The 144,179-nt window shown below is 35.2% G+C and overlaps 1 protein-coding gene across 2 annotated transcripts; it reads right to left on the reverse strand.

The window, feature by feature from the left end:
* Positions 1–16,492: 16,492 nt before the first annotated feature.
* LOC145675578 (putative oxidoreductase YteT) lies at positions 16,493–87,149 on the reverse strand. 2 transcript variants are annotated; one of them, XM_081746110.1, is made up of 7 exons: positions 69,986–70,578; positions 68,700–68,777; positions 54,339–54,468; positions 51,417–51,763; positions 32,615–32,750; positions 22,773–23,317; positions 16,493–16,753 (listed from the first exon to the last, which is right to left on the reverse strand). In XM_081746110.1, exons 2-7 carry the CDS (start codon positions 68,734–68,736, stop codon positions 16,653–16,655), a joined length of 1,296 nt encoding a protein of 431 aa, XP_081602236.1. In that variant the 5' UTR covers positions 68,737–68,777; positions 69,986–70,578; the 3' UTR covers positions 16,493–16,652. The 2 variants fall into 2 exon arrangements, with proteins under 2 accessions (XP_081602236.1, XP_081602227.1); XM_081746101.1 differs by lacking the exon at positions 69,986–70,578 and adding an exon at positions 87,032–87,149 and having other exon boundaries at positions 16,494–16,753.
* Positions 87,150–144,179: the final 57,030 nt, after the last annotated feature.

Here is a 144,179-nt window from a genome sequence, read left to right on the forward strand (position 1 = left end):
GTATATATATATATATATATATATATATATATATATATTGATATTTATGATGCTAGTATATTTATGTGAAGGCTACCGATCGCTTCCGCAATCTGCTTCATCATTTATTTCAAACTACAAGAACTTTTGAAAACATTTATTTTTAAATTCAGTCAAGATAACCACCTTAACTTGAAACTTTAATCTCTGCTGTACACAGGGAGCTAAAGCATTTGTAAGAACATTCATTAATTTCATCAGTATTGTAGAATTACACGAAATAAAATTATGGAGTAAGTCCTTGCACTGCCGCAATTGATTCCTTTCAAAGTGCACTTTCGAATCTTCTCCGCACAGACCTCTGAAGGTAAATGAACACCGACGTCACTAGATAGATAAAAAAAAAAAAAAAAAAAAACAAAATTGACAAGAACAGTCGTGGCTGATTGTGGTAATAATGATCGAGAGGTGCAGAAGTTCACGCTATACCCTTGGGAGGCAAGAGGTTGTCTTTAAGAAGAACCATCGCTTTTTTGAATGAAATTCAACGCCACAGACAGAACTACTATCTTCGATGTGGACCTAAATGATACCGAGTTTCTACAACTGATCATGGCCAGAGCACTATTATCGTCACCTCTGGTTGTAGACAGGATGCACAGTTTGACTACTGAATCTTACATTTGTTTTCGCATAGCTTATGCTTGAGAGCTGTATGTCAAGCCATAGCACATCGTCATCTTCCACGATACCGAGGATCGTCACACTGTACTCGATTCTTCTTTCCTAAAATTAACTCCCTTCTCGCTGTTTCATCCTTAATCTAATATAGTCTGTTTCTCATTTTGTAGTTGTTGAGTTTCATTTATGCATTCCTGAACATAATCTGATATAAGTTAAGTTGCATCGGATATCTGTCAGCTTCCATCCCTTTAGAGTCTCTCCTGAGCTACATTACAACTCTGCACATTTAGGAAGAATAGCTTTAGAGGTTTTGTTTGATATATTCTTACAACTTCATATATACACCAATATTCTTAACACATTTTTGTTAAAAAAAAAAAAAAAAAAAAAAAACTTGTCCATCTACATTGGTTTAAAAGCTTGTATTCTGGCAACCGTACGGACAATTCTAATACTTTTGTTCTAAACAAAGATATCAGTTGGTTAAAGAAAATCCACATTTTTAAAAATTTTATTTTGTCTGTAGGTAAGAGAACAGGACTTTTTAAGGAGAGGTGAGACGTCTGCGTTTTTTGAACAAGAACGTAAATTCTCCACTGTCGCTTGCAAAATGTTTTCTGGAATGCTGTTGATCACGTCGGCTGTTATTGCTTTTCCAGTTCCTCCAAATCGCATGGTTTTCTCTTGCAAACATCCTTAAGTCATACCAGAGGAAAAAATCTGGCCTGTGAGCCGGCTATTCATATGTATCATGAGTTTCAAATTAACGGTCTGGGAACTCATTAGCGGACCTCGTTATTGAAATGTGAGGAGCATCATCTTGCATAAATAGAAGCTGCGGTTTGTTCACTGTGAAATTACAGATCACACCCGAGTTCTGACATATCCATATATCTTTCCCTGTTCACTGTGTTTCGCATAAAGAAAGAGCCAACAACTGCATAGAACGTCACACCACACCATAACGTTACCTTTAGATGTTTTTGTGCTTTCTCAACACAGATGTTTGGATTATCACGCGTCTAGAAATTATTTTCGCCTGTTCCCAAATACAATGAGCTTAGTTCATTCGGTCCTCCATTACCTTTGCACTCGAACAACAGATCCCCAGATGTCATATCGAGCTGCTATCCTGGCACGCTTTTCCAGACTTAACACAGGCGACATTAGAATTTAAGCTGTAAAGAATCAACAGAAAAAAAAAATCAAATAAAATCTCAAAGACTGTTTTCTCTGAATGTATTAGTTTCATAAAAACCTGTTTATAAATTCAGAAGTTACAATGATTTAAAAATAGGGAGTGACTTTAGACACCCTGTATATATAATTTTATTTGTTCGAAAACCAAGATTTTTCTCGAAAGGGTTCTAATTTACCGACTAGGTAGATATTCATCTGCGGAGTTGAAGCGTCTTTCACCGCTCTTCATACTTACACCCTGTAGTAACACCCTTGGATGTGACATTTGCTGTGAAATTTTGAGAGCCTTCATGTAATTTGAATCTTGGGTAAAATTAGTTCGCACGTATAAAGGTTAATTTTAGCTAAATGGTCACATGTGAAAAAATTCAGATAAATTTGTCAGCAATGCATATACACAGAGTGGCTATAAAAATTAAGGAAAAGATTTACCTGACTTTTCTCGGTTTTTCAAAACATTTTAAAAAAATTTTTCCTGATAAAAAACAAGTAAAAGTATTTTACTATGAAATTACACAATACTTACCTAATAAAAATTTCTGCACAAAGCAAGAATTTAAACATCTTCCCTGAAACTTAGGTTGTGAAAAGAAAAAAAGTCACACTGAGACACTCGTCGAAAAAAGGTGATTATTTGTACACAAAACTGATTCAGGGCAAAAATCAATAACATTAATATTATGTAATTTATTTCACTTCTTTAAACTCTATTTCCTCATTAATATTGATACAATTTCTATTATCATAGTGTTTTTAGCTTCAAGTTCGTTGAGAATGGCCTTGATTTTCCTCTCTGTGGCTCCTTTTCCATTTCTTCTTCATCTTGTCGTTGATTTGTTGCTTCTGCAAAAGCATTTCATGCATAATGAATCATGCATTTGCTTCTGATTAGTTCCTCAAGACCAACAGAAGAAGCTTCTGAATCATACGGAAGTCTACGTCATATTAAAGTTAGGGCTTTAGTGTAGGGATGGTACCGAGACCGAGACGGACTTTTATATACCGAGACGAGACCGAGACCGAGACGGACTTCTAAATACCGAGACGAGACCGAGACCGAGACAGACCTCTATAAATCGAGACGAGACCGAGACGAGACTTAGGTCAGTCTCGAAAGTCTCGGTCTCGTCTCGAATATTGATATTGATATATACTAAAATGCCTTCACTCAAAATTTGTTTCGTTGCTGTGTTAGGTAATATGAGAACGGTTGACTGATGTACAGTGGCGTATTTAGGGGGTGGTTATCAGGCTCAAACCCCTCCCGAAATAAATTTGTGATATTTTTTTTTGCATTGCACGTACAACGCAAATGTTTCTTACTCGTTCCTCAAGCCTCTCCCGAAACAAAATCCATTGCTGATGCAAATAGAATTCTCTCTCTCTCTCTCTTTCTATATATATATATATATATATGGTCGCGGTGCCATCCAGGGCCGCCCTGCATGGGTTCCCGGGGCCCAACTTTAATTTTCAATGGAAGCAAGGGGTGAGTGGTACCTCGTTCGATACATCTTTAAAAACTAAAAAGCGTTCTGGCAAAAGATCTCTCATATCGGGCACTGTATTTAAAATGGCCGCCAAGACATGTTGCCTCTACCAGATACAGTAAAACATGCAGTACCACTAATACGAAAACGATTGAACATAAATGAACCGAACAACAACTCAAATAGAAAATGTCATGTGGCACATCGATTGATATTGTCGCGGAGCTCCCAGGGCCACCCTTCATGGGGGCCAAGTGCGCAACTTCAAAATTGTAAATGGAAACATGAGGTGAGTGATACCTCGTCCGACATATCTTTAAAAACTAAAGAGTGCTGTTACAAAAGATTGTTCATATGGGTCACCGTTTTCAAAATGACCAAGACATGGTACCTGCATCAGATAAAACGTCCAGTATCACTAATATGAAAACACCAGAACAAATATTCGAATAGGAAATCACAGAGGGTATTTATCATTCTATATCTCGGGAATGTTGCAACAATCTAAAAAATGATTAGAGTGAAAGTACCATAATGGAAAGGAAGAAATCTAACTCTTAGAAAATTATTGCTCCAACCTCACTCTGTAAGTGAGTGAAGCGGGAAGGATCCGTAGAATTGCAGAAGAGAGACTTAGTTTTTGCAAATTGTATCTACGAAACAAAGTTATTTGAAATATGCTTTTATAAGAAATAAATATGTCTGTAATGTGATAAAGTATGTAAAATTCTTGTTAAATGGTACCTTCCATTTTGATTGCAGGCAAAGGTTTGATGTAAAAATGAATCAACTGAAATGCGAAAAAAAATTTGTCGAACAATACAATTTTAGAACAATATTTACAAACGTTGGTTTTGTTCAACAGTCGTCTGCATGATATTGGTTCCCTTCTTTTCCTTCTATGTCTTCTTGCATGTGATAGAATATGAGTTTCATGAGGTGTTGTCCACAGTTACATTCCGAATAACTTGGTAATTTCAGTTGTGATCCTTAGTAACGACAAAAATCTTGCACGCATTGCGTTAAATTATCAGGGGCGGGAAAACTGTTGTTAAACTTGGATTTCACCTTATTTTTATTCACCTTATTTCACTTTATTTTGATTCATTATAGTACCAGTCATTTGTACACACAAGTGTTTCAGACAAACCATATCTATTGCAAATAAAAGTGAGGTTCTCATTTGAGATTTTACCATTCATTCCCGCTTCACCTACTTACGGACAGAGATCGGAAAGATAATTTTCTATCATTTCCTCTTTTGCATCATGTCAATTATACTTTAATGATCTTTTTCTCCGGCATTTAACTTGAGCTGTGGAATGATAAATACATTTTGTGCTTTCCTATACGAGTTTTATTCTGCTCATTTATCTCCAACTATTTTCATATTAGGGGCCTAGTGGTACTGGACAGAGATGGAGTGGGTCAGTGGGTCAAGTTTTTGAGTGGGTCGTGGGTCAACAGCATGTGACCCACTGTGACTCACCACCCACCGTGACCCACTGCGATCCACCACCCACCATGACCAACTGCGACCCACCGACTCATTATGATCTACAAACCCTCTCTGCTCACTGCATTGTAGACAGCATCTTCTGAAGACTGGTAAATTTGTCTTCGTTTTACTTTCAAGACCTTCATTTCCCTTCCTTTTCCATTTGTTTCTGTCTACTTACCTGAGGTGAGTATATCTAACCAAGTGAAGAAAAGAACTTCAGGCACTTTTGGATATTGATATTTGTAATTATAATAATAGCATAGGACTTATACTACTACTTGGCTTTCGAGACCTGTGAGTTTTTAGAGGAGCTAACTACTGGAAAAAATACATTTTTGAATCACTATAATATATAAATTATTATATAAAAATTGAATGTAACTATGTGAATGTATCAGCACGGTCAAATTGCAAAGTCAAATGAAATTACTTTTGGTATATAGTTAGGCCTTATTTTCTAATCCAAACTGGGATGTTATATTGCTTTCATTATAATGCATAATATCAATATCCTAAGGATGTAGTGAGGATCCGAATTTTTGCGAAAAAAAATTAGTATCTCGCACGCCGTTAAACTTACGGAGCTGAAATTCAGTGTATTAACTCTTCATTGAAAATAAACAGAATGTGTCCTAGCATTTTTAAAATTCTCCTTTAAGGGGGGCTGGGGGGCACTTTCTATATATGGAAAATTGGTAGTAAGTTGGTTTGTAAAAATGATCGAAAGCGATCGATGTTATTTAAGAAAAAAATCAGAAACAAAAAATACAGTGCTTGGCTTCATATATCAATTGCTTTCTACTATAATAATTGCTGAAGCTTATGTTTATTATATGGAGCGCTTACAGCACAGAACAATCAACCCATAAAGTTGTGGGAAAAATAGGCATAAAATTTGTACTGTAAGTTTAATTACACGGAAATTTTAAGTTTGGATTGTACGCATAATTATATGGAAAATTTTACACTTTTTTCCCTTTATGTTGGACTACTTACCTTGATTTGGAACTTTCAGATTTCGTCCTTTTTTCCACCGAAAAGTATCGATAATGGAACAAGGAAATAATTATACTATGATATTTAATTGAAATTCATCGTAATTTGGCACATGGCAAACATCAGTGTGGTAATTGAAGGGGAAGAAGGAGGGAAATTCCCATTCACCTATGAACACTTTCCAGGAACCTCGTTCTCTTTCGCTTTCTAGACGGAGGAGGGAACTTGGTAATGGCATCAAACCTTCATGTGTAATTATAAAAATTAAATTTATAAACAAATAAGAAATCATCAGTTTATCAGGCTTTAATTGATAATTTATTCACAAGATTCCCTATCGAAGGCGTGGTAGATGAAGTTTCTGTTCTCCATGAGTTGACATTGCCAACTGATATGGTCAATATGGAAAAGATGTTGTGTAGTGATAGAGAGATGATACTTCTTGCTGAGTATTTCAAAACTGACCAAGAAAACTCGTTGTCAGACTTAAGTCTAACAAGCAGATTGTCGATGAGGAGTTGCAGAAATCGGGTAGAAGTATTATCAATTTCCACGACAGAGTGCGAACGGGGATTTCCCCTTATGAATTTACAGATGACTGCAATTAGAAATACACTAAGTGCTCAAACATTGTCTAACTTGTTGTTCATCAATGTTAATGGCTTACCGCTAGACAAGCTCAAAGTAGACGAGCTAGTTATTTCTTGGCTGAAGGATGGACATCATTTTGCTACAGATGATTTACCACGAAAAAGTTACCAACAGGAAATAAACCCGATTTCAGATTTGTTTTAAGGAGGATAATTACGAGTTATGGAATATGTATACTTGTATTACTAATGGCTTATTTGTGTTATTCAACTTTGTACCTACTTTTTAGTAAGTCTCTTCTTTGCTTTAGGTAAACTACTTTGAATAAATATCCATAATAATTGCAATTATGCATATTTGTTAAATTTAACGTGGTGTTTTAATGATTACACAAATTACAATTATAAGTATATTTTATGGAGATGCTCTCACAAAGGGTACCCGAACACCTTTATACAATATGAAAAGTGATTTTTCAAGTCTTTTGTGAGAAAAATACTGTGAACTGAGAAACCATAACCTTTTCCATATTGTACACTGGTATTTTCCTGCGAATAGAAGTTTCTTTTGGAACGCGTTCAGAAATTAACAATTGCAAGAATACTCTCTTAGTACAAATATATTTTAGGCACACACTAATTTCCCTTCATCTCGAAGTGCTTCAATTTCATCACTGACAAACAATTTACCATTTGATATTGTAAAGATCATGAGATCCACCGTTATTGTAACAGAGTGGTGCTTGAGCGATTGACTAGAAATTCAAACTCTGATTAGTGATAATTTCACATTCTTGTTTTATTACAAGTGTAAACTCTTTAGTCAGTACAGAAGAAGCCGTGGATCGTGTTCAGAGTTGATGACGATGGATTTTGGTGAGTTAGAGTAGGTCACAGTGGATGATAGTGGTTCATAGTGGGTGGTGTGTCACGGTGAGTCAGAGTGGGTCACGGTGGGTGGTGGGTGACGGTGAGTCAGAGTGGGTCACGGTGGGTGGTGGGTCAGAGTGGGTCACGGTTGGTGGTGGGTCACAGTGGATCATGGTGGATGGTGGGTCAGAGTGGGTGGTGGGTCATGGTGGGTCGTGGGTCAGAGTGGGCCATGGTGGGTCGTGGGTCAGAGTGGGCCACGGTGGGTGGTGGGTCAAGTTTTCACTGACCCACGCCAACTCTGGTGGACTTTTATCTGATACAGGCACCATGTCTTGGCGGCCATTTTGAAAACGATGACCCATATGAAAAATCTTTTGCAACAGCACTGTTTAGTGTTTCAAGATTTATTAAAGACGTATGACTTAACCCATATTTCGGTTTCAAATTTCTAAGTCTGGTCCCCTTGAAAGTCATCCCTGGGAGCACTGCGAGAACATTACTAGACGCGCCCCATGCCTTTCCTGTTTCACTTTTTGATTGTTCGTTTATCTTCAACTGCTTTCATATTAGTGGTACTGGACGTTTTATCAGATACGGGCACCACATCTCGGCGGCCATCTTGAATACGGTGACCGATATGAAAAATCTTTTGCCACAACGCTTTTTACTTTTTAAAGATCTATGGAACGAGGTATTACTCGCCCCATGTTTCCATTTAAAATTTTAAAGTTTGGTCCTGGGACCCCATGAAGGGCGGCCCCGAGAGGCACCGCGACAACACCGTTCGGTGTGCCCCATGGCATTTTCTATTTGAGTTTTTGTTCGGTTCATTAATGTTCAATCGTTTTCGAGATATCTTCGTGGAAAGATTAAAATGGGTCATCCTCTCTATATATATATATACAGCCACGGATCCAGTATATGATCAAGGGAGGAGCTAAACCATGGTTTACCACTTTATTCAGTGTAAAGAAAGTAGGATTGAAGCCCATTTTATCCAGTGTATACCTAAGCGTTAAGGGGAACTATAGTCCCTATAGCCCTCCCCTAGGATCTGCGATATATATACAGTGACGGATCCAAGGGGGGCAATAGGGGCTATAGCCCCCCTTTGACGCTCAGATATACACGGGATAAAATGGGCTTCAATCCTGCTTTACACTGGTTAAAACCGCAAAATATGGTTCAGCCCCTCCCTTGATCATATCCTGGATCCGCCCCTATATATATATATATATATATATATATATAACTTTTACTAGGTAAAGTAGGGTAAAAATGGATCCAAAATTTAATGGAAGTCGTATAGGCAGTATTGAGGCTATCTGAGACAAAGTCTATTGCTGAAAGTGAAATATGGGTTACTATTAGGGTTTTAGGGTGATATACCCACTGATCATTGAACCTGGAATACACGCATGGAAAACATTAGCACTAGCAAATTAGCTACGAAGAGGTACACCATACCATAATTCTAAGTCAAAAATGAAAGGAAAAAATAAACGGAAACGACAGACTGTACGAGAATAATACTTTCACTATTTTAATTTCACACCATTTATTTCGAGACTTTCGAGACGAGACCGAGACTTGGTACTCGAGACCGAGATCGAGACAAGCATCTGTTGACCGAGACGAGACCGAGACCGAGACGGTGATTTTTTACTCGAGACGAGACCGAGATCGAGACCGCTATTTATCAACCGAGACGAGACCGAGACTGTACAGAGTCTCGTCTCGTCTCGTCTCGATACCATCCCTACTTTAGTGATATGCTACACATTCCGCATTGATTGAAAATCCTCTTTCTACATTTGAATGCCATGAAAGAAAATAAAGAACATTTTAACAAAATAATTTAGAGCGTCATACCCTAAACCTGAAGTATCCAAATACTTTAGCCAAAAGTAATCCAAATGTTAACCAGATCTAGAATATTTACTCATAATTCTTTTGCAATTTGTATTCGAACAAAAATCTTTGAACTACCTCAGAACTCTCTCCGCCATGTTGTCATCTAACCAATTCTTTTCAACTAGTTCAAAGAACCTTCACACAATTCACTCCATATCAGATCCTGCGGAAATATTGGGATCCAAACAAGAAAGAATTCTAGTCAATTTATACTTTACAGGTAACTTCTCCAGAAGTTTACAGCAAATTTCTGTACACGCTTTCGTCAATTTTGGCGAAAATTCAAAATGTCCAATTCAGTTATTGGATAATATTCCTTAATGGCAGTGCATGTAGCAAAATCAAGCCAACGTTTTTCCACGGGAAGAATAATTTCTTTATTTTCCATATCAATTCATATACAGGAACTCGAAGAACTTAAGTTTTGCGAACTTTTACATTGCTATTATATTAATATTATTAATTATTAACAGCGAATAAAGTGTAGTACGAAATGGACTGAAAAGAGCGTTAGTCTGAAACTCAGAAGATTAGTTCTACTTCTGAAGCAAGTGATTAAAAAAAATACGTAAGTTTAAGAAAGGATATTTTATTTTCTTTCGACCTGACACGATCTGATAACTCGGAAGAGCTGGGAGTTTTCTACCCTTTCTCACTTCTTAAATATACAACAGAAAATGCGGAATAATATCAATGGCTCGGTATGCAGCCCTACTATTTTCAAGCCAAGGCACAGAACTAAACTTCACTGGAAAATTTTCTGAGTCACTGTAGTGAATGTATTCGCCACGGCGGATGTGCTAAACATTCTAAAATAAGTTATACTTAGCTCCTAGAAATTTAAAAACTATAGGTTATCCAGAGTTGAAAGTGAACTCTTGGTCTTTTAGGAACAGCGATGCCAAATTGAGCATTAAAAACAAATGCATAACAAATGGCGCTTCTATTATATTGCCAGCTGATGTTGCCAACTCACATAGTAAAAAACACGACGATTAATAAATAATAGTAAAAATAATAAAAACAACTTATCACTTTGAATCAATCGCACTCTAAAGGATCAATTCCTTTCATATCATTATTGTCATAATCATCATCGAAGATTTCAGACAATTCTTCTTCAGAGGAATCTTCACCCAAATGAATAATCAACGGCTCATCATAATCTTGTTGCTCATCTGCTTTGCTCATGTTACTTTCGATGTTTATCACATGCCTCACGTAGTTCTGCCAATTTTCTGCTGTTATACGCTTAAACGCTTCATGAATTGATTTTTCAACGTCTTTCACTTTAAATGTTGTATTATTTGCTCCAACATAGTGTTTTACTTGAGACCACACGAGTTCAACAGGCTTGAGATCATAGTGATAAGGGAGTAATCGGAGAACAGTGTGTCCTAGTTCTTTAGCCCATTCAGTCTTATACTTTTTATTATTAGGACGATGAATGCTTATTAAATCCATCAAATCTTTCTTTAACATATCCTCATCATACTCAATATTGTGCAGGTTAACCACTGCCACATGTCTTTCTTCCAAGCTGTTTCAGTTGCGACCCAACTTATCCTTTTACCACGGTCTTTCTGCTTTAAATAATTAAACCGTTAATGACAATGGCCCTTTCTTTGCTCTTCCAACACTTGACTACTCTTAAAAAAGGTGCTGGCTGTAACTTCTTCCATTTTGCTATATTAACACACACGCACGCACCTACTCTAGAGGTCCGCACGGACCCAGGCTGAGCCCGCTTGCTTAGGCCCGACCCGGCCCATGGGCCTACAAAGCATATATCACTTCGGGCTCGGCCCGTAAATTTTAAAATATACAACCATATTTTTCGGCCATTTTCGGTCTAATTTTGTAAACATACTGTACAAAAATATTTATTGGACCGTTCTTTCTCGAGAACTTTTAAAGCACAACTGCAAAATTAAACCTCTAATTGCTGTAAATAAAAATACAATTTTGCGCTAATTATTAAGTTTCTGTAATTAGGGCTTATTTTGGGCTCATTTGATTATCACACGAACTCGGGCCTAAAGGCTGAAACATATTTCGGACTCACATTATAAATGAACGGGCCGGGCAGAGCCCGGGCTAAAAGTTCCGGCCCGTGCAGACCTCTAACCTACGCACACACAGACACACCCAGAACAGCATAGTACGTAAATAAACACAATCAACAAAGTGCCGAATGCTCAGAGATCACCTGGAGTCTGACATAAGTCATCTAGCGCGACAATAGACGATACAGTAGGTAAGCAATTGGTCCCACTCAATGCACCAAGCTGTCTCCCTATTTCCTGGTATAGTTTCTGAAACCAATGCTAGTATGAAATCCAACAGAAATCAGTCTGTTATGACCCCCCCCCCCAAAATAAAATCAATACACGAAAGATAAAAGAAGAAATATGAAATGTGTCCTACAGCAGCTTTCGCTGAAATTTCCTTCCCGACGAGGAATGTATCTAATTAATAATCTAACTCAGATGTACCGACAAAAATTTCATGAATAAGTGTTAGCTCTGAAAGTTTTACATTTAGCGCTTATTTTTAATATAAAGCAAGTTATTACTTTTGCAAAGATATGGATTATGGCTGTAGCTTGGTTAAATAATAATAATAATAATAATAATAATAATAATAATAATAATAATAATAGAGTTAATAAAACTGAACTACCTCAGAAGGTAATTTTGTGCTTGAAAAATCACCCCGCAGACAATCCCCTGAAATTATTACTGCCTTTTTATTCACAGTGTCACCCCGCGGATGAGTGGTTACGCTCGTCGCCTTGTAATCAAAGGGTCCCGGTGGGGACACACGTGGTTTGGATCCCACGTTAAGCTGTAATCATTTTCTGCTCGCTTTCCGTTTTTGTTTAAAATATTTTTCTTTGGTTGAGACAGAAAAAAAGAAAGAAAAGGAGATGGAAAGAAGTTTTACTTTTTCTAAAAATCAGAAAGATTTCATTCAATTCTTTCTGCCCGTGCTTTTATTCCTTTTTAGCTACCTTTTTTCGTACTTGAAATCAATGGAAGTGACAATACTAATGAGCGCACGAATGTAGGTTGACACTACGGTGAAAGTTTTCGGCAGTTGGCAACGCAACCTTTGAGCAGACAGTTTTAGTCACGTGAAAATGCACCGGCAACGTTTTAGCAGCCGTTACGCTTATCGTGTCTTCCCCCTTCGAGTTTAAAAAACAAAAACTAGCCTGTAAAAGCTAATTAAATACTTTATAAGGAAAAGAGAAGTTACGAAAATTATTTTTGTATCGTCGGTAAATATTTAACATTCTTTAAGATAAACTACAGCAGTGAAATCTGTTCTGTTTAAGGGGATAAGTACGCAGAAGTAAAAGCACATAAGCAGCCACAGTACAGACCAAATTCTGGACGAGCTATATCTACAACATCTCTTCACTTCCGACCCTGCACTACCTCTCCAACTTGAAATACTACGCTAAACAGCAGTTGTTTAAAATAATAAATAATAATAATAATAAAAAAAATTAGCAACATTTATCAAAAAGCTGTTACTATGCATCCTCTCTCCCCTGCTTCCCGATCACCTTTCTATACAACAATACACTATTCTGAATTTGAGCCTGTTGTTGACGATTGTATAATGATTTTTCTTTTACCTCAATTGCAACCTTTAATGCTTCACACATAGTATATAACCCATAGCTTCCTATATCAAGTATGATGGCAATATCTTGATGCCTAACTTAAAAATACAGAAAAAATTAAAGTTTACATTGGAGCGATCTATTGAAATTTCGATCATTTAGATGTTTAAGAGTTAAACTGCCTTTCTAGAAATGAGTAAAAGATCAGAGGCTGTAGAATGCCTTACAAACGTCAAATAACGCGTCCACACTTGTCTTTTCACGGTATTCCAGAACCATACATTTATCTCCATCTGCTTGTTTTGAGACACTATATTAAGAGATTCATCAAAACCCTCAACATAATAGTCTCACTCCTTCAACAACTGAAATAGTTCACATCTAATGTATGCTGATAGCCCAAACTGAATTGCACGCTATTTTATCACATTCAAGTTGCATTTTTCTAACAATCTCACTTCTTCTGCAATTGTTCATTGCTGTATGCATAATTACACTTTGGACACACGATAGTAATTTTGCTTTCGTAATGCTATCTTTTACCGAATCGCTGTAAACTAATTTGTTTCATTGCCAAACTCGTACTCATTTGCACATTTGAGCACGCAGCACCACAAGAAACCTCAAGTTCTGACCAGATGAAGTACAAATAGGATGACCAAGTCAGAAGGTACTGGCTTGTTTTCTTGATTCACAAACGCACAACTGTTTCTGATATTGAGGTGGGAGCGGCTACGTGCATGCTTTTTCCCTTTCAAGTAACTTGCTATTGCTTGCCGTCCCATGTTACTCACTGTAAAGAAGCTTCAGCGAATATTGAGGGGGCAGAAAATTAGTAGCCTGGTACGTCCCAGATCCATTATACATAATTATTTAACAAGGGACAAATGAACGTGGTTTTTGAATGCTTGTATACTGGCATCTGCACAGGAACACTGGATAGAATGAACCCCGAACACCACAACTACAACATCTCTTTACTTTCGACCCTGCACTACCTCTTTAACTTGAAATACTACGCTAAACAGCAATGATGTTTAAAATAATAATAATAATAAAATAGCAACATTTATCAAAAAGCTGTTACTATGCATCCTCTCTCCCCTGCTTCCCGATCGCCTTTCTATACAACAATACACTGTTCTGAATTTGAGCCTGTTGTTGACGATTGTATAAAGATTTTTCTTTTGTCACATCAGTTCTATCGATCTGTCCCAATCAAATTCACTTGCGTTTGTTACTTCTTTTCCTTCGTGGCACACAGATAGTTTTTGTGTTTAGTTTAGGCGTTTAAGCATTGTTAAGTTTCTAAGATAAGAAATGAAAATGCTCATATAAAACACGCAAACAATAAAACATGATCGCAAGCTTAATACACGATAATAAAGCATACATACTCATTCTCAGGCTGTTATTTATTCATTTGGAATTTCTTCCAATAATTCTTCTTTCTTCTTTGTCTTTATTTCTTTGTATTAACATTGCACATTTAGTTGATCACAAAATTCTATTTTCCAGCAACAAATACTATCGCGAAAATAAACTAAATTACCACTCCAGAAAGCGAGCTTATCCCCGAGACAAAATAAATCGTGTCGTGGAACATTATTTACACGAGAGAAAGCAGTCAATCACTGCAAGTGCATAGCTTCACAATTCTCGAAGGCACTTTACAGTTACTGACAGAGAAACCTCATTGCTTAACATTTAATCATTATTTTAACGTCGCACAAACGAGACTGTAATTAATGAGTTAACGATGTAAGAGCGAAAAAAATACGAACAGGGGAGGAAACAGGAGAACCCTGAGAAAACACGCCCACTCGGTATTAATTTACTTACGAAACTCATATCGGTCACACATGGTTTGAACGCAGGAACTTTGGCGCCAGAAGTTACCACACTACCCACTGGACCACTGGACTTCCGACTTTGTGTTTAAGTTAGCATCAACATGCGAAAATATTTATGACCCGCATAACATCTGGAAATAATAATTCCTTGGACCAGTTTCACTCAGTAACACGTAACAATGAACCTCCAGCAAGAAAGACCTGTTTGCTTTCCTAGCATTACAACCTAATCATTTTGGTGAAAAACAATTTATAGGATAGCAACATATGAACATGGAGATCCTCTTTTTTTTTTTTTTTTTTTTTCTTTCTTCACAGTAAGGTATGAAGATGTCAACAATAAAACAGGAATTGTATATTATGAAACTTCTTAACTTCCACAGTGTCTGGAAACAAATAAATATTATTTTACGATAATCTGAATCGTGAATTCTAACAGTTTTTTCATTATTATTATTATTATTATTATTTATTTATTTATTTCACTGTTTATTGCCAAATAAAGAAATCCAGACTTCCTACGTACTTTTGGGCAGAGGTATCCTATTGGTGGCACGTGCTCCAATCTCCAGAACAGTTTTTGTGCTCTCTTCTCAAAAGCTGCATTCCGGTTACACATTGTATGTCTTGTCTGAAAGAATCTTATTTTACGTAACTTTGATATTTTATATAGCATTTCGTATTGATATTGAAAGACTCATCATTTTAAATTCAGAATAGTTTTAAAATGAAAATAACCAATATATATATATATATATATATATATTTTAACTTATGAGACGTATCACTAAAAAGACATGACAAATATATAACTATTGATGGAGAATGATTAAGTATATCTACAATTGTACAGCAATTAATAAATATTGCATTGTAAGCACAAGGTAGAAAGCATACTCGGTATCTATGGATGTATATTCCATATTTAAGGATCTGGGTGCGATGAAATTAGTCCAGCTATCCACTTGAGTACCGACTCAATGCATACGCTGAAGTGCAACCTTATAGTAATTTTCGTAAACTCGAAAGCACTTCCGAAATAAACCTCTTTGCAAATTAAAATACATTACAATAAAAACAAAGGAGCTCAAATATGAACAACCGTTTCCAAAATCCTTGCATTTGTATGATAAGCTACCTTCATTTAATGGAGGACACAAAACTCTGATAAAATCGAAACTACTGGTAACGTAAAAGGAAAAAAGTTGGAACTACATGTGCGTCGAAAATGAATTTACCATTGCATCGTTTATCCAAATGCCTTTTGTGGGTAATTCACCAAAACGATATCCCCTGCACAAGCGAACTGCGAAAGATAATGTACACAGCAGCAGAACATAAAACTCTTAGTGGGAAACACTGGTAAGTATTTAAGTTTGAAAAAGCGAAATAAAAAGGAATCAGTCAACTAATCTAAAATATCTATTTTATTTATTTATTTTAATTTCATTCTTAGTAAATCGAAATTCCCTGACTCATAGCAGAATTCTCTGACTTTTCTTTGATTTCTCAAATTCCCTGACATAGCTTGGGTTTCTAGGTTTGTCGTCACCTTGTATACGTATTCTTGGGTAGTGTCTGACAATAAGAATGAAGAAAAAAAAATGTCTTAACGACCATATCTTTCACTGTGCTGTAACTTACCTACATTAGCAATTGATCAAATTTTATCAGAAAGTCTACATTTGTATTGAATTCTTCGGGAAAATTAAACGACCAATATTTAAAGATGTTTAAAATTTTTATTAAAATATAATTACTTATATACTGTACATAAACTGTACACCACGGATATCACATTCAAGTAAGTCCAACTTACTTTTAAAAATCATACCGAGCACTAAAATCAATATGAATATCAAAAATTATCTTTGGAGGGAAACTGGGAAGTAATACAGACACTGGGAAGTAATATACTGGGACAGCAGCACACATTGCTTAGATGTTACAAAATTGAGCAAAATCCACAGTTTGATCCTTTAACCTTGATTCTTCAGCCGCAAAGGCAAGGAAGTGACTTTGCAATGTTCCTTTCGGATCTAAAAAGAAAATATAAATAAAATGCTTTGATTTCACAGTAAACACAGATATATCCTTACGTTAACTACTTAGTTACCTTCGATATACATTCTAAATATTTATTATTCAAGAAGAACTGAGAAACATGTTTAAACAGACCTAGACATCAATTTTTTTACCTAGCTATTGTAAAATGAGGCTCTTCCCTGAGTTTCCTTAATTATAACCTGCAAGTTCTCTCGCTGTTGAAGAAAAATTTTACATTCAAAAATCTTATGCAATAACTACCATTGATCTTGAAGTTTTTCAACTAACGGTCATAGTTTAGATATGAAAAATAATAATAGTAAAAATGAAATGAAATCTTTAAGTTTTACGTCCCACGGTTATGCCGGTTAGGCTAAAGGAGACGGTGATGATGAATAATGAATGAAATGGTGGAATGAAGAAAGTGGAAGGAAACGGGAGAACCCAAGAAAACCCACGCACACGGTGTCTGTCCACCACAAAGTTCACTTGGCGGGGGCTGGGATCGAACCCGGGACCCCTAGCACCAGAGGTGAACGCTCTACCACTGAGCCACCGCGGCCCAATAATAATAGTAATAATTACAAATATGACAAACTTTCATACTTAAAACTAAAAGACTAGTTTCCGAATTTTGCTTCGTCAGAACAAAGTATCCTAAATTAAATCTGGATAAATGTAAGAATATGACAAAAAATCTTTTACACAAAGCTTCATAGATAATTGAAAGACTATTTTTCAAATTCTACTTTATCAGAACAAAGAATTCTAAAATAAATTGGGATAAATGTAGCTTAAGTAAGTAATGCGATTACATAATAAATTGTAAAATTACAATACACAGAGAAATCCCACACGCAACACTACTCTACCAAAATTTCCGTTGTGGTTAGGTGAGAAATATCCCAGAATAACTAGTCAATATGAGGTTTTTAGTTAAGGAAACAATGATAGTTAGAAAACTAAAGATAACAGCCACCGTATCTTGAAATTTAGTTTTTTTTAAATTTTTTTTAATAAGTTTAGTTTCTCACCTTCAGCTTCTCTATAGGCTTACTAATTATTCACTCTTAGCGGGTAAAGAGAAGTTTCTTTCTCCGGCTCTTTTCCGAAGAAAAGTAAAATACATAGCAGTTCAAATAATTCCGACGAAAGAATTTGCGTGATCAAGTTAACAAAATCTAGTTAACGAAGTATAAGCAGAGGATTTCAACATCCCAGCGCATTAAGTTATAAAATCTGTTTTGTTACTTATTACAAAATAGTGTGTTAATCTTCAACATTTCACTAATATGATATTCACGTATAGAAGTAATATTTTTTCATACATTATTCTTTATTTTTAAGTATTTTATGTTCGATTATTTAACTGTGTATACGTAACTAAACGTTAATACTCCTGACACAATAGATAAAATCTAATAAAGCTTTACTGACATTGTCTGTATAGCGGGAGAAATGATTCTTACTTTTCATGTGTTTAAACTAGTCATATGACGCTTCAACTTTCTACATTTGAGCACATTTTCACCAGAGTACGATCTATGCTTCTGTTACATCACTATCCCAGATAGCACAGAAAAAAATTTAAAAATGTTTAAAAATTTGCAAAGGCAAACTAAAAAGTTTGCAAAAAACTTGCCTTTACAAATGAGAAAATTTGCCGAAAGTTCAATGCAAATAACGAGGTTGACGCTGGCTGAGTTTGCAGCAAAGTTGCCTCAGAAAATGAAAACATCTGCCAATACAAACGAAATGTTTGCGATTGCACAGCAAGAAAGTTTGCCAGGACTTTGCTGCAAATATTTTGCGCAAATTTTCTTTGACAAAATTTCCGAAAATGAGCTGATACATTTGGTGAAAATATTAAAAAGTTTGCAGCAACATTGCAGAAAGTGTTTTCACGATCGCAAGATCATGTTTGCTGCAAATGTATCAGGTAATGTTTGCTGCAAATTTATAAAATGAAACCTAACTTTATGAAACAAAAAATTGTATAATGTGGATCAGTCTTTTCTTAGTGGCAAGCATTAAACATCTTTAGCTACTTGCCAAAGATAAGAAACTTATGAACGATAAACGCACAGACAAAGGATATCGCAATTTATCTACTTACTCAACGATCATATCTCTCACACACATTCACAAAATAACGTCAGGCTGCCTGGGTCAATCCATAAAAACATCTGATAAGAGACCAGTGAGTTTATTTTGGAGTCCTCTGGTGCATTGTTTTTTCTCGATTCTCACTTCCCGCTTGTTTTGTCACAGTTGATGTAGGCAGTGAATTCTGGGTACGATGCGCGTGCACTCGATAATATCATCACATATTCGCTTTCAGCAAGTTTTTCGAAACAAGCTTTTTACAGAGTTGCAGAGCTGTTTGCGACGGCAAACTTTCAACGCTATATTTTCAAAAAAGATGCAAGTTAATTGCAGTGGTGAATTTATTTTTACAAATCAGCGAAAATTTGCAGATCATATTGAAAGCTTTTAATAAATATTAAGAAATTTAGCCTTCGCAAACTTTCAGATTGTTTGCTCCACTAAACGAAGCAAAAATTTGCCGTAAGTATTCGTGCTATCTGGGATAGGGGCTCCGTTAAGTGGTTGGTTGGTACGCTTCGTTGCTAGTTGTCATGGAAATACCAGTGCCAAAGAAATTGCTCCTGAAGCAGAAATCAAACGTTCATTCTTGAGGGTTTCCATATTGTTTAACAAACTGTTCTTTCCGTCTTTTCTAATTTCTTAAATAGGTTTCAATGCAACCTCCGTCATCGTTACTTAAACGCCAAACACTCATTTTTTAACACAGCTTTCATAATTTGAGTAAACAATTTCGAGTTCTATTTCAATTACTAATGATTCAAAACTTACATTACAGTAAACTCACAATTTAGCCCACTAATAGGAGCGAAAGAGTGTCCTTAAAATCGGAAGTCCCCTAAATCGCAAGGTGTGTTTTTAAAAAATTGCCTTCCAGCTGCGTGCAAAATAACCTCAAGCTTCGGTTGGTTTCCCGTTGAATACTGTTTATTAATAATCCCATTGTAACTTACTTAACAATCACGAACCATTGCTATATTACTATAGCGTCCGTCCTTGAGTCTAAAAATTAGGTAGAAGGTTTTCTTTCAACAATTACAGACATATGCTTTAAAGCACATTTTTCAAAAAACAAAATCTTTCCCTCCTCTACGAACGTTATTATTATTTAGAATTGCATTTTTAACAATATTTCAGTCATCTCTGTGATCATGGTCATGTGCATAAGCAATGTGCGCAGAAACTATCATTTTAAATCATTTAATTCCTTGCCCTGTACAAGAAAGCAGCTTCGATTTTACCAGAAAACGCACTATTCGTCAATAAATTCAACGCTTTTATACGCATTTTAATACAATCTCTTCCTCGAACTAAACTCCTTTCAGCCATATAGTATTAAAAAAAATGGTTCAATATTATTTTAACCAAAATTTACTATTTAAAAAAAAAGTCTTGTGGTGGTTACTCTTTTCTGTATAATAACTCTTCTACAAATCTATGTACACTTTTGCTAATTCCACTGCGATAAAATAATAATAATAATAATAATAATAATAATAATAATAATAATAATAATAATAATAATAATAATAATAATACTGTTAGAATAATTATTAACACTGTCACTTTTGTAGGAGTTTCAATTAATGCCACTAAATATTATTTAACACTAATTTCATTGTTTATTTCAGACACATCATTCCAAACTAAAGATTTCTAACCATCTATGAGGATCAATGTTGCCAAATCACATTCCAATGTGCTGATTACCTTGTTAAGAGATAATCGTCGGTTCCAAACTTCTTCTTACATTGCATATGCACACGATCATGGTCACAAAGATGGCTGGAATGTTGTAAAAATAAAACCCAGAAACAACGTTGATTTGATATGCTTCAACAGTTTCTTTGTCCCAATTACATTTGCTACCTTAGTCAAATTCTTTCCGTTAAAGCCAACGTGTACCTTGCAATTCAAAAGAAACGGCCAAAAGTAATCAACAAAAAGGGTGCCGTATACCAAATTGAGAACGCCAGATCACATATTTTTAACGACGTCAGAAATTGAAAGAACTTCTAATCCATCCACCATATAGCCCGGACCTGGTAACGTTAGACTATAATTTTTCGGCCTCTGCAGAACTCCCTGAATGATGCTAAATTAGTTTCAATGCAGGCCTGTGAAAACCACGTGTCACAATCTTTGACCAGAAACCACAGAAGTTCTATAGCAACGGGATTATGATGATGTCGAATAAATGGCAGAAGATTATCGAAGAAAAAGTGTTATTTGGTTTCATAATATTGTTTTCAAATCTCAATAAATATATTTACAATTTTGATCTCCAAAGATTCAATACCTTTTTTTCTTTCTTTCTTTTTAGATGACCTGCTACATGGTTGTTGTTTTATTCGACCGCACTCCCAAGCGTGCAGATTTGGTTTCATAATATTGTTTTCAAATCACAATAAGTATATTCATAATTTTGATTTTCAAAGATTCACTACCTTTTTTTTTAGATAACCTGCTACATGGTTGTTGCCTTATTCAACCGCACTCTCAAGTGTGCAGATTGTCTTGGCTATTAACAGGGACTTTTTCTAGAATACTTTGCTTTAGATGCCCAACTGTTTTCAATATTATGAGACTCCCTTCTCCGTGTTTGAAATTGGCATGGTTATACGTATATTTACTGATAGATGCTATGAGGTACATCTTTAAATTAATAAAATTAAAAAAAAAAAAAAAAAAAAACTTACCTGGGTGCCAAAGTAAGTTTTATTATTTACTTAGCATTCAAATAGTATTCTACAAAACACATGTGCTTCAATTATTTACGTATCATATAGGTCGGTGACATAAGAAACGATGTTTCGCACTAGTAGTATCAGATGCCATAAACGAAAAATAAGACTGAAACGAAAATTCTTGTCCTGCAATAGCATTCTGGTGAGTTTTACATGTAATACTAAATGTTCTAATATTGCTGCAAGTATGCAAATATTTCTCAGAAACCTCCTTTCTCCTCCTAATTTTGTTTTCCATTATTTTTTCTGAAACCAAACAGGGCAACTCGAAGCCCTTCTGAAACGTTCCTGCCATAGATATAATTTGGATACGCAAATGATAACACTGCTTCCTCCAATTACGTTCGACTTTATGCCATGATACAACAAATTGGGTACTGTATTTACATTTTGTTCAAGGGCCCAAAACAAATGAGCTCTGCTTCGCCACTTAATTACATCTATGCTGCGACCTATACCACAAAGAATATAAAGCATACATTGCACGTATTATTCCGTGTATCATTATTGAACCTGTCGGAGAGATCACTACTAGTCATCGCCCAATAATATTATACACCAAGCGCTCTATAGAGACCATCCATGAAGAATGACTAGTTTTCTTTGGTAAGTTTGAACAAAAAATATATTACAAAAAGTGAGAGAATACTCCATTGTTGCATCATAACTACCGTTCAGTTTGATTAAGTAATTTGGTATCAATATAACAATAGCGCTTAAACTAATTTTCAAAGGAGATGAGTATAAACTCCTTCTTTATTAACTGTGTCTATAAGAGTTTTCCTCAACAGTTTCGATCACTTAATTGCGGGTTAAGTCACTCATAAATCTTCATGTGAGTGCTTTAAGCTGGTGAAAAATCACAGAATAAACTGTCGAAACTATTAAGGAAAACTCCTATGGATACAATCATAAAATTGTGATGTACAATCACCAACAAAAGTTTGATCTTATTATCTCAAACGGGTTTAGTTTTTAAATTCACGGAATAATTTCGGTATTATCTTTCACTTTTGGATAATACGATGCTTAAGAATACATCAAACAAGAACTAAATTCTGTACTGAATCTCAAAATTTATTTAGAATAATTTTAGAAATTAGACAAACATTTGTTGCGGACTGTGAAAATTAAAAATAAAAATAAATAAATAAAATACCTGAACGAATATAAGAAGGATCATTGCTTGCTATTGCCTTGACGAAACAATCCATTAGAAAGAAGTCCGCTCCTCCATGACCCTGTAGTCTTGCGTTGGAAGGAGCTGATTGAAGTTCAACGTATTTTCTTTTGCGAGACAGGAAATCATAATGAATCAGAGGACCTTGAGACTCTCCGTTCCACGTAAGCTCGCCTCGTGTGCCAAATATTTTCACTTCTCTTTCACAAAGCTTTTCAGTGAACGCAATCATTACCAAAGTTGCTGTACTTCCATTATCAAAACTCATGTTTACTACTTGATTATCGCATACATCATTGTCACATTCATAAACACATCTTCCGTACGGTCCATTCATCAATTTCTCTTGTAAAGCTTCCTCGTACGAGATGTTAACAGCATCTTCTATATCACAAACTACAGATCGTGGCCATCCTGAGACAATCGGAGGACTCAAATATATTTTTCTTGCCGAATATGGACAACTGTCCTCTACAGGACATTTCAAACAATGCGATCCTGCGCCTGGTGGTTTATTCTCTTTCCTTGAATAGATAAGAAAATAAAAAGAAATATAATAAAACTGTCACGGGATACCAATAATACAAACCAGCACGAATGACTAAATGTTTCACTATTGCAATATCGTACTACGTACATAGACACAAATGTGTTAAATTATTATTTAATCAATTAATGTGAAATAGGTAAAGTTTACAATACTTGTATTAATTTAATTTTGAAACACTTTTGCAACCAAATACTAATAATGCTCTTACTGATATATATAATGAAGGAACATATTGTAAATATATCAGTGTTTATTGCTTATTGATTAGTATAGATTTCCCACCGATCACCCTATCGAATGATTGAGAACTAAGAAAGATTATTTATCATGAGGAACTACCATTTTTTTTTTTTAATTACACAAAGTTGTTTTGTTTGCATTGAGAAGAACAAACACACAAGAACAATTCTCGCTAATGAATTCATCTCTGCCTAAGAATTCAGTTTTTTTTTTTCTGTATTTTTGTGATTTTCTTGCAAAATGGAAGAGGTGTTTCTTTACGCTTATGCAACGAATTATGTCAATGTATACTTTTATGTAACAGGGTTAAATGAATTCCTTTCCCAATTAACCAACCATCTCAGATATCAAGTCCCTATCAACGCCTGGCCCAACTAAGCAACATCACGAAGAAATTTTGAACTTTAAAAATCCTTGGAAGCAGGGAGCTAGTCGGATAGCTGAAGTTGGACTAGACCAGGAGAAACATTGCCGTCAGTTATAGTTGGTCGGTGGAGACTAAACTAGCAGTAATAGTCTATCAGAAGACTTTAGCCCAGTGGTTAAAGTGACGGCCAAGAGTTAGACAGTCGGACAGACAATCAATCTCTTTAACAATCTGTCAACGCTGCGAAACGCATGTCTGAAGTACTGCCATTTTTAGGCTAATTGTTCAGACATTTTGGAGTTCTGCGTGCCTAACGCGGAACAAGAATACAACGTACACTAATCTTCAGAACAACGAAGAGCCAAGCAGTGACCATGGAAAATCGATAAGTATTGTGACTTTCCTAACCCTTTACTCAAAAATCCCTCATCAATTTTCTGAAAACTATAGCTTTATTTATTTTGTTTTAAAACGGGCGTCGTCCAAGTCTGGTACCTTATCTACCACTAAGTCACATCCCAATGCTCTGTTCGACGACGCAGCTTAGTTGAATTCTTGTTTCAATTTAAGTACCATAAAAATATTTACACAGAACATAGGAATACTCATACATATTTGGTATGAAGGTCTAACAAGGATAGTAGCTCTGAACTCATTGCTTCAAATTTGGTATTCAGAAGTCGTTTACCGGGCTAAAAGTACCTTCTTAGTGAGCTTCAATCGTCGTTTTGTCAAGTAGCTCGATCTAAACAGTCACAAAATATTCAAAAGTATTTAGTAGTGATGAAGATGTCAATGAATGCAAGAAAAGAGTGATGGATACGTGTTAGGAGGGGAAAAAAGTAAATGGTTATTAAATAAAATTCTCTGGAAAACATTGATTTTATGTAGCTCAGGAAGTCAATGAGAAAGTATACGTGCATATTACGATGAAATGATATAAATAATTTAAGTGGTAATATTGAAAGGAGATTCTATGTTGTCGAACAAATATGTATCCACATAGTTCATATTCATGTAAGAGGAATCTGCATATTATTAATGTATTTAGAAATTTATAGTTCCTCGGCTACACTCCGTCAGGTTTAGACTATTTCCTACTATCTCTTCTATATATACGATAAGCTTAAAAATCAACGTACTATTTAGTGTGATTACCTTGTCTTAGTTTACATTACTAAGACATTAGTAATGTCTTAGTTTCCATTAATGAATGTGTTGATAGGATCCGACATGAAATAGTTAGATAGATTAAAAGCCTTTTCGTTAATTAATACCTTTATTATATGTTATTTTGACGCACACCTAAGAAATGGAATGTGTTAGTTTGATTATGGTTAACTCATTTGTTGAATCTAGCTCTAGTTCAACCCACACATTACTGAGAAGAACTTACAGAAAACAGCACTATTTATATCTGAGACTCGGGTTTCTATGACATGTCATATTTTATCCTGGTATCTATCTACATGTCTAATTTAATATAAACATGTGTTTTACTCATGTGAATACAAAAACAGTTTTATTGGTCATATAAATGTACATCTGAGCCATATTTTAGCTTTAGGCCCTATTTCGGCTCAAAAGATATTAAAGCATATTTTGGTCCTATTTTAGGCGAGGTTCATTTAATGCCCAGATTGCCAGTATTGGCAACGAGGTTACTTCGAACTTTTTTCTTAGAAATATTTCGCCTTGTGTAATAGAATTTGACGAAATATTGCACAGTGTGAAGGGTCAAAGTGACTGGCTTATATAACATCAATCACACTAAAAAGAATTATTGTTACCTCGGGCTCTTTCTGTCTGCTTGTCTCTGTCTCTCTCTCTCTCTCTCTCTCTCTCTCTTCCCCTGCCTAGTCTGTGTCTAGTTTCTTTGTTGTATATTGGAGTATTTCCACCTACATCCGGGAAGGCTTCAAACACATAAAATATGAAAATAGTGCTGGTAAAACACTGGCATTCTACATTAAGCACGACCGGAGACATAATCCCGGGAAAACGTATCTCTGAGCCACCTCGTGCAATCGTCACTGCTAATTATGACAGGATCTGTATTTTTACTTTCGAACAGCGAAAGAAGGGAAGGAGGTTTGATAATCGTAACAAAAATTGAATTCAAGATTTCAACGGTTTTACACGTTTCATAGCTCATACATACCGAAAAAGTTATTTGTCATCTGTCCGTCTGTTCGTCCTGATATACATTCGTCTAGAGACAATATCATTCACCGTATCGGGATCAAATTTTAAACTTAAGGTTTTCATGAATCTCCAGAGGAGTTATTCGAATTTTTTCGTATCCCTAAAAATAATAATAATTTACAGAAAGGAAAATCAAAATTTGCTATTTTCTCAAAAACGGCTCTATTTTGTTTATATTTCATAAATAAATTTTTCAATAACAGCCCTATAGAGTGGTATGAGTTATTTCTCTTGGGAAAAATCGAGGAGAAATTTACTCTTGCAAGTGAGACACTTTTTTAAAATTTCCTGAAAAAGGACTCAGGTGATTTTGTTTATTTCATAAATAAATATTAATAAATAAATTAATAACCTGACAATATGGCATAATTCATTTACCTTCAAAAATTCTACGAGGAGTAGTTTATTCTTGGAGTGAATTTTTTTTCGGGCGATTTTCTCAAAAACTACTCAGGTGATTTTGTTAATATGTCATAAATAAATATTTCATTAATATTCCTATAATGCTGCATAAGTAACTTTCATGAGAATATTTACAAGGTATAGTTTACTTTTGGGGTGAGTTTTTTTTTTTTTTTTTGACAGTTTTACGAAATATGCTTTTATTATTTCATATAGAAATATTTCGTTAATAACCCTAATAACGGCATAAGTCATTTTCACCGCCCGCTGGAGTCACTCCGCTCGCTCTCTATACTGCCTGTCGAATCATCGAAAATAACATGGAGATCACCGTAAGAATATTTTTCCTAATTCCGCCGCATGGGTGCAGCACTAAGCGAGGATTGTATGTATAAATTTCATAGAGGAAAATACATTTTACGGTTCAGTGTTTTTGCAAATTAAAATGTATTACTGTTGTATGTCCTTTTCTAAGGCACAAAGAGTCATTTTAGAATACGTTGAGATATCGTTTCACGAAATACCATTGTGTATTCAATTACAGAAAAATGGTAAAGTAAAATATCAAGACATGGTGATACGAATGGTAGTAACTAAATTCCTCTAGACAGATCTGTTGTTTGTTGTCAACATTCCACTGTCACAGTCAAGAAAAGCACAAATTGTTATTATCAGCAATAATAGTAAAAACACTATTCATGTGTGCAGAAAGCATAAACAAGGCGTTTTGATTTACTTGAAAATTCAAACTCATTTCCAGAAAGACAGTTCAGACTCTAAAAATGAGGATTGGACAATTTCCACTATCTTATTATTATTATTATTATTATTGATAATAACATTGAAATTTGGAGTGAGTGGAGCGCGTCGTTCGCCAGAAAATACTGTGGAGTTGAGTTTAACGTCCCGTTCAGCAGCGAGGCTATATGAGACGTGGAACTACTGATTAACGTGGAATCCGAATCACATGAGCTCCCGCCGGGAATCGAACCCGAGTCTCCTACGGCAAAGGCGGCCAGAAAATACATTCAAGGTCGGTGTCAGATTTAATGTTTTGCCACCCATAGGCAAAAAAATATTTGCGCCTCTCATGCCGACGAACAAAATTTTAGCACTATATATATATATATAATATTATAATATTATATATAATTTCAATATAACATCCCACGATTGTGTCCGTTAAGCTAAGGGAGACGGATGATTAAGGCAAGTGAGATGTTGATGGAAGAATTGGTGGAAGGAAACGAAAGTACCCCGAGAAAACCAACGGACACGAAGTTGTGCATCACAAACTAACTTGACCGGGAATAAAACCTGGAACCCCACGCATCAGAGGTAAGCGCTCTACCACTGAGCCCCTATATATATTTTTGTACAAATTTTAACGAATTTTAGTTTCGAATCTGCTGTAAAGAAAGATTCAAACTGTTACAAATTTACGTTTTTTTTTACAGAGAATGATCAGTCTGTGCAAGAGTAAAATAAATTGATTTGAAGTTTCGTGCGTAAAATGTTAATATTGAAATACTAAAAAGTCACAGAATAATTGTATTTGATTGTTGAAATTTATGTTTCTACTGCAATGCGAAGTGATTATTTTGGTTAGAATAACTAAATCCTTCAATAAAACTTTTGAATATTATACCTTTTGTTCACACTAAAATCTTAATTTCAGTATCATCTTAATGAACACTAAATCATAAAGATGAATGAAGTGGAAGAAAAGGATATTATGAAACAGTATAATATGGAAATTGTTGCCATTGTCCAACTTTTTTTAGATTTGTATGAACTTTTGTCCTTAAAATAAATTTAAACTGCCTTCCTTCTTGCTTTGTACCGAGCGAAGGTGTCCATCTCCCCAACATGATTAACGTAATCATGCTGAACGTCATGGAGGGTGTTTACTGTCTTTAACCATGTTTATTATTCATCTTTCGCATTTTTTCGTTTTGCATATTAAATTTTGGTCCAACGGACGATCGTAAGATCGTTCTGCCCTTAGGCCAGTGTCTAGTTGTTGTAGTGTTAAATCCAGCCTTGCACAGGATATATACATATCAGGTACAAAATTTTTTGGGTTGACATAGAAAAATGTACGATGTATGAGAATATATCTTGGGGAGATGGATGGTAAATCCTGTTTTCATTTTATTCTGTGTAGATTCAATTATGAGATTCAACAGCAGTCTTGTGTTTCTGAGATGATGAGTCATCGCTCTTTTTGTCTATAATTTTAATATAATAATAGTAATAACAATAATAATAATATAATGGTGGTGGTGGTCAGTCAATACCAGCAATGTGAGCTGCTTGTGTTAGTCTTATCAACTGAGTTGATCATAATTTAATTGCTTGGAATGGGTTTGGTCTATTTTGGATTTACTTCTTCGAGAAACTAACGATGATACTTTATGTATTTTCCATTACATATTATTTATTTTTTATATGTGAGAGAAATACTTAGCAAATCACAAAATGACATGGCGTTACTGACTGATACAGCTAACGATGATTACATGTCTATTGCGCTCTGTTTTGTGTTAACCTTTCTCTTACTTTGTGATAATAGATATGTAGAATTTGTTCTTTTATTAATTAAAAGTAAAATTCTTATTTAAAAAATATATACAACCTTGCCGTATGTAAGTAAATTATTGAAAAATTGTACTAGTTCTTTCAAAAATTGGGGAAAAAATATGCCGAATTTCTGTAGAGTTACATTGAAATTAAAAGTATTCACTTTTGGCAATTTTCCTGTGGGTGAGTCCCGAAAAGCTATAATCATGTCAAATTTAATCATTGTATCCCTACAGGAAATGCCCAATAATTTTGGAGTGTAAAAAGTGTCCCATAACATGGGAAAGATTTTTCAGTTCCCTATAAAACCACTCTAAAGTTTGAAATTTTTATTTTTACTGACTTACTTAGGTAATGCTAACAAAAACGTGTAAGTATACAGAATTTCAAGTTTTTATTCTAATTCCACGTACCTAAAACATGAGATTGTAGTCCAAAAAAGACCCATTTAAATAACAAGGGGAAATTCTTCATCCCACTTTCAGACCCCCTAAAGATTAAAAATATTCAATTTTGGCAATTTTTTTTTATCGGTTAGTCGCGGAAAGCTACAATCATGCCAAATTTCAACTTTCCACGTCAATCGGAAGTACCCCTTTAATTTATGCCAGTTCATGTGGTTTTATACAGTATATAGTTAGGATATACATACATACATACATACATACATATATATATATATATATTACAAAACTTTTGTCATAATATTTTGGAAATAGATTTCTTACATCAAAACACGAAAAAAGTTCATATGAACCTGTGATCGGAAGTGCATAGTTTCGTAGTTATAGGGTGTCCAAAACATAAAAAATGAACTTTAGAAGTCCATAGTTCCACTACTATAAAAACCGATCGAAGTCGGGTCAACACATCACTGAAGAACTAGTATGTGAACTATCCAAATATCCATCTTTCAGTACCACCTGTACTTGCACAATCATTTTTAGAGAGGCTGTTTGTGAGTACTTGATCACTCTCCACCTACCTCTTTAAAAATTGGTGTGCAAGTACTGGAGCATTCTAGATATTTGGATAGTTCACATACCAGTTCCTCAGTGATGTCTTGACCCAACTACGACAGATCCCATAGTAGTGGAGCTATAAACTTTTAAAGTTCACTTGTTTTATTTTTTCGGCGCCCTGTAACCTCGAAACTACCCATTTTTGAGCATAGAGAGACAACTTCACCTTACAGTCATACATACATATCATCAACAAATTGAAAATATCAAAGAAGGGGGGTGGGGTGGGTTAACCAATTCAGGTCTACCTGTGTTGAAGTCCCGTTTCCCTTCATTTTATCACTGAATCAATCATTTCAAGTTCATACATTTATTTATAATCTTCATTAGCCTACAGAGAAATATAGTGGAATATGAAAACCAAATATGGAGTATTCATTCAAAGTGTGCTTTTCTCAATTCTGAGCTATGGTAATTAGCTGTGCTAACCACACTTTAAAACATATAAAGAAATGGGAAAATATATGTATCAAAGCAGAGAAAGTCGTCATATCAAATTTAGTTATATCACACCAATATAGAAAGAAATACGAAGTGTCACAGCAATTTTAGAATAATAAATTCGTATGCATTTAACTACTAGAGTGTCTCTAGAAAAACACTTTTTTTTTTTTTTTTCAATTTAACTGCAAAAGAAAATGAAAACTTAACTAAAATTTGAATTGATTGATTATTATTATTTTATTTTATTTATTTATTTACGTTCTTTCGAACACCGAGGTTAAAAATATAACCCGCTATTTATGTGGACTCCAAACCGGCATTGAAGTCCAGTGCAATTAGGAGTGCACAGATTAATATGCACGGTCATCTTCCACGCTTCTCAACCACATTCTCTCGCCTTAATGAGAGCTAAACTACACGATTACGACACAGGTCGAACCAAGTAAGATTTGAATAACATTCTATTATACCGCAAATGGGCAGTGTATTCCATTAAATTATTAAAAATATACCATATTTTAATGTACAATGGCTGTCCAGCTTAATATCGGTAATAAAACTTAGGCATAAGTTGACAAGATATTCAACGAAGCCAGGGAAAATCCATAATCCTGTGTCTACTGTAGTATATCCATGTGCTGCTTAGTTTCTGGAAGGGAAGAAGTAAATCCAGAGAAGGGAGAAAGAAGTATTTTATTTATAGCTTCAGCGCCATTTATATAACAGTGCAATGAAAACCTTACTCATTCTTGCTCCTTGTTCTCTATTGAAACAAAAGAAAAATAAAGAAAAGGATAAAATACTTTTAGTCTTCATCTTCCTGATCTAATGATTTACTGTTTCGAACAGTACGAGTAATTGACTCTGTGTGGACGAAGTCTTTTCTCCATTGAACTAACTTAAATGCATTCCGCATCTAGAGTTGGATTGAAGTCCTTCACTCTCACACTACATAAAAAGAGCTGCCTTGTGATTATATGGTTATTCTACGCATCTTAAAGCTGTGAGATCCACATCCGATTTTCGATGGGAACTAGTGTGGTTCGGATTTTATGTTGAGTTATACATCCATGTCTTATACAGCATCGATGCTGAACGGAATATTCAACTCCAAGTCAAAACTCAATGAATTGAAGACTGATACTATATTAGAAGAATATATGTGTTACATATACAAAAAATACGTACAAAAGACGTTACTAAAGCGAAAAGTGTGCTTGTTGAATTTTCATACTATACTGCTAGTTCCATCAAAAGTATTAAAGGTAATAAATATATTGGTTAAAATAAAAAGAGAGGTCTCTTCTTGCCTTACTGTCAGCGTTTCTGTCTTTGGTGCCAGAAATCCTGGAGAATAATAGGGTTAAGATCCCACATTGGTTCATTCAGCGTCTTTTCAGCACCGAGGCTACATGACACGTAAACATACAGTTTAAGGTCGAATGCAAACCATTGTAATGCTTTCAAATTTCAAGGCTCTCCCACTGAGAATAGAACCCGGGACTTTGCGCACCAAGAAACGCATGCTAGCTACTATACATGCGGGAAGGGTTATATTTGTTCGTGTTTCATATAGTTTCAGCACATCAAGTTTCAAACAAACTATAAGTAAATAAATGAATTTCATAAATGACGTTAATATAACAATTAAAAAGATAGATATCAACTTGAAAATAACAAAAAAAGGAACGACTATGAATTTGGTATGGCGAAAGGAAAATTTTGTCAGATACTGACAGTCTTGTGTACTCTATGAGATTTAAAATCAGTACCTTGATTATGTAATGTTTTTAATTAAATCGTACAAAGTTCTATTTAGGTGCGTTTTGTGTATGTACAATATAGTTTTTTCAAAAACTATTTTTCCTAATACTCTTAATAAATTAAAAAAAAAAAAAAAAACTATCTTCCCTAATACCCCACTGTGTAAGATAAAAAAAAAACTTATCTCCAATCGAACAACAAGTTCATGTATATCATTATTCCATTGACATATTCGCAAACTAACCTGAAGTGAAAAAGAGAACCAAAGGAAGATACTTTGACACATTTTCTGTCTCCCATCCAATAAGAAATTAGATCTAAATCATGGCAACATTTTGCAAGAAGAGAAAATGTGCTTTCTCGACTATTGCGCCAATTTCCTACGAAAAATAAATAAATAAATAAGTAAACACAGAAGAAAAGTATATACTATTTATTATACTTCTTGGTTGCTACAGTAGTTGCTGATAAAATAATATTCTAAAATCAACTTAAAGATCACCCAACGGAAAATAACACAAAACTCACTTTAAGAAACAGCATTAACCTAATCACGTAAAACGAAACAACACAGATATATAACAAACATAAAGCGCAAACTTCAAGCTATATGAATTGGAAGCCTAAAAAAGATGGGTTTATTGATTCAATTAGTCACTGGAATTGTTTTGAGAAAGGGTTAAGAGAATGTTGAGAAAGATGAGTTATACAGTCACAGTGTTGCCAGCCTCATTACCTTTTGAACACACCACGTACACATAACACTAAAGAAACCGACAACGTTGCTACTTCCCTTCACGCGGTAATTGCGTGAACCCCTGCCGCTGACTCAGTACAAGTTTGAATTTGTTTCAGTAGCTATACAATTGTTGAGAGCGTCTGAAGTGAAGTCGTATCGTAAAACAATTTGTGTAAATCTTCGATAATCCGCTACTGTGACTTATGAAAAGTTACAAATGACTCATTAAGAGCATTGCCTATTAAGGGAACAAGTCTTTTTTTAGGAGGCTGAGAACAAGTGAAAGACGAACCTCGTGCAGCGAAAGACCTTCAACCTCAAAATTAGATCGTCCACAACCAATTTCTGCCACCAAGACAAACTGACAACCAAACTTTTTGTCAGGAAGCTCTTGAAAAATTCAGGAAAAGGATGTCACGTGTACGACCACGCATTACATGCACTAGGATGTTACCAACATACCATGTTACATGCCAGTTTCCATCAATAAATTTTGGGTAGAGAAACGCATTTCTGTGGTTGCTCAGTTTCTCTACTCCCTGGATATCAGCCTCTAGGACTTCTTTTTACTCCCCTTGCTCAAAAGTCACTTAAAAGGATACCCTTTTGGTACTTCGAATAATATTCAGAACAGCGTAACAGCTGAGCTGAAAGGTATTCCAGAGGAAGCGTTTCAGCACTGCTAAGAAGAATCGAAACATCGCCTTGATTTGTAAAGAATAATGAAATTCATCGTTAAAAGAAAATCAGTCTCATTACTTTTCTACCACATCACGTATCTATCTATCTATCTATCAATATATATATATCTATCTATCCCACGAAGGACTTTGTGTTACAACTGACCTTCAGTCGGGTGACGTGAGTTGAACATATGAATTCATCGCTGACTTTCTAGACCGCAGTTCGACACATTTTAATTTAAATTGTTTTCCAATTAACTCTAGAAAAAAATCAATAATGCAAATATGACCATTTAAATTGAGTCTAGTATCGATTACTTAAGGCAGATGTGTTAGCTATTCATTAAATGGCAGCAGTCTACTTAAGCAGACACTTCTTCGCTTATGTTACATTAACATCAGTGTGTATGAGCTTATCAGCTTGTTAGTTCTGTACAGCATTTTATTTATACATATTTCTGGACATTACTTGCATCTGTGGCCTTAAGCCCGTCCCATGTATAAAGGATGACGTCCCTCAGTGAGCACACTTTGCGGCGAAGTGGGGAAGGAAGGAAGCGGCCTGCGTTCCGTAAGTTACGTATCATTTGCCTGGTGTGAATAAGGAAAACCCAGGAAAAAATCTCACTCAGGATTGTTGGCCTGTAAAAACTCTTACACCTTTTCGACCGAGTGCCCACCGGAAATCGAACCCAGGACTGTTCGCACCAAAGGCGAGAGCGTTAGCGACTACACTACACGCGACCACACTTCTGTACAGCGCAATGGGAAAATGATTTACATAGACACCTATATCACTTCTTTCAGGGCGGAACAAAATGAAATATTTAGATTAACATGTGGCTATTCACCTCAACGGAGACAGATCATAAATGCAAGTTAATGACATTAACAAAGTTGGTAGCAATACTCGTACAGTAAAAAGAAACCAAAGAACTCGGAAAAGAATCAACGGACAAGATTATATTGTAAGGATTCCCACATCACGACAAAGCACATGTCAACACAACACGTGCTATTGATTGTAAACAGCCTAGCAGACAAGAAGCCGGCACGAAAGACACCGAGCAACGCCGAAAGAAGACGGACCTCAAGGAAGAATCCGAAGAGGACAGATAAAAGGCGGACCACCGAGGGACCCAGCATCAGTCGACCAATTGATTAAATAACCTACACCAGCCCTGAGGTCGCACTCGACTAGGGGTACACCTATCCTTACCCGAGGTCGCACTGGACTAGGGATCCTTACTACAACCAAGCCTTGCGAAGCTGCCTTGAGCTGAGGGGGCTATCCTTCAAGACTCACCAGAACCAGCAGGTGCCTTGGAGACTGCCTTGAGAGAAGGGGCACAGTGCAAAACACCTATTTCCTCTCATCTGGTCAATAACATGATAGACACTATTTTAGTCTGTAATCAAAGACATCTGTATTTAACAAATTTTATAATAAATTGGTGAAGGGGATAAATCTCGATTACAATATCCACTACAAACTGATGTGCACTTAGGATCGAAACAGATACTCTTCATTCCCGAAATGAGCACTCTACCGCAGTCACCAAGAAACCAAGGTAAAAAAATATCATGCGAAAGTTCGTGAAGTTTTTATTAACATAATGTCAAGTAACCAATGACCATTAAAAAATTCTATGGCTTAAGGAACCTTAAGGTATATTGTCGCAAAAACATAATTTCTCCATTGACTATATACCTTGTGACAACCCAATATACTCTAGATTAGAGGTTAATCTTTTTCACCGGCGTCACGAAACAATATTATTAAAACAGCCCTAAGTCGTATGCACCACTAACAGCGGCTCGCGTACTACCAGTGTACCACAGATAGAGAAAACCCTGTTCTAGATTGTCACATTACCCATTTCCTTCATACAATATCCTCCTACCTCTTCTTGCTCTACCCAACGATCTCTTTCCACTATGCGTCCCGCGTTTATTACCTATACAAGCGATGTCTCCCACATTTTAAATATGTAAATTTTATTGTCCGTGTAATATTCAGTGATCCGTAACTACTGTAGTGTTCAGTTATGTAACTTCGTAATTTCCGCGGCTATTAACTCTTTTTGTGACAAATACTTCCACCCCCACCAAAAACAGAGCTTTGATTTCAACAACTCTTAGTCCTTGCTCTGTGCGCGTCGGCGACAAAATTTTCCCGTTCATGACATATATTCTTTTACAAATTTTTACTTCTAATTTTTCGATATGGGACACGACAATTAAAGGTTTTGTAAAAAAGTACTAACACGCGTTTCCCACCATTAACTACATTGTGTTTTGTCCTTTACTTCGTTCTAATTTATGAGTCCTATAACTATTAAAATTTATACACCTCCTGCACATTATTACAACTGATTACGGTGTTTGTGGATACTGTCTTGGCCTGTTACTAACTACTTCGAGACCTATTATTTTTACCAAAGCAATGTTCACCTTCTGTTGTACTGCCTATATCATCTCTTATCAAATCTACGTATACAAGAAGTGTGTAGGAGCTGACTCTGTTCTTCAAAAGCAGTACCTCGTTGCTATCTTTAATTTTTCTAAACGCGTATGCTAAGACGAAGTTCCACACAGACAGGGCAAAATTTTTTGCTTAACTTCAGACGTTGCGAATACTAAAAAATTTAAATAGCTTCCTTCCTATTTGATCCTTACTTCTTGTTTGTGTATGTAAGATCAAACTTTACAATCTTATACATAGTTTTAGCTTTTTCTAATCAAATCATAGGATTTCTTAGAAGTGTTCGAATAGTACTACACATAAGAGGAGTGAAATAAATAAATTAAAAAAAGATGAACGATTGAACTGAGAATAGAACGGATCTCTAGCTTATGTTCCAATGGGTTAACTACTACGCTACCGAATCCACTAACTGATAACTACACATTTTGTCATCTTGAAGTCTGTGCTCAGCCTCTTGGATCATGGTTATTTCCTAGACACCGGCTTGTCTAAGTACAACAGGAACTGTGGTAAATCCACGTGATCACCACTGAGTTTGCATCTATAAAGGATATTGGTGTGTATCATATACAATGTACCGTTATATTTCCATTTTTTTCTCTAGTCTATGTAGAATGTTTGGTCCAGTGTTCACCTATTACGTCTGAAGCTACCTAAAGATCAAAATTACGTGGAGTTAACTGTGATACAAGGATGTTGGACAAGCTCTTGTAGCAAGCTGATAATAATGACCTGTCAACTTTACATAATCGAAACTAGGTAAAGGTGATATCTATCGGGTACTTTTCAAAATGTATAATTTGGATGAACACCAAAAAACAAAGACATGTCAGATTTACTCTGAATGCAAAATCTTACAAAGCACAGAAATTTCGATTAATTCAAAAGAACGATTAAACACTAATGTGTACAAATAACACGGAGAGGAAACAGTTCCACTAAACACACCACAACCACTCAGTACTAATTTAAGCAATAAGCATTCTAATCGAGTTCGAAGATAATACGCCCACAGAACGATCTACATAAAACAAAAGTGCTTCCATAACATGATAATACACATTCTTTTACATTTGTTTTTTGGAGATATTTTAACCCTTTCATGTTTGGAGTGCATTAAACATAATATTGATAAAAGAGGACATTAAACATTTAATTCAGGTTATATATATATATATATCCTGAACAATAAAACGTACGAAAGAAATTATGAAGGTATCATCTTGTACCTAATTTTAAAGATAAGATACCACTGCCTGGTAGAAATGAAAAACACGACAAATCTTCATCCAATATTTGTTGAATAGTGAATGCTATTAACTGCAGCACATAACCTTAGAAAGAAAGTTTGAAAAAGAAAGAGGGTTTCCATATTACTTGCATTGCTCATTAGTTATAACACTGAAGAAATTTAGCTCAAATTTAGAGCAAGAAGAAAGAATGAATTTGAATCAGTATGGAGTGAGTTAAAATATGAGCTGAATTCCTTTTTACAATTATACTATACCTTACACAGAATAACAACTATATGATACACTCTTCTTTACTAATACTACACACCAATGAAATGTAATACTGATGAAGCATATATTTAATCCACTTTAATGATATCTTCCTTAAAACACTGTAAAATAATCAACAATGCTAGTATTAACAACATACAGAAAATCTCCTCCTTTTTTCAATTTTCTTTATTAAGACACGTGCTTCAATTAACAGCATTCACTATTAAAGAATATTCGAACCAAAGACCTCTCAGTTACGGAGCGAAAATTTTAACCTTTATACTTGCGAGAAAAAGTTTAAGATTAATCTAACATGCAAGAGTTAAAATAATATTAAAGTTATATCTTACATACAGACTTATCGATTTAATGGTCACATTTGGAGTTGGAAATACGACGGATGTCTGAATTGGCAACGGCCATACGATGATCCCAGTTTTGGACTGTTGGTGGTGATGATGTTATGGTACATTACGTTCTACATGAGAAGCAGTAGAACAGCAATGTGCAATGAACTTAGTAGACGGTGATAGTTTAAAATTCGCGATATCTATGATTTCCAAAGAGGGCAAATCGTTGGCACTGGGATAGTGGTACAAGCGTGATGAAAGTGACAAGTGTGTTCGGTGTGTCGCGGGGGATATTGTCTAAAGTGACGATGGCCTACAAAACCCCATCGTTGAAGAGGAACAAAATGCAGGTGGTTTACAGGTGCCTGTGAAACATGCATAAACAGGCATATTTTTACAGGCACCTGTACATGCGCCTGAAAATGGAACACTTTTAAACGGATGAGACAGGTATCGATTTTTTTCAAGATCATTGCATGTTCATTTCACGGAAACAGGTAGTTTTCATGTTGATAGGGTTGCAACCTTGCAACGTGAAAAATACGTGTAAACAACATGTAGAGAGTGGAAAGACATGTACTACCATGAGCAAAATAAATGACGCGTCTCTTTATTTTGAAGTTTTTTGAAAATATCTCCGTTTTCTTTATATGTTCGAAATTTCGGAAGGTTTCCCCAGCAGGACAGGTTAATAACAAACCCGTTTTTAATATTTGTGTTAGATATTAGCTTAAAATAAAGAAATTAGAAGCAAAAAACATTAAATCGACAGAAATCTCGAGAATTACCAACTCTGCTAAAGTGGGAAATTTTCAAGAACACGAGGGAATTCTGCATTTCAACACGAAGCAGCGACATCTATGTCATTGAGAGAAATGTGGATTAAATCTACAAACTAAACTTTTAACGAATATTTCTAGTATGTCTTATTATATGCATTATCTGCAAACTCCAAATATATGAATATATGCTAAGTATTAACATAAAGATAGAGCAAATAGTGGAAATTATCTATGGAAAAGGACGAATTGGTAGGACGATCGTAATGAAATATCGTCTTTACTGTAGAACAGGTTCAGCTTACGTAAGAAAACAAATAGCTCAGTTAGTTAAAGCAATGAGTCTGTATGCTGAAGGTAGCGGGTTCGATCCCATGGAAGTTCCGTTGTCATTTTTATCTCTACACTACGGTTATTTTATTTATTTTTTTATGTGGGAAAGAATTAAATTGTAACGTATGTGTAAAACTCATGACGATACCAAAAAAAGAAAAAATGCCGTTGTCGCACTTGCATTAGCGTCCCTAATTTTGTTTGCAAACAGTTTCGTAATTATTTCCCCTGTGCTCACTGCTCACCATATGCTCGCTGGCGCATAACGAATGTTTCCCAGTAAATGTTAATTCTAATTTGGAGAATTTTATAAAGTTTCACAATATTTCTCACTACATAGTCTTCTATCTACGTGTTTGGATATTTTGATAACAGATGTCCCTATTAAATGTTTAATTTTCCCTAGATGTTTAATTACGGAAAAGTTTTACAATGTATTTGTATTGAATTGAAATTGTTTTGAATTTACTACATAAGGTAAGTAGACCGAAGGAGGAGAACTCAAGTAATTGATATTCTACGTAAAAGCAACCTATTGTAGAATGATGATGCTTCTTACCTTCAGCACATAATCTTTACGTTAGAGAGTCAGACAGAGAAAAATCCTGGTTTTTCCTCCTCTATGACCACCCATCTTAAACCTCTACATATCATTGTTCGTCTCACAAAATTTCGGTGCTCCAAAAACATTCAAATAATAATAATAATAATAATAATAATAATAATAATAATAATAATAATAATAATAATAATAATAATAATAATAATAATAATAATAATAATAATAATAATCCTGAATATGCCATCCTTACATAATGTAAGGATATCTTAGTTTCCTAGTTTAAATCTTAAATATCTTAGTTTAAAATGCTTTCTTTAGTACTTATTTGAGCAACCATGTAGGAGGGGGTACGACTTTTTATTTTGCCCCTCTCATTTCAGTACCCTTCCAACAGAAAGTAATTTTTGATAAGCAGGACAGACAAAATGAATAAGAAATATATTTACAGCATCCTCTCCCCTTTCATGATTGGAATATCACGTAATATTTTTTATTCTACGAAAGATGGCCCTGTGCGGTTAGGGGTAGGTAACTAAAAAATACCTAATATATAGCGCCCCTTGATTGTAATATTACCGCTTCTTTATTTGTACGAGGGAGCCCCTACACAATCAAGGGTGACAAAAAGAATAGGAAGAGTGTCTATTGATTCCAGTGGTGGATCCAGCACGAACTCCTGGGGGAGGGGAGTTGAAGTGAAACATTCTTTTGATGATGTGAAGCTGTCACAAATTACCACTTAACTAAACTAAACAATAGTGGGGGGAACCGGAACCCAGTCAGTTTAAATTGATGTAAAAGTTTAATTTTTGGCTTCATATTAAAAGTTGTGGTTTCAAATGAGAATTTCAGTCCAAGTGGTCAATCATCAAATCTCGTGGGGCTCTTCAGTGTAGGCTAATACGGCCCCCTTATGAGAAAAGGCAAAATTATTAACACGTTTATAACTTTCGAATTTTTCGTCTATTTTAAAGAAATATTTTGCTTCGTATTAAAGTGTTGGTTCCAAATGACAAATTCAGTCCGAGTGGACAATGATCAAATCTCCGGGGGAAGGGGCTCTTCAGTATAGGGGGCTACGGCTCCCTTATAAGAAAAGGCAAAAATATGAAAATGCTTATAACTTCCGAATTTTCCGTCTATTTTAAAGAAATTATTGGCTTCATATTAAAGCCTTGGCTTCAAATGACAATTTCAGTCCGTGTGGACAATGATCAAATCTCGGAGGGCTCTTCGGTGTAGGGGTTTCGGCTTCTTTATGGGACAAGATTCACGTAGTTGATATTGCAAAATTGTTTTGTATATATAAGTGGAAACTTGCACCATTTGGTTAATTTTACCTCGTATGTTTTGCAGATTCATATTCCAAGCAATAGTTACTTCGCAGAGCTAAAAGAAGGCACTTACTAGTTTCATTAAAATGAAATATCTTTTATGAGAAGTTCTCATGGAGCCGACGAACGAATAGGCACCCAAACGTTGGTTAAGTCGAACGGTTGAAACCCGTTGAGCTCGCTACAATTATTATTATTATTATTATTATTATTATTATTATTATTAATAATAGAGCATTCACCTTTGGTGCATGGGGTCCGTGGCTCGATTCCACTTCGCGCCAAGTGAAATTTGAGGTGGACAAATACCGTGTGCATGGGTATGTGTTTTCTTGAGATTTTCCATTTTCCTCCCACTTTCTTCATTTCACCATTTCATTCATCATCATTCTCCCTTAGCGTAGGTGCATAATCGACCAACGTTAAACTAGATATTGCAATTTCAATAATAATAATAATAAAAATTAATTCAACTGAAAGGACTGTAATTTATGTGGACAGCAATTATCATAAATATGCAACCATTATAAAAACAATGCTTTGAGTAGAAAGATAATCCTTTCCAAGTGTTAACGAATGCGCACGAGATAAGACATGTCTCGAGAAAGAGACAAGACGCGCTTTGTGACATCCAAGATAATACGAGGCAAATGTTTTGGACACGAGATAGCTTGTAAAATGTCTCGTCTTGTCTGGAATGTCTCGAAAACAAAAGTCTAAGTTTTAATATTATCTTTCAAGATCTATTCTCTCAGAAGTAGTTCTCTGCCTTAAAATTAATAACGAAATTTGTGATTTAAAAAAAGATAAACAATGCCTAAAGTTAATAGTTAACTTTTCGAAAAGAAGCTTCATTAAGGGTGAACCTGAAAGATGTCCACAAACTTCGGGAGGTGATTCGTGACATCAAAAGGAGACAAATGGTCCTCTTGCAGTTTTCGAATTCAGCTTCGTTGTCGAGATACAGGGTTGCCAACTGGTCGTGTTTGAGAAACTCACTGAGAATAAATTCAAGTCCAAGAATAAACTACTACTCATATATTTTTTAGGTCAATTGACTTATACCATGTTGTAAGGTCAAATATTTATTTATGAAATGTATACAAAATTCGCCAGGGTCTTTTCTGAGAAAATCGTCGAGAAAAAGTCACCTCCAAGAATAAACTACCCCTTGTAAATTTTTCTAAGAGAAATATCTGATACTGCAATATGGGGTTGTTAATTAAATATTGATTAATGAAAAATAAACAAAATTGTTAAAACCATTTTTGAGAAAATAGCGTTTTTCGATTTTCGGCTGGTAGGAAAAAATGGTGGTAGGAAAAAATGGAAAAGCTCTTGTAAGAATACTAAGTAAACCCTAAGTTTAAAATTTGGTGTAGATAAGTTGAACGGTATGGCCTCTAGGCGAGTGCATATAAAAGTGTGCCGAACGGACGGACCGGAAGGACGGGTGTCGAAAAGTCACATTTTCGGTATGTAGACGCCATGAAACATGTAAATCCGTTGAAATCTGAATTTGATATTATTTTCACAATCAATATATTTTCTTCTCTCTTTTGTCGCTCGAAAAAGAAAAGCCTAAGTTTACCACAAAAAGCTAGGGAGTTTCTCAAAAAATATTCAATTACAGGGCCACCGCACTAAACTTTTTCAATTCAATTTCTTAACTGTGTTAGGCCGCAGTTGTTACTGAAGTGTGTATTTGGATAATACGAATAAAATTATCGTATTATTCAAATACATCGAATGTCAGATTATCGAATAAAAAACTTCGATTGAAGAAAATCCACACTACAAAACTAACTCACACTTTGAGCACATTTTCATTAGACATATAATAGACCAATTAATGCAATCATTGTTTATGAAATATGAAAAAAATCAAATGAGTCACTTTGGGAAAGTCGTTCAAAAAGAACACGTCAAGAGTAACCTACCTCTTGTGAATTGTTTCGAACAATGAGTTAAGATATACTTTTGGTTATTAATGAAATATTTATTTGCGAAATTTGAACAAAATCGCCTGTCGTTCGAGAAAATTGTCGGGGAAATAACCTTGACCCCAAAAATAAACTATCCGTTGTAATTGTTTTTCATAGAAATGACTTATACTAAAATATAGGGTTATTAATGAAATACTTATTTATGAATCATCAATAAAATTGTCCGAGTAATTTTTGAGAAAATCGTGAGGGAAAAATAACTCCCCGAATAAACTATCTCTTGAGGATTCTTTCAGGGTAAGCGAGTTATTCCATATTACTAGGTTTTTAATGAAATATTTATTTCTGAGTACGAACAAAATTGCTTGACTCATTTTTGAGAAAACCGTGGAGGAAAAACACCTCCAAGAGTAAACTACCCCTCGCATATTTTTTCAGGACAAACGAGTTTTGCCATATTGTTCGGTTATTAACGAAATATTTATTTTTGAAATATGAATAAACTCTTTTGAGTCGTTTTTGAGAAAATCGCCCAGACAACACTCCACCAAGAATAAACTACCCCTCGCATTTTTTTTAGGACAAACGAGTTATGCCATATTGATAAGTTATTAATGAAATCTTTATTTATGAAATATGAACGAAAACATTTGAGTCCATTTTGAGAAAATCACGAGAAAAAACTCACCCCCTTAGTATAAACTACCCCTTGTAGATTTTTCTCAGATAAATACCTTATACCACAAAATAGGGTTGCTAATTAAATATTGATTTATAAAAAAAGAAAGGAAACAAGATCGTTAGAGCCAGTTACGAGAAAATATCTTTTTTCTATTTTCATCGTACAGGAAACTACCCTTGTTTTGGGAGTAGGAGGGAAATAAAAAAACTATAGGAAATACTATGAAAATCTTAAACTAAAATTTGGTGCAGATAAGTTGAACGGTATGGCCTATAGGCGAGTGCACAGAAAAGTGTAGCGAACGGACGGACGAACAGATAGACATGTATCGAAAAATAACTTTTTCGGTGTTAGGGGCTATAATACGTATAAATTCGTTGAAATCTCAAATTTGATTTTTTTTTTCGAACACCATACTTTCTTCTCTCATTTGTCACTTCAAAGTAAAAGGAACTCAGAACTACAGATAAAAGACACCTACTTTTACACATAGACATTATTTATTGATTTAAAACTGTTTTAGTTTGTGTCATTTCACTTCCAATTGAAAGGTTTTACAATGATTAACGGCATACCAATGACGAGACGGAAGTTTTCAGGAAGTAAATGCATTCAGAAGTCTAGATTGCATTACAGCTATCAGCCTGTTTTTATTTCTGCAATTGTTAACAGCTGTAATTTCGTCCAAACGCTACATGAAATAATTTTTGGTTGACGTCATTGTGTTACTATTTTAGTATTGTTCTCTTCAGACTTGGTTGAAGTTTTGTCTTAACGGTTATACATTTTTTCTTATTTCATCGTTACACATAAGAATAAAATGTTGTGGTGACTGGATAGATTCGAACCTACGAACATTGAGTTTTTATTCTTCAAACAATTTACCAATGGACCAAGCTTTGTCCTCACGTTAACGTACGGTTACAGGGTTTATTACGATTTAAATAAAATGGCTGGCTGTTAGAGTTTCCTGCCCAAATATTTCGATAAAAAATTTTCATTCCTTCGTACATTGTTTAGATACACATTTTAGGAGAGTGAATTTTGGTGTATATAATAATTTCATGCCAGATCAAAGCTGGATAAGTTTTAATAACATGTTTCATATGTAGTTCTCAATAATAGACTTGTTGTTCGGGATGACGTTCCAAGGTTTAGCATTGACTAGCAGTTTTTGCTATTAATATCCCTTCTAGCAATATTGGCAGTAGACAAAAGTTAGCCCGTGTTAAAGCTTTTTGCTCCTAATTTAGTTATTTTACTTTATTATTTAACGAATATATTGAAAATTGTCAGAGACACGTATGCAGTAATTTACTTCGGGAGGGGTCCGACTTCAATATTAGGATAAATTATAATAAAATTTTAAAAGATAATCCCCAAAATTAGGCTAAATTTACAGAAAAGTTGGGGTTTCAGAGGGGGTCCGGACCCCCTAGACCCACCCATAAATGCGTTCTTGTTTGTCAGTAACATTTCCTCATTTTGAAACCCTCAAAAACTTCGGATAGACTATATAAAGGAAAACGAGTTATTTTCGATGAAATATCACTTCAAGGAGACGCGTCAGTTTTATTGCACAGTGTGGTATCCCACATTCACAATGGCAAGAGTTTCTTTCCTCTGATTCTCTGTCATTGTGCTCTATCAAAAGGTTAGGTTTGTAACATATTACTCCTACGAAAAAGCATGACTGGCAGATAGGAATACTGAACACAACTCCAGAGAAATGCATGCTGGAACTTACGTTTATAGCTACGCTTTGGTGATTTGCCCTCAAGGTCAATCGAGTGGTAATTCAGTTCCGTCTCTGTTCTTAAGCCATGTTCGTATTACTTCGAACAGTTTTGATAATGAAAAGCATGCCTCTTAATATAACAGACTTCTTTCGCGTAAGAAATCGAAACTCAGTTGGTCAGAGCAACTAGTCTGTAAGAATTAGGTTGTTAGTTAGTTAGGAGCCCAGTACGAGTAAGGGTTTTTATTACTATTGTTTTTATCTTTTTTATGTGAGGAAAAATCAAATTGTGACATCGCGATATCAAATGTATTTGATTAGGTAGCTTTGTCTTACCTAAACTTTAAACATCAGTAACCGTCGAAATTATTTCACTAACCGATCACTTACTGAACATTTCAAACACGTCAAACCAGTGGCATAACATGAAGGTTAACCTCTCCTCCGCAGTCCTTAGTTATGCGTCCGTACTTTCAAGGGCGGACTAAGGGCCGGGCGACTGCCCGGGGTGCCAGAGAAAGAGGGGCACCAAAACGAGCCTCAAAAAGTAAATTTTACAATGTGCTTTCTACTGACGTTTTTGGTTTATATTCTTGTAAAGTAGTGGCAATTATATGATGTTTTTACATTTCACTATGGAAGAAGAGAGTTTCATAGTACTAAGGGGGCTGTATCGAAAAATTGAGAGATGGCATGTAGAATAAAGAGTGCCGGGAATTAAGTATTGTTTGTTTGTTTGCTTGAGTTTAGCGTTCCACGGTTATGCCTTAATGGGCAAGGGAGATGTGGATACTAATTATAGTGGAATCCGAACCACTTTTATCGTTCAACAGTAATCCACCGGGAATTGGACCCGGTACCACAGAGGGCAGGCGTGCTAGCCACTAGACCAGAGGGGGTGGAGTTGGTATTGTTTATAGCGGGCCATATTCTTTGTGAAGTTTTCCTAGGTAATGGATTTCTTTTTGAAAATGGGTTTAAAACAGGGGCGTCATTTAGGGAGGGCAGGGAGGGGCATTTGCCCCCCCTGAGTTTGAGATGTATATAGATTTTATCATTAGAATAGTAGTAAATCAGTGAAAAACGCGAAATTTTACTTATATCAAGATGTCCTGCCCCCCCCCCCCAAAGCAAAATCTGAAATGACGCTCCTGGTTTAAACTATTAAAAACACTATGATAAAATGTAAAATATAGGCTACTACTAGGGGAAGGGCGCCAAAAAGTCACTTTGCCCGTGTGAAAATTTGGCCTGCTCCGCCCCGCGTACTTTCTGTATATTTTTTGGCCTTGCAGCTTGTGCGGTCCCCACGCCACATTGTTGCGGGGGCGCTATTTACGCCTACCTTTCGAACGTAATTCAATAACTGTTTAAGAAATTCTACCATCAGCGAGGAAACGGGAATATATTTTTCTAATAGTCCCATAGAACTTTCATTCAGAACGCCAGATGCAATTTTTCAGAGTGGGCTCTGGCTCATATTCAGGAATAATAATAATTATAATAATAAATATGAATGTCTTTGGAGAGCCGAAATTATGTGACACGAATCATTATAGATAGAGCTTTAAGATGAGTGGTCATAGGGGAGGAAAAACAGGATTTTTCTCTCTCTAACGTTAAGATTATGTGCTGAAGGTAAGAAGCATCATCATTCTACAATAGGTTGCTTTTACGTAGAATATCTATTACTTGAGCTCTCCTCCTTCGGGCAACTTTGCTTATGTAGTAAATTCAAAACAATTTCAATTTAAGACAAATATTTATAGAGAAAATTAAACATTTAATAGGGAAATCTGTTATCAAAATATCCAAACTTTTTTTTTTTTTTTTTTTTTTGGTATCGTCATGAGTTTTACACATATGTTACATTTTGATTCTTTCCCAAATAAAAAATAAATAAAATAACCTTAGTGATAAAAATGACAACAGTACTTCCACGGGATTCGAACCGTCTACCTTCCGTATACAAACTTGTTGCTTTATCTAACTGAGCTATTTGCTTTCTTACGTAAGCTGAACCTGTTCTACAGTAAAGACGATTTTTCATTACGATTGGGCTAACAATTCGTCTTTTTCCATAGGTAATTTCCACTATTTGCACTATCTATACGTTAATACTTAGCATAGATTCATATATTTGGAGTTCGCTGATAATGCATATAATAAGACATACTAGAAATATTTCGTTAAAATTTTCGTTTGTAGATCTAATCCACGCTTCTCTCAATGACATAGATGTCGCTGCTTCGTGTTGAACTGCAGAATTCCCTCGCGTTCTTGAAAATTTCCCACTTTAGCAGAGTTGGTAATTCTCGAGATTTCTGTCGATTTAATGTTTTTTGCTTCTAATTTCTTTATTTTAAGCTAATATCTAACACAAATATTAAAAACGGGTTTGTTATTAACCTGTCCTGCTGGGGAAACCTTCCGAAATTTCGAACATATAAAGAAAACGGAGATATTTTCAAAAAACTTCAAAATAAAGAGACGCGTCATTTATTTTGCTCATAGTAGTACGTAACCGGCATAGTCCATGTAGCTGACATATACGTTACCTCATGAGGATCTGACGGCAGCTACTTCTCATTTAATAAAAATGTAATTGACATGTTAAATACATGTGAAATACAGCTATTAGCCTACTAGAGTGTAGACTGCATACTTTAAGGAGTAATACTATTATTTGATCCATTTAATCCAAGGGTCTGCGCACGCCTCTATATATGTGTCAGCACTTTGTATATGTGCATGTAAAGTGGAGACTTGATGTCTGGATATTGCATGTTCCCTACGCCTGTAACGTGGATGTTTCACTCTAATCAACCTTGTCCATCAGCATTTACGTATTTAAGCTATTTACTCACTATACGTATCTGTTTAATACATTTATTGGCAGTCATGATCATTGCATGTTCCCATTCATCTGTGCATTGCCCGTACACTGCATGTAGGTGAGTACACACTTTGCATGTTACAGGAAATGTGTCCAATTCTATTCCAATACATGTGTCAGGGCCTTGCATATGTGCATGAAAAACTGGAGACTTACTGCCTGAATATTACATGTTTCCTACACCTGTAACATTAATGATTCACTCCAATCAACCTTGCTCATCGCATGCACTTGTTTAACCCATTTATTGGCAATCATGATCATTGCATGTTCCCGTTTACCTGCACATTCCCTGTACATTGCATATAGGTGGGTTCACACTCCGCATGTACACGAAGATAATACAGGCAATGTATTCAGTTGTAATTCTATGTATTATACATGTGTCAGGACCTTGCATAGCGAATGTCGAATTGGAGACTTGTGTCTGAATATTGCATGTCTCCTATGCCTATAACGTGAATGTTTAGCTCCAATCCATCCTGTTCACCACACGTATCTGTTTAATCCATTTATTGGCAATCATGATCATTGTATGTTCCCGTTCACCTGTACATTGCCTGTACGCTGCATGTAGGGGAGTTACACACTTCGCATGTACACGAAAATGATAAATGTAAAATAACATATTCTACATCATGCGTTTTCCATGATATACGCTAATACATGGTATTTACATGTAATGCAAATGTCACACATGTATATTACGTGTTGATAAACAGCCACCTTCCTTGTACTTTTCATTCTTACTGTATTGCGAATGTTATCAACAATCCATTCAAGGTACTTTACATGCACATATTCCCTCCATTTACTTGCTGTGAGTGACTGCGTGTACATTGCATGTTCTCATTTTAATGTATAGGCTCTGTACAATGCGTGTTCCCGTGCAAAATTTCCAACAGAAGTTTAATACTTTTTCGACATGTATAATACCTGAAGACAATGTGCCAGTAACATTTTCTTTACATGTGTTTTCGCCAAAACAGGCGCCTGTATAATGCCTGTCAAAATCTGACAGGCTTTTACAGGCAGTTCCATGTACAAAACATTGCCTGTTTCCTCAAAAATTTTCATAATACATGGTTAAAACAAGCAAACAAACATACAAAAAACTTCAGTAACAGGCCCCGCCGAGCATTAAAGAATGTAGCTAAGAACCTTAGTGCAAGTGATCATTCACCTTATTCAAACCACGGACGACATTGTTTATACGTGGTGGATGCCCAAAGATCGTATGATTCGGTGTATCGCTGCCCAACCGTGAAACATGGTGGCGGCTCTATGGTACTGTAGGCCACAACATTCTGTCTTCTAGGGTACTGAGCTGATGCGTACTGGTTGTATCACTACCCATGATTATGTTCACATTTTAGGGGACTATGAGCATACATTTCCTGGTCTGCATGTTGTTTCTGAGTAATGCGTCTATTATTCATACAGCTGGAGTGGAAATCTTTAATTTAACGCCCCACGGTTATGCTCTCTGGGCTAAAAGAGTTGAGTTGCTTTTGAGTTTAACGTCCCGTTCAGCAGCGAGGCTATATGAGACGTGGACCTACTGATTAACGTGGAATCCGAACCACATGAGCTGCCGCCGGGAATAGTACCCGAGACACCCACGCCAAAGGCGCGTACGCTAACCGCTTAGCCACGGAGGAGCTTACCTAGGCTAAAAGAGACGAATGATTAATGAAAGTGAATTATTATGAAAGAACTAATGAAATAAAAATGTGCGAGGAAACGGGAGAATCTAGAGAAAAATGCAATGTTGTCCGCTACAAACCTACATTGTGTGGGACTGAATCAGGAACCCCTAGCGTCACAGGTGAACGCTTTATTTTTATTTTTAATGATTTTTTTTATTATTTATTTATTTATTGTAGAAAATGTGAAACCTAATTTTAGGCAATTTGCTGAATTACAGAGTTACAGAAAATTAGATTTTATATTTTCTGCAAAAGGATCCGGAAGTGAGAACCCTCTTTATCCTGCCTTGCCTCTAGTGCACAATTACAATTCAATATAATTAAAATCCTTACCATTTTTTCTTTTATCTTTGGAAATTCCAATAATATCAGAAGCAGGTATAGATTTCTTAAAATAAGTGATGTTTTTATACTGCAGACAATGTGCAAACACCCTTACGGATTTTACGATAACAATCATCAAACTTACTTCAAATTCCGAATATTCTGAAAATTCCTTGCAGTTGCAAGTTTTCGGGTGTTTTCTGACGCCTTGTTCACGGAGAATAAAAGTAGGAATAGGATAATAGGAGTATTAATGAAATACCACCGGGAAAAGGCAGTGAAGGTACACCTTGTCCTATTGATTTTTGCTGTGGCTCGCTCCGAAACAGCGAGGTGAACGTGTGTATTGCACTATAAATTTCACACATCAAAACAAGAACAATCCTCTTTTGCAAATACTAATATAGCTGTCTGTTTTACACTTTCAATATTGTCTTAGACTAGGAGTTATGTAAGCAAAAAAGTGGTGTGAGTAATGAATCCACAAATCAGCAGATCTTAACTGCGAAGTAACTAACCTTTGTACAAACAACTGAGATAGACTACAAAGTCGAGTACACGAATGAACAACTGTTTAATTTCTAAACGAAGTTTACAAGCGTAATTATTCCAAGAAGACGTGGAGTAAAGAACGTTTGCAACACATACTCTAGCTGTCAGAACTAAGAAACAAAATAACCCGTTACGGTGCAAAATAGCTTTGTGACACTATGAGAAAGGCACGTAATGTAATGTGATCAGTATAAAAGTGAATAATTATTTAATGTTCAAGTTCTGATGATGGATGGTTCATTTGAACAGGGCTCAAATCACTTTCAATGCATAGTTTCCCCGGATTGCAGGCAGTGATCAGGTTATGTCCAACGTTAAGTAAGGTTTAATTCACATCAAACAAAATAGTGAGCAACAGTTATACGACAAGCATCTGAATCGTCTCTAGGTACTCAGAAGAAAACTAAATATTTAATAATACATTACCTCGAACAAAAGAATGAGCGAAGTGCCAAAAGCCAATATTTTCTCTATGTGATATGTGAACAACATCTCCTATTATTCCACTTTCAATTATTTCTTTCATTTTGATCACCGGTGGAAAATAGCGTAAAACATGACAGACTGCAAGCACCACTTTGTTCTTTACACATTCCTCGTAAATTGTCAAACAATCTTCTTTCGTTATAGCCATCGGCTTTTCTAATAGGATTTGATAGCCCTTTCTAGCAAACGCTACTACAGGATCCTTGTGCATTTGGTCTTGAGTAGTTATGAAAGCGCAATCTGCTATCTTCTCCATCGATGCTACATCCTCCCAACTGACGAATACTCTGAAACAAATAGCAAATATGCATATCATATATATATTAATTTACTTTGTTCACTTAAAATTACCTACCATGTCTACCTATTACTGGCTAGAAACTACATGCGACAACACTGACTTAACGTAATTAATAACAGGGAGTAGTTTTTGAATTGTGATAAACGCTCAAAAGCTCGCTCAATCTTTATATTCGAAAACTTACTGTAGATTTAAGATACTAGTTATTTCTTAACTGATTAGGTTTTGAGTTACGTCCATACGAGGAATGAGACATCCTACTTACACGGGTTCCAAAGAATAGGACTTCCATCTGATGTAGTTGATGTAGTTTGCATGCACGAATCACATACAAAATCATCATAAACAGAATATACACTTCACCTTATTATCTCGTTTCCAAGAAGGCTGTTGGAATTGTGTGAGAAAACATATCAACACTTTTTCTTTAATTAGCTTTTAAAATGTGGAAGATTTATTGGACCATCTTGTATGATCATGATATGAAATAGTTTGCATAAGTAGAAACAAAGTTAACAAGGTATTGAAACTTTTTTTTTTTTCACGACTTTTGTTTTAGAAAAATACTTTGTTTAGGATTAGTAATAAAACTGATTTTATTGTGCCTGTATATTTATCGTGCGAAGATTTTCAGTAACCAATGACAAGTTATTTCAACAGACGTAAAGATCACAATTTCATTTGCATAAATTTGATACCTCAATTCACCCATCCCCACCAATGTGTTAGGATGTAGTCTGGGCAGAAAGTTACATGAAACTATACGCATGCCGTTGTTAAGAAAATAGTATATGCAATATTTGGATAAAAGAGAAGCAATATATTACAAGAGGTAATGCTTGTATGTACATGTTGAAGATATTTAAAATATATTAGTTACTGGTAGTTGAAAGTGTATATCAAGTAAATAATACTTGATAGTCCACGTTGAATGCGTATACAAGACAATGTATAGAATAAATGTATCATCTGTGGAAGATTGAGTAAATTATTTTGACAAGATGACTGCATAACCGTAGACACACTTTGTGTTATTAGATTTCAATACCACGTTTTTCATTTCTCCCGAATAAATTGAGGTATCATATTGCTGTAAACCGCATTATTTTCCTTACGTCTTTTGGAATGCATCTACGTGATTGGGTGTGATGCTTACCTAAGCCTTGTAGCGAAATAAAGGCTTTTTTAAAAGCTCAATTTTCAATTCCTCGCAACTTTGTTCCTCTTTACTCGAAATATGTCACATCATGATCACAATATTTTACAGTTAGTCCTTAGTTAATAACACTCAATAATAAATGTGGAATTCCTTAGTTTGTAATACTGAATAATAAATGTGGAATTCCTTAGTTTGTAACACTGAATAATTAATGTGGAATTCCTTAGTTAATAACACTGAATAATAAATGTGGAATTCCTTAATTTGTAACACTGAATAATAAACGTCGAATTCCTTGGTTTGTAACACTGAATAATAAATATGAAATTCCTGAATAATAAATGTAGAATTCCTTAGTTTATAACACTGAATAATAAATGTGGAATTCCTTACTTTACAACATGGAATAATAAATGTGGAATTTCTTAGTTTGTAACACTGAATAACAATGCGGAATGCCTTAGTTTGTAACACTGAATAATAAATGTGGAATGCCTTAGTTTATAACAATGAATAATAAAGGTGGAATTGAACTTTTTGTTTTAACATGTAAATTTGAAATACGAAAAATTTTGACGTAGTGTCATTTGAAAAAACATAACTTTATAAATTTACATTGCGTTATTAGCAACATCTTTAATCTGATGGTATCGCAGAGTACGTAAAATTTCCCTTATTGGTATTCGTATTGTACCACATTTTAGCCTCTTTTCTTTTTGATTATTTGATTGTTATAAATTTACACCTTCTATATTAGACGACACATACAATATGAAGTAGGATCTGAATAACTAGTGTTTGAAGCTTTCCCCTCTCCCTCTCCCTCTGAGAATTGAACCCGGAATCGCATATTGAAATGAAACGAAATCTTTAAGTTTTACGTCCCACGGTTATGCCGGTTAGGCTAAAGGAGACAGTGATGATGAGAAATAAATGAAATGGTCGAATGAAGAAAGTGGGAGGGAACGGAAGAACCCCGAGAAAGCCAACTAGCACGGTGTTTGTCCACCACAAAGTCCAGAACCCGGAATCGCATATTAGAGCCTAATTATACGTTCATCTTCTTGCAACAAAACCATTGCTAACTCTATGCACGCATTTTGCATTATACTTTTCTTTCCCCTTTCCAGTATTTCATTGATTAATACGTATTTACATCCTTTGTCAGAAGCGAGCTACAGAGGTGGAAACATACAATTCTAATCTGAAACAAAGTGGGATCTAAACAATTATTATTTGTAGGTCCCCACTGAGAATCGAACCAGGGACCTCTTGTACCAAATTCACGCACACTAGTCACTAGATCAACATGTAAATCAAGGCTAAGCAGAAAATTAACAAAATTGCAATAAAATTTGTACTAATGAAATTGATTTTTAATTTGATACATAAATCCAAATACCTTTCATTCGGAAGATTGAACCATTTCCTAATTCTTTCTCTGGCAGTCTGCTTAGGATCTGCAACCGCTACTATCTTCAATCTTTGAGGAAAATCTAAGGCAAATGCTGCATAGTTGCTCCCACGATTTCCTTGAAATGAAATAAACCTTACAATACTGACTTGAACAATTCAAATCTGAAGCTAATTTTAATATAAATACAAGGAGAATGATGATTATTATTTTCTACTAAGTATATTAAACATATATTTGAGTTATATATATATATATATATATATATATATGTTTCAAAACAGCACCGACAACGTTTGGGAGGTGATTCCTGTCATCAAGATAAGACAAAGAGTATAGACCATCTTGGGTGCACAAATACTTCCTTTCGGAGTTATAGGCTGCTAAAAACATAGGGAAAAAAAAGGAACTTTGAAGATCCATAGCTCCAAATCTATACGTCCATAGCGCCAAATCTATACGACCTATGTGCGCCATCCAAAAATACATGTTTCAGAATCCCAAGGTACTCACGCAACAATTTTTATAGAAGGAGTTCGGCTAGGACATATATTTTGAAGTACTCAAAAACTACTTCTACAAAAACTGTTGCGGAAGTAACGCAAGATTCTGAAACTTGGATATTTGGATAGATCATATACTAGTTTCTAACTGAACTCTTGACATGACTATGGTAGGTCCCATAGTTTTGGAGTTATGGACCTTCAAAGTACAGAACTGCATATTTTCGGCAGCCTATAGCTCCGAAAGGAAGCATTTATACACCCAGGTTGGTCTATACTTTTTGTCTTATCTTGGTGTCAGGAATCACCTCTCAAACGTTGTCCGTGTTGTTTTGAAACATCCTGTATATATATATATATCCGTACATTTCGTTTACAATCCACTCGTTTCCAGCAATTGATCTGTATTTCGGTAATGGTAACAAATATTATTAGAAATATTACTATATTTTCAAATTAAGAACATAGTTTAAACATGTACCACATTATAATCTTAAATATTGATAAAATATTGCATAAGTTTCAGGATTATAGAAATCTTGCCGCGGCTTTAACTTTTAAACAATTACAATCAATCCATCACACCGTATTTCATTTCAGTTATTGCGTTCTTATTACCTTATCGTGTACATAAGGAATGGAACATGCAATTTACATATTCTTAATTAAGAAATTACTAACACCAAGAATACAAGAAAATAATCAATATGTGAAGTTACATATGCAACCAAGGAAGGAAAAGGTAAGAAAAGTACACCTTTCAGTTCACTTTAAGAAGTGCAATACACACAAAATTTGATTTACTCAAGTTTTCTTACATCTGTTGTCATGTATTTCTCTACAGTAGTAATGAGCAAATGATAGGTCGCGAATATTTCATCTGGGCCGTAAATAAAAATTAAAACTGTAAAATTTCTCTTTCAAACTCTTGTAAAAATGTTGACAAATATTATTGTTCCCATTAAAAGTAACATTTGTTCTTCTACTGCACATTAAACATTTTTGTTTTGGTATCTGAGTAGAAATTAGAAGAGAGCCAGGTAAGAGAGGAATATCAAATTGAAGTTTCGAATAGACTTTCGGTTTAAGATGATTCGGAGTGAACTAGTATTGAGGATACTTGGATTGAAATTAGAGATAGCATTAAAATTTCACCAGAAGAAAAATTAGGACACGCGGAAATACGTAGAAACAAATCAGGGTTCGACCAGGAATGCATTCAACTAGCAGAGAGGAGAAAACAGGCAAAAACCACGTTGGTTACAAAATCCGAATGAAATAACTGCACAAAGTTTCGCAGACATCAGGCGGGAAACTTCCAAAACTTTTAGAACAAAGAAACGAGATTTTTTGAAAGCTAAAATTAAGGAACTTGAAGATAATAGTAAAAATAAAAACATTGGGAAAATGTATAAGGGTATCAACGAATTTAAGAAAAGCTATCAACCGCGTGCTTGTATATTAAAGAAAGCTAACGGAACAGTTCTCACTGATACAGATAACATCTTAAATAGACGCAAGATTTCTTTGACAAATTACATAACACGAAGCCAAAAGCTAATGTGAGTGAAGAAAGGGAAATACACACCGCAGAACCTATATTCCAGAACCTAACTGAATAGAGGCAGAAATCGCTATAATGAAATTAAAGAAACACAAGTCTCCGAGTGTAGACGAAATTCAGGCTAAGTTAATTTTAGCTGAAGGCGAAAAATTGTGGAACAAGATACACAAACTCATTCCCCTTATCTGGAACAATGAAGAACTGCCACAAGAGTGGAAAGAATCAAATACTATTCTAATTCACAAGAAAGGCGACAAAACTGACTGTAATAATTATCGAGGCATTTTTGTTCTATCAATGTCCTATAAAATCCTCTCAAACATTCTATTAACAAGATTGACCCCATAACCAGATGAAATTATTGGAGATTATCACTGTGGATTTACACGAAATCGATCAACTATCGACCAAATATTTACTATTCAACAAATACTCGAAAAGAAGGGGGAATACAATACTCCAGTACATCAACTATTTATTGATTTTAGAAACGCTCCCGGTTAGGAGAGAAACATTGCACAACGTTCTTACAGAATTTGGAATACCGAAAAAGCTAATTAGATTAAGTAAGATATGTTTAAATGAATCGCAAAGTAAAGTCTGGGTAGGAAAATTTTTGTCCACGAGCTTTCACGTCGAGAATGACCTGAAACAAGGAGATGCGTTGTCACCATTATTATTCAACTTTGTTCTGGAATACGCTATAAAGAATATCAAAGATAGAATCCAGGGCCTCGAGTTGATTGGTGTTCACCAGGTTATAACGCATGCTAATGATGTAAATGTAGTAGAGGATGATAGGAGAACAATAGAAAGAAATGCAGAAGTCTTATTAAACGCTTGCAGGCACATGGATTTAAAAGTAAATGCAGAGAAAATAAATACATGGAAGTTCGTCGTGATCGTAATACTGGAAATTACGGATGCGTTAAAATATCAAATAATACTTTTGATAAAGTGGATACTTTCAAATATCTGGGATCAATATTAACAAACAAAAACCGTATTCACAAAGAAACTAAATGTCGTCTAAAAGCAGTGTTATTTTTCAATTCAAAATCTTTTGTCGTCGCGAATAATGTCGAGGAATTTGAAGCTTAAAATATATAAAACGATAATCATGCCTGTAGTTCTGTATGATTGCGAAACATGGTCGCTTACTCTGAGGGAAGAACATAAACTGAAAGTATTTGAGAACAAGACCCTGAGACGAATATTCGGACCCAAGAGGGGAATTGCTGAAACTTCATAATGAGGAACTATATAATTTATACGGTTTACCAAATATTGTTAGGGTCATCAAATCTAGGAGGCTTAGGTAGGCAGGTCATGTAGCTAGGATGGGAGAAAGTAGAAACGCTTTAAAAGTCTTGTCTGGAAGACCAATCGGGAAACGACCATTAGGAAGACTTAGGTGTAGATGGGAGGACAATATTAAGATGGATCTCGAAGAAATATGAATACAAAGTCGAAACTGGATCCAGTTGGCTAAGGATAGAAGTCAGTGATGAGCTTTTATGAAAGCGGCACTGAACCTCCAGGTTCCATAGGCCATAGAGTAAGTTAGTAGTTATTTGAGTAGAAATACCAGTAATATATTCTTAAGCTGCCATCGTTGTATGTTTACTTTTATTTATCGATTTATTTTAAATTTGTCCGGTTTCCAAACACAGTTTTCATTTTGTTCTGGTTCTAATTGGCTCTCAGTTCACCACAAATTCGTTACCACTGCTCTATAGTACAAAAGATTGTACTTAACAAAATATTTTGAATTATTTTCCTGAATCTCTTATCAATGAACCATTTTTACTTCTGATAGAAAAGGTTCAGATAGGAATATGAGATATATCATATTTCTTTTATTATAATATAATTTGAAAAATTAGAAGATTTTGAACTCTATCCTTTTTGTCATAATCATGTCCATTTCTTTCTTCTAAGTCACATGTCAGTTAAGTTTTCCCTAACTGTAGATCATACTTGATTACGCCATACACAGTATTAGAATAAAATGACGAATACTATAGTGATATATATATATATATCGGGTGTTGCAAAATAAGTGTTACAACGCTTGGGAGGTAACTATTGCCACTGAGACAAGAAAAAAAGTTCTCTTGAACTTTCCGCTATCGGACATAGTTTCGGATCTACAACGTGCCGAAAGCGTGGGAAAATGACTTTCGGACGCCAATAGTTCGGAAACTATCCAATGTAAAGAGGGCGGGTAAAAAATTCACTGAAGAAGTCATACCTGCTGTATTGAATTTTGCATGTTTCACAATCCTATCATGCACGCGCAAGGGATTCCCCAAAGTAACGTAGGGATTCCCGGATAATTCGCCAAATGAAAATTGGTCTAAATTGATATGAATTGATAGGGTTTCTACCAGGTAACAATAATTCGTTTGTATTAAGTCCATATCTGCAACAAATACAAAATGGCGGATACCTTCTTGCCCGTTGTGTGTGGTTGCATAATCGCCAGGTACGGATGCTGGCCAACAGTGACGTTCTGAGTATTAAGTGTATCGAATTTGTACTCAAATGCTCTAGAAAGACATCTGGAATGTTGGTAGAGCACAACAGATGAAGCAGGGTGATCACATGTGTGGAAATACTTAACGAAAAATGCCCAGAAAAAATGCACTCATACTAAGTAAACGTGAGTTCAAAGCGTCGGAAATGTAAGGATTAGCGTAAATAACATGAAAGCCATTGCCAATTCACCAATAATATTCCCTTAAACCGATGCAATATGATCTGCACGGTTGCATACCAATAAGGATGCAACAACTGAGGCCAAGTTGAAATTGTGCAAGGGGACTCACAAAGAAACTGGGTAAACTAAAGGAATGTCACTAGTGGGATCGCATGGTCGATATTGAAATGTGGCCAATGTGTGTGTTGATATCGACATGTAGTTAATGAACAAATGCCAACATGTCCCACTACTGCGGGAACACCGTCCCACGTGCGAAAAATAGGAAAATAACTACTCGGGTCTTGAATCTGAGCCCATGGGCTCCCAGTAGGATTCGAAACTGCGACCACGCGATCGAAAGCGAGCACTCTAGCCCTGAGGCTCGAGGAAGCCTCACTTTCTCTGTATTCATTTCTTTGAGGAGTACCCACTTTGTTTGGCAAGCGCTCTTGTACAGCCTCCCGACATGCTTGTGTGTTTCATGTTATTACTCCTACTGCACAGTTGTAAACAATCAGAGTTTTAAGACGTTTCTTTCTATTTCTCATGTCGTTTTATTTTCCATATGTATGGTGTTCCAGCTGTAGTGTTATGTGTGCTAAATTGGTTCATTTTCATCTTTGTATTGGCATGTGTACTGTGTATAAGACACGAATTTCTGGAGGTATTTTCCTATATTTTGAGTACATCATACGTCCCAGAAGACGTGGGACATTATACAAGTTTGTTATTTTCATGCTCTATCAGAATTTAAACCATGGATTAAGAGATTTCTTTTCATATGTGTCGACTGTGGGACAATGTCCCAAACAAAGAGACTCATTAATACAATCGTGTTCTAGTTACGTTCTACCAAAAAGTGCACCAGATGTAATAGCAGAATGTACAACGTTATTTTCCTAGTTTTTCCACGTGAGACGGTGTCCCAGCAGTAGTGGGACATGTTGACATTTGTCCATTAACTACATGTCGATATCAACACACACATTGGCCACATTTCAATATCGACCATGCGATCTCACTAGTGACATTCCTTTAGGTTACCTAGTTTCTTTGTGAGTCCCCTTGCACAATTTCAACTTGGCCTCAGTTGTTGCATCCTTATTGGTATGCAACCGTGCAGATCATATTGCATCGGTTTAAGGGAATATTATTGGTGAATTGGCAATGGCTTTCATGTTATTTACGCTAATCCTTACATTTCCGACGCTTTGAACTCACGTTTACTTAGTATGAGTGCATTTTTTCTGGGCATTTTTCGTTAAGTATTTCCACACATGTGATCACCCTGCTTCATCTGTTGTGCTCTACCAACATTCCAGATGTCTTTCTAGAGCATTTGAGTACAAATTCGATACACTTAATACTCAGAACGTCACTGTTGGCCAGCATCCGTACCTGGCGATTATGCAACCACACACAACGGGCAAGAAGGTATCCGCCATTTTGTATTTGTTGCAGATATGGACTTAATACAAACGAATTATTGTTACCTGGTAGAAACCCTATCAATTCATATCAATTTAGACCAATTTTCATTTGGCGAATTATCCGGGAATCCCTACGTTACTTTGGGGAATCCCTTGCGCGTGCATGATAGGATTCTGAAACATGCAAAATTCAATACAGCAGGTATGACTTCCTCAGTGAATTTTTTACCCGCTCTCTTTACGTTGGATAGTTTCCGAACTATTGGTGTCCGAAAGTCATTTTCTCACGCTTTCGGCACGTTGTAGATCCGAAACTACGTCCGATAGCGGAAAGTTCAAGAGAACTTTTTTTCTTGTCTCAGTGGCAGGAGTCACCTCCCAAGCGTTGTAACACTTATTTTGCAACACCCGATATATATATATATATATATATATATATATATATATATATATATATATATATATATATATATAAATTGCAAACTAAATACAACTTTCTTACAAGGCTGTCTATATTCTTTATTATAAATTAACGAGAAATGTTACAGTTTCGGAAGTATATCACTTCCTTCTTCAGACTACTATTCCAACTCTGAAGTATAGTCTGAAGAAGGAAGTGATATACTTCCGAAACAGTAACATTTCTCGTTAATTTATAATAAAGATTATAGACAGCCTTGTAAGAAAGTTGTATTTAGTTTGTGTTTAAGATGGGACATAAGGCCTTTTTATCATAATATAAATTGCTTATCTAATATTGCCACGAAGGATCTAATTGTAAACGTTGCTGAAGCCAGCTTATTACAAAGAACATTTATGTCTTCCACATTATTTTTTTATTAATAATTGTAGCTAAGAATTTTGACGATCGTACATATTCACAATTTTTACAGTGTCTATTACTGCCATATATTCTGTTCCTATTTCCACAGGCTTCTGCTGTAGTTCTAGGTAGAGATGAGGAGTTGGTACACATAACCCAAGGACATATGACTCAAGCACATCAGTTAAGTGGCGCCAGCTATATACCTAAATGCAATAGAGTGTCAAAGATAATCGCATTTCTGTGACTGTACTATACAAGTGCAACGAAAAATCAGAGGCGATTTGGGAGCCCTTAAAACCGCTACAAATCACACAGTGTATCATGCCACTAACCAATACAAATGTGACGTACTATGTCAATAATGTTAGAACAAGAACAGATCGACTACATAAATGGGGACACAAGCAGTAATTAAACTTTGTTGCTTAAAGAATTCTCACAGGATTCCACACATTTGGCAAGCTTGAATTTTCTAACTTCTCTGTTTTCCAGATCATGATATCCTGTGCAAATTTTCCGGTCTATATATAATATAAAACAGCAACTATAGTTTCCCCCACCAGGGAGTTCCTTATCTACTAAGCACGTAAATATACACAGTTTGTGCGTTGGTAGAGAAGTTCTGCGAAAGGAATTTATTTTATGAAATATCCTCTACCAAATAGCTGGGTAAGGCAAAAATAAATAAATAAAAAAAAAAAAAAAAAAAAAATGGGCTGTGACAAGTAAAAATCCGTAATTAAAATTCTCTGACTTTTCTAAGTTATTTCAGCTTCTTGTGAAATTCCCTCACCTCTCTAAGACCTTTTACGAGTCAAGTTGAATTTCCTGACTTCTGCACGATTTCCAAGTCAGTGGAAACCCCATTACAGGAATTCCCTTAGGAAGCAGAAAATCATAGCAAAAGAAATGAAAATCCTATCTCGTATTACATCACCCATGAGTAAAGATCTTAGGCTTGGAGTCTACCGATGAAGCACCGGTCATAGACTTACAGCACGTCTCTGTCACATACGGCCAACAAGAGCAAAGAGGCTGATAAAGAGATAAACAAAATGTCGGCACCGCCAATCTTTTCATACATATGAAAAGATTTTTAAAGGAAGAAAATTTTAACTGACAAAATTATAGAGTGTATGTGCATAGCTCTCAGGAGGCCGCTGACATAATTCGTAAGGTAGAACTGAAGAAACTTCAGTTATGGTTTGGTTGGGGGTGTCGTATGCAGGTGTCACACAACTGCATTTCTGCGAGGCAAGGGTGTAATGCTCCACTATAACTGCCATTACAGTATTCGTAATTGTTTGTTGGTTTGTTGTTCATTGTTCTCTAAATTAAATTAATATTTCTTTTACATCTTCATGTATGTTTAATAATGTTATGTATGTATCATAATTAACCTGCACAAGTACACAGTATATGGAAGTAAGTTTGGAAGTTTCGTCTGGACTGTAATGATTTTAAATTTTTTTCTGAAACAGAAAAATAATGAAAAAACAAAAATATTCCCTGAATCGATGAACAACGAGTTTGCTGTTTAGTGATATTATCTGTGTAAATATGTTTAATTTGGATTCCAATTTGGTAAATTAGTAAAACAAATCTCAAAATCAATTTTAATAAATAATATTTTATCTGAAAACTACATTACGTACGTTAACAGGCTAAGAAATTACAACAAGGTAAAGTTATATTTACTTTTCTTAAGCCTAATGGTACTTTTGTGTTTTAAGAGGTTGCTGAATAATGATACAATGAAATTCTGAATAAACCAATTCAGGGGTTGATCTCCTATGACAATTCAGCGAACATATGATGCATCGTAATTTAAACTAACCTAAATTATCGTCAAAATTCTAGTTTCTTACAGCTTGAAATTATGTTGGAAAGCGTTTGTGTCCATATTATTCACAGCTATAACATTCATATTAATGCATATTAATACTAATGAACGTGTCAGATAACATTAATCCTTAGCAGATCATGCATAATTGTCTCAGCAATCAAGTCTTACGAAAAAAAAAAAGTTCAAGGTATAACCATTCCATGCATGTACTTTAACCCTGGTCAATGTTCTATATAAGCGGTATATAGTAACTCCTTTTTACGTGAATACAATCAGTTAGCTAAAGCAAATCTTCGAAATGAATTCATCGTCAATTATGGATGCAAATGAAATGTTATGAATAAATGAAGGAAAAGGTATATATAGAATTATGAAGAAATATAGAAAATATGAGTTACGAAGTAAATAATTATAATTAAATAAATAAGTAGTGGATAAATAAGTAGAAAACTGACTGACAAATAATAAATATAATATTTAATTACAAAGCTTAAGCTAATAATAAAATATACAGATGGTGATCAGAAAAATGGAAACACCTGTAGTTGGCAACACGTCAGATGTATGGGTTGGCAGTGGTGTCGTGGCGCCCGCAGCGCCGAGGGTGACGGCAGTGGCTACTGTGTTAGGTGTGTCGCGTGGGACAGTGTCGAATGTGATGACGGCCTACACAACACACGGGAAAACCACATCGGGGAAGCGGAACAGTGGGCGGAAGAAAATCATGAGTGACAGGTCACGCCGGGTATTAAAGCGCATTGTCACGCAGAACCGTCGTGCCACTGCAGAGCAAGTGACGGAGGAACTCAATCAGCACCTCCCCCACCCTGTTTCGACAATCACAGTCCGCCGCGAATTACACGACATGAACTTACGGGGTCGTGTTGCACGGGCCAAACCGCTCATCAGGGACCATAACGCTTTCGCACGCCGCAAATGGTGCCGCGACCATGCAGCTTGGACCGTTGAGGACTGGAAACGGGTGATATGGCCGGATGAGTCATCCTTCACCCTATTCCCAACCACGGGCCGTGTTTATGTGTGGAAAACGCCCAAAGAAGCTTATGATCTGCAGTGTCTCCGCCCAACTGTGAAACATGGCGGCGGCTCGGTAATGCTGTGGGCCGCCATATCTTGGTTTTCATTGGGTCCTGTGGTCACACTTAGCGGACGAATCATTGCCAACGATAATGTCGCAATTTTAGGAGACCACTTGCATTCTATGGTCCGGATGTTGTTCCCGGACAATGACGCCATCTTCCAGGATGATAATGCACCCATTCACACAGCTGGCGTTGTTGCAGAGTGGTTTGAGGAACATCGGGATTAAGTTCAACACATCCCCTGGCCCGCCCAATCCCCAGATCTCAACATAATTGAACATCTGTGGTCCGTCTTGGAAACACGACTCCGGCGACGATTTCCACCTCCATCCTCTCTCACAGAACTGGCCGATGCCCTGCACGAGGAATGGTGTAAAATTCCACTTGCTACCATTCACGACCTCTATGCCTCCATCCCACGTCGCATCAAGGCTGTTCTGAAGGCGAAAGTTGGCCCAACAACATATTAATCTGGTAAGTTGCAATTTCTTTCAGGTGTTTCCATTTTTCTGATCGCCATCTGTATATTCATGTACAATTTATGCTGCTTATACTTAGAACGCCTCTTACAGCGAATAATAGATTGACTTGTGACATTGACTAGTTACGAAACGCTGTGTGTTATACCTACGAACCTAATCTACTTTATTTACAACTGTTCTAATGCATGCTGAGCTTACTTCTATTACATATACTTGAAGCTACTGATTTATATTTCTAGTTTCACGTTCATTATGCTGGATTAGCATGTGCATGTATACCTAGATGCCTGCATAAATTTATAAGCTTCGTTTAATGTTGGATAATATGGATCTACAGTAACGATGTATATATACATTGCGAGTTTAATAGATTGTGTTAACTTGTGTTCGCTTATGTACCTGTTGTGTTTTATAATATAAATGATTAACCTAAATTCTCTTACTGTTATTTATTGGCAAACATTGTAATTATTACATATGTTTAAGGTATTTTGGATTTACTGTGTCTATAGTCTTAATAAGAAATCAACTAGATCGCGTCTTCTTACGCTTGCATTTACTCGTTCTCACGAACCAAATGCGTTTTTTGCTCTAGAAGATTTTCTCTAGAATATCTCCGGTGGCGATCCCTTATTTAAGAAATACATCGTTGCGAAATTCTATGCTGTCGTCCTCCAGGCCAGTTCGGAGTCACACGTCTCGAAGATGAACTCATCGAGGACTGACGGGATGTGACCGGCTCACGAGGTGACGGGGCGTGACAAGGGGTTACAATAGATGCCGTCAACTATCGAAAGGATGAGTTGGAGACAGTTGTAAAGCCCTTTACCACCACATTGTTTGCTGGTTAGCAATAGACATTCCGACAAGATTCTACGTATAGGGCAAAAATGACACCACACAAGCTGGCGTCCAATACGTCTGATTTCATCATGAGTGACGATTAGCCTTCAGTTAATTTCGATATTAATATTTTGAGTTACCGATTGTAGAACAATCTAGAGAAGAAGGCCTGTTCTAAATCTCATCCAATCTTGAAACTCTTGAAAGCATATTTGATGGAAACAGCAGCATTTATACCACTGGAAGTGATTTTTGTGGCAATAGATGATAGACCGGACCGTTTGAGGGCCAAGGGTGGATATATTGAATAACTATCCATTGGTGCAGATATATCTATTTAGGTAAATACTCCATACCAGTACAGATGTGGTAGCGTATGCAGATTATCATCTTCAGTGCCAACAACATAAGAGAATTTGATGAAAAGGAAGTATCATCATTGGACAGCTCAATAGATGGTGTGAGAACAAGAAACTGAAAATTTCAGCCGACAAAACAAAATGGATGCTATTTCACGAAAGCTTGAATAGAAATCCAACAATAAAAATGGAAAGATACACTATAAAAAGAACTACAGAACAAAAATATCTAGGAATCATATTGGACGAAGAAAAGGAATTTCAACAAACACATTACAACAGCATATGAAAAATTAAATTAATGCACGACATAATAAGCATTGGTAAAAGGAAATTTTATGTTCCATTACAAAAAATATGCAAATATCACCAAACAATATTAAAGTCAATAACAGGATACGGAAGCAGCATTTGGGGACATACATTTATATAAAATACAAAAATGAGTCAAGCCGCAGAGCCCAAAGAGGAATATCGATCAGGTTCACAGGACCACAACTCTTTCGAGCTCGACTGACTATTCTGGAAATTCCAGCCCCTAACAATAAACAAAAACAAACGAACAAGAAATTACTGATTAAAACGAAATAATCAATACAAAATAATTCTGAACATCGAATCAAACGTACATTCAAAAAATGAAACAGAACAAATAACAAGGAAATGGCAAAGAAGATGGGGTAACATCGGATCAAACGCACATTCAAAAAATGAAATAGAAGAACAAATAAGAAGGAAATGGCAAGAAAGATGGAGCAGAGGCATAACAGAAAGAAGAGTATTTGAAATATTCCCAGGCATCAAATAATGGCGTGAGTCAAATCACATTGTACCTTCCTAAGCACTGATACACTTTCTAAGTGGGCACGGTCCATACAAAGCAAATTTTTACAGACTTGGTTTCACAACCATTCCAACTGTGAATATGGAAAAACAATACAATACTGGAAAATGTAGTTATCAGGTGTAGAATAACACTACACATAGAAGAAAAACGAGAAACACTGAAAAGCAAGGCAACAAAACAAACTACGTACTATTTGAAACGAAATGAAATGAAATTTTTGAGTTTTACGTCCCACTCTTATGCCGGTTAGGCTGAAGGAGACGGTGATTATGAGAAATGGTAGAATGAAGAAAGTGGGAGAATCCCGAGGAAAACCAAGCACACGATGTTTGTCCACCACAAAGTTCACTTGGCAGAAGCAGGGTTTGAACTCAGGACCGCATACACCAGAGGTGAACATTCTACCACAGCTACCGCGGCCCCTACGTACTATTTGACAAGTTAAACGAACTAGCACAAAATGCATGGTGGGGGAAGACTGATTAATCTTCAAAATATACCAGCTGATTATATACAAATATTTATCTTCAGTGAACATCCAAGTGAGTGTTAAAAATATGATACACATATTTTGTGTATTTTGTCATTTTGGAAGATAATTTATGGTTGTACCAAATTTTGTGGCTGTACGATGTTCAAGATTACGACATGCCCACAATTTTCAGTCTCGAAAATTGGTTATCCTGTTAATTGATTTTGGCATTCGTGAGAAATTAAAATTCTGTCAATGTGCTTTGAGATGGTTTGTGATCAACATCATCATTTTACGGTGTTTGGAAATATAATACGCCCAAGACTTCGAATCTGGAGAATTGACAACACTGTTAGCTGATTTAAGAATGTTTGAAAGAATCTGAAATTTACAAAAAAGGTATCCAAATAAAACCTACCCGGGAAACATTGCACACTCTACTGAGCATCGAGAAAAGTGTGTGGGGGGCGGGTGATACAACAGTTAATGAAATGATAATAAAAAATGAAATGAAATCTTTGAGTTTAACGTCCCACGATTATGCCTTTTTAGCTAAGGGAAATGATAACTAAAGCAAGTGACTGAATCATGGAATAATTAGTGGAGTAAGAAAGTGGGAGGAAATGGGAGTACCCCAAGAAAATCCTCTAGGATACGATGTTATCCATCACAAACTTACTGGGTGGAGGATCGAACCAGAGGTCCCACGCACCAGAGGTAATCGCTCTACCACTGAGCCACCGTGCCCCCCAGTTAGTAACAAATCATGCACGCCAGACAGCTGTTAATGCGTGGCGTCTGACTGTGGAGACACAGAAAATATATGGCGGCAATTGTAATCCTGTTGCCGTTGATTAACGAACTTCCTGTGATTGTCAGTAGCGAGATGTCATATGGCTGGCTTGGATGTGAAGAGATTGTCACGTATTCCTGATCTTCCCGGAAGATTCGCGTCCAATTCTTTACAGTTGTTTTAGACATGCACCTTCCCGCATAAATTACACTCATTCTCCTGAGAATTCCCCTAGGCTGACATTCCTCTACCAACAACTATTGAATTACAGATCAACGTGACACGAGTTTGCGATCGCCGCCATACATTTTCCATGCTACAATAGTCACATACTACGCATTAACAGCTGGTTTGGCATGCATGGTTTATTACTAATTGTTGCATCACTAGCCCCACACATACTTTGGTCAATGTTCAGTAGAGCGTGCAGTGTTGCCCGGGTTGGTTTCAATTGAACATGCTTTCTAGTTAGTCTTGGAAGGTAATCTATGCCAAATTTTACCACTCTTAATATGTTTCAAAATATGAGTGTTTAAGAACTCATACCCCACTAATAATTTTGGATTGTTTTCCTTACCAGCACCAATTACGACAGCTGTTATTTGACGGTCCATCTCCTCTTCAGCTATTAAGACAATATTGTACCAGCATCAACCTGTAATAAAGATTTTTTCTTTAATATTCGGCTATGTAAACAAACACACTTTAATATTTATACACATGCTACTTATTGTCATTTTTACAACAAATGTTTTCAGTACTTATGAAGGCAAATTATTTTTGTAAATGTTTTCAAAGTACAAGCCACTGATTGTTCATTTGTTTTATTACAAAATATGCGAAATGAACTGTTGCTCTCGGAAAATATACTCGCTACCAACGTCACGGATCTACGTATCTTTTTAACCAGGAGAATCACAGAGGAAAAAAGAGAGAATCCCAGTAAGACCTATGGACACTATGTTGTTCATATTTCACACACACTGTGATCGAACTAGACACTCTCAACAACAGAAGTAAGTGCCTTACCACTGACCTACAGTCAGACTTTCCCTGGAAATCAGTTTCAGATGTTTATAATGCAGTAAAGTTTACATTTTTTACGTATCATTCTATAATAGAGAATACGACTTCTCGCCTATACCGCGTAAATTTATCTTTGGCTGCATTACGGTCTAACCTGTTCTACAGCTATCTGCACGTCATTTTCTCAAAGGTTCAACCATCAACATGTAACGAAATAAGTTGTTCAATCTACGTTTACAAATTAAGTCTCCAAAGGATTGTAGAATACTTTCAACAGAAATGTTGAAAAGGATAAATTAACCAGAAAAGAGGTATTATTATTATTATTATCTTTACTCAAATGTTCAGTTATATTTATTTGCCATAAATTGTACACACTCGTTCACGTGGCAGAATTACAGTAGACCCCTTCACCCCCCCCCCCAAAAAAAATCTAATAATGAATATTTCTTGTATTTCTCAATAATAAACTCACAGGGGTCAGTTTACGTATGGAGCAATTAAAATAAAATTATGCTGCATTAACTCATTGGAAGTTATCCAATTTAATGTACATTGAGAATCTTTTAGTCGAAGTTTCATAATTTGTTATACTAATGAGAAGTTATACATATGGAAGTAATTGGTACCAGCGTAACGAACTATGTTTTCACTACTTTCGTACATATTTATTTCATGCGTACATAGAGTACTATGGACGTGTTTCATAAAAATAAATTAGTAACAATGATGATTTCAGATTTCTCAGATGTTGAGTTTTACTAAAACAATTACAGATTAAATAGCCAAGGGATACCATCAATCAGTAAAATAAATAAATAAACCTACACAACTTACCTTTGGTTAGATCCATTCATTCGTCACTGTCATCAGAATAATCACTCGCTAGATGTCGAATTGACTTTGTACATTAAATTGGCATTCTGTATAAAAAGCATTTCTCCTCTCGCACATAAAATAATTATACGCCGCGAGGAATTTCCGGTTCCCACAAATTTCTGTTCTTCATTACTTTGCCAACATTTGCTGAAGGTTAGGTTGCTGTCTATCCACGAGTCATCCAAAAATATGATCGGTCTTTGTTCGTTTTTATAATGCAGCACTATTCTCAAATATTGAATTCTAGCTAAAACTATATCGCTTCGCTCCATTATAAACTTTCGCTTGTTCTGAAGCTAAAACCGATTTCGTGTAAAATTTTCCTTAAAATTTCGTGTTGCCAATGAAAATGAATACGTGTTTGCAGCACAGGAAGCTATTTGCGAATAGTTGGAACTTTTTTCTCGTCCGCATAAAATTCATGTATAACTCTCCTTATAACGTCTTTATTAAAATCGTCCAAAGCTATGTTCTCGATAATAGTCTTTTTCTGACGGTTGAAATTTCGGCATATTTCCAGCTTTCACTTCTCTAATTCTTTTCAGTTGACTCCGATACTTTCGCAATAACACTTGTACGTTCGATAGCCTGTGAAAAGGGAATTACAAGACGGTCTTATAGCGCTTCTTTTGTCACAAAATGTCACCACATTATGGATTAGTCTTTTCTCGTTACTACGTAAGTGATTTTTAACACGAACACTGGTTGACGGTATTGGCTCCAGCATAATAAAATATATACAAAACGACGTACGTACACATACATACACATACGCGCGCACGCAAGCATAAACAAGAAACAGGTAAGAGAAAGAACTAGAAAAATACAGTAAACTGCATATGCACAAACGTATGCCTACTGTAGAGAAAGACAATAACTCAAGTCCTCCAGCGAGTCGCTCGCGCAATCAACCGAGTCCCCTAGCCAGAATCCCCTCCATCGAAGCCCTTAGAAACACAACGCTAGGCTCCATTTAAAATACGAGCGCTTTGCTCACTGCATGACATCATCGCTGACCAGAAAGAACTGCTGATCTGGAACCAATTTACACAGGTTAGCAACTATGTTTAAACTTCCAACCTTCTTTCTCTCGCTCTCAGGAAAGAAAACGAACACTTGTCCGTACATACACACTTTTCCAACTTATTTTTTGGAATGGACTCTTCTACTTCTGTCATGCGCAAAAGTGTCGAGAGATCTAATGTCTAAAAGTAAACAGTAAAATATCTGGGGATCTTCCTCAGACATAATGCAAAGTGTATGCTCCTAACCACGTAATACTGTAAAATGTAATGCTATGTAAAGCCAGTGTACTACACCATAATGCGTACGGATAGAAGTATCCCAAAGGTATCCTACGATATTTGTGCAGTATCTTTGTTTACGCGTATACTTGTCGTCATTAACGCACTACTCCCTGCGGAAAAGAAAGAAAGAACTGGATTTTTTTTTTTTTTTTTTTAATTTCGCTGGTAAACAATTGTTGTTTAGTGAGTAAAAGTTAACCTTGTTGGCGTTTCAACACAACACTCGTGGAACCGAGATTCATGCCAGCCGTCTTTCAGGCTTGAAAGCAAAACACGCGTCCACAGTTGAATTAGCGCATAATTACTGCGCATGCTTACTGCTTATTTCTATTGTTCCATTAACCACACTTGATTGTAGTATTATTAGATAATCCGTATTATATATTTGTCATTTATAATAATATAGCAGTTTTATATGGAGCTTCATAGTAAAAGTAATAATCAAATCATATGAACAATTTTGCGGAGGAGTAAAAGCGTCGGTAGGACAACAGCAAATCAGCGAGATTTAGTTTCATGTGGCTTTGTTTATCGCAGTTTAGAGCATAGGCCGAACAGAGTTTAGAGTGTTATTGTCATGGTGCATGTTTTAATAATCGTACATATCAATAATATGCCTGCAAACTGCTACACCTTAAAAAGATTATTGATGCGAAAACATTCACCAACTGTATAATAATTGTATGTATATTCACTCTGGACAATACTTGCGGGGTTGATCATGTAGGGAACTGGCGCTAAGCGATGGTGGGTATAAGTATAAACGAAGATGCTTTGGGAACTACAGTAGCTACTCATAACTTAAAAGCACTAACCTCTGTACTAAAGCCGTAAGTATTATAAATCTATTACCACTTCCGGTTTCGATATTACTTGAGAAAATATATAATGCCATATAAACAAACTCTTTGATGGGATGTACACGTAACACTGTTACTTGTTTTTAAGCATAGTCTATTACATTCTAGTCTATTGTAGTTTGTCTTAGGTAAGCGTAATTCTAGCTTCGTTTCACAGTATGAATCACAAAAGTTTTGGCGTTAATCCAGCATCCTCAACAATTGAGATATACTGAAGTTAAACCTATAAGACTTAGCTACAATTGGAAATTTTGATACAACAGCAAAAAGAATCGTATCCTGACTATGTAAATGCAGCTAAATGCTGTCAAGTAGGATATTGGTTATAATGTATACTTTATAGGTACGGTCTGCAGGCTTCTTTTTTGTGCACGGCATTAGTGAGAAAGGAGATTTACGTCTTGCTTTAATGTTTGTTAGTATAATATCACCTTTTATTACATCCAGTATAGACCCTGTTTCTTTTACAGAATCAATGCCTTATTAACTGATGTGTGCAAATGAATGTGTTTGACGCTATATGCCTAACCATTCAACTCTTTTATAGAGACTACATTTATTTTCAACTCTCATTTTATCCTCCTATCCCCACTCCCAAAGTTCCATTTGTCATATAATCTGTGAGTGAGACCCCTTGGTTCAATCGCAGCTCGCGGCAAGTGAATTTGGTTGTGAACAAACACCCTGTACACGGGCTCCCATTTCCTTCCGCTTTCTTAATTCACATTTTGTTCACTACCATCGTCGTTGCCGCCTCTCTTAGCCTCGGGGGATACTCTGGGAATACTAAACTGAAAAAATCATAAGAGCAGATACATAATGTATTATTCTTGCGTATGTTGGATGGACAACAAGCAATCTCATGCTCACGGTTTGTTATAGATGGAAAAGTTCCTCAAGAAAAATATAATTTTGTAAAAGAAAGTTTAAAAGAAAACATAATTTTGAAATCAGTTTACATGAATGAAAAATTATGTTAGTGAAAGGAAGAAACAAGAGCGCCGACTCTGGAGGTGTACCGGTACTCTAGTACTACTAATAATTTTGTGGGATTCTTAGCACCCCACAAGACAGACAAAAATATTAAAAAAAAAAAAAAAAAAAAAAAAAACTAAATTCTAATCTAAATGGAGCACTCATTGCACAATGGATTCAAATCCACTTTTTTTGATATTTTGAAGATATTTTATACTTAAGATTTTTACATGAAGCTCTTTTCAGTGCTTGAAAGGTTAACGTCTATTATTGTAAATAGCTCTTATATTGTAGAAACCAGTGTTAATTCTTCTATGTATACAAACTTAGTCATTTTTTTTCAAAGCTTTGATAATTGAGCTTGAATTCCTTGTATTCTGACCACCCCAAATGATAGTAGAGCCCGACATTTTCATAGGGTAGATAAAAGGGATAAAATTTGGGCTGAGATTTAAGCAGGGAAGGAAAAATCCGGAATTGTGATCCTGATGATGAAAAGAGAGCAAATATCACATTCACTGTATTTTTCTTCTCGACGAAGTGGAGATTCCTTTAAATGACAAATTGAACTATAATTTTTCAGGTATCTTGTATCACAAACCGCAGGTGTTGATAATAGCTTAGGGAAAACTAAGGTCGGGGGTTAGAATCTTAGAAAATCCTTAATTATACCGCCATAGTCTCATTCAAGAATACATATTTTTCACAGTGAAAAAAAAGGAGAAAAACATGGGAAACTATATTCATTCAAAAATCCTAAAATTGTATTTTTAGGAGGGCCAATTTTCAGAATTATCTGGAAAGGAACCTTTTGTAAGTCTAAGTGGTATCCATACCCAGTCTTGGACAATTACATACAAGAGGATACCTACTGATTAAAAAAATTAAAAACAAAAACAGCACCGATTCTGCATCGAAATATTCCGGCGGATTCGCATTTTTTGCATTGTCTCACAGAAGGTACAGTATTATTCTCATAATAGTAATGTAGAAATAATAATAAAAAAAAGTCTTATTCAACTTCACTTTTTCAATTTTTGCAATTATACTTAACATGACAATTATTTTACTACTGCAAGTATCTACAAATGCATTTTATTGTTATCAAGTTAATCAAATTAGTAGCACAAAACTTGCTTTTGTATCAATCCTCTGTGTAGGTTGTGTAACACACATAAATTACTCTAGTTGTGACTTTCCTTAGACCACAATATAAAGCTACCAATGCTAAGAGAGAGCGTTAGTATCAACGTCTATCAGACTAAAGAAAAGTACGAGCAATGACAAACTATTCTGCAATTGAAAAAGGATTAGCCAATGAAAAACGCTGAAACAAGTGACAAGCCAATCAGCATATTCCGTATTATCCCAAGTTATCCTCAATATTACTCTTCGAAATGTATCATATAATTTCCATTTACTCTGCGCCTGTCAGCTATAACTCCATCTGGCGATAATCGTTGTAACTACGTGATTGCTAATATTTCAAAGTTAATCTACAATGTTGCCACATTGTAAATTTTCAGTTCTCCGTAGCGACTGAAGGAGGCTCCGGAGGGTATTTCGTCATATAGCATTTTCGCCTTATTTTGACCAGTAGAATAGTGCTCCGTGATCCGTGGGCGCCACTTTTGGAACACCCTATATATATATATATATATAACATTTATACAGCCGATATAATTAAATACAAACTATTACACCTGTAATTTAAGTTTACAAGTGTAGGGCTACTACATAAAATTATCACAAGAGCTTTACGATGGATAAAGTAAGTGTGTGCATATGAAAGATGTCTCTATTGGATACTATTTTCCACCAGCTGCATATTACTGCAAAGTGGAAAGAACATATATTTTACGTTTACAAGCGAAACGTTGCTAGTATTGTAGCATGACAAGCGCTATTGAAACTCGTAGTACTAAAACCTACTTCTTTCCTCTAACCTTGCGGATACCCACTATCCCTGACGCCCTGCTCCCTTCGGATGCATCCCTGGGCAATCGCGCGGGCCCACCAGCTTCACCCTACCTTAACTCGGTTAGATAGCATTCGTGGTGTTTAGTGGCCGTCAAGCACAGGTTAGTTGTGTTTTTGGTGTTATGTTTAGCAGAAGGGGTCCAGAAGCATATAAAATTTACAATGAAATGGATAATGCAAGTACTTGGATCTAACATTACGTAACCAAATCTAACCTAAATTAATCTGAACTAACCTAAAGTAGCCTAATATTAGTAGAAATAAGCGAAATTCCTTTTTTTTTTTTTTTTTAAATTATGATGGATCCGTACACTAACATAATGTATACTCTGTTCACTATCCTCTTATACAGTTTCAGAAACTCGAAGGCATGGTCCCTTTCCCGCAAAATACACAAATCAGCACTCAAATAACGCCAGCGGACAACCCTCTCGCTGGGGAAACCCATCCGTCAATGCTTGTACGACGTTGGTCAAGAAAGGGATTCTCATGGTCATTGACAATTTTCATTTTTTTTTGCCAATTTTTAAAAATGTTTTTCACAACACACTTTTGTTTTACTTTCTCGTAATTCAGATAAGATAAACATTTTGCTGCGAAAACAACAAGCATAAACGTCTCCTTTGAACACTGATTAAATAATATAGCAATAGAATAATAAGCGCTATATAAACAGTAACTATTGACAGTAGTAAAACCAAAGAAATGTACTGTAATTGAGGCACTCTCCAATTTTGACAAACACTGAAGTCTATTGTGTAACACAGATCGAATACTATTACCAATATAATAATAAATGCGTCTGATATAACTCTGTTCACGCGATGAGACGAGAAATAAGGTTCCCTTTTCTCACCTCGTAAATTTTGTAAGTCATAACTTGTCTCGCTTTGGAAGATTTTTTTTTCTCTAAGTTTGATTATCGAAAAAGATGTCCTCGTCTTGTTTCATTTTGTAAATTTACATACAAACTTTATGACACGATTTTTTAGGTTTTCAAACCGTTATACGTAAGTGCCAAAAGTCTTACAGAATGTGTTTGTTTGTCTGTCGTCAGGTATCAAAGCTAAAACAATAGGAGATATCAAGATGCGGATTTTTCAATCGATTCAGCATACCAGAAACAGGTTCTGTGTTCTCCATTAACCCTCTATTCAAAAAAGAAGTAATTAAAATTAATCATTTCGGTTCCAATATTTATCGCCTCATGGTCTCAAGAGTCCCGGGGATCGAAACCTTGAACACACTATCGAAATCGGAAGTGATTCAATTTACAATAGACCTACTTCTGGTTTCAATGCTGACTTTCATAGAGCAAGAACCGTAAAAGATATTGAGAAGCACCTATTTAGCAATCGATTGAGCGTCCCAAGAATAGGTTCTACACTCTCCGTTAACCTCTATTCAAACTGAAAAAGGTTCAAATTAACGATCTGTAAGGACTGGATAATGGAATTAATGGTTTGGATAATGGAAGGATTGGCGGAATGAGAAAATCGCAGGGAACGGGAGTCCTGAGAAAAGTTACGGCACGATGTCATCCACCACAAGCTTATTTGCCCGGGGATCGAAACATGGACCCACGCTCCACAAGTAAGCTTTCAACCACCAAACCACCGTGCTCCCCGTTTAAGAAAAAGGATTCACGAAGCAAAACAGTATTCATCACAGAATTGAAATTTAATTTAAATGTTCTGGTAGTTATCGTTGCACCCTCTCAGAAAATCCTGAATCCTGCTCTCTCTCTCTCTCTCTCTCTCTCTCTCTCTCTCTCTATATATATATATATATATATATATATATATATATATATACACAGGATGTTTCAGATAAAACGTCTAGTGCTTATAAATCCGAAACGGCTGAGGATAAAAAGATGAAACAAAAACTGAGATAGGAAAATGTCATAGGGCGTATCACATGGTGTTGTTATGGTGACCCCCAGGGCCCTCCTTCAAGGGGGCCCAGGGGCCAACTCCAAATTTTCAAATGGGAACATGTATTGAATCATACCTCATTCAATAGTCCTTGAAATACGAAACAACTTTTGTATGAAAGAATTTTCGATTTGGGGCACCGTTTTCAAAATGGCCGCAAAAAGTCCTGTATCAGTTTGAAGTTGGCCCCTGGGCCCCCTTGAAGGAGGGCCCTGGGGGTCACTACAACAACACCATGTGATGCGCCCTATGACATTTTTCTATCTCAGTTTTTGTTTCATCTTTTTATTCTCAGCCGTTTCGGATATATAAGCACTGGACGTTTTATCTGAAACACCCTGTATATATATATATATATATATATATATATATATATATATATATATATATATATATATATATATATATATATATATATATATATATATATATATATGGACTGAGGAACAGGTTTTTTCTTTGATATTATTCCTCCAGTAGTTGTAGATGTAGTCGTCGACTACTTCGAAGTTTTAACTATTGTATTCGGATGGTATTGAAGTATTACATAGTTTCAACTGTGAAACAACATTCACTTGTCTTAATTTCATCCAGAACTTATCAGAGTCCTGCAGCGTAACAAGATGTTCATAAGGGGAATGATATAACGTCCAAACCCTCTTTATCATTGGAGTATATTGTGTAATGACCTGCGATCTTTAAAAGATTAAACTAGAGTTGCCCGCCAGACTCGTGAAATTTGTCCTCTCGTCTCGATTCTAGTCTTGAAAATGAGATAAGAATTGTCATTTTTCTAATCCCGTCTCGAATTTACAAGATACTTATTATCTCGCGGGTAACACTATTCTAATGCTATAATCTTAACAATAAATTACGCTTAATTAGCCGTGTAGGAAAGACGTAGAATTAAATCAACACTAAGAAAACCTCCCTATCTCTAGAGACTTATAAAATAAAAAAGTTCCAGTATCATTTGGCTCAAATATAAATTTGAAATGAACATATGCGTGAATTTATGTTATTGTGTTTTTATTATAATTATGAAGGTTTATATCCTAATCCGCACAATTACAATTGCTTGTTTGTTCTTGACGTCATTACGGATTCACTAGTTAATAAAAAACATCATGTGCTCATTGAAAACCTGCTTAGGCAATCTGTAGGACAAAGGTAATATTTAAATAAGGCATTTATTCCGAAGTTGGGCGTCCGCTTTCGCTAAGTTTTTTCCCTGTTATCTCCTTTCCACACTTTCTGCAATTTGTTATTAGATTCATTAATCCGTGCTCTTCACAAACTTTTAAGATTTTGCTCGTTATCAACGTATTGCTTCACAAATGTTAAAACTGTTAGTTCATTGCCCTTGTACATTCGCCATGTTGATAACTTAAATACCCGTTTCTTTCTCTTCGGTTACCTTGCACCAAGTAGTTCCCTCCGCTCGCCGTATAGTCCCATGTTTGTAACCGCTTATATATAACAAATAAAAAAAATTTTCGAGACTCTCATATATTATCAAGCACACAAACGATCAAATTATTCACATCTTTCCTGTAAATTTTAAAAATTTTGCTGGAAACGGACGCCCAACTTTGGAACTTAACCCTTAAATAATAATAATAATTATTATTATTATCCCATGCTATCCACTTTTATATATATTAGCAGCTTCGCAAGCGTTTCCTCGTATACAAAATTCTTAGGTATTACGTTTTTTTATTATAGTTTTTTCTAAAAGAGCTCTAGCAATAACACAAAAAGATAAATATGGCAACTACAGATCTGTCACCCTCACCAACTTTCTTTCCACCAGCCATAAATAAGCCCCCATACTGAATTTGGTGCCATTCTCCACCACCCGCGGTGTGTCGGCATCGGACAGCAACTGTATACGAGGAAAGTGAACAGCCTATAACATAAACTAACCTAACGCATCTAAACTAAAATAATGTGGACAGAATTTAAGGAAATTTAAACTTTATTTGAGCACAATTGCTCCCTGCTAAACATTAGCCGTTTTTTGAAATTGTAATTTTTAAGTTACACATCCGGAAGCCGTACTTATAAGGGTGATTCCACGAGAAACGGAAATTTTCACTTGGAAAATTTTTGTTCCGTTGATGGTCGCCTATTTCGATAAAAATATCACATGCACTTACTACTACTAAGTACATGTTAATTAGGTGTTCAGCAGAGCTTAATCGTTATTGGTGTAGTAAAGAAAAAATAATAAACTTTTCAGCACCCACGGAGTTGAGACCATAGGTCACGGAGTTGAGATTAGTTAACACGGAGTTGAAAATTGCTGTGGAGTTGAGAAACGTGATACATCTGGGTGATAAATTTTGGTTTATAAGTGATTAAGCTTATAATTTACATAAAAATTGAAATAATTTTCCAATAGTTTTTGTAAGTCAAAATATTCTCCTTATGTTGAACAAAATTCTAACAAACTAGATGACACGTAATTTGTTATACAAAAATACTCCAGAAAATACTGCAAACATATAAAAATATATCTAATGAAGGTTCCAAATTGAGTATATATATATATATATATATATATATATATATATATATATATATATATATATATTTGGTCTAGGAATTAATTCGTGCGGGTGGACAAGAGATGGCGCAACGAACGGAGCGTCCCACAGTTCCGTGTATCCACACATGTGTTGCAAACCCCTGTCATCGCGTATCGTTCGTAGTATAGGGCAGTGGATTAAAGCGTCAACAACACCAGTTTGTAGTTAAGTGAACATGGCGCAATTTGTGACTGATAAAGTGTTTTTGCGGAGTGTCCTGCTGCATTACTTTAACATGCAGAAAAGTGCGACTGAAAGTCATCGTATTTTGGTGGAAGTGTATGGTGACCATGCACTAGCTGAGCGAACGTGTCAGAAGTGGTTTGCACGGTTTAGAAGTGGTGATTTCGGCTTGGCAGACCAAGAGCGAGCTGGACAGCCAAAAAAATTTCAAGACGAAGAATTGACAGCATTGCTCGAGCAGGATTCGTGTCAAACGCAGGAACAACTTGCAGCAGCATTAGGCGTTGATCAAACAACAGTCTCCAAACGCTTGAAAGCCATGGGAATGATTCAAAAGATGTCACATTGGGTTCCACATGAATTGAAAGACAGAGACGTTGAAAGACGAAAAACCATTTGCGAATTGCTGCTTCAACGACAGAGCAGAAAGGGGTTTCTGCATCGAATTATTACGGGTGATGAGAAGTGGATCCATTACGAGAACCCTAAACGAAAAAAGGCCTGGGTGAAACCAGGTGAACCAGGTCCATCACAACCAAAACGAGATATTCACTGTGCAAAGGTTATGCTGTGCATATGGTGGGATATGAAAGGTGTGGTGTACTATGAGCTGCTGCAACCGGGTGAAACTATGAATGGAGAACGTTATCGACGACAATTAATGCGTTTGAAGCAAGCTCTGGCCAGAACACGACCAGAATGGGAGAACAGACATGATAAACTTATTGTTCAACATGATAACGCTCGCCCACATGTCGCAAAACCGGTCAAAACCTATTTAGAAAATGTCGGATGGGAAGTTTTACCCCACCCGCCGTATTCACCAGACGTTGCTCCTTCGGACTACTACTTGTTCGATTGCATGAACAACGATTTGATTGGACAGCGGTTTACTTCTTCAGAAGATATCGAAACATGGGTCTCTGACTGGATCGCTTCCAAGGATGAGGACTTCTTTCGCCACGGAATCCGTACATTGCCTGACAGATGGGCGAAAGTGGTGGCTAGCGATGGACAATATTTTTCTTAGGTATTTATGTATTTTGTGTTTGTACTACAGCTTCAATGTGTGCGTACCAACCGCACGAATTAATTCCTAGACCAAATATATATATATATATGAATATGTGACGTAAATAAGAAAAAAAGAAATACACATACACTTATCGAATATTGAAAAATTATTGCGCTTTCAATATGTTGACTATCATATGGAGAGGACAAACTTTTCACATAAGCTTACGAAACAGATGAAGTAGTCACTAAACCTGTCTATTGTCTACTTCATTTGTTTTCTGAGCTTATGTAAACCGTCTGTCTTCTCTGTGTGATCAAGTCAACACGTCGAAAGTGCAATACCGTTGGTGTTAGGAATCACCGTGCAGTTGGTGTTAGGAATCACTCCCAAACGTTGTCGGTATTGTTTTGAAATGCCCTGTATAATGCACACTAAATGACAGTGTAAGGCACTCATCATTTCTGTTTTCTTTGGATAATTCGATGTTCTTTGTTAAGTAGCCCTCATTTTTCTAGGGGTGTAGACAAGGGGGGGCCCATCGGGGCCAGGCCCTTCCAAATGGATTCCTGCCCCCCCCCCCCAAATGACCAGCTTTCAAAACATCATAGTAAAATTATCTCGCTTCATTTATTTAAAAGTAACAAAGTTTACTGACAATTAATAATTTATGGTAAAATAGTATGGAGAAATATTGTTTTTCCATACCGATCGAAAAACAGTATAGTATCTCTTCCTTATAACGATCGAAAAATAGGATACTTTTTTGTGACAGCAGATTACACAATTTACTGCGATTTATATTTGACAGTTTGAAGACAAACGTTTTAACAAGGTACTACAAATACAGCCATAAAACAAAGATACTAAACTGATTTGTAAGTACAGTATATTTTATATGCTTTAACAAGTGTTTTAAAAGACAGAGGATGGAAAATTTGGTGAGAAACAATGCTTTTATTCAATTTGGATTTCATTCGCTCTGTTTTACTCCTACTCAGTGTAATAAAATAATTATGTTTTTTTTTTTAGTCATGAATAATAAATAAATTATTTTTGTCAGGAAACCATAAAGAAATTTCAAAGAAAATGAATCTTGTGTAGATAGGTTCTGTACAGTATACAAGGTCTTAAATTTAAATATAAAAGTAACCAAGAAAAGATTTCACCCACCACCTTCGAACATCGATATGTCACCTAACCTGGAAGATCAAAAATAGTCCCCATCAGCATCGACGACCTTCTGAAAACGTTCTGGAAGGCCATGCAATCCATCGCGGTAGAACTTGGTGGGCCGTGAAACGAAGAAAATATCAGGTGCATTTTGGACTTTTACTGGGGATTTGAATTGGCGTCTTCTAAGGTGATTGTCCAAAGAATGGAACAGGTGATAATCGGACGGCACAATACCCGGGGAATTTAGTGGTTGCAATATTGTTTCCCATCCAAGGCGGAAAATGGTGTCCTGAGTCATCCTATCCACGTGGGACTTAGCGTTGTCCCGTAAACGAGGACCCATTTGCAATTCAGAAGTGATGGCTCCAGAGTTTTGAATTTTTGTTGAGCACAGCTCAACTGCTGACAGTACACAGTTGCATTAATACTCTGACCAGCTGGTAGCAGTTTCCGATGCACCAAACACACAGAAGGACCTTCTTCTGGTACAGTGCTGGTTTCTGCTGTTTTGAAATCGATTCATGGGATGCTAACCAATGATGACGGCGCCGTGGAGCTTCGTATAGGACACTTTTTATCACATGTTAACGCCCTGTCCAGAAATGGCTCCGAAACAGTAAATAAATACAGGCGACTGCCGCGTTGCCTTCTGGCCCGGAGTCAAAATATGAGAGACCCATCGACCCAACTTGTAGTGCTTCACAAGTCGATGGATGTGCTGCCGAATGGTTTCACCACATACTGTATTGTAGTCTCAGTTCCTCTTTGTACATGTGTTGGTCTTCTGGCACGTGGTGTTTTCGAGTGTTTCGTCATCGTTCTTAAACTTGTTAAACCATCGCTGCAATGTTCGCGTCGTCACGACACCCTCACAACACCATCTTCTGTCCCGCTACAGCGGCGTTTGACTTCCATTTGAACTCGTTCAGCATACATGCTCTTATGACGCTCCGTGGATGTCCCATGTTCCCTCTGTCTTTACGCAAGTTCACGGTGTGCCTGAATTGCCACAACCAGGTAGTATGTTGGATATACCCACACCAACAACTGACGTTCGCCTTATCTCCACTCGCATTCAACTCTCAGTGTGAGGTCCAATTGAACACATACCTCCACGAAAAGGGACAGAACTTTCTTGGTTACCTTTATAATTATGCACAAAAGTATAGCGTTTGGTCCCGGACAATAGTTCTTGATTAAGCATAATAAAAACTATCTTGAATATAATTTATGGATAATAATAATAATAGACGAAGAAGAAGAAGAAGCCGCTAAGGTAAGTCTTTACTTTGACTCCAACTGTGACTTTGTCTCGGGTTCAAACCCTGCTCCCGCCAAGTGAACTTTGTGGTGGACAAACACCGTGTGCGTGGGTTTTCTCGGGGTTCTCCCGTTTCCTCCCACTTTCTTCATTCCACCATTTCATTCATCTCTCATCTTCACCGTCTCCTTTAGCCTCACCGGCATAACCGTGGGACGTAAAACTCAAAAATTTCATTTCATTTTTCCAACTGTGACTTTAATCGGTTCTTATAGGTTCAGTTACTTCCTGGAACTGTTTGTGCGTGAGTCACTTGTTAGAACTGTTCGTGCCTTTGGTGTGACGGCTTAGTTTATATTTTTCCCACTAGGTGTCTGTGTAGTCATATGGTAGTTGGTTAGTAGTCACATGTTCTGTGTGCATGTATGTGTGTGCTGCTGTTTGTGGCATGCGGGAGCGCGTAATTGAATTGGTTGAATTGAGTTAGAGAAAACCTATCATAGTTGTGGTCTAAACTGAAGATATTTTCGACGTATTCTAAAAGTGGACGTTTATTGGTTTCTTGTTTGTAATAATAGCAAGTGTGCTCGGTTTAATAAAACGACGTGTGTGCGGAAAGGAACATTTTTCAGTAATGTTGAGTATTGTGCATGTGTTCTTGGTATCTTATTATTTCGTGTGTGGAATCAGCAGTTATGAGTTCATTATTCATGAGATTTCTCCTATGGCGAAATGGTGAGTGTTTTCTTTTTTTAATTCATATTATTTTTATTCTTGATTTGTTTTGCATTTGAGTATTAGGCAAAGTATTTGGTTTGCTGCTGCTTGTCCTATTGTCTTGTTGAGATGTAATTTTTTTTTCTTTGTCATGCACTGATTTGATTAGAGACGAGTGTTTTTTTTTAAAATTTTTTCCTTCTTATCTTAGCTTTATAGTAGTGGTGTGATTATTTATTATTATTTTGGATGTTTTTATGGTACTTGAGCGGGGGGGTTGGGGGGCGGTAGCCCCCCATTTAGATCTCAAAATTCATAGTCACCGCTTCACCTGAATTGATGTTTAGTAACATTGTGGCCCTTGTACTTATAGTATAATTCTTAACATCGTATAGTAACATTGTGGCCCTTGTACTTATAGTATAATTCTTAACATCGTACATTACTTTCACTGTGTTAGTAATTGTAATTGATTCATGTGATCCGGTTAAAGTCACAGTTGGAGTCAAAGTAAAAATTTGCCGAAGCTAAAATAGGAAACCAAAATTTTCCTTTCTTTCAGGCCTCAAAAAAACTAGCAGCAGAACTTTTTTTTTTTTGTACATTGTAGCTGGCCCACCCTCAAAAACGACAGGCCCCCCCCCCCTACACAAACCTGCTGGCTACACCCCTACATTTTCCACTCCAATGAAGGAAATGTCTTGAGGAAACAGGGAAGGGCTGTTCTAGTCTGCACAGAATGACAACTGCCAACGCTTTTTAAACGTCAGGTTTAGTAGGCCAAGAGAAATTCCTCCCGATCCGCGTCATAAAAGTGACTGTCCGTACATTGCCCTCAGACTCTTCGACAATCCCTGAAAAGAAAACAATTAGCTGATCGTAAGATTGAGACGTCAATAACTTAAAAACAGATACCATCCTTCTTGACTTGACTGAAGTTTTACCTCCGGCTACCTTACAGCCTTAAATCTGAACTTCCGCGAAACACTCCTTAAATGGGCTAGGACCCACCAGCCGGCCTTTGAGTGTGAATGACACGTGGTCAGCGTGTCGGCTCCTACGACCGTTGCGATGGTCTGCGCGATCAGGTTTCAGTACATCTCTACTCAAATGAGTTTTTCAATTGCCTCACTGTGCGAAGTAAACACTATTAATTTTTGAGCTTCCACCTGGAAACAAACCCAGAACCACGCACGAAAGCCGAGCACACTAGACACTAGACCATAAACGAGCTTTATTTCTATCAATATATTGAAAGAACAAACATTTGGAAGAGCATGAGCATAACAAACACTATAGGATTATCAACTCCGTGAACTTGTCTCAACACCGTGGATTCCTTAGTTTTCAGATGGACACGGAGTTGAGAAAATCGAATATAATTTATCTTTACCGGCCCACTTTTTAACCAGTACATGTGAGTAATTGTGTACGAATTTCCTACATTAAGGCGTAGGTTCATCAAGGGAAAGAAGGTATATACCATACAAATACATTCAGTAATAAATACCATGGTGTTGAGTATCAATTAATATACGCACCTGCTTTCCACACACAAAAATATTTTTCCTATAGCTTTTAACACATGCACACAACTCTTTCTGTTCTTCAGTCAAACATATCTGCCTCGTCTTCTTGTAGGTGTTGCCAATGTGGACGACCATGCTATCTGTTGAGAGCAATGATAATTTTTCTATTGCCATGGAGTTGAGACGAAATAGAGGTGACAGAAACGAAGCATAGTCAAGCTTTCGAAAATAATCGTTATAAAGGTTTACTTTCCACAAAACCGAAACATTGAAGTGTTCTCTTCCATTTAATTACCATTAAATGATGTTTGATTTGCGACTTCAGTTGTAATTTATTGATTAAAATCAGTCAACTGTAGTCTGTGACAGCCCACGGTGTTGAGAAATTGGGTAATAATTAATGTTTTACGTATGTTTCGTGTTATATTTGCAAACTGTTATACATGGCATACCTACTTTGTGACGGTTACTACCAAACAAAATAAAAATGAGGTGATTCTTTCTAGTAGTAGTTTGAAGAATTGCCGTGACAGAAAATTTCCCTTTTTCGTGGAATCACCCATAAGCAAATTGTATAGTAACTATTAATTTTTTAATAATTACTCCTGGTGGCTGCCTTGACTTTTATCTGTGCCACGTGAGATATGTTCATGTCGCTTAGTGGAAACCTTTTAGGGGTAATAAGAAAGAAATTAGTGAAAAAATTATAATTTTTCAACAATTGTTTCTAGTGGTGCGCCAAAGGAAAACCAATGCGCTATTTTACAACGGCGTTGCACTTCTGCACAGTGTTCAGATACTGCATTTTATGTGTACAAGTGAAGGGCAACTAGTATGAAACCATCACAAGCACAGTTGAAATTCATTATCATGCATTTGTTTTCACTAGTCTCGCTTCTGCATTTACGCACCTTCTCTGACGCACCTGCTCCCTTCGGACGCACACCCTCGCTAAAATCTGGCCTGCCCTGACGCAGTTATATAGCATTCATGCTTTCCAGTGGCCACCTAGCACGTGCTGGTTTGTTGTTCGCATTCTAGTTTTAATGTGGTACATCCGGAAGCCAAATTTATACGCAAATCATAAACGAATTTTATTTTTTCAACAATTACTTCTGATGGTACCCTTGAATTTTACCTATACCGAGTGAAATATTTTTATCACCCAACACAAATTATTTAGGACACCATAAGAATGAATTCTGTGAAAGAATTATAAGTTTTCAACAATTACTTTGAGTGGTACCAAACGCAAACCTGCACGACACTTTCTAAAGTAGTGACACTTAATTTCGTGATAAATGAAAAAATTTTGACGTCTACAAGTTTCACAATTTAGTTGAGATAAAGTTCGGTAGTTTGCAACCGTAGGTGGATGTTGTATCGGGATATACTAAAATTGGAGGCCTAATATTTTCATACAATTTGATTTCTCCTAAAGGCGAAACCTATCACTTATCAAAGATTACTTACCCCCAATTACCAAATTCTGATTTTAAATATGTTCCAAGTTCCCCGCCCATCCAAACTCCTAACAGTATGTCACTTTATACTACAAGCAAGGTTGCCAATCCACGATTCAAACATATTAATTGGAAGCAAGGGTTAGAAAATTTCCGTGGTTTCCAGTATCAACCTTTAAAATTAAAATTAATAATAATAATAAAATATGGAACAATTAACGAATAAGCATATTAGTGCAATTTTTGAGCAATTTCATTATGGAAATTGGTACTGATCAAAAATAGTTTGTCATAAAAAAGGTAATTTTACGGTTGAATGCACATGAGAGTATGCACTCCATTATATACATTTACTGGGAAATTCGCAATCGCATTCGGAAGCAATCGAGGCGCGGCCTAAGACGAGATTACGTTGCACAAAATATGAAAATAGTTTCATAATCCTCTGTCGATAAAACCATGAACTGTAAAGAGGAAGTTTCAACTGCCACCGTAAGATAGAACATCTAACTGTTCAGGTTCAGGTTCAGGTTCAAGGTATTTCCCTTCCTTCTCTTCGGAAGTTTGGATCCTGGAAAAAAAGAAAAAAAAAAGTAAGTACTGTTTTTTTTTCATTTAACTTTTTCCATTTTCTTTTTCCACCAAAATTCAAGAAGTTCTTTGGTTTTTTCCATTTCTTTCTCACTTAGTTCCCTTCCATTTACATTAAAGCCTAGCCTCCAAGCTAATTTAACTAAATTTCCTTCCTCTTTCTTTTCATCGATCCATTTCCATTATTCCCTGATTTTTTGGGTTTCTTCACATTTTAACAATATGTGTTCTAATGTTTCATCCTCTTTAAAACATAATTGACATTTTTCATTTACTTCTTTAAATTTTTTCAGTCTTACCCCTGTTTCAAGGCTCCCTGACCTGGCTTTGAAAAGTAAAATGCTTCCTAAATCATTGTTCATGTAATTTATTTTCTCATAACTCTTTTTATGTGTGTATATTCCTTTTAAACTGCTCTTCTTAACAACTTCTTCATACCACTTTTCCTGCGCTTTCTCTTTAAATGTTTTTTCTGTGATTTTTTCCCAATTTTTATAATTTTCTTCTGTAATTTGGCTATAGCAGTGATGCCAATTCCTTCAGTGCCGTTTTCCCTTCACAAGCTTCAGAATTTCCATTTTCCGGACAAAATTTCCCTTCATCCAAACCGTTCAAGTACTGTATTTAGTAAACGTATTTTTAAATCGTTTTCGCTTCCACCCCAATCTTATCACCACATACAAGCAGATACCTGACAGCCTTCCTTTGAGCTTACGCAGAATTTGAACTTGATTTGTTGTTTAGGTATCTAAGGCGTCGCGATAGAGGGGAAAGGATATGGAAATGTTTAGGCCAGGACCTATGTTAAAGGTGCAATCTCTGCATTTGCCTGGTGTCACTGAGGAAAAATCCTATAAATACGTCGGTCAGGACGGACAACCTAAATAAATCATTAAAAAATATTGTGTGAATTTAAAATAAATAAATATTATGTAAATTTAAATTTTATCCTAGATATCATGATAGATTTTAATATTAATGTAACCTAAGGTACAAAGAAAATATTAAGTACATATTTGGTATGTACTTACTTAAGAACAGTACTCCCATATTTACTGAAACGAATACGAACAGTTACAAAGAAAACTAGCTGCTACTGTCTTTGGCTATACACGAGGAATGTTCGTAAGCACAATACAAACTAAATCAAAGTTTAGAGATGTGGAATTCTTAAGAATTTATAATTACAAGCACAGTCACCAGAAAATTTGTAAACTTACACAAACGCACATACACAAATGACCCAGTATTCGCCCATATATACATATTTGCATTCACGACACGCAGATTTTGTTCTCTTACATCGATTAATCCTCTTCACAATCAATTTTCTGGTTGGGAAAACCAAACTGTTAAAATAGCTGGAGTGATAATTTAATTGAAAAATATTTCATCTTATTGCACTGCATTTAATTCAACAATGGGAAGATAAATTTTGATAAAAGATTTTAAATAAGCATTGTTGTAATGTTTCGAATTTAACTGAATATGTTGCTCGATGTGTAATGTTGATAAATATTAACGAATGCAAAGCAAGATAACTTGTGAGAATTTATGTGAAATATGTGCAACGGATTATGTTTGGAACAAATAGGATGTTGAATGTATACTGAATTTTAATGAGATTAATCAGATACGTAAATACATTCAATCTATAAATGATTGAAGAGAGGTTCAAATTTCCCTGCAATATTGAGAGATTACAAGCAATTTCCCTTTTTCCCTTTTCTCCAAAATTTACTCAAAATTTCCCTGCGCCAAGGGAAATTTCCCTTCAATTGGCATCACTGGGCTATAGGCAGGAGCGTAGAGTCTGCTAAATATGCGATTCGAACAGGTATTGGTCGCTGGAAGTGTGACGTCACGCGGAAGAGAGGAAATCACGTCTTCTGCTTTTAGCATATACTTTTATATACTCCGAGCATATTCTAACATCATTTGATTGTTGAAACTACATAGAGACAAAAATATTACTAATTCTAACACTACAAATACGCAGGGTAAATTGCTATATTATAATAAATTTATATGAATGTTATCATCCATTCATTGTTATTGTTTTATGGATATTGATAGTTAATGTTAGTGATAATTCTAATTGCAGCCCTCAGAAGTCACAGAACCCGGAACGCATTAATTGTTTTTCCTTGCACTGTGTTTCTTCATTGTTTGGGCTTTATTATTTTTAGGTTGAGATTGTTCAAATAAATGTTCTTGTTTTTACACGTGTTTCTACTATATTTTGGGTTTAGTTCACGGAAAATGTGCCCGAATAAAATTCGTAAGCGCGAGTGCCAGGAGGCTAATAACTGTAAGTCTTATTAAAGGATCTGAGCCAGAACCTGACTAAGCACGAGCCTGAATGAAGGATGTGAGCTAAAGCAAAAATGAGTACAAGCCCTACCAACGCCAGTGAGCTCGAGTCCCACTGAGTGTTGAAGTCTGAGCCCAAGTAATCGCTTGCCCGAAAGAGTTCAGAGAGCACGAGCACCAAGGAACCTAGTTAGTGCAAGCCTCATTGAAAGATATGAGCCCGGGGCCAAATAAGCACGAGCTTCAACGAGAATAATGAGCATGATCACACTAAAGGTAATGAACCACATTAGTGAAAACCGCGCTGGTATCAGTGAGCTCGAGTTATATTAATGGTAGTGAGAAAGAGCCCAGCTGGCGGAAGTGAGCCAACACAAGTGAGCACGAGTCCAATCCAGATTAGTGTGCCGGAATCCAAGCAAGTGCGTGACCAAAGGAGACTAGACAGCGCGAGTTCCAAGGAGCCTAGTGAGTTCGAACCTCATTAAAGAATGTGAGTGACCAAGAAAGCGCAAGCCTCAACGAAAATAAATAGCGCGAACCCCACTGAAAATATGGAACCCGAGCCCACATTAATACACACTGGTGTCAGTGAGTTTGAGCCCCATTGATGAATGAGCTCAAGCCCAGTTGACGGGAGATACCAAGCGCGAGTGAGCAAGAGTCTAATTAAGATTAGTGACCCTTAACCTAACGAATCGCGTGCTCGCTCGAAATAGATTAGGGTGTGCGATCTCCAAGGAGCTTAGTGAGAGTGAGCCTCACTGAAGGATGTGAGACCGAGACCGAGTAAACGCGAGCCTCATTGAAGGATATGAGCCCGAGCTTGAGTAAGAGCGAGCCTTAATGAGAATAGTGCCCACTGAAAGTAATAAATTCATTGCAAGCCCTACTGACGTTATTGAACACGAGGTCATTAATGGTAGTGACCCTTACTGTAATTCAGATTAGTAAGCCCGAGCTTTATTGAGTGTAGTAAACCTAAACCCAATAAACGTGTACCCCAATGAAATGAAATGAAATCCCACGATTATGCCGGTTAGGCTAAAGGAGACGCTGTTTATGAGAAATGAATGAAATGGTGGAATGAAGAAAATGGGAGGAACCGGGAGAACCTCGAGAAACCCACGAGCACGGTGTTTGTCCACCACAAAGTCCACACGGCGCGAGTTGGGATCGAACCAGGGACCCCAACCACCGGAGGTGAACGCTCTACCACTGAGCCACCGCGCCTCCGCCCCCAATGAAATTAGTGAGCACGAGCTCCCAGCAGTCTAGTCGCCCCGATCGCCCCCCTGGATCTGCTCCTGCAATCGATTAAATTATATGTATTTCTTAAACTCTTGGGGGGGCATTTCCCCCTCCTGCCCCCCTAAACGATGCTCCTGTGTGTTCGTTCTTAACAATTCCATACCGATTCGATATATGCAGAAAAGAAATTGCATGAGGGCGGAACTTTTTTTTCTTACAGATAGTTTATGAAGTTCGTGTTGTAAGTCTGTCTCACGATCTTTCGGTAAGAAATGAATAGAATAAATATTAGCATTGTTTACATCGATTCTGTCTGCGCGTTTACACCGAGAAACTCACTGTCGTTGTACCAACAACATTTTAGGAAATGGGTGCTATGTTATACATGGAGTCTTCCTTTCTCAGTTCGGACATTGAGCAACAACAAAGTTATTTTTATTCATTTTTGTCTTGTAGTGTCTAGTCTCAATAATTACCCATTCTTTATAAATTTCACGCATTGACACCGCTTACTGTATTCTCTACAATGTGTTTGTTTCGTGCTCTCTTCCACGGGACGTCACGTCGCGCAAGAATTCTGGGTAATTTTTTTCTCTCAATAGCAGAAAATGTGCTACCTGTAATACTCTATATACATTGGGCTATAGGCCTATTGTTGGGGTTAACATCAGTTCTAATTTCTCGGAGGGTTGTTGTTGTAGAAGTATCAGTGATGCCAATTCCTTCAGAGCCGTTTTCCCTTCACAAGCTTCAGAATTTCCCTTTTCCGGACAAAATTTCTCTTCATCTAAACCGTTCAAGTACAGTATTCAGTAAACGTATTTTTAATAGTTTTCGCTTTAACCCTCTCGCCCCAATCTTATAACCACATACAAGCAGATACCTGACAGCCTTTCTTTGAGCTAACGCAAAATTTGAACTTGATTTGTTGTTTAGGTATCTAAGGCGTCGCGATAGAGGAGGGGAAAGGATATGGAGAGGTGTAGGCCAGGACCTGTGTTAAAGGTGCAATCTGTGCATTTGCCTGGTATGACTGAGGAAAAACCCTATAAATACCTCGGTCAGGACGGACAACCTAAATAAATCATAAAAAATATATAATAAATATTATGTAAATTTAATTTTTATCCTAGATATCATGATAGATTTTAATATTAATGTAACCTAAGGTACAAAGAAAATTTTAAGTATATATTTGGTATGTATTTACTTAAGAACAGCACTCCCATATTTATTGAAGCGAATACGAACAGTTACAAAGAAAATTCTAGTTGCTACTGTCTTTGGCTGTACACGAGGAATGTTCCTAAGCACAATACAAAGTTTAGAGATGTGGAATTCTTAAGAATTTATAATTCTGTGCGCACAATCACCAGAAAATTTGTAAACTTACACGAACACACATACACTAATGACCCAGTATTCGCCCTTATATACATATTTACATTCACGACACTCAGATTTTGTTCTCTTACATCGATTAATCCTCTTCACAATCAATTTTCTGGTTGGGAAAAGCATAATCTGATTGGGAAAACCAAACTGTTATAATAGTTGGAGTGATAATTTAATTGAGAAATATTTCATCTTATTGCATTGCATTTAATTCAACAATGGGAAGATTAATTTTGATAAAAGATTTTAAAAAAGCATTGTTGTAATGTTTCGAATTTAACTGAATATGTTGATCGATGTGTAATGTTGATAAATATTAACAAATGCAAAGCAAGATAACTTGTGAGAATTTATGTGAAATATGTGCAACGGATTATGTTTGGAACAAATAGGATGTTGAATTTATACTGAATTTTAATTAGATTAATCAGATACGTAAATACATTCAATCTATAAATGATTGAAGAGAAGTTCAAATTTCCCTGCAATCAAGCAATTTCCCTTTTCTCCAAAATTTACTCAAAATTTCCCTGCGCCAAGGGAAATTTCCCTTCAATTGGCATCACTGATCAGCGATGCCAATTCCTTCAGAGCCGTTTTCCCTTCACAAGCTTCATAATTTCCCTTTTCCGGACAAAATTTCCCTTCATCCAAACCGTTGAAGTACTGTATTTTTAATCGATTTCGCTTCCACCCCTCACCCCAATCTTATAACTACACACAAGCAGATACATGACAGCCTTCTTTTGAGCTTACGCAAAATTTGAACTTGATTTGTTGTTTAGGTATCTAAGGAGTAGTAATTGCCCCACTTGGCCGAACTTTTAATTATCCAATTTGGGTCCCCATGTACCATAGTGAATGAATCAGGGATGCTTTGGCCCGGGATTACGTCACCTATTGAAATTTTGCTTATGCTTATTCAGGGGCCATGCACGATGGTACTAACATATGCCAACATGTTGGACCCAAATCCGGACGTTGACATGTACAATTTTATCCACACATAACTCAATGTATTAATAACCATATTAGCATGGGGGCAATTTGAAGAGTTTTCTCATAGTAAACTTAACCATTTAAATTTTAGGTAGAGCAAATAATTAGCTAAGATGGATGAATTAGATTGTAGAAATAAAAGTAAAGATATCAGATTAGAATATTACCCAAATCTGGTGCTGAGGCCTTACGTTAAAATTTATAATAGCTGTCATATGAATTTTGAAGATAGGATAAGAATTAAACGAATTTTGAGACAAGGTCGAATAATAAAGTGTGATATCAATTAATAACCAGCATTGTACTCACCCAGACTTTGACGAGTGAAAATTTGAGATGTCAATCCTTCCAGTCAGACGGTCACTTCAGAACTCTCTTTGAGTTCCCTACTCTTTTTTCCACCTCCCTTTTCTTCCTAGTTTTGGTAGCGTCATTTCTTCCGCTTACCATTACATTTTTAGACTTACTTCATAACGTGAAGTGGGAAGTGTTATTATTTCCTTGATACATTGCTACGTAACATATTTTTATATTTCCTATTTAGAAGAATGTTTTAACTAGACATAGTTTTAAATTATTATGAGACTTCCTTGATTTCTTTGCATGTGTGAATGACCTACAGCACCAGACTGAGAATTGCACTTTATTTACATTTAATATAACAAGGTTTACAAAATATTGAAGCCAAAACCAATAAAATATTAATCGCCCTTCACCAAAATGCTTTAGTCATATTACATTCCTCCCCGCTTGGATATTCGGCATTTCCAATGTCGATATAAATATTTAAAAATCAAAGTAACACCAAAACCCTAAAAAAATTGAATATATGTATATGACGTTTTGTTAAAGTAAAATTCAGTTTGTGGCAAGCTAAAATAAACGAATTATAAAACACTGCTTAGTCCCAGATAATCATATCAAACGTAGAAAGAAAGACGTTATGATTACGTTTGCATATTGCAAGGTCAGTAATACAGTCACAAGAATATGCATGCGTCCTTGCAATGTCACATGTAAAAAAATCTCCACACAGCAAAACAGAATATAGGTCAGTTTTATATTGTTTGTGTTCTGTGATGGAGTGAATTGTATTTGCTTTTTAAGATTTGTTCGCTGATATATTGGTAAGTAAGTATTTATATCATTATATAAAAACAAAATTCACTTGTTTTTTTTTATATACACTGATTGTATGTCATGTGAATTTTTCACTGATGTTCGCAACTGTACTACACTAAATAATTGTGAATATATGTATATATGTGTATAAGTAACATGAAGATAATCATAATTATATCCATCACCAAATTATTCGTGAATTCACTCTCACTTTTCTTTTTGCTAGAATTTAAAAATATGCACTAAAATCACCACACTATTTTACATAATTATATATATAACATTTCACTATTGATACGACATTATTTCACACATAATCACTTAACACTGTTCATTTACACATATAGACTTGGGGGGGGATCACACTAGGGGGGGTTCAGACGAGTATTTCCTGGTTCATCCTATTTCCAGTGGGTATGGCAGGAATCCAAATGTGTCCTCTTCCGTTGTACTTGTTGAAATTTTTAGTGTCCATGGAAAATATATTGATGGAATTTAGTAGTTAATATCGTCTTGATGTAAAGAATGATTATTTATTAGCATATGGTATGTCGACATAGCCGTCTTGAATATATATTCTTTAAGGTCAATGATTGGTGATTTGTAACTTCAAAACTCTTGGGATATTTTAGAGTACATGCATGCTGGTTTGATTGACACGACACAAATTCGACTTAAGAAGAAATATTTGAAGTATAGTTGGAATAAGTAACTATGTAATTTAAACCATGAACGTGCAGAGAAATATTATCTGAAGAGAAATTAGGAATGTTTTGATTTTGTTCATTTTCGTAGTAGATATCATCATATATAGGGTCTAGTTGAGGTAAAGATGGGATTTGAATAGAACAAATTTTCTGTTTTGGCTGTTGAATTACATTTTCTGAAGATTTTCTGCATTGAAAGTAAATAAAAATGGCTAACATAAGGAGAATTAAGATAGAAATGACAGTGAATATAATTATATAGAATATGGCGAAGTTCATGTTGATTATTTGCCTATAAAGGAAAACAGAAGAAAATACTATATAATTTTAGTATGGGAGTTTAATGAATAGATTTATAATTACATAAGACACAATATATATTTGTTTCATATGCGCATACACACTTCCAAAAATTCGCTTTGCGAATACCTTTTTGTGTACTACCTTTTTTTGTCCAGTTTGATGTCTTCGTCTCGCTTTGCAAGAAATTGATATTCAAAACTGGAATTTTTTTTTCTTTAAAAAAATATTAGTCTATCTTTGGATTTGCTTTGCAAATCATGTTATGACTATTATTTGATTACTTCAGTAATATAACCTAGGTTTCTATCATCATATTGCAATAATATTTTTCGTATAAAGAAACATTTCATACACTATTCGTTTGCACGTGCTTAAAATCGTTTAAAGTTTCTTCATTATGTAAATGTAATTTCGTGTTTATATTCGATAACTCCCTATTAATTTTAAATAATTTTATAGATAAAAATATGATAATGAGAGGTGACAGTACAGCACTTGTAATAGATATTATTAATATTAATGACATTGGGTCATTAGAAATTTGTAAAGATGGAGTGTAGGCATTTACAGTTATATTTTCTATTTGCTGCGCTAAAGATTCCAACTTATTCGAAAAAGTATCCATATGAGAAGAAAATGGGGGATAAGTGATGTTAGGTATTAACATTTTGTGAGTTAAATTTAAAGTGCGTCGTGAATCAAGAATTTGATCGGCTATTGTTATGGATTCAAAATCTTCGTACACGAAAAATAAAGCATTTTCATGATTGACGTTGACACTGCTATAGGCTGGTTTTCCGTGTATCCTTTTAATTAGGTGACCATTTACATTTGTGGAGAGAATTATTCCCAAAGGAGTATGCTTGAAAATAAACTTAGCATTTGTTTCTCTGGTTTGCATTTCACAAAATTCTGTAGAATTATGAAACAATAAGTTTGATAAACATTTTGCTTTAGGTAAGATTGACATTTGATTAGTGTAGCAAAGAAACAAGAAAGAAATCCAATGGCACTGATCTTTTTCTATTAAGTGAAGAGAATCTTGGTATAAGTATACATGTTCTGGAAGCTTGAAGGAAACAATACGATTTTGTGATAAATAACCCAAATTGGTTACTTGGTATAAAGGATTTATGTTTTGTGGAAGTATTAATGGAATGTCTAATAAAACAGATAGCGTATGAATGTTGGGATTATACTCTAAAAGAAGCGTTTTCGTAATAGCATAAAATAAACCTAAGTCTTTTTGAAACACACTATACTTGAGTAAAGAATGATTAGCAATAAGTTCTTTGGCATGAATAGAATTTAGAATTCGAAAAGTTAATTTATTTGATAGCACATCTCTAAAAGTACGTAAGGTTTCATCTTTTGAAGCTTCGTAAGCTTGTTTAGCTAATAACCAAGCATCAGATGACAGATGGTTACAATATTGTTCAAACATGTCTTTCTTTAATTCATGAAGAGCCGATTGTATTACCAAAATAGTGTCATGTTGTATAGACATTTGATTCTTAAAATCTGCCTTCAATTTTGAAATTTCAGTAGTGAGAATTTGATCGTGATTTTTAAGATTGTTAACTACGTGCTTTAACTTTTGTGTTTCGTAATAATTATATGATGAAAAGCCAAGACTTAAAAGTCCAGATAAAGCTGAGAAGAATAAGGAACGTTTCTTCTTAGATTCACATGCTAACGTGTTGTTTTGTTCCGAAAACATGAAATGACATGGAATGAGATTCGCTAATTGGTCGTAAAATGTCGTGTCGTTTTGAATCCAAGATTTCGCAAATAAATGTGAATTAGAACAATGGTTAATTCGTATTGTTTCAAATTTCAAATCAAAATGTATCCTTAAAGGAACGAAAATTTGGTCACTATGTTGAATCGAAAGTCCAATTTTATGAATAGCAACGCCGAACTTCTGTAAGGTTAACTGAGAATGTTCAATTAAATCGTGCACACTTGCGTATGTATCAACACTAGCGAAAACAATAATTGAAGCTATGATCAATTTCCTAATGATTTCGTTCATGTTGCCTGAAATAAAAGGAGAAAAACGAAATAATAGGTTGTGTACTTTACTAATGCAAAAAAAATATATATAACATTAATTAATCTAAAATGCAATATGTATATATATATATATATATCAGTTTCAGCTAATGACTCTAACGAAAATGTTTATTCTGGGGGGGGGGGAATGGGAGGGGATTGCGAAATCGAAATGACGTCCTATTCTACCCCAAAGATAGATGAAAGAGACAACACAATGTTACAAGAGTACTAAATCGTATTCAATGTTCGAAAAATGAAGGTTTGAACTACATTTCTGCAGCTCGATTTTGCAGCTTTTAGCTTAAGGTTTGGTTGAGTTTTAGGAGAGCGCCTTATACTCGCTCACCCACAAAGAATACTATTTAGTACAAATAGACCACACCAACATATAACCTAACTTAAACCGTATTTACAGAGGGGGAAAAAAGGGGATGAAAGAAAAAAAAATTCTAATTTACTCTTTTCTTTCATGAATTTCACTAGTTATGTTATTTAAGTTATTTTGATAATTTAGATATAGACTTCTTCTTGCACAATTATGCTGTGTTTCACTGGTTGCATATTTCCAAGGATGACGTTTGTCTCTTCTTGTCCTTTGTTAGCATTTTCATTTGCTGTTGAAGATTGCAGCGGCTTTAATCGACGTACTTCTATCTCATCTTGGACATCAGCTCCTTTTGCATTTTTAAAAGAAACAAGATATTTGTTTGAGCTAGGCAAACGTGATAGTATCACACCTTGCTTGTCATAACGGAAATCAAATGCTGCTGGTATTCCTTTATGTCTTGTCACATTTTGAATGAGAACCTTTTGTCCAGGGTGAAATTGTGTTTGCGCATGATGGTCTTCGTATTTTTCCAATTGCTTGAGATAACTTTTATACATATTCTGATAGGCATCATCTCTCGCGAGACGCATAGTTTCCATCCGTTCGATATTTTCTTCCTCTTGAATTGGAGTATTAAATTGGAGATCAAAAACAATCTTTGCTTCAAATCCATGGAGTAAGTAGAAACTCGAATATTTAGTAGTTTGATTCTTCAAATTATTTAATCCAAACACAATTTGCGGTAACATGATGTCCCAATTATTTCCAGTTGATTTGATGTAGTGACGTAACGCTCTTTGAATTGTGTCACTTGTTTTCTCAGCCAAATTGAGAGAATAATGTGAATTAACTGGAATGAATTTCAATTCTATTCCCAATAATTTTGCTAACTCTGACATGATCTTAGATTTATGAGATGGAAGACGGTCTAGTATTAAAGATGATGGTGCCCCGTAATTTAAGATGAGTTTATTATAAATAGCAGTCGCAATAGTGTCTCCCGTTAAATCCGGTATGCTTTCAGCTATGACATATCTTGTACACGCATCATACATAATTAAAATATACTTGTGACGATATGTAGAAGATGTTGGAAAGGGGCCGCATTGATCAATTGTGACTACTGAAAATGGGGCCGCTTTTGGAAATATTTGAGGTTTAATAGTAGCTACTTGGCTTCCTCTTTTATTCACTTGACAAGAAACACATTGTCTAATTTTTTGACGAAAGTAATTGCGCATGTGTGGAAAATACACCTTTTGTAGCGCCAATTGATATGTACGATTCTGGCCTGCATGCGCTGCGGCTGACGGATGAGCGTGCAATAAGTTAAAAATTTCATCTCTCATTTTGAATGGAATACACAATAAATGCTTCGTGATATTTCCAAATCTATGTGCAAGGTATAACTTTCCATCAATTAATTGAAATGCTCTAGCTTGCCGTTCGAGCCTGTAGTCTTCTCCTTGCTTATTTTCCTGTAAGCAACTGTATATGGGTCCAAAATAAGGGTCCGTCTTCTGCATTTTTCCCATGTTTTCGGGTGCTTGGAAATTTACTAAACATCTCTCTTGGTCCAAATCTTCTAATAACAGGTCTCCCGGTTGTGGGGGAACAACCGAAATGCGACTCATCGAGTCTACAGGGTTATTCTCACTGCGGACATGAACAGGGGTAAAATCATACTCCGACAAAATTAAACTCCAACGAAGTAGTTTGGGCGGTAGATTAGCTGCTGTCTTGAGGTAGACTAATGCTCGGTTGTCTATTTTCAAATAAAAATGTCTTCCTATTAAATAATATTTAAATGCCTTTACTGCGGCTAATACGGCTAGCAATTCCTGTTCTATTGTTGAAAGTTTCTGTTCTGCTGGTGTCAAAAGCCTCGAGTAATAACCAATGGGAGTCCAATCTTGTAATTTTTCGTCCGTACACTGCGTACACATTGCAGAAATTCCGATTTTGGATGCATCTGTCCATAAACACAAAGGTTTGTCTGGCCGGTAAGGAGCTAGTATTGGTGCTTCCAAAAGTTTCTTCTTTAATGTCTCAAATGCCTGTTGGTGAGTAGAGTCCCAACTAAATTTCACGCCCTTTTTTAATAACTTTTGTAAATTTTGTACTACTTCCGCGTAATTAGGTAAAAATTTCCTTACAAAATTGCACAAACCGAGAAACGATCTAACGTTCTTCGTCGATTTTGGGACAGGATAAGTTTCAATTGCTTTTAACAGCCGATCTGAAATTTGGTAGCCATAACGCGACACTTTGTGTCCGAGCGCTAAAATTTCTTGAAATAAAAATTGAGATTTTTCCTGATCTTCTAAGACGTTTAAATAGATCTCTTAAAATCTCAATAATTTGTTCCTGTGAGTTGGCAAAAATGTATAAATCGTCTACATAACAGGCTATGTTTTCTGGATGGAGGTTGGCCAACACCATAGACATGAATCTATTGTACACAGCACCACTATTTACAAATCCTTGGGGAGTAACACAATACTGAAATGTCCCAAGTGACGGTAGAGAAAAGGCAAAATATGGACGAGAATCTGGTGTTAATTCTATATTAAAGTATGCCGAAGATACGTCCAAATTTACATACCAAACATGTCCAGCCATGGAAGAAATTATATCATGTATAGGTGGTAAAGCCAAGGAATGATGAACCACTTTTGAATTCAACAGTCGCATATCAGCTATTTTTCTCAGCTTTCCCGATGGTTTTCTCAAAAATAACACTGGCGAATTAAAAGGAGAATTAGACCTTTCCACAACACGTTGCTGAATTAAAGTATTCATGTATTCACGTACTTCTGATTGCAAGGCTTTCGGAATTTGATATTGTTTACGAGAGGTAGGTAACTCTGACTTTAGTTGCACCCTGTATTGATATCCTCTCGCACGGCCTAATTTATTTGGATTCCAGGTAAAAATATCGGCAAATTCCCAACATAGATCTATTACTTTTTGCTTATATTCCGGACTAGCTTTTTCTCCTATTTTCAATTTTGAAGCATCAAATAACCTTTGACCTTCTTCCAAAAATTCGTAATTTATATAATCGTCATCTTCTAATGCGGTAATAACATCTGTCGGTTGAATATATACGTCTTCTGCCTTACCAACTACAAGATTAGTATTCAATACTACCTTATGTGCTAATGGATTTATTATTTCAATAACTGGTGACTTATCTGACACAAGAGCTCTCGGAATTAGAATTCCTAACCTTTCTGGTAATTCTTGATCCGGTTCAAGAACAATTTCTTTATGTGACCTAGATTGTTTTAGTGTTAATGGAACGATAACCTTAGATCTCGCTGGTAGCATAGATCTCTTCTTTACAACAAATTTAGGTGCAAGAGCATCCTCAACCAAAAAGAATACGAAATTCGACACATTATGTTCCTTATTTACATCAATTTCTGCATTCTTGGGTGGTAACCCAAACCTAGTTAACGTTAAAAGATTCTTTCCTAGACACAAGTTAGCTTGGTGAAATATTAAGAAATCGTTTCCTATTAACACTTTCGGTTTAAAATGCTCCAAGACACGAAACTTGTGGTGAAAAGTCCTTCCATTTATGCAAAATCTAACAATTGCCATATATTTTATAATTACGGGGTTCTGAGATACACCCGACACTTTAGTCTGTGTTTCAATAAGTGTTACATTTCTGGGCAACAATGATTTTTCTATGATGCTGATAGTAGAAGCAGAATCAGCAATAGCATTAACTGTCCTAGAATTTACGTCTATAGGAAACTTAGCTATTTCGTTTTCTATATTTAAAGGGACTTGAATGAATTCCTTTTTCGATTTTCTAGCATTTTTACGCCATTCGTTATATGTGACTAGATTATCTTTCTGTTGACGGTTTTGATTATTAGGCTGTACTTTGATATTCTCCGAACATGCACCGCCGTCATGCACGGATGAACTCAGTTTAAACCTTGCGTCTGAGATGCATTTGCGTTTGAACCCTGCATATTTTGATAAGTAGGAACTACATATTGGGGAAAGCTTTGTTGTATTGGTACCATTTGTGGAATGCACAGATTTCCCTGTGACATACAATTTGGGTCATTAACTACTGGTAATTGCCAAGTTTGATACATCTGGGGTACAAATGACCGTTGCGGGTAGTAATTATTTCGACCTCTACTTTTAAAATTATTTTTACCCCTAAAAGCTTTGCCTCTATATGAACCTGTTCCAACACTATTTTGTGACTGATAATTATTTTGTCTATAATTTCTCGAATTTCCTCTGAAATTTCCACGAAAATTTCCTCTATGGAAACCTCTGTTGTTCTGATTAAAATTTTGTTTCGCAGAATTATTTCCTGTGTTATCTGGACATTAGTTTCCTCACATTGTTTTTGTGTATCCTCAAAATTTTCCATTTTCAACGTTAATTGTTCTAGTTGTTTCTGAACATTCTCCATTGCCTGCGATATTTTGTCATGTTCTTTGTTATTCCGTTCCGATCCACTAGTTTCAAATTTATTATCGTCCTGTTTAGTCACTTTCGCAACCTGCGAACTAGATCTTATATTAGTACGCGATCTCCTATTTTGACGCAAAACTATATTATCTTCATCTTCATCTGACTCGGATAATTCGGCCTCACTTGATTCTGATGATGTTTCAGAATCTGACGACATATATTTACGCAATTTTCCCAATTTACGCAACTCCTTTTTCATTGATGAATTTAGTCTAGCATGAAGCTCGTGTTTCTTCCTATTTTTCACCCTATACCTATTCGTTTCGAGATTATTCAAGGCTTGAATAAACTCGTCCAATGAATTAAATTGCTGCACACCTACTCTTTCTAAAAAGTATGGCCTCAAACCGTTTGTCAAAATAGAAATAATCTGGGCTTCCGTTAATGTAGGTGCTCCTTTATCTATTAGTCCTAACACATCGTATATGTAACTCTGTACCGACTCGTGTTTCTTTTGAACTCTGTTTTGAATTTTGGCAAATATATCTACATTCTCTTTCGGTGTTTTAAAACACTTTTTTACTTCTTCCTTAAATGTGTCATATGACTTAGAATTTAACTGCTTTCTATTTATAAAAACACGTAATCTTTCTTTATCTTTTCCTGAAAAACACGTAATTACTAAATCTTTAGCCTCATCCGGGGATAATTTGTTTAGCTTTATAGTATCGTCAAATGCAGAAAAGAATTGCTGAATAGTCATTTCTTTCGGATCATATTTAGGAAAAGGAAAAGCATTGCTATACACATTTACAATAGGTCGTGAATTTTGGTTGGATGTTCCTGACTGCGAATTAGATTGAGAAACATTATGGGATGGAGATGGAGGGGTCGCCATGTCTGATCTTAATTTCACCCTACGTCTGCTCATAAGTTTTATAACAATAATATTTAATTCTTGAACGTGATTTCTGTACTGAAACTAACTTCGTTTTTCAAGATAACCTTCGCACACGCTATTGTCCACATAAGCATTTCTTGTTTCAATGCACTGCAATATGATATCCTAAGAATGCCTGACATATGAAAAAAAAAACAACTCAAACATAAACGTAACACTTATCTATATGTATATGTAATATTTCTTTGTTGTAAGTTACCACAGAATTCTCTATAGGAAATGGTATGCACATATTCAAACATATATGTCAGCACCATCCTGGATAATAACAAATCTGATATCCCATGTAATTTTTCTCTGCATGATTTAATTCCTTACTCATATATGTGTGGCTTCGGGATCGATATCTATATTTTAAACGGAAAATTGTTCTATAACGTGTTTCTAACACGGGCGCTAGCCACAAAATTCGGCGCTTATTCCACCATAACATATGCCAACATGTTGGACCCAAATCCGGACGTTGACATATACAATTTTATCCACACATAACTCAATGTATTAATAACCATATTAGCATGGGGGCAATTTGAAGAGTTTTCTCATAGTAAACTTAACCATTTAAATTTTAGGTAGAGCAAATAATTAGCTAAGATGGATGAATTAGATTGTAGAAATAAAAGTAAAGATATCAGATTAGAATATTACCCAAATCTGGTGCTGAGGCCTTACGTTAAAATTTATAATAGCTGTCATATGAATTTTGAAGATAGGATAAGAATTAAACGAATTTTGAGACAAGGTCGAATAATAAAGTGTGATATCAATTAATAACCAGCATTGTACTCACCCAGACTTTGACGAGTGAAAATTTGAGATGTCAATCCTTCCAGTCAGACGGTCACTTCAGAACTCTCTTTGAGTTCCCTACTCTTTTTTCCACCTCCCTTTTCTTCCTAGTTTTGGTAGCGTCATTTCTTCCGCTTACCATTACATTTTTAGACTTACTTCATAACGTGAAGTGGGAAGTGTTATTATTTCCTTGATACATTGCTACGTAACATATTTTTATATTTCCTATTTAGAAGAATGTTTTAACTAGACATAGTTTTAAATTATTATGAGACTTCCTTGATTTCTTTGCATGTGTGAATGACCTACAGCACCAGACTGAGAATTGCACTTTATTTACATTTAATATAACAAGGTTTACAAAATATTGAAGCCAAAACCAATAAAATATTAATCGCCCTTCACCAAAATGCTTTAGTCATATTACAGTACGAATGAGTCAGAGGTACCTTGGCCATGCTATGACGTCATTGAATTGGGAGTATTGGATCAGAGGTCATGATGATTCTTTAAAATTACTAAAAATATGGTCTTGATGATTCATTACGTTATGAAATAGTACAGGTTTACGAATGCTTTCGTTCCCTTTTATGGCATAAAATTTGGAGATTGTTATATCTTTGATGAGATGGACTAACACTTGTGCAAATGAAATCTTTAGTTTTACGTCTCACAATTATGCCGGTTAGGCTAAAGGCCCATACAGCAGAGGTGAACGCTCTACCACTGAGTCACCGCACCTCTACTGGTATGAATGAATTAGAGATAGTTGGTTCAATCTAATGTGTTCGTTTGACGTCACTGAACTGGGATTTTTTAGTTTGGAGCTTATGATGGCTTGTTTCGTTCCCTTTTATGGGTATAAAATTACCAAAACAAGGTTTGATCTCTTTCTTGATGACCTATTACATTATGAATTAGTAGACCCCAGTAATAGTATAAATTAGTATTAATATGAAACTCGAAAACTTTGGAGTTCCTTTGTGGCTAATCGGTTAGCGTATGCGCCTTTAACGTTGGAGACCAGGGTTCGATTCCCGACAGGAGCTCATGCGGTTCGGATTGTTATCCCTTTGATGAGATGGACTAACACTGGTGCAAATGAAATCTTTAGTTTTACGTCCCACGATTAGGCTTGTAACGCCCCGCTTGTACAGCGTTACAGTATTTGTTTATTTTCGTTCCAGAAATAATTAATCTGTTTTCGTTTCATTTTCGTTCAAGTATTAATTTTGTAATTATTTTAATTAGTTTAATTTTCTCTGCGATCAGCGATTTATTTGATGAGCACAAATCTATACTACAGAAAAGAAGAAGAATAAGTTTATTTTATTACATTTAATTAAAAATTTCGATTATCTGATGTTAGTTGACTGAATAAGAAAGTTTCCAGATTACTGATTAGCAAGAAGAGTTTGATGAATTTTTAACATACAAAATAAACAGAAACAAGATATATTTAATCTTCAAAACTAAAAAAAATTAAATAATTATTTACAAAACCTTTAGTGAAGCTAAGTTTAGACCTGGTAATTTAAAAAAAAAAAAGTGCGATGCAGCAGTGATAACATTATATGGGAAGGTCCATTCTTCCCATAATATAATGCCACTAATTATGAATGGCGTGAAGATCTAAGACATATTACTGCCTTCTAAATTCGGATATAGTATACGTAAGACCGTCTGAGTTCCAGAAGAAGCTGGACGCTCATACTTTTAGGGATTATTCATTGAGTATCTACGAACTTAGAAAGAGGGTAACAAACCCACTTTCATTTACTTATCCACTGATACGAAAATAAAAAAGAACGTACATATTTGCCCTTGTACTTTATATGCTATAGCGCATTACATTATATGCAACAAGGATTTTGGTCTGCATCATGATATAAATTTAAAAATATTTAACATTTTTCGAATCGAAATCAACAAAATTTATTCTAGAAAGTAAAAATAGAATGTTAAGCACATATAATGAAGACAACGCAGTGATTTAATTTGGTAACGTATAAATATATAATATGAAGTATCCTCGCGCACGGAAGACAGGGGGTTCTCATGTATACTATTACCCTAAATTCTAGTTAAAATGACCTCAGAATTTCGATAATCTCACAGACCTTTTCTGGATGCAGCATAGTTAGTAAGTAATGAGTGATTGAATCAGAGAATATACATGAACAACTTACCAATAATTTTGTATATTGATAGCTTGATGAATTCCATAACTGCATATTATTGTAACATACTTTCATTTTAAGAAATATAATACAATGCTGTTGACATCCCTCCTATTCCATATCAAAATTGTAATTTCAATAGATATGTATATTATGAAGAATATGTTAGCTTGCGATTGCAGCTAAGAATTATGAAGAGTACGTGGCGATTACAAATAATATTTAAGTGTGGTGTCACAATGTTGATATAATGTATCGTGATGAAAACGAGTACTATATTAATAACATATTTGGAACATGTTGGATGGAGAGGAATCAGCTGCAATTCGTTCGGAATCTGTAAAGAAAATTAAAATACATTATTTAACATGTTTTAAAAGAATTAATATACAAAAAAAAAAAATAAGTATGTTACTATATATTCAGTACTGATTTATCAAACATATCTTCCTTTTTTGCTGAAACCTAACCTAACTTCCAAAGAAAACTTCGAACTCTACTTACTAACTAAACTATTTCTAAAATACAGTCCATCACAATAATTTGTATCAACTAAGTGCTAGTGTTATATATGGAACAGTATTATGGAACAGTATTACAATATAAATAAATACAAAACCCTAACTTCTGGAAAGGAAAATAACGTAACCTAAACCTATTCTAAAGTTACTATTACTACTACTACTATCATCGAAAATTCTATGAGTAAACTAACTTAATCTAATAAATATTTTCTGCTAAAACTGTTTAAGAAAATACTTACCTGTCTTGAATACCTTGGAATACGTAATTAAAACTGATGGACCGCTGTACTGGAATCCTGCCTTGCATATCTTCTATAGAGCTGTAAAGAAAAGGAATGTATATGATTAATTTGTTGTATCACTGCACTATTTCCAAATTGTGTTCTTTTTTTAAAAAAATATATTCAGATATAATAAACTAACAACATTTAATTTCTTGTTAAAGAGTAAATTATTTATGTCAATTACTGAGGTGTCATAGACTATAGGCTACATATATTATGATAAATTGCTACTTACCGGAACAACTTTTGATGTTTTCTTTACGTAAGAGTCGACATCAAAAGAACCTGCTTTTATTATTGTTTTCGCGAACATAATCGCGAATGGCGACACTGGGCCTTACTTTGTTTCATAACTGACATTGTAATTATCATTCTTTGAGGAAATTAAATATCGGCTGTACCTTGAAGCACAGGTGCGGTTACAGAAAATGGCGACAACCAGCACTACGGATTTATTGATGTCGTCTAAACGTTCGTAATAAAGACGTCAATAGCTTATTACAGGATTTAAACAATGTCACAATCCATGAACTTTTGACTACTACTGTAAAAAAAAAAATAGAAAACAGTTACAAGTGAGATATTAACTTGGAAAATTTCTTCTGGTAAGAGAAGCGAATTCTACATCCTATTTGTTGAAAGGAACATTTGAGATTATAATTAGATTGTTTGTTTGTATATATGTGAAATGATACAATATTTTCTTTAATCTTTTATGTGTTGTGTAACAAAATGAAAGTAAATAAAGTGGCAAATGGGAGATGGTGGAACTTCCCTGCAATAATGAAAATATTGAAATGTTGAAGAAAGATAAAGTTATTGTCTATATGTGCTGTCGAAAAACAGATTTTGCGGGTGAAAAGGGTGCCCGAAAAAGGACACTACGCACCGCGAAAGCTATCGAGTGTGCAAGATGCAAGAACTCTTTTCATCTAAAGTGTTTACAAATGCCTGAAGAAAAATATGAGAAATTGATGGACACAAACATGAAATGGACTTGTGATGAATGTGAATTGCTGGAAGATAAGAATGAAGAATCTGTAGAAACTTTAATGGAGCATCTGAAGAAGAAAATGATGAAACACGAGTAAAGAAGTCTGAAGAAAAGAAGAAAGACGAGAAAGAGATAGAAGAAGAAAAGGAGAAAGAAAGTGAAGTTGTGACAGTTGAAGATGAAAATGAAAGAATTGCTGAACCGAAGGATGTAGGAAGTGGAGACACTAAAAAGAAAGATGAACAGAAGGCAAGTGAAAAAAGTTATGAAAAAGGAATGGTCCTAAAAATGACGGAAGCCTTACAGACGGAACAGCAAACACAACCTGAAGAACCTTTGTTACTCGATGACATGACTCCCAAGGATATAATGCTCATGATGATGAAGCAAATGAGTATGTACCAGGAGCAGATGACAAGAAATATAAAAGAACTAAGAAAAGATATGAACGCTTTTCGTGAGGAAATACGAGAAGACAAAAAAGCCATGATGGAAGCTCTCAATGCTGATATAAAGGAATTGAAGCTAAGAGAAGAGACTACAGAAAGAAAACTGATCGAAGTAGAAACTATCGTCGGCAACTTGAAAGAAAGCCAAGCAAAGACTGAAGCTGATGTAGAAGATGTTAAAACGAAACAGAACAACCACGATCAGAAGTTAGACGACCACGATAAGAAGATTCATGATTTGGCAGACACTACAGTTGAATTAGCTGACCACGTCAATAGAAGAATTCATTCATTGGAAATGGAAGTTAAAAATCTGAAGCTGACCAGTGATGACAAAAGGAACAGAGTCGAGGATGTAGATATTGTAGAAGTTGTTCCGAATATTCCCACAGTTTTAGGTTCAGAAACTGTTACAAGTACAACAGTAACCACTGTTTCCAGCAGTTTAAGAAATGTTGGAGGATCTAACAATATTTTCATACATCCACCTGTTACTACATCCACCTGTTACTACAACTACTTATGGAATGCAACTTCCACCATGTAATTTAACAAGTCCATCTCTAACTCCTGGTTATACCACGATACACAATCCTATTACTGTATCGAAATGTATATTGGAAGAACCGTTGTCTCAGCGTGAGGAAGCTAGTGAAGAAATCAAACCAGAAGTGACGTCGAGTACATTTGGAAATATCATCAAATTTAGAGATCTACGAGACTTCCCAAAATTCAGTGGACAGTTCAATGGACACGCGAAGAACTTCCTCGAGGAACTTACTCAGACATTGGAATTATTTAAATTAACAGACAAAGAGAAACTAGTGATCGCCCAAAGGTGTCTCACCAGAGGAGCAGGAGCCTGGTTTCGGAGTGTTCAAAAGGGTATACATACATATGAGGATTTCGTAAGAAGTTTTAAAAGACATTATCTATCAGCGAGGTTGGAGCGAGCTCACAAGCGACAATTACAATATATGAGATATGATCGCACTAAATATGCAACTCTCTCTGATTTTGTGTGGGATCTCGTTGAGAAGTACCAAAGTATCTCGACGAATGTAGACGAGGATGAACTTATGGACCTAATACTAACAAGCATACCATCTGAGGATGCTAAAATACTAAGATCAACCCCGAGCAAAAATGTGGATGAATTGCTCCTACGCCTTGCAGAAATACAAGATTATAGCAGTAACATATTTCAACAGAATAAATTTGATTCTCGAGATGAAAAGAAGATATTCCCTAGACCGAGAGTTAACTTCGTGAAAAGATTCAAGATCGACTCATCTTCGCAAACTGATACTTTGAACAATCAAGGTACGACTCCGGTATCACAAAGTACCGAAATGGCTGAACCCAGACAGAGATTCGACAATCAACCCTCGTATAAGAGAAATTATCAACCAGGAACTAGGCGTCGAAGATGGGACTGCAATTGGATGAATTATGCACAACAGACGCCTCCATGGTTACAAAATTATTCTATGCCACCGCCATGGTTCAGAGGTAGAGGACCAAGAAACCGAATAAATGGTAACACGTCTATTGCAGCGCAGGAGGTGATGAGTAAACCATCCACTTCGAACTTATCTAATATCCAACATAATGAAGAAGGTAGAATGCCGACTCTCCAAAATGGACCCGAGTCGAACAACTAATCATGCAGATTGAAAATGGTATGTCGGACCATATATAGTCCACAAGATATAAAGAAATTGTGCTATAATAACTTTAAAAGAGGACTTAAACCTTCGAAAATTTTACTTATCATAAAATTTTCTTTTATACGGAGGGGAAAACTGTAACGCCCCGCTTGTACAGCGTTACAGTATTTGTTTATTTTCGTTCCAGAAATAATTAATCTGTTTTCGTTTCATTTTCGTTTAAGTATTAATTTTGTAATTATTTTAATTAGTTTAATTTTCTCTGCGATCAGCGATTTATTTGATGAGCACAAATCTATACTACAGAAAAGAAGAAGAATAAGTTTATTTTATTACATTTAATTAAAAATTTCGATTATCTGATGTTAGTTGACTGAATAAGAAAGTTTCCAGATTACTGATTAGCAAGAAGAGTTCGATGAATTTTTAACATACAAAATAAACAGAAACAAGATATATTTAATCTTCAAAACTAAAAAAATTTAAATAATTATTTACAAAACCTTTAGTGAAGCTAAGTTTAGACCTGGTAATTTAAAAAAAAGTGCGATGCAGCAGTGATAACATTATATGGGAAGGTCCATTCTTCCCATAATATAATGCTACTAATTATGAATGTCGTGAAGATCTAAGACATATTACTGCCTTCTAAATTCTAGTTAAAATGACCTCAGAATTTCGATAATCTCACAGACCTTTTCTGGATGCAGCATAGTTAGTAAGTAATGAGTGATTGAATCAGAGAATATACATGAACAACTTACCAATAATTTTGTATATTGATAGCTTGATGAATTCCATAACTGCATATTATTGTAACATACTTTCATTTTAAGAAATATAATACAATGCTGTTGACATCCCTCCTATTCCATATCAAAATTGTAATTTCAATAGATATGTATATTATGAAGAATATGTTAGCTTGCGATTGCAGCTAAGAATTATGAAGAGTACGTGGCGATTACAAATAATATTTAAGTGTGGTGTCACAATGTTGATATAATGTATCGTGATGAAAACGAGTACTATATTAATAACATCTTTGGAACATGTTGGATAGAGAGGAATCAGCTGCAATTCGTTCGGAATCTGTAAAGAAAATTAAAATACATTATTTAACATGTTTTAAAAGAATTAATATACAAAAAAAATTAAGTATGTTACTATATATTCAGTACTGATTTATCAAACATATCTTCCTTTTTTGCTGAAACCTAACCTAACTTCCAAAGAAAACTTCGAACTCTACTTACTAACTAAACTATTTCTAAAATACAGTCCATCACAATAATTTGTATCAACTAAGTACTAGTGTTATATATGGAACAGTATTATGGAACAGTATTACAATATAAATAAATACAAAACCCTAACTTCTGGAAAGGAAAATAACGTAACCTAAACCTATTCTAAAGTTACTATTACTACTACTACTATCATCGAAAATTCTATGAGTAAACTAACTTAATCTAATAAATATTTTCTGCTAAAACTGTTTAAGAAAATACTTACCTGTCTTGAATACCTTGGAATACGTAATTAAAACTGATGGACCGCTGTACTGGAATCCTGCCTTGCATATCTTCTATAGAGCTGTAAAGAAAAGGAATGTATATGATTAATTTGTTGTATCACTGCACTATTTCCAAATTGTGTTCTTTTTTAAAAAAAATATATTCAGATATAATAAACTAACAACATTTAATTTCTTGTTAAAGAGTAAATTATTTATGTCAATTACTGAGGTGTCATAGACTATAGGCTACATATATTATGATAAATTGCTACTTACCGGAACAACTTTTGATGTTTTCTTTACGTAAGAGTCGACATCAAAAGAACCTGTTTTATTATTGTTTTCGCGAACATAATCGCGAATGGCGACACTGGGCCTTACTTTGTTTCATAACTGACATTGTAATTATCAATCTATGAGGAAATTAAATATCGGCTGTACCTTGAAGCACAGGTGCGGTTACAGGCTAAAGGTGACGATGAGAAAGGAATGAAAGCGTGGGAGGAAACTGGAGCATAATGTTACCTCCCACAAAACTACTTTTTGCGGTGTTTGAACCAGGGACCCCATATAGCAGAGGTGAACGCTCTACCATTGAGCCACCACCTCCCTTACTGGTGCGAATGAAGTAGAGGTATTTGGTTTGAGATAATGTGATTGTTTGACGTCGGGGTGACCCTATTTCACTTTTGGAACCCCCCCCCCCCACATGGACTATAGCAAATGAGTTAGAGATGCTTTGGCCCGGGATTGCATTACCTATTGACATTTTTGCTTATGTTTACTCAGGGGCAGGGATCACTCAGGACACATAAGATCACATTGATTTACATCAGGAGTTGGGGGAGGGAGGGGAGTATCGCACCTCATACTCTTTGATGAGTATAAAAATATTAAAATTTGGACGTTTTTAACTTATCATATTATCTTTCACGAGACATTTTCGTTGTATTATAGAGTACAATGGTTTATTTTTTGGGAGTTATCGTTCCCTTTGGAGCCTTATTACGTTATATGGAGGCATATTTAAAATGATTTCCTTAAATTTGATAAGTACTTTGTGATCCATTTTGTTCCGCTTCAGGTGTGAACATGGATACCTTGCAATCGTCCCGAGTTCGATTCTTGGTGCTAGTTTAGGAAATGTTGAATTTAATGTCCCCCCGCGAAAACGATGGTAATGAGAAATGGGGAAACATGAACTTCCTTGACTGAGGATTGAAGCAGGGTCCTCACACACTAGAGACAAACGCTAAGCGACCATACACGTGTGTTGATTACTATGCAATTGTTCCGAGTTTGATTCTTGGTGTTAGTTTCAGGAAATTTAACGTCCCCCTTGAAACGATGATGAGAAATGATGAAATGAGAAAACATCATAAACTTACTTGCTTGCGGATTGAAGCAGAGAACTCACACATCTGAGTCACCATGCCCCATTGAGAAGTTTTTAATTTCTGTGCGAGCAATTTCACGTATGAAAAGAACATGGACAGATTATGTTACATTACACATTTATGCTCGTTCTTAAGCATAGAAGTTTGTTATTGTGAAATTGCAGCATGTGCTTTTACGAAGAGTACTACATCATCATTTTCTCAGCTGACGGACTTTTAAAGATCAACTTTACATTTATGTCAAAGACAGTTTCATAACATATCGATGAGTGTTACATTTTTCAATCAAGTTTAAGGAAAATGAATTACATTTTAGATGTGGTAATTTGAATGTCGTAATAAACTAACGAGTCAACGGTATGATGTCATGATCAAAATCGCGATACTAGATGTCGTAACGATTGATGAGTAAGGAGAAAAGACGTTACGATCGATTGTTACATCATGTTTCGGCTCATGATACATGGTGAATTCTGTGTTTTCATTTGTTCTTCGTGATGTCATTTATTAGTTTCCTTGTTTTTGATTGGCTGATAGTGATGTCACTTTATAGTTGAACACGTTTCTGGCTTAAATAAAAAATCCATTTTCATTTTTCAAGTCCTACTTCCACGAAGATCGTGAATGAACGAAGGTGTACCTCTAGTGACAGCGTGACTTTACTCCGTTCCTTGAATTTGAGGTAAGTATCAACCGCGTTTTCTTAATATCAATGGAGTGCTTTTGCATGAGGATAACATTGTTATCACTGTTTTTATTTTAGCATGAAATATTTAGCAAATGGAAGAATAACCCTCACTTACTTGACCGGGAATCGAATTAGGAATCCCACACATTAGAAGTAAGTACGAGAAATGATATGATTTATTGAATTTGGTTTAGCGTCCTTTCAGTAGTGAGGCTAGGAATACAGCTTAATGTTGAATTTGAGCGCATACTGGGTGTTGAACCCGGGCCACATCCACACATTAGAAGTAAGCACGAGAAATTTGTTGATTTTGGTTTAGCGTCCCTTCAGTAGTGGGGCTAGGAGTACAGCTTAATGTTGAATCTGAGCGCATACTGGGTGTTGAACCCAGGCCAGAGGTGCGTAACGCTAACCACTTAGCTCGGTTTCTGAAAGTTACCATTAACGTAAACAAAGAAACTACGCACGAATTTGTTCCCCGAAAGTGAGACGTGGACCTACAGTTTAATGTGGGATCTGATCTCCCGCCGAGAAACGAATTCGAGTCTTTCTTGCTTTAGCTCGAGAAAAGCAAGCGCATGAGATTTTGTTTTCGTTTCATGTTCGTCATACGTTTTAAAGTTCAGTGTCAGAGGAAAAATGCTTACTACAATAATTCTCTAGCACAGTTAGAAAAAACAATTTCATTCATTCTTTTTATCACTACACAATCTTAGGTCAATTACATGTTGATGTTGGTCCCGGGTTTGATTTCCAGTATGACGACAATAAAACGTTTCAGTAGTAGAACTATTTGAGATATGATAATTCTTTTAGGATTGATCGTGTAGTCATTTTGATACAGTTAAACGTGTTAGTGATCTCTGAATTCAATTTTAATTCGTGCTTTTTTTCCTTCTCTTTTAGATATTTGTTTTCTTTGCCTATTCCTTTTTGTTTTACCTTACCTTTTTCCTATTTGAATATGGCTACCTCTGGCTTTACTGTCTTGCGAGAAATCAATAGACATTATCGGCGTTTTAATCTTGAAGGACGAATGCTTGAAATTCAAATCAATGCTCCGACCAGTGACACCGATATTGTTGAGTGGGTTCAGGCCTCCTTTCAACAGCTGTTGGATTACTTATTGGAAAATGTCGACGAATTATCGATGGTTGGATTATCTATTTTATCTCATGATGAGAAGAACAAACCGTTTTATTTATCTTTTCGGCGTGCAAGTAATTTGACACTGGAGACTTTATGGGCTTCCTTTGATCGCATTCTTCAAAGTAACGATAGTTTTCTCATGAACGAACCTTTCATTGTACATTTTCATCATGTGGATGTGCCCCGTGGATTTGGATTAGTGCGTCGAGGTCTTTTATCAAACGACGAGTTATTAAAATGCAAGAAAGGCATTTTACGAGTGAAAAACACCGACAAGAATTGCTTGGCTTATGCGATTGTGATTGCTATTGGCCTAAAGAAATAAAAGGATACGAACAAGGAGCTGTACAGACAATATCGCGACCAGAGCAAGTGTGTTGTTCTCCCTGACGTACATGAACTTTTATCCAGATCATCAGTGAATTTAGAGCATGGGGGATCTGTGGAAGAATTGCGACAATTGCAACGTTACTTGACCAATTATAAACTTACCGTATACACCAGCTTTTCCGGAGGAGATATTCTGTATGAAGGGCCGGGTGGCGAAGACAAAATTCCAATCAATTTAATGTGCATCAATTCACATTATGACATCATCACATCATTAACGTCTGTTTTTTCTACTAAGTACTATTGTGCTGCATGCCACAAAAAATATGATCATCGCACTGCACACGTCAAGAACTGTTCGGCCATGTGTGAGAAATGTTTGCAGAAACCACCATGCAGTAAGACCAATACGGAGAAACAGTGTTCAGAATGCAATCGTGAATTTTATGGTGAAACATGCTATACAAATCATCTGACTGTACCATACCATAAAGGTCAACCAATATGCAAGATGGTAAAACAGTGTTCCAAATGTCTACGCATTTATTCGTTTGTCCATACAGGGGAAAGACAACATCATTGTACAGATTCTTTTTGTAATGTGTGCCATAAACACGTTACGTCTACCCACCAATGCTACATGAAGCCTGATACAACTCAATTGAAACCTGGAGTTCCATCAGTGTTACATGCCAAGAAGGCTATGATTGCCTTCTATGATATCGAAGCCACACAGGATACTTTCTTTGATGAAGACACGTTCATTCATAAGCCCAATTTACTGGTAGCCCAACAAGTATGTTACAACTGTGTTCAAGATGAAGATATACATCATCCGTGTGAAGTTTGTGGACAGCGGGAACATATTTTTGAAGATGATCCGATCAATGCCTTTCTTGCGTATTTACGTCAACCACGACCCAACATCAAACTTATTGTATCTTTGGCACATAACTCTAAGGGATATGATGGTCATTTTATTCTTAAATCTTTAGTGGAAGAACATGAATTGAAACCTACTTTGATCTTGAACGGAGCAAAAATTTTAAGCATGAAAGTGAATCACTTATCGTTTATTGACTCCTTAAACTTCATGCCAATGGCTTTAAGTAAATTATCCAAGGCATTTCATTTACCAGCGACCAAGGGATATTTTCCACACTTTTTTAATACTGCTGCAAATCAAGCGTATGTGGGAAAATTACCGGACATCCATTATTATGGTGCAGATGAAATGAAAGTGGATGAACGAGAAAAATTCATGACATGGTACAACGAACACCAGAACGATACGTTTATTTTCCAAGAAGAATTGGTGAACTATTGTGTCCAGGACGTCAACGTACTTCGAATGGCTTGTATATCTTTCATGTACACTTTTGAACAAGAAACTCACACTAATCCTTTCCTGGAGGCTATCACTTTGGCGAGTGCGTGCAATTTAGTATTTCGACGAAATTTCTTAGAACCCAATACTATTAGCATTCTCCCTGCACGAGGATACCGTCACAGAAACAATCAGTCACGGGTTGCCTTATAGTGGCTTGCCTACATGGAAGAAAAAGAGGGCCATGCAATTCTACATGCGGCCAATGGAAAAGAAGTTTATGTTGCTGGTTTTCATCTGGACGGCTACTACAAAGATCCTGACACTAAAGAGGAACACGTGTATGAGTTTCAAGGTTGCAGAATTCACGGCTGTACTCTATGTGTCCCTACAGGCCGTGATCAGCCCATTTATGAGAACTCCGAAGAAACGATGAACTATCGCTACGAGAGAACACAGCGTAAAATCAAATTATTACGATCCATGGGATATAAAGTACATGAAATGTGGGAATGTGAATTTCGTCAAGTGTTAAAATCCAATCCAGCATTGGCCTCTTCTTTAAGCACACATCCTTATACTAATAAGACACCATTAAATCCAAGAGACAGTTTCTATGGTGGCCGTGTTAATGCCATTAAATTGTACCACGTCGCAAATGAAAATGAAGGCGAAGAAATAAAATTCTTGGATATCGTTTCCCTGTATCCTTATGTGAATAAATGTGGACGGTATCCAATAGGGCATCCACGAATATATCTACAGGGAGATCCAGAAATGCCCGACATTCAAGATGTCAACGGATTAGTCAAGTTGAAGATTTTGCGTAGCAGAAATGTGTTTCATCCAGTGCTGCCATTTCGCTCAAATAAGAAGTTGTTATTTCCACTTTGTGCTGCCTGTGCCACAGCATTAAATCAAGATTCTGAATGTGCACATTCGGACAGTGAACGAAGTCTAACAGGAACATGGGTGTCCTATGAAATTCAAAAAGCCATTGAACTTGGGTATCAAGTCATTGAAATTTACGAAATTTGGGATTACGACATCACCGTATATGATCCAGAAACCAAGACTGGCGGATTATTCAGCGAATACATTAACACATTTTTGAAATCGAAGCTGGAAGCTTCTGGTTGGCCTGCCAATTGCGTCACCGAAGAAGAAAAGCAGCAGTATATTCAAATGGTACAACAACGTGAAGGCATAACTTTGGATGCAACAAATATAATTTCAAATTCATCACGTCGTAGTCTTGCAAAGCTCTGTTTGAATGCCTTCTGGGGACGACTCGCTATAAGAGACAATTTCAGCCAAACGACCATCATTAACGACCCCAAAGAACTGTATCAGAAATTAACTGCTCCAGACATAAAAGTCAACCAAATTTTACCTGTTAATGATTCGTTGTTATACCTTAATTGGCAGTATGAAGATGATGTTCCAGTACAAAATCACAATGCTAATGTTGTCCTTGGAGCATTTACAACGTGTCAAGCTCGTCTGGAACTTTACAAATATTTAGAATTGCTGCAAGAAAGAGTACTATATTTCGATACAGATTCCGTAATATTCACGCAGCGACCATCAGAGCCCACAATAGAACCAGAAGTATTTCTTGGTTCAATGTCAAATGAACTGGAATCAATTGGACCAAAAGCATACATTAAAAAATTCGTGTCTGGTGGCCCAAAACAGTACGCCTTGGAAATCTACGACCCCGACACGAAATCAACCAGTTATGTATGCAAAATTCGTGGATTCACACTCAATTATACTGCAAGTCAAAAGTTAAATTTCAATAGTCTGGAGCAAATGATCATAAATCAATCGAGTGAAAAAATCTCCATTAGCACGCCGCACAAAATTTACAGAACCCACGATCATCATCTTGTCACAAAACCTGAAGAAAAGAAGTACAGTTTCAACTATAAAAAACGCCGATTAATACCAGACACATACGAGACATTGCCCTATGCGTATAAAAAAGCCAGAACAGAATAACAGCCATATTTTTCCCCAATCCCATCAACATCACCTTTCAAAGATGGCAAAGAATCAAGACGGTGCACGGGACATGCTTCAACGATGCACGAACGGAGACAAACTCAGATGACATCACCTTGCAGAAACCAGTGGAGAAAAAAAGGAAATCAGGTACGTCCCATTTGCTTTTCTTTTCTCACCTCACTCTCTCTTGATCAGTTAGTTCGATGTTAATAATCTGTTTTTCTTCTTTCACAGGAAACAAAATAAATATTACCATGTATATTCATATGTTTTTATTTTCTCTTTACAGAATTTGTACCCGTCACGGACACGTCTTCCTTTGAAGAAAAAGAAATTCTGTATTCTATTTCACATGCTAAAAATAAATGTACAAAAACATGATTCTGTGTTTTATTTCACATCCTAAAATCAAATTCTTTTCCTGTGCTGCGATTTCAATTTCTTTTCTCTGAATCAGTTTACCGATAAAATAAAATTTCTAAAAAATGTTTTATGAAAAAAAATCAAACTAAATTTTTGTTTCAGAACTTTTTTTTTCGTGTACGAAATAAAAAAATTTTGTGTACAAAATAAAATTCTGTTTCAGAAAATTTTTAGTGTACGAAACAAAAACTGATTCAGAAAATTTTTGTGTACGAAAAAAAATGTTTACAGAAAAATTTTTTGTGTACGAAAACAAAATTCTGTTTCAGAAATTTTTTTGTGTACAAAACAAAAACTGTTTCAGAAAAAATTTTTATGTACAATCAAAATTTTGTTTCAGAAAAAAATTTTTATGTACAAACAAAATTCTGTTTCAGAAAAAAATTTTGTGTGCAAAACAAAAATCAGTTTTCGTCACGAAACTGCTCCGACTAAATAAATCGATTCATTCTGATAGTGTTCGCAACACTGGAAAATTTCGGTAAGTATCGCTCAGGCACTGAGTTACAGCGAACACAACTAGATTCGAACCAACAACCTTAAATGTCTGATTCATCTCTAAATACAGCCAACTAAACAATAAGATTATGTGTATACGCCAATGCTTAGCACTGAGTCAGCAAGGTTTTTCTTCAAGGTCAAAGTCGCACACGAAGTAAAAAGATGACAACACAGATCTTCTATCTTTCTATATGAAACATAAACCTAGTGTAAACTGCTCGCACTGAAATGTGTAATGTAACATTATCTGTTTAAATCTGCTCGTCTTCTTTTGATACGCGAAACTGTTCGCACTGAATGGAGTACGGTGGCTCGGCGCTTGTCTGTAACGTGTGAGGTTCCTGCTTCAATTCACAACGAAGTAAGTTCATGTTTCCTCCTATCATTTTTTCATCATCGTTTCAAGGGGACGTTAAACTCAACATTTCCTGAAACTAACACAAAAAATCGAACTCGGGACCATTACATAGTAATCAACAAACTGAACTTCTCAATGGAGTATGGTGACTCAGATGTGTGAGGTCTCTGCTTCAATCCGCAAGCAAGTAAGTTTATGATGTTTTCTCATTTCATCATTTCTCATCATCGTTTCAAGGGGGACGTTAAATTTCCTGAAACTAGCACCAAGAATCAAACTCGGGACCATTGCATAGTAATCAACACACGTGTACGGTCGCTTAGCGTTTGTCTCTAGTGTGTGAGGACCCTGCTTCAATCCTCAGTCAAGGAAGTTCATGTTTTCCCCATTTCTCATTACCATCGTTTTCACGGGGGGACATTAAATTCAACATTTCCTAAACTAGCACCAAGAATCGAACTCGGGACGATTGCAAGGTATCCATGTTCACACCTGAAGAGGAACAAAATGAATCACAAAGTACTTATCAAATTTAAGGAAATCATTTTAAATATGCCTCCATATAACGTAATAAGGCTCCAAAGGGAACGATAACTCCCAAAAAATAAACCATTGTAGTCTATAATACAACGAAAATGTCTCGTGAAAGATAATATGATAAGTTAAAAACGTCCAAATTTTAATATTTTTATACTCATCAAAGAGTATGAGGTGCGATACTCCCCTCCCTCCCCCAACTCCTGATGTAAATCAATGTGATCTTATGTGTCCTGAGTGATCCCTGCCCCTGAGTAAACATAAGCAAAAATGTCAATAGGTAATGCAATCCCGGGCCAAAGCATCCCTAACTCATTCGCTATAGTCCATGTGGGGGGGGGGGTCCCAAAATTGAAATAGGGTCACCCCGACGTCAAACAATCACATTACCTCAAACCAAATACCTCTACTTCATTCGCACCAGTAAGGGAGGTGGTAGCTCAATGGTAGAGCGTTCACCTCTGCTATATGGGGTCCCTGGTTCAAACACCGCAAAAAGTAGTTTTGTGGTGGGTAACATTATGCTCCAGTTTCCTCCCACACTTTCATTCCTTTCTCATCGTCACCTTTAGCCTAATCGTGGGACGTAAAACTAAAGATTTCATTTGCACCAGTGTTAGTCCATCTCATCAAAGGGATAACAATCCGAACCGCATGAGCTCCTGTCGGGAATCGAACCCTGGTCTCCAACGTTAAACGCGCATACGCTAACCGATTAGCCACAAAGGAACTCCAAAGTTTTCGAGTTTCATATTAATACTAATTTATACTATTACTGGGGTCTACTAATTCATAATGTAATAGGTCATCAAGAAAGAGATCAAACCTTGTTTTGGTAATTTTATACCCATAAAAGGGAACGAAACAAGCCATCATAAGCTCCAAGCTAAAAAATCCCAGTTCAGTGACGTCAAACGAACACATTAGATCGAACCAACTATCTCTAATTCATTCATACCAGTAGAGGTGCGGTGACTCAGTGGTAGAGCGTTCACCTCTGCTGTATGGGCCTTTAGCCTAACCGGCATAATTGTGAGACGTAAAACTAAAGATTTCATTTGCACAAGTGTTAGTCCATCTCATCAAAGATATAACAATCTCCAAATTTTATGCCATAAAAGGGAACGAAAGCATTCGTAAACCTGTACTATTTCATAACGTAATGAATCATCAAGACCATATTTTTAGTAATTTTAAAGAATCATCATGACCTCTGATCCAATACTCCCAATTCAATGACGTCATAGCATGGCCAAGGTACCTCTGACTCATTCGTACCATCGTGCATGGCCCCTGAATAAGCATAAGCAAAATTTCAATAGGTGACGTAATCCCGGGCCAAAGCATCCCTGATTCATTCACTATGGTACATGGGGACCCAAATTGGATAATTAAAAGTTCGGCCAAGTGGGGCAATTACTACTCCTTAGATACCTAAACAACAAATCAAGTTCAAATTTTGCGTAAGCTCAAAAGAAGGCTGTCAGGTATCTGCTTGTGTGTAGTTATAAGATTGGGGTGAGGGGGTGGAAGCGAAATCGATTAAAAATACAGTACTTCAACGGTTTGGATGAAGGGAAATTTTGTCCGGAAAAGGGAAATTATGAAGCTTGTGAAGGGAAAACGGCTCTGAAGGAATTGGCATCGCTGATCAGTGATGCCAATTGAAGGGAAATTTCCCTTGGCGCAGGGAAATTTTGAGTAAATTTTGGAGAAAAGGGAAATTGCTTGATTGCAGGGAAATTTGAACTTCTCTTCAATCATTTATAGATTGAATGTATTTACGTATCTGATTAATTAAAATTCAGTATAAATTCAACATCCTATTTGTTCCAAACATAATCCGTTGCACATATTTCACATAAATTCTCACAAGTTATCTTGCTTTGCATTTGTTAATATTTATCAACATTACACATCGATCAACATATTCAGTTAAATTCGAAACATTACAACAATGCTTATTTAAAATCTTTTATCAAAATTAATCTTCCCATTGTTGAATTAAATGCAATGCAATAAGATGAAATATTTCTCAATTAAATTATCACTCCAACTATTATAACAGTTTGGTTTTCCCAATCAGATTATGCTTTTCCCAACCAGAAAATTGATTGTGAAGAGGATTAATCGATGTAAGAGAACAAAATCTGAGTGTCGTGAATGTAAATATGTATATAAGGGCGAATACTGGGTCATTAGTGTATGTGTGTTCGTGTAAGTTTACAAATTTTCTGGTGATTGTGCGCACAGAATTATAAATTCTTAAGAATTCCACATCTCTAAACTTTGTATTGTGCTTAGGAACATTCCTCGTGTACAGCCAAAGACAGTAGCAACTAGAATTTTCTTTGTAACTGTTCGTATTCGCTTCAATAAATATGGGAGTGCTGTTCTTAAGTAAATACATACCAAATATATACTTAAAATTTTCTTTGTACCTTAGGTTACATTAATATTAAAATCTATCATGATATCTAGGTTAAAAATTAAATTTACATAATATTTATTATATATTTTTTATGATTTATTTAGGTTGTCCGTCCTGACCGAGGTATTTATAGGGTTTTTCCTCAGTCACACCAGGCAAATGCACAGATTGCACCTTTAACACAGGTCCTGGCCTACACCTCTCCATATCCTTTCAGTAGTTAGATATGGTTACTACGAGCACACTTTCTCCTTCCACCCCCTAACTACCAAAAAATTATGAACCCACCACTAACCATTACACTTTAACGCAGAAGGAACCAACTAATTATACAAAGTTACACGGTGCAAAGTATTCCCATAACTACAATGTTAAAGTGAGATTGAATATGCTTTTATGACATTTAAAATCATAAAAACTTATATCTAAAACTTATAGAGCTGTCTTTGATTGAAAAAATAGTTTTTGTTTGATCGAAATCGGTTTATTAATAGCTGAGTAATACGAACTTAAAGTTTAGTATGTCGCATATGGTTGTTACATGTATATACACTTTCACCACACACATATACATATATTCAGTTGAAGAGAGCATGAGCATATATGTACATGAGATTTATAGCCTCTCTCTTTCCTTCTTCCCACACCGACATACATATATATACATTAGCCTCTTCCTTCAACGCAACTTCTAGCTAGCAGTCGTAGGATGGGAGCTGTATACCGATGACGTTGTATAATAGCTGTGAGACTACGTCACATATACATATTCAAGCACTCTTTTTGTTTTCAACAGAGGGAGCTGTATACTGATGACGTCGTATAATACCTGTGAGACTACGTCACTGAATTCGCAACAAAATATCTCTCGAGTCTCTTTTTCCCTTTCCTTTCCATCAGCACTCAGTGATAAACTAAATGATATGCAACACCATCTATTGAGTAAGTGAGTAACTGCTTGAATATGGTCACCTAGCTAGCAAATATAGCTAAAATATCAATGCTCAAAAAGAAAAAAATCAGTGTCTCCAACTCAATATTTTTTTCGGAACGTTCCAGGATTTTACTTTTTCAAGATATCGCTTTAAAACATATAGGGATGAATTCACCCCATTACTAATAAATATGATAATTTTTAAAAATGAGTTGGCAACACTGGGAGTCCCACCCCCAAATAACGTTATTATTTACCTCGGCTCCTAATTAACCGATTTCAAAAATTCAAATGGTAAATGAATACTAAGAACATAGTCATTTTTTAAATGCATAGATGATTTCATAACCCACAGGATATGTTTCCCTTTTTCAAAATCTCTACAAAATTTCAACAAATCGAAAAATAAAAAATACTACCATAAGTTAAATAAAATTTTAAGACTTTTTTAAAGAATAACATTTTCCCGAAAACTCAAAAATAAACCCGTAAAAAATTCCCGAAATTTTGAACTTGCTGTAACTTCCTCAAATATTAACCGATTTTCAAAATTCAAACGACAATCAATAGACAAATAAATTTCCTATCTATTGAATGTCTTATAAATTGCATAACTCTAAGGATATATTTATAAAAAACTCAAATAAATCCCTTATTTATACATGTATTTTTAAAATTTAAATGACATTATGTTCTGTATATCCAAAGGTCTTAGTTTTTATAATCTTGAAACTATAAAAACACTTATACACTTAAAATTACAAGTTCGGATATTGATAATGAAATCATAAAAACACTTATACACTTAAAACACTTAAAATTACAAGTTTTATTTTTGTTATTTTTTGGATTCATTTCTAAAGTAAAACTGATGTATTTTATAACCATTATCTAAATCTTTCAAACCTTCATACTTAACAAATAGCTTATACTTTTTCAAATCTTTCAATACTTGCTCAGTTTCATCATTATATCTTTGTGGTAATAACGTCTTATATTTCTCATCTAAATGTACTAAAATTCTTTGACCATAACGCTGTGTTTGAATCAATTTCCATAATGTTATCTCGTACGCTTTACCTTTTTCTAACTCATCTATGCGAAGGAATCTCAATGCTTTAACATCATTTTTTTATTCAAATAATTAGCCATAGTTTATTTATTATAAGGAAAATGTTCGTTTTATGAAAAATTAATAAAACCAATCCTCATTTACATACAGAAAATTTACATACAGAACTCAACAGTTGGATAGTTATCTTTTAAACCAGTGTATTTGATTTTTATTCCATCTTTAACGATCTCATCAATCATTTTATCTGTTAAGTGTTTTGTAAATCTAGGTGGAAGAAAGACCTTAAACTCCTCACACTCAGCTAAAATGCTCTTCCCAAACTTAGTTTTAATCTTTTCCATTTTCACAATCTTATATTCTGTATTTAATTTTAATTCTCTTAATCCAATAACTTGTTTTTGTTCAAGACTTCCAAGTTTATTTAAAAGCTCAATATGACTCGACATCGTATTTATTATATAGAAAATCAATGAACACTCTTCAATTTTTTATCTTCACCAAAAAATATTTAATCATTTTTTATCAATTTCGTTTATGGAAAAATTTCCATAAAATAATACGAACATACATTTAACTATCTAAAACTCTTCCACTACTTTCTCATTCTTGGGATCATATGTAAAGTTCTTTTGTCCAATTAAAATCGCATAACATATAGTATCAGCAGCCACAGCTTCTGCAAAGTCTACAACAATCTTTATGTTTGTTCTCTCATTTGTCGATACATTTTTCCTCTTACTACAATTAATCACATACATTGGTCTGTTATCTATAAACTCTTTAGGACCATAGTACATTTCGGTATTGCCACATGTTATTCTCTTAAATGCAGTTTAATCTTCATACATCTTAAAATAATCCCTGTTAGCAATATCTAAGTTTCTTGATTCTTTTGGAAATACCTCATTCCTTCCATTCTTAAGATAGATATTCTTTACCTTACAATGATCAAACTTACTTGCATCTGCTGTTTGTTTGCCACTTCTATCAGTTTGGAACATTACAACTACGAAATCAGCCATATCAAATTGTCTAGAATTAAATTGAGTAGTAACATCAAACTCCAAGAAAGAACCTTTCAGAAACAGTCTTTTGGACACATTGATAAGTATGGAATGAAAACATGATTTTAGGTTCTTTAAGAATATTCAACTTTAACTTGTTTTCATAATTAGATTCGTATTCAACAATAGGCATTCGTATCTCCATACTTTTTATTGTTATTTTTCCATCATGAGGAGCTGCTGCACCTGCCCCTGATCCAGTCCATTTGTACAAGATATCGTTATTGTTGTTAGCTTTTGTAAATGTTATTCTCAATCCACCTTTCCACATAACCTCTTTATAATCACTTAAGAAGCCTGGAATTAATCTTAATGGGTACAAAACACTAAAGTCCTTTCTTAGACCAAGTTTATCATCTGTTTCAAATCTTGCTTGTTTTAGATATTCAACTTCTGGTTCGGAAATCTTTAATGTTCCAATAGCTGTAGATGTTATTCCTGGTAGTTCAATCTTATCTATAACAACTCCATGCTTTCTAACCTCAATTTGAGAAAAGAAGAATGGTAAGAAGTTATCTACAAGTTTTATAGTATCATTTGCGCCAAATGTTCCTCCAACTGATGCACCAACAACTTCAAAAGTCATATGACAATCTGCTTTGTGTGGATGTACGAACCCATCGCCCACATCGAAATCAAACTCAATATCTTTGTTAGCTTCATTCAAATTATTAAATGTTCTTGTGTTAGCTTTAAAGCTTTGTAACTCGTAACTCTCAACACTATCCATTTATTATAAAGAAAATCTTGAAACAACGCTTTTATGGGACATACCCATAAAAGAATTATACATAATAACATTTAAAAACTTATAACCCCCATACTAACTTAACCTTAGCATTCATAGCAGTACCAACCCCAAAAGCAGCTAATCGTTCACCAATTGACGCATCACTACTAAATGCTCTTTTCCATGCTTTAGTTTCTAGTTCCTTATCTGCAATATGTCTCGACTCTGTATCTTTATTGTCTCTGTAGTATATATCATGTTCTTTACAAGCCTCATCTAATGGGTTAATACCTTCATCACCTCTCTCTAACCTTTCTTGAAGCTTCGTAAAAGGCCCACAAAATCTGAAGGCTGGTATAAGTAACTCTGGTATCCCCTTCATGTTTAAAATCTTATTCATTAGTCCTTTTCCAAGCTTCTTATCATTCCAGAATCGTGGTGGTAATGTATTTAAGATCTTAATCAAATAACCTATACCTTTTGGATCATTAGGAATAAATTGTGAAAGCTTATTATTAATCATACTCACTATACCTACTTTCTCATTATAAAAGTTATTATTACCAGCCTTTTCTTCTCCATCTATAACTATTAACCGATCAATTAACTTTCTCACATCATCCATCCATATATATTCTTTAGGTATCTCTGTATATTGTTTAATTCCTTCACCAGTCCTTTTAGGAGTTGGAGGTAAAGATGGTTTAATATAATTATCCTAAATAGGCTTGATAATATTAATGTACTTAGAACCTCTACTAGATGCTACCTTTTTATCTCGATTATATTTTTGGAAGGCAGCATCTGATTCTATTATTATTTCCTTGTACTGTTCAAAATCGTCATCATCATAATCTTCAATGGTTTTATTAGTATTCGCCGTTAACAATTCCCATAGACCTTCTGTTCCTTTATAAGTTTTACCATTAATTATCAAATCATCGCCATTCACTTTAACTTCAGAATTTCCTACCTTATTTATTATTTTTCCATCTTCTTCTACAGTTCTTATTCCAAACACAGTATCCTTTCTTTTACTATAATATTTCGTTGCAATCTTACCAATTGATTGTGCTGTTGTTAAATGTTCTACTCCTTCCACTTTGTCTTTAATTTGTTTTCTCATTTGTTTTATTTCTCCCGTTATAGGTGTATCACTACTACTTGGAGAACTATCATAAGTTATCTTTTTAGGTGTTTCTAGTAGACTAGGATCTATTGAAGCCGTCTTATGTACAACTGGAACAAGTTCAGTTATTAGATTTTTATTTTGTTCTGCTACTTCTTTGATCTCACTTCCCAAGTTTTGAATAGCATCAATTACAGGTTGTTCTTGTGTTTTAAATTTATCATATATACCTGCTCTTTCTTTCTTCCAAGATTTGAAGCCCTTTATCAAGAACTCCTTTAACTTGATATTCTTATCAATTTCTTTCTCATCCATTTATTATATAGCAAACGAACAAACGTCAATAAATGTCAATAAACGTCAATAAACGTGAAAAAACGTCAATAAACGTTAAAGAACGTCAAACGTTAAAACGTAAAACGTCAATAAACATCAAACGTTTAAGAAGTGTTTTATCTTGTTCCTATACTTACCATTGTTTACCTTCCTTGTCATATCAATTACTATAAAACCATAATCTTCTTGCCAACATTTTGAACATATCTCTTTAAATTTATCATAAGACATATCTCCTCCAACAAACTCATTATACACATGTTTAAGATTAGTATCGTCTTGTCTGAATATGCATAGGAAGTTAACGTTATCTCTTATAAGCTGTTTAGGCACTTTTGAATATGTTTGTGCAAGATAGAAACAGTCTAAATGTCTATGCCTACCTCTTGTAAAGTAATTTCTAACAGTATTTTGATTCTCTAAAATGTAATCATCAAACACAACGACAGAGTATTCTTCACATTCATCAATAGGTACAATAGAATCATTACCGCTTAAGAACGTCGCTATTTGTTTATTGAATTTTTGTTCTGCTTTTTCAAATCGATCTTTTAACTGCTCATACTTTGGCTGATTCATGCTTTTAGAATATATGTAGAAGTAATTATTGTTTAAACAACCTGGCTGTAATAAGAAGTTAAATAACAAAAACGTCTTACCAGACCCAGACGGACCCACTATAAGGCATCGAACATCATCAGGTATAAGCTCTCCATTTCTTTTCTTAACTGTTGTTTCTTTTATCATCTCTTGTACATCCCAATTAATAGTTTTCTTACTCATTTATTATAGAGAAAATCGACTCTTTTATGATCTTATATCTTTAAGTTGTTCTCTGATCTTAAGCAACGTATCTTTTATATATTCGCTATCCATTTCACCATTTAGTGTTATTATCATCTCTAACTGTTCTTTAAATGAGTTAATACAATTGACAATGGTTTTATATTCATCTTTTCTTTTGCTTATGTTTAACTTAGAAGACAAACCTGTTATTATAGCACTTCCAGTTGCAAGAGACGTTGTTAATATCGAGTAAATTGTTACAGGTATAAAAATATTAATAAACCCAGTTGTTGCAGAAAGTATAACTGACAAGGTGATCAAAGTGTAGTATGCATATCTAACAATTCGTAGTTTTCTCTTTTTCTTCTTTAAACTGTATTCTAACTTTTGAATGACATCTTCAATTAACTTGATTACTTTCTCTCTTGCATTATCTCTAGGTAAATCAAACTCATTCATTTATTATATAATAATAGGCTAAGGTATTTAAGCTAACGAGTGATACTTCTGTTTTAAAGAAGAAACTCCATTATGAATTAGACAACAGGAGCAACTATTTAAGTATAGGACTAGTTGGGTTTTACAGTACATATCTAACCCCAAACATAGCAACAACAAAAAACAGTTTCTCATATGGTGATAGACAAGTTTTTATACCAGAAGGACAATACAGCTTAAACAGTCTTAATGAATATTTAAAATCTCAATCCATCAACATAACATTATCAGAAGATCATTTAAGAAATAGAGTTAAAATAGAAACTGATAGTAATGATGTTACAATTGGGGGTATAGGCACTGTCCTCGGGTTTAATGTTTTTGAAGTTTTAGAAAAGAACAAAACACATATTGGAAGTAAGTTGCCAAAGTTTCATCCGTTTGATACTATAAATGTTCACTGTAATATAGCAGATGGTATGTTTGTTAAAGATACAGAATGCACACATAGAGAAACAGGGATCATAGCATCATTTAAAACAGATGCCGAGTTTAAACATAGCATCATTTACGAGCCTACTTATCCATTATTTTTCCCTATATCCAAAGACAAGGTTGATAATTTTGAGATAAGGATAACAGATGAGAATGATTCCTTAATTGATTTTGGTGGAGCAACAACAACTGTATTTTTACAAACTAAGATTTTCTCTTAAATAAATAGGAAGATGTGTTCTATTAAAGGTTGTATGTTTAGTGTTCCTTATAACGAACTAAAGGATCTAAATATTGATCATGTATTAACAAAGAAACAACTTAGTGATAAATCTAAGAAAATTAAAGAAGGTAAAGGAATGAATTTAACTTTAACTACTGCACAAATGAAAAAGATTAAGAAAGAGCATATGGGCGGTTTTATCTTTACAATTCCAGCCATTCTAGCAGCTTTAGGAGCAGTTGGCTCATTAGCAGGTGGTGCAGCAGCGATTACTAAAACTGTACTGGATGCTAAGAAGAATAAACAAGAACTTGAAGAACAAAAGAGACACAATATGGCTATGGAAGAAAAGCAGGGAGCAGGTAAACCAAAGAAGTCAAAAAACTAAAACCATTGACCAATTTCGATATAGAGAGGTTGGTTAAAGAATTAAAGATAAAACGATTTAGAAGTGTATTTATGGGTGATGAACTTCCGCAAAAACCTTATGTAAATGAGTGTGGTATAGTTAACCTTGATAAATCAGAAAACATTGGTACTCATTGGATATGCTATTGGAAAGATAACAACCTAAAATACGTGTTCGATTTTTATGGTGGTGTTCCTCCTAAGCAGCTAGTACAATATCTTGGTACCAAAAACTTATTTTACAATGATGAACGAATACAAGACTTTAATTCAGTTATATGTGGTCATCTTTGTGTTAAGGTTTTAAATCTTCTAAATCAAGGGTATTCTTTTAGTGATGTTATGTATATGATTAAAAATGATTAAGTTTAAGTACTTTTATGGTTTATATTCATAAAAGTTTTGTTTAAGATAAATATGGAAGCTATACACAATAGATTTTTAGATTATTTGAGAAGCATGAGGATGAACTAGATGCGCTAGTTAGATTTAATTTTAATTGGTATTTTCAGGATGTTAGTAAGATAGACTTAAAAGATAAAAACAACGCATATACAGTTGTTCAGTTATGGAAAATGTTAATACCTAAATTTTTGTACACGTAAGAAGAGTTGGTAAAGTTATATCGAATAATTACCTTAAAGGATATGTTATCAAATCATAACACTGGACCATTAAAATGCAGTAATTGTGGTAGTAAGTCATTAACAAAAGGTAGGAGTACATACATTTGTGATTATTGTTCTGTAGCGAATGGTTTTGTTTACAGTACTTGTGAAGGAATGAGAGCTGCTTGCGTAAGAAAACCATGGTATGATACTATAAAAAAATTTAAGTTACAGTTATCTCGTTTGCAAGCTTTACAGGATAGAATTATTCCTGAAGATGTGTTCAAGGTGTTAAATGATGAATTTGGAGATATGCCAAAACATTTAATATCAACAAAAGATGTTCTAGAAGTACTAAAGAAAAACAAATACACAAAATATTATGATGATGTCTATTTAATACACCATCACCTTACCGATCAAAAACCATTAAACTTACGACATATGGAAGAAACACTTATAGACGACTTCGAAAACTTAAACAAAACCTAAAATAACTGTATCCGAAAAGAGTATTGTTTATTAACTTAAAATGTGTATTGTACCATCTGTTGAAAAAGCACGATGTTCATGTTGATATTGATTTTAAACACTCATCTAAACAAATAGAGATGTTAAAGAAATGTTTTGAAAAAATAGGATGGACATTTTCTGTATAATAAATGAGTATGGATATATTTGGTAATGTTAAAGATAGAAAAGGTGATGTTGATATTAGAGAAGAAAAATTAAAATTGTTGGAGAATTTAAATGATATTGTTAGCGTAAGTCAACTTAGGTCAATAGAAGCTCAATTAGAGAACGATAGAAAACGATTTGAAGATGCATTAGAAACGTTACAAGACACATATGTCAAGAAAGAAGATTTTCAAAAGGTTAGGATGGATACTACTAAATTGATTATGCATAAAGAAACTGTACCTCTACTATATCAATTAAGAGCTAAAAACGTTAAGGAGCCAATCTTTAGAATATTTAATCTCTCTAATGGTTACAAATTTCTCTATAATGCGAAAATAATGCACATGGAATTAAGTTTGGATAAATACTTTCTAGAGATATATTTGGGTGATACTTTGATTGAAACTTTACCTTTTAACTTTAACAAGAACGATATAATTACAATTAAACCAGATAAAAATTCAGCTATGGAAGAAGGGCAATTATTGTTTGTTGTAATGTACATAGAAAGAGAACTTTCCTAAAGACGTATAATTTTTAGGTAATGATAGATTTTATTTTTTTTTCGTTGATTTTCTATACAATAAATAATGATGATGTATTGTGTTAAGTGTAAGAAATTGACAGATACGGAGAAAGATACCATTAGAATTGAACAAAGAAAGAATGGAAGATATCTAAAGAAAGGTATTTGTTCTGTATGTGGTGTTACTAAAACTCAATTCGTTAAAAAGCCTGATTGACTAGAAGAAGGTAAAGGTGTTAGTGAAGACATTATAGAAGAAAAACACAAACCATCTAGAAAAAACATTGACAGATTAAGTGTGGTTATAAAAGGTATCGATGATCTTTGGCAAGCTGATCTTGTAGAAATGGATAGTGGTGTGTTAAAAGATGTTTCCAAAATAAATAAAGGCTATAAGTATCTGCTAACGATTATAGATGTGTTCTCAAAATATGCGTTTGCTGTTCCTGTTAAAGATAAGAGTAGTAAGAATGTTACAGAAGCATTTGAATCAGTGTTAAAAGTAAGAAAACCCAGTAACTTACAAACTGATCAAGGTAAAGAGTTTTACAATAAAGAATTTGAAGATTTGATGGGAAAAAACAATATCAATCATTACTCAACATATAGTGGTAAAAAAGCTTCTGTTGTTGAAAGATTTAACAAAACACTTAAACAAAATATGTGGAAGAAATTTACTGTTCAAGGTAATTATAAGTGGTTAAAAATATTGCAAGGTTTGGTTGATGAATATAATAACAAAGTACATAGAACAATTGGTGTGAAACCTGTAGAAGTTAATAAGAAGAATGAGCGAACAATATTGGAGAAAGTGTATCAAAAAGAATATAAGCGTGTTAAACCCAAATACAAATTAGGTGATCATGTTCGTATAAGTAAATCGAAAGGGTTATCTGAGAAAGGATATACACCTAATTGGTCAACAGAAGTATTTGTTATTAGTGAAGTTATTCCATCTAATCCACCTACATATAGAATTAAAGATTTAGAAGAAGAGGATGTGCAAGGTAGATTTTACGAACCAGAACTATTAAAGACGAAACATAAAGATGAATACTTGGTGGAAAAGGTGTTAAGAAAGAAAGGTGATAAAGTATATGTTAAATGGTTAGGTTTTGATGATTCACATAATAGCTGGGTAAATAAAAGTAATGTTGTAGTGTAAATATACATGTTTGTCTTTTATGGTTATTATTCCATAAAAGACGAATGCAGGTTAATTCAATGCTACTAAGCTATGTGAAGATCGTGATGCTCCGGCAAAAAAAATAAAGATTTTCTATATAATAAATATAAGTACTATGGATAGTTCTCTTAGTTTAAACGATATTTGCTATGAACAGATTAAAGATGATTACTGGTATGGTCTGTTTGGTGATTTCAAGTTGATTATAGACAAATCAACAGGATATTTCAACGCTACTAAGTTGTGTCAAGACGGAGGAAAGAAATTTTATAAATGGTTAGAAAATAAACAATCTAAAGAGTTAATTTCTTATATAAAGTCATCGCAACGAATTCGTAGGGATGATTTTAAGATTGTTAAAGGTGGACAATTAGGTATTATACGAGGAACATATGTTCCGAAAGAGTTAATACTTGATATAGCAAGATGGGTTTCACCAGATTTTTATATTAAATGTAATGAAATTATTATTAATTACTTCACTCAGGAATTTAGACAGTATCAGCAAGACAATGAAGAGTTGCAAAAAAGAGTAGAAGAAATAGATCAAACAATGGAGAGATTAAGAATTCAAAACGAGAGCTTAAAAGAAATTGCAGCACCATATACAGATGATGTTTCAAAAGATAATTGTCTAATCATATATAAGAAAAACAAACCTAATGATCCTTTCCCTTATTATGCTATTCGTTGTCAGAAGAGAAGCCTATATAAACCTCTTAATGAAGCAGAAGAAAAATATTCGAATCATGTAATAATATATGAAAAGTTTAGAGATCCTAACAGTATTAAGCTATTCAACCTAATGCAACAAGAACTAGATATTCGTAAAGGTAAGGGTAATGAGTTTTGGACGTCCTTATCAGAAGAAGATTTGATTAAAGAAATTGATTGTTTATATGATCGGTTATTATCTGATAATTAAGGTTAATATCTAATAATTAAAGTTACAACTTTTATGATATAATAATCATAAAAGATAATTAAGGCTAATATTAGATAATTAAGGTTACGACTTTTATGATATAATAGTCATAAAAGGTAATTACTTAAACATTAAACAAACCATCTGCTGTAACATCGAATGCTAAATTCAATATACCACCTAAATCAGGATTATTACGGTATTTTCTTATTATAACTCTCCAATCTACATAATGTCTAAATATATATATAAACTCTACAGAGAGGTGTTGATGAATTGAAATGTTATGCCAATGAACTTTGTCTTTGAACTCTGCAATAAATCCTTCTGTTAAATTTTGAAATATTGAAATTATTTCCCAATCTACTTTGTCAGCGTAATCTCTTATAAGCTTTTCTGATAATTGTTGAGTTCCAGATAAGCGCCCCCAAGAAACTTTATCTGCGCGTTCTCGTATAAAGGCTTCAGAGAGTTTGTTTCCATAAGATATAGCATCAAAATCAACTTTATCTATAAACTCATTAATAAATTCTTCAGATAAGTTTTGATTATACGATACTTGCTTCCAATCAAGTCTATCTGCAAATTCTTTTATAAAGTCTTCTGATAAGTCTTGGCTTCCTGAAATGATCTCCCAATCAACTTTATCAGCTAATTCTCTTATAAACTCTTCCGATAACTTTTTCCATAAACATATTTCGCTCAAATTAACTTTCTGCAGATATTTGCGTATGAAATCTTCTGCAATGTGATCATAGTTATATTCCTCCTCATAATCATCATAACCTATAGATAACCATTGTTCATCAGTCAGTGAATCTAATATTTCATCAGACAAGTTCATAACGTTTGTATAGAGAATGTTTTGTATAAGAAATGAGTTGTTTTCTTTAGTGGCTTTCTTGAACAAATGATCTAACATACCTATGGACACGCTAAAATTTATTTTGTCTTCATCATTATAACCACCAATATCTAAATGTTTACATACACAATCAAATATAGGTTTGTAAGATAATATTTCCTTAGCACTAGTCATGTTCGTTTTTATTCTTAGATTTTTTAAATTTATGTCATTTTTGTTGGTTTTCTATATAACAAATATGGAGAAAGAATTTGATTTATTACATGATAGATTTAAACTAATTCATCATGATCTTAAACTCTTAGCAGCACTACTAGAGAAGCAAATACTGTTGAAGGAAAAAGAATTATTAATAATGCAACAAAAAACATCTGATTTGAGTAGTGATGAAGAATATAAATATGGTAGTGATGATTATGATGATGATGATGAGTAAGTTACAAAAATGATTTAATTTTAATATATGTATATGTGACTTTGATGGGGTATTCTCATCAAAGTCGTGTTCTAATACAATATGCTAATAGGCATCGAGATTTCCCAGGTCACATGGATATTAGCTATTGTATTAGTTAACAAAAATGAATTAAAAATTTTGATGAAGATGAAGATTGAAGAGTGATTATTTTCTATATAATAAATAGGATGAATAATTATAATAAATTTACTGTAGTGGAGTTAAGGCGACAATGTAAGGAGAAGGGGATCAGAAGATATTCCCGATTAAGAAAAGCAGAACTGATAGTCCTTCTTAAACAACATGATGATGAACAAAGCAGAAAACAGATTAGAGATATATTCCCATTTAAACAAGAAGTATTTGAAGAACCAAGAATCAAAGTTGAATCAGTACCAATTGATGTAAAACGCCAGAACATTGCATTAAAATCAAGATTAGAAACATGGAGATTTACAACAGATTACAAACCACAAGATTCACTTGAACAATATATTACTGCAACATCTAAAGCTATATCAAACAGATTACAAATTAGCTTAAGTAAACATATTTCATTGAAAGCTAATCTTTATATAAGAAAGGTGAAGAAACTGAAAACTTCTATTTTAACACTGAAAACCAAGAAATATATCAATCAAGTAATTTAAAAGAAGAAATAACTAAAATGAAACAAAGATTAAGAACAAGAATGGATGAGTTCCAAGCTAGAGGTTCTGGCTGGGCTCTTATAAACATTAACTTTTTACAACTAGCAATTGTCAAATATACACCATATAGAGGATCAACATACATAGAATTACCTGATAAAATTAAAAATAAACAAGCAGTCATAAATGTAAAGAAAGAAGATGAAAAATGTTTCTTATATTCAATCGCTTCTGCATTACATCCTGTTGAAAAAAATCCACAACGACCACCGAAGTATAAGCATGCTGTTATAGACTTGGAAAAAAAATAAAAGGCATCAATTATCCTGTAAAACTAAGTGACATCTCAAAAGCTGAAAAATTACTTAATATTTCTATAAATGTCTATGCATATGATAAAGACTATTCAATTTTTATACTATATCATACACAAAACAAGAAAGAAAATCATATCAATTTATTATATATAAAAGAACAAAATGAAGACCAAGTTAAAACACATTATTGTTGGATTAAGGATTTAAGCAGACTAGTATGTACGCAATTAACTAAAAAAGAGAGCTCGAAAATATTTATGTGATAGATGTTTGTTATACTTTTACTCACAAGACGCTTTAAATAAACATGAGCAAGATTGTTCGTTAAATGAACCAGTAAAAATAATAATGCCTGAAGAAGGTAAATGTGTTGAATTTAAAAACTACCAATACACAATGAAAATGCCATTTGTGATTTATGCTGATTTTGAATGTTTGTTACATAAAGTTATGGGTTGTGAAGAATGTTATCCAGATAACGAGCCATATACGAAAAAATATCAACAACATAAGCCATCTGGATTTTGTTATTATGTAGTAAAGAGCGATGGAAGTAAAACTAATCCTGTTTTGTATAGAGGTAAGAACGCTGCTAATAAATTTATAAGACTGTTAACAAAAGAAGCTAAACATATATCGAACATATACAAACAAAATAACGAATTACCATTAACAAAAAGTCAGAGAAAAGAGTTCAATGAATCTAAATGTTGTTATTACTGTAAGCAGGAGTATACTAAAGAAAATCATAAAGTTAAGCATCACGATCATATAACAGGAAAATTTGTAGCACCTCTATGTAATAACTGTAATTTAAAAGTCAAAGTACCAAAGTTTGTACCAGTGATCATACATAACTTGACAGGATATGACTCACACTTGTTTATAAAAGAGCTCGGATGTAATAAAGAAGAAATAGATCTAATACCCAATAATGAAGAAAGATACATATCATTCAGTAAAAAGGTTGGAACTATTAAATTGAAATTTGTAGATTCATTTAGATTTATGGCTTCTAGTTCAGACAAATTGTCATCGAACTTGAAACCTGAGCAAAAGTGATAAAAGTGATGCATACCCAACACTTTTATCCTAATCAAGAACAGTTTCAACTTGTAATAAGAAAAGGTGTTTACCCATATGATTATGTTAACAATTGGGATAGGTTTAGAGAAAAAAATTACCGATAAAGGAAGCATTCTTCAACAAGCTTATGAACACACATATAAGTGATGAAGATTATGAACATGCAAAGAAAGTATGGGAAACATTTGACATTAAGAATCTCGGACAATATCATGATTTATATTTGAAAACAGATGTATTATTGTTAGCAGATGTGTTTGAGAACTTTAGAGAAACATGTCTTAAAGCTTATGATCTTGATCCTGCTTGGTATATGACGGCACCAGGTTTAGCTTGGGATGCAATGTTAAAGATGACAAATATAAAATTAGAATTGTTGTGGGATTATGATATGGTATTAATGGTAGAGAAAGGTATAAGAGGTGGGATTAGTCAATGCTCAAAAAGATATGTAAAAGCAAACAATAAGTATATGGAAGATTATGATAAGAATAGAGAAGATTCTTATTTAATGTATCTAGATGCCAATAACTTGTATGGGTGGGCAATGAGTCAATATTTACCGTATAAGGGATTTAGATGGTTAAGTGAAGATGAGATTGAGGAAATAGATTTTACAAGTATAACTGATGATTCTGATACTGGTTATATATTAGAAGTTGATCTTGAATATCCTAAAGAATTACATGACTATCACAAAGACTATCCATTAGCTCCTCAAAATATATGTCCGCCTGGTTCAAAACAATCGAAGCTATTAACAACCCTATATAACAAAGAAAAATATGTAATTCACTATCGAAACCTAAAACAGTGTCTTTCACTTGGATTAAAACTTAACAAGATACATCGAGTAATAGAGTTCGAACAATCAGATTGGTTAAATAAATATATTGATTTAAACACACAGATGAGAACAAAAGCAACAAATGATTTTGAAAAAGACTTCTATAAGCTCATGAATAATTCAGTATTTGGGAAGACTATGGAAAATATTAGAAAGAGAGTTAATATCAAACTTGTAAGTGATGAGAAAAAATACGAGAAACTTGTAGCAAAACCAAATTATAAGAGTACTACAGTTTTTACGGAAAATTTAGTAGCAGTTCATATGAACAAGGTTAAAGTGCAATTTAACAAACCGATTTATGTTGGTATGTCAATTCTAGATTTGTCAAAATATTTAATGTATGATTTCCATTATAATGTGATGAAACCAAAATATCAAGACAAAATAGAAGTATGTTATACAGATACCGATAGTTATATATACCATATTCAAACAGAAGATGTGTACGAGGACATGAAAAATTACATTGATTACTTTGATAAGAGTGATTACCCTAAAGATAACAAATATAAGATACCACAAATCAATAAGAAAATACTTGGTAAGATGAAGGATGAAATTAAAGGTACAATCATAGAAGAGTTTGTGGGTTTAAGAAGTAGGATGTACAGTATAAAAGCACCTCAAATAGATTTAACAGATAAAGACTTTAAAGGTAAGTTCGATAAAGAAAAGTGTTGTAAGAAAGCTAAAGGTGTTAAGAAGAGTGTCGTGTATAAAGAACTCACATTTAATGAATATAAAGACTGTTTGATTAGCCAAAGAGAATATTATAAGAAGATGAATTTGATTAGAAGTTATAAGCACGATTTGTACAGTATAGAAGTAAGTAAGTTAGCTTTAAGTTGTGTGGATGATAAGAGATGTGTTTTAAAGAATGGGATAGATACTCTACCATGGGGTCATTATAAGTTAGAAGAAAAATGAAATATATATATACAACTCAGTTATATAATAAATGCCTAAACAAAACATAATAAAATTAGACTATTTTCGATATTATTGCACAACATGAAAATCAATTGCAACGCGAACTAAAAAAGAATGTACAAGTGACTTCTGTAGCTTTGGAAGATGTAGTAGATGTGAAAATTATGGATATGATTATATTTGTAAATGCGTAGAATAATTTAGTTGTAGTTTTAGATGTAAGTTTTTATGATTTTAAATGTCATAAAAGCCTATGCAATCTCACTTTAACATTGTAATTATAGGAATACTTTGCACCGTGTAACTTTGTATAGTTAGTTGGTTCCTTCTGTGTTAAAGTGTAATGATTAGTGGTGGGTTCATAATGTTTTGTTAGTTAGGGGGTGGAAGGAGAAAGTGTGCTCGTAGTAACCATATCTAACTACTCCTTTCCCCTCCTCTATCGCGACGCCTTAGATACCTAAACAACAAATCAAGTTCAAATTTTGCGTTAGCTCAAAGAAAGGCTGTCAGGTATCTGCTTGTATGTGGTTATAAGATTGGGACGAGAGGGTTAAAGCGAAAACTATTAAAAATACGTTTACTGAATACTGTACTTGAACGGTTTAGATGAAGGGAAATTTTGTCCGGAAAAGGGAAATTCTGAAGCTTGTGAAGGGAAAACGGCTCTGAAGGAATTGGCATCACTGATACTTCTACAACAACAACCCTCCGAGAAATTAGAACTGATGTTAACCCCCAACAATAGGCCTATAGCCCAATGTATATAGAGTATTACAGGTAGCACATTTTCTGCTATTGAGAGAAAAAAATTACCCAGAATTCTTGCGCGACGTGACGTCCCGTGGAAGAGAGCACGAAACAAACACATTGTAGAGAATACAGTAAGCGGTGTCAATGCGTGAAATTTATAAAGAATGGGTAATTATTGAGACTAGACACTACAAGACAAAAATGAATAAAAATAACTTTGTTGTTGCTCAATGTCCGAACTGAGAAAGGAAGACTCCATGTATAACATAGCACCCCTTTCCTAAAATATTGTTGGTACAACGACAGTGAGTTTCTCGGTGTAAACGCGCAGACAGAATCGATGTAAACAATGCTAATATTTATTCTATTCATTTCTTACCGAAAGATCGTGAGACAGACTTACAAAACGAACTTCATAAACTATCTGTAAGAAAAAAAAGTTCCGCCCTCATGCAATTTCTTTTCTGCATATATCGAATCGGTATGGAATTGTTAAGAACGAACACACAGGAGCATCGTTTAGGGGGGCAGGAGGGGGAAAATGCCCCCCCAAGAGTTTAAGAAATACATATAATTTAATCGATTGCAGGAGCAGATCCAGGGGGGCGATCGGGGCGACTAGACTGCTGGGAGCTCGTGCTCACTAATTTCATTGGGGGCGGAGGCGCGGTGGCTCAGTGGTAGAGCGTTCACCTCCGGTGGTTGGGGTCCCTGGTTCGATCCCAACTCGCGCCGTGTGGACTTTGTGGTGGACAAACACCGTGCTCGTGGGTTTCTCAAGGTTCTCCCGGTTCCTCCCATTTTCTTCATTCCACCATTTCATTCATTTCTCATAAACAGCGTCTCCTTTAGCCTAACCGGCATAATCGTGGGATTTCATTTCATTTCATTGGGGTACACGTTTATTGGGTTTAGGTTTACTACACTCAATAAAGCTCGGGCTTACTAATCTGAATTACAGTAAGGGTCACTACCATTAATGACCTCGTGTTCAATAACGTCAGTAGGGCTTGCAATGAATTTATTACTTTCAGTGGGCACTATTCTCATTAAGGCTCGCTCTTACTCAAGCTCGGGCTCATATCCTTCAATGAGGCTCGCGCGTTTACTCGGTCTCGGCCTCACATCCTTCAGTGAGGCTCACTTTCGCTAAGCTCCTTGGAGATCGCACACCCTAATCTATTTCGAGCGAGCACGCGATTCGTTAGGTTAAGGGTCACTAATCTTAATTAGACTCTTGCTCACTCGCGCGTGCTATCTCCCGTCAACTGGGCTCGAGCTCATTCATCAATGGGGCTCAAACTCACTGACACCAGTGTGTATTAATGTGGGCTCGGGTTCCATATTTTCAGTGGGGTTCGTTGAGGCTTGCACTTTCTTGGTCACTCACATTCTTTAATGAGGTTCGAACTCACTAGGCTCCTTGGAACTCGCGCTGTCTAGTCTCCTTTGGTCACGCACTTGCTTGGATTCCGGCACACTAATCTGGATTGGACTCGTGCTCACTTGTGTTGGCTCACTTCCGGCAGCTGGGCTCTTTCTCACTACCATTAATATAACGCGAGCTCACTGATACCAGCGCGGTTTTCACTAATGTGGTTCATTACCTTTAGTGTGATCATGCTCATTATTCTCGTTGAAGCTCGTGCTTATTTGGCCCCGGGCTCATATCTTTCAATGAGGCTTGCACTAACTAGGTTCCTTGGTGCTCGTGCTCTCTGATCTCTTTCGGGCAAGCGATTACTTGGGCTCAGACTTCAACACTCAGTGGGACTCGAGCTCACTGGCGTTGGTAGGGCTTGTACTCATTTTTGCTTTAGCTCACATCCTTCATTCAGGCTCGTGCTTAGTCAGGTTCTGGCTCAGATCCTTTAATAAGACTTACAGTTATTAGCCTCCTGGCACTCGCGCTTACGAATTTTATTCGGGCACATTTTCCGTGAACTAAACCCAAAATATAGTAGAAACACGTGTAAAAACAAGAACATTTATTTGAACAATCTCAACCTAAAAATAATAAAGCCCAAACAATGAAGAAACACAGTGCAAGGAAAAACAATTAATGCGTTCCGCGTTCTGTGACTTCTGAGGGCTGCAATTAGAATTATCACTAACATTAACTATCAATATCCATAAAACAATAACAATGAATGGATGATAACATTCATATAAATTTATTATAATATACCAATTTACCCTGCGTATTTGTAGTGTTAGAATTAGTAATATTTTTGTCTCTATGTAGTTTCAACAATCAAATGATGTTAGAATATGCTCGGAGTATATAAAAGTATATGCTAAAAGCAAAAGACGCGATTTCCTCTCTTCCGCGTGACGTCACACTTCCAGCGACCAATGCCTGTTCGAATGTCATATTTAGCAGACTCTACGCTCCTGTTTATAGCCAAAGTACAGTTAGATGTTCTATCTTACGGTGGCAGTTGAAACTTCCTCTTTACAGTTCATGGTTTTATCGACAGAGGATTATGAAACTATTTTCATATTTTGTGCAAAGTAATCTCGTCTTAGGCCGCGCCTCGATTGCTTCCGAATGCGATTGCGAATTTCCCAGTAAATGTATATAATGGAGTGCATACTCTCATGTGCATTCAACCGTAAAATTACCTTTTTTATGACAAACTATTTTTGATCAGTACCAATTTCCATAATGAAATTGCTCAAAAATTGCACTAATATGCTTATTCGTTAATTGTTCCATATTTTATTATTATTATTAATTTTAATTTTAAAGGTTGATACTGGAAACCACGGAAATTTTCTAACCCTTGCTTCCAATTAATATGTTTGAATCGTGGATTGGCAACCTTGCTTGTAGTATAAAGTGACATACTGTTAGGAGTTTGGATGGGCGGGGAACTTGGAACATATTTAAAATCAGAATTTGGTAATTGGGGGTAAGTAATCTTTGATAAGTGATAGGTTTCGCCTTTAGGAGAAATCAAATTGTATGAAAATATTAGGCTTCCAATTTTAGTATATCCCGATACAACATCCACCTACGGTTGCAAACTACCGAACTTTATCTCAACTAAATTGTGAAACTTGTAGACGTCAAAATTTTTTCATTTATCACGAAATTAAGTGTCACTACTTTAGAAAGTGTCGTTCAGGTTTGCGTTTGGTACCACTCAAAGTAATTGTTGAAAACTTATAATTCTTTCACAGAATTCATTCTTATGGTGTCCTAAATAATTTGTGTTGGGTGATAAAAATATTTCACTCGGTATAGGTAAAATTCAAGGGTACCATCAGAAGTAATTGTTGAAAAAATAAAATTCGTTTATGATTTGCGTATAAATTTGGCTCCGGATGTACCACATTAAAACTAGAATGCGAACAACAAACCAGCACGTGCTAGGTGGCCACTGGAAAGCATGAATGCTATATAACTGCGTCAGGGCAGGCCAAATTTTAGCGAGGGTGTGCGTCCGAAGGGAGCAGGTGCGTCAGAGAAGGTGCGTAAATGCAGAAGCGAGACTAGTGAAAACAAATGCATGATAATGAATTTCAACTGTGCTTGTGATGGTTTCATACTAGTTGCCCTTCACTTGTACACATAAAATGCAGTATCTGAACACTGTGCAGAAGTGCAACGCCGTTGTAAAATAGCGCATTGGTTTTCCTTTGGCGCACCACTAGAAA

Source organism: Thermobia domestica, chromosome 2 (genome assembly GCF_964235325.1).
Source record: "Thermobia domestica chromosome 2, izTheDome1.hap1.1, whole genome shotgun sequence".
Classification (NCBI taxonomy): domain Eukaryota; kingdom Metazoa; phylum Arthropoda; class Insecta; order Zygentoma; family Lepismatidae; genus Thermobia; species Thermobia domestica.

Coding starts and splice junctions, on each gene's coding strand:
- LOC145675578 (XM_081746110.1), bottom strand. CDS start 68,736: ATGGACCGTCAAATAACAGCTGTCGTAATTGGTGCTG. Junction 54,469..68,699: donor AGCTGTCGTAATTGGTGCTG/GTAAGGAAAACA, acceptor TTTCATTTCAAG/GAAATCGTGGGAGCAACTAT. Junction 16,754..22,772: donor TCCTTCTTATATTCGTTCAG/GTATTTTATTTA, acceptor TTTTCTTTTTAG/ATCCGAAAGGAACATTGCAA.